Consider the following 120,605-nt stretch of genomic DNA (forward strand, 5'->3'; position numbering starts at 1 on the left):
GCCACCTTCCTCGGCACCACCCAGGGGACTGAGCAGGACCTCCAGAAACCGCTCAGCACCTGGCGCAAGCTGGAAGCAAACTCTGCGGCCAGTTGAAATGCCTGGCCTCCTGGAGGGGAGCAGCAAGAACCTCGTAACATCACTCCAGATGTGGCTTATACGCTCAGGTTTTTCTCCCAGCAGAAGCAGAAATGATCTGGCAGGTTTGTGAATCATTTCTCTGGCCTATTGGGGCAACCACGTATTCCAGAAGAACATAAACTCTTTTTTTAAAAAAAAAAAAAAAGTCTCACACTATGGCATATTCATTTTTCCATAATTTTCATAATTCAGAAGAGAATTATTTTTTTTGTTTTTACCAGCTTAGTTACTTCCCTACAGTTGAAATAAGAGGATGTGACATCATATTTTTACAGGTTCCTGTAAATCTGTGCTACTCACATTTCTGAAAGGTATTACATGTCATTCATGTAAAACAACTGACACCATCATTGCTCAAAGGAGTGCTGGTAGCTTAGATTAACTTTGAAATAGAAAAAGCCTTTGAATCCCCTTTGCCCAAGCATGGTTAAACAGGTTACTCTCACCAGTTCAAAGAGCAGCTATGGATGTGACGAATTTTTTAAAACACATTTTTGAAAATCTATGTCCATTAACTTCAGATCCCCAGTTAAAATATGTATGTATGTGCCTAACCATGTAAATAAAGCTCTTTCAGCTCGGGTGCTTGTGATGATTAAAATAATATCATTATATCTTTTTCTTTGATCAATATTAGTGTAACATATTATCTTGATCCTCAGTAACTTCCAGCTTTGATGTTATATTTAATAAAACATGGTGCTGTGTTGGAGAATCCCTAGGGAAGCTTTAATTTCTTTTCTTTTTCTAATATATATTACATTTTAAATGGGATTAAATTGTCTGATTAGTAAAGCAGGCTCTTGCAGTAGCAGATAAACCCTGAATTCCTCAGGGTGATCTACAGACATCCTTAAGTGTTTTTCCAAGAGGCTGGCAAGCTCAGAAAACCCCAGAAAGTTAAGCAAAACATTTTCCCAGTGCCAAGGCTGGTTTCATGTTCCCACTCCACCTTGGCTTTGCTCAGTCTTGCCCCTCCATGCAAATGTTTAATTTTGCCTGTACAAAAGTTGGTAAGGCTGTGCTCTTAAAGCAGGTGACAGAACTGATGCAGCCTTTAAAAGACAAAAATCTCCCTTTTCCCCCAAATCCAAGAGCTGTGCAGGGCATTGCGTGGACACAGCCACGGGACCAACACGTTGCACTGTGAGGCAGGGGAATCTGTAACACAGCCGCGTCGCCACCGAGCGTTCTTAAAACCAATGGTCAGCAAGGTCAGCTGCAGCCATTCCCCCCACCAGCCCCGGTTGCTAGCTGCTGCTCAAGGGCAGCTTCGTGCTGCCCCAACAGGGCCGGCGCGGCTGCTTACTGGAACCTGGCTGCGAACAGCATCACGAAATTGATCGTAGCCCAAGAAATAGGGAACTTAGCCCAGGGAGGCCAAGCTGGTAACTAGCAAGGCCCTGCTGCAGGTGCTGCCATTGAAAAGCGCTCACTCAGGCCCACGAACCCAACAGCGGGAAGAGCCACGAGGCTTTTGCAGTTTCATCATAGCCCGGGAAGACGATGGAGCCATGTCTGTGAGTCAGCTGGGAAGACACATCCCTGAACTGCAGTTCAAACCGGAAAAAAAGTGTACAGCACAAGAGTTATCCTCCTACAAAGACTTGCGGAAAACACTTAGAAGCTACGGAGGAGTGGGTAAGGCTACAGAGAGCGCGGCCGAGTGGGAGCAGATGGGGCAAGAGGAGAAGGGTGATGCTGACAGGCAGGCAGCTCTTTCCTCCCAGCCCTTCCTCTGCTCCGGCTGCTCGAGGTGGGGACAGCGGTGCAGCCTTCCCTTTGGCAAGTGCAGCAGCCAGTTCTCATCCAAAGTAGCTCGTCTCTATGTTCATTTTAATTGTTTCCAGCAGATTAAAGGGGGAAAGCGGAGCTTAATAAACTCTGGTAGAAGATGGCTAGATGAAGCTCTTGGAGAGGAGGTCCTTTTTAGGCTGTCAAGCAATAATAGCCTTGAGAACCTGGGGCCATGTCATTATGCTGTTTATTACATTTTATAAAGACTATGTATTACAGAAATAACATTGTAGAGTTGGACAGTGAGAGGCCAAGCAGCTTTTGCTCTAATGCACGCACAGGAAAATTCTTCATCATTTTGGCTTTTACTGGCTAACACAATTGTGTTTAGAACAGTCAATCAACTACTTATGCAAGAAGAAAAGTTAGGAAGTACGATAGACTGAGTAGCGAAATAAAAATCCAAATTAAAAAGACATAAACACAAAAGACCTTTTAACTCATTATGGCTCTGCCTCTTGAGTCATAAGGTTTTTAATATTTCTTTGGAGACATTTATATATATATTACATGTTGCTATAAAATATACTTCTATACATTTAATTTGTTGCATAATACTCAAGGAAAAATTACACATAATCCTCTAATTATTTTATAAATATTTCAAATGTTGAGTGTCTTGACAGAAATTCTATCTAAAGAATGCTGAAGTTCCCCAGCACAAGGCGCAAGACAGAGCTTTATAATACAACTGGGTTTTTTGGTCATTCAGCATCAAGTCCCAGCTCAGACACCATTTATACATGTAAGCAGGTTACACAGGTGAGTAGCACAACCACCTTTTCAGAGAGCTACTCATGTGTAGAGCTATTCTTGCACAATGTAAATCAGCAGAAATACTCACAGTGTGTAAGATGGTGTGTTTTACCTTTTTCAGAGTTGGACCAAAAAAGAGTTGGATATTTTCAGGACCCAAAGAAGATGTGGGACAGGAGTAGGAGTCATGTGTACACAATAGAGAAAATCTCTTCAAATTCATACAGGTAAACATGTTTTGTTCAAAGCTGATCCTTCCCTTCCCAGCCACTGGAAGATAATAAGATTACTGAACCAATTGGAAGAAACATTTCACAATGTGTTTAAAGAATGCTGAAATAATTAATGGCAATTAAAAAAATGTCAGTCGAAAAGCTCTAGGAGAAGAATATGTATGATGAAGGATCTGTTGGGATAGATAAAATGAGTGAGTTTGATCGCATTTCAGTAAGGCATTGCTCGTATAGACACAGAAGGCACAAAGTGAAAACAAAGCAGGGCCAGGGAGTCTGTTGAAATAGAGATAATGGGAAGAGACCTCACAAAGCGTTGCTATGTTTTAGCTACCTTCGGTGAACCTGCTTTAAGAATGTGTTTAATTACCTTTTGCTTCACTTTCCAATGGGAATCTAAATAACTGACTCCAAAGTGAACTGTAATTTGCATTATCAACTGTTTGGTTTGAAGTAAAAAACAGGCAGGTGAAGAAACTGTAGTTCCTCGCACTGGAATACAACTCTGCATACTGCCATATGTAAGACCTAAGCCCGGGACACTGAAAACCTAAGTCAATAAGCAAGGACTTGTGAAACTCTGATACTACCGCTGAATGTGTGCATCAGCGGCAAGGGCTTCTGGTTTTCCTGGCAGCATGTATGCTTCCTCTTAGCTCCTCAAACCAGGATCCAAAATCTGTCCATTCTCTCTTCCCCTGGCCCCCCGCAACCCCCAGCCCAGGACACTGGTGTGACATTTAAGGCAGTGAACATAAGTCATTTTAGAAGAAACCAGTATCCAGTACAGAGTAATGGCCCCATAAACCACAAGATGACAGAATCTGTCCCATTGGAAAAGTCATGAGAGAGAAGCTCCTTCAAATGTATCTCTGACCCAAGAGATAAAATTAGAAAACTCAAAGTCAACTGTTGTGAAATCGGTTTTGTGTACTTTAGCAATTTAGAAAGTTTAGATAAGTATTTGCGTAGATGTCTTGGTGTTTTTGAGGACATTGGCTGTATTCACACTGCCTTTAATGGGGCCAGGATTTTATCCCTGAACTTTGTGCTACTTATGCAAAGCAGCCAACACTAAGTCATATCAGGCTCAAATGAGAGCAGGAATGAAGTCAGTGTGGTACTCAATTTGCTAAGGAACTTTCCTTTTAGCAGGCAAACAGGATCACTTTGCTCAAGAGCCATGACTGCTTGTATGAGGGAATGGCCTACAAAAATTCCACCAAGTAGCTTATTTGAAAAATATCTCCAGGAAAAAATTTAGCAGCATCAATTTGAGTGACAAACTATAAACCATGGAACTCAGAAATACAGCTGTCCCACAGGGAGCAAAAGTGCTTTGCTCTTACGAAAATTTTGACTTTTTCAGGGAAAATATGAAAGAAAAATCTTGGCCCCACAGCATAATACTCTGATTCTAAAAAGTGACAACAGTTTGAATTCAGGAGTCTCAGCTCCTTTCTCCTTGGAAAGCAGTTTGAGGGCCTAACTCCTTAAATTATATTTCCATGATGTTCCCCTTTCTTTATAAAGATACTTTAACTAACCCCATTTGCAAAAGCTTAGCTTCAGTCGAGCACTTATCCACTTTGATTGTTAGAGAATATTTGACAAATCCTTGTAAAAAAGTTTATCTTACTAACATTTCTATACTGATAAAATAAAAATTAGACAGTTTAATAGGAGAATTTAGATATATATATATATATATATATATATATAAAAGCATATATATATATACACACACACATATAGTTTTCGCAGCAAATAAATCAATCTAAAGAAACCCTCTTTCTCCATTTGAAATGATTCCACCATGTAAAAATGAATTAAGGCACAAGGTAAAAACAAATACCAGTTAAATGTGTATCTTTCTTTTGGGGAAGAGAGGGCTATTTTGTTTTGTTTTCTTTCCCTTAGTAATAAGCTTACTAATAGTGTTAAAGGTTTTCTGCTGCATTAAAGTATGGTTTTTGTGAATGCTGTTAGAAATCAGATTAAAAAAATGGCCTATGTAGATGCTGCATTTAAAAGTCCTCTGCTTCTGAACAGGTCTTTGGACTCAAACAAGTAAAATGCTGCTGGTACTCTCTTCTTCAGTCACGTATTCTTCTTTCCTTAAAAGCACATGTGACCCTGTCCTGTGCAGAATTTGAGGATAAGCATGTATACTATTTACATTCCTCTTTAAGTTCCAGACACTAAAATATCCCAAAATTAAAGCTGGTGTAGTATTTCAGGCTTAAAAGTAAATTTACATGATGCTTACCTTCAGCACAGGATTAAATTCACCCCATGGGAAAGAAATACCCATGCTGTGAACAGGAATAAGTATTCTAATGTTTCTGGGTATCACAGTGCTGGGAAATTCATCTGCAAGATTCTAATTTTCACCATATATTGATTTTTACCATAAGTTGTTCTAAAATTAGAAAAGACCAGGATCTGACAAGTATCCTTTTTGTTTAGTTCTTGCAGATGGAAACCATGAGGTGCTTTCTCAGCTTGAAACTGTTCCAATTCCTGAGGCACTAAGCAGACATATTAAACTGAATTTATATAAAATCTTGTGTCTTTACATCATGCTACATCATTTATGGCATGCTGGGCAGTGACAGGGTAAGTTATGGAAATGCTGTAGTGCACAGAAGATCAGAGCTGGCTTTGTAACTGGTCTCATGAATTTCTTTATCCAGAAGGAATAAATTTTGTATGGGAACATTCTGCATAGCACCCCTGCAGAGCAATAGATTAAAACTGGATTTAACATTTACCTCTTGCTAAACTACAAATCAGGAATTATAACTGATAATGGCAGTTATCCATCAACAGCAAAGAAACTGCAGATGAATAGAAGGAATTTCATGGATAAGAGAAATCCCCTCCCTTTTTTTCTAAAAACAAACAAACAAAAAATCATCTTCTCCTATTTTAAAGGTTTCTAGGCTCTGAATAGAGAGTGATTAGATCCATGCAAGTCATCAACCTGGATAAGGAAGATGTATTTGAAATAAAACCTCTCCACGTTGCAGAACATTATTCTGAATCTCTAGCAGTGGGCTTGAGTTCAGATACAGCAGTTTCTGTTCTAGACTCCTCTTGACACAAGATCTGAAGAAACATCTACCACAGCCGGCAAGATTCTGCACCTCGATTCATAGTTGTATTTACTGGGCAATTGAAAGCTTTACGGAACTCTTCAAAATTGCTTATGGCACCAATAACTCTGCAAAGAAAGAAGAAAAATGGTCAACATGCAAGTTATTTTCTGTTGAACACTATAGGTTTTGCAGGCTGCATTTTCAGGTTACTCATATCATTTTTCCAGAAATAAAAACAAAAACTTCAGGAGAAGCAATACCATTTAAAGTTAATGTGAAGCCAATCTTGTTTCTTTCAGTATTTTCAGAAGTATCTTATTTCTCAAGAAAGTAGAGTGAAAACAATTCTATCATTTGGATACTATGTCATTTGGTACAATTTTCTAATCTGACCACTGGCAGGAAAGGTAGCAGGTCAGCATAGTGTATAGTGGAATGCTACTTCCAGCAGCTACAAAACTGCCCTGGCCCGCTCTCAAGCTATTTTGCTTCCACCCAGACGGTGCAATATTGAAAGAACAGCACATCTCTGCCTTGCACAATCTAGACAATGTGCCTGTATCCCAGACTGGCACCTTCAGGTGCAGGGTAAGAGCTCGCTCTTTGTATGCAGTCATCCTTGGCTGCTTCTCCCATATCTGCATTATTTCATGCTGTCAGAAATGATTATTTTACCATTGCTAGATTGAGATTGTGTTGTTTGCTGATTTCTCCCCATGCTTTTAAGCATCTTGGAACTTACTAACCTGAAATTTGAAATGGTATTAGAGCAAACAGCATCCTGGGTTAAAAGCAGAAAAGCATCTACTGAGATATTAATTGTATGCCTTTCCAAGGGAAGGCATTTTTCTCCATTGCAGACAATCAGCTTCTCAGCGTAGCTCAGCATGGTAGAAAACATTCTTATTACATTGATTAGACTTTCTGTGGATAAGAAAATCTGCAGTCAGCTGGTGCAAAAATGTCTAAAGGTCAGATTTGTAGGAAGAATTACAATATGTTGTTAGGTTTCAAATAAGACATACAGCTTTACTGTAGAAAAGTTGCAAATACTTATCCAGGGACTGGGACAGCAAGAGCTCTGCATGCAGAACTGCTGCTGAAGTTAGTGGGAGTTCTGTGTGCCATGCTGGGGATTTCACTTTGAAACAGGCATTCAAAATGAATAAAGCACATGCTAATATTGAAAATCTGTTAATTAAATATAAATAAAACCAGAAATTTAGTACGCAAAAAATATTTACATATCCATAAATGTGACTCTTCTATCCATGCTTTGATATTGCCACACATTAACCATGGAATCTGAGTGGGCCGTCTGGATTTCCTCCCACTGAACTACAGTCTAAACAAATTCTGCTGAATGGGTCACCCTCGGCTCCCCTGACAGTGAAAAAAAATAGGTATGTGCAGAGTCCAAGTCATCCAACTTACATATTTACAGAATGATGAGATATACATACACACCCTCAAAATGCCTTTTTTTTTTTTTTTGAGTATGAAGGAAATCTCAGTTGACTAGCTCAGATGTACACACCTATGCTCAAGATGTGCATTTTTCACTTTTTTTTTCTCTCTCTCTTTTATGACTACTTTTTACAATTACTTAATATGGACTCTTTGGGCTTTTTGGATAGCAAGAGCTGTCAGTGATGAAAATAGCTGTACTGCTGTTATAAACATAATGGTCTCAGCACATAAATGCCGCAAAGTTGGACAAAATAGATAATATTGTGTGTTAGCACAGTTGATATGATTTGGAAAAACAGACAGGCACCACAGTCTCTCTTCAAGTCTGAAACAGAAGCCTGTGCTGAGTATCTCACATGAAAACTAAGACAAAGGTTTAACTGTATTTTCTAGACTCTAGATTCATCTAATTTTATTTGGAAGTTTCTTCCATAACCTGATCCCTTCAGCTAAATGTGATTTTTCCTCATTCGGTCTATCTCCGGCTTCCCTGCATCTTGTGTTATTTGCACCATCTCATGGGACTATAGCTATGTGATGATTCAGAATATATGAATAGGTAAATAAAGCTGAAGACTTTAAAAGGTAAGAGCTGGTTATTTTACCAAAATCTTGACAGGGGTAGGAATTATAAAAAACATCACCCTGTAGGCCAAAGATGAGCATGTTACTCCAGTTCTCATGGCCATGAAGCATTTTCAACTGCTAAAGGAATGCAGACTGGCATATCACATTAGTCTTACCCTAGCTAGCTGGTGTAACAGGCATTGCAAAGACACAGCAGCACACACTTCAGTGCAGACTACAGAGGTCTACCAAGACTAAGTGTACCCATTTGCATTGCTAGCTTACATTAAATTTGTGTCATCATGTTTCTAGTTCCATTGTTTTTTATCCCAGTCTGCTCAAAAGCAGTTTGAAGTACACTATAGAAGCTGTAGTTATATCTTCAACTTCAGTGTAGCTGGGTCCCAGGAGTATATAAGAGTACCTGTTACCCTTCACAATCTGTGAAGGAACCTCACAGCTCCCCTGTGAAAGCAGTATTGCTATTTTTCCTTTACCAGCAGAGAACTGAGACAAAGACAGATTCATATTACCCAAATTTAGCCATGTAGGAGGTGGCATCTAAGCTCCCTCTTTAGTCAACAGAAAGAGGTAGGAATCTCCAAAAGGCAATTAATGCATTGTATTGGAGACACTTCTACTATGACAAGACAAATCACCTTCTGGATCTGCTAACATCCTTCCACCAAATATTGAGGTAACGTAGTCACCTAACTGAGGACAGGCACAGAATAAATGCAACTGACATGAATCCTAACAGAAATAACTTGGTCTTGGTTACATAAACTCTGTAGAAAAGCAGAGAAGTAAACTCAGGCTTCCTAATTCTCTTCTCTAATAGACTTTAAACCTTCCTCCTCTTTCGGCCTCTCCTTCTTGAGGTTCAGGTGTCTCTGTGGTTAGAAAAGCCTCCTGGGGAAAGGCACAGAGACACTGTTATGGCTGGACTATCACAGCTCCTTCTAGCAGAGCATCTCTTGAAGGCCAGCTGGAGTTCACTCTTGAACTGGACTTAAAGATCACGTTTTGCTTAGCATTTCTACCTGCTCATTATCAGTATAATGCAAGGAACTGTCTTTAAAGCTTCTAATGAACTCCGGCAGATTAAATCAAGGACACTTTTAACATTCATTGTCTTCTAAACTAGAGTTGCATAGAAATAAAGAGAGAGAGATGGAACATTTTAGATACTCAGGCCTTGTTTACAGAACATCACAGAGATCAAAGTATGTTCTGGTTCAGCTGTTTTTGAAGGTAGATGCAAGACCCTCATTTTTACAGAAAGGCATTTGTAATAGCAGAAGATAAGCTAATAAAAACAGTTCAATTTCAATCTAAGCCAAGAGCATAGTCCAATTTTGTGCAAATGCCTCTTAACATGCTAAATTTCTGCACTTGTGTGCTACAATGATTGATCCTGTATGTATCCTGAGTAAATACATTATTTGCACTACCTGAACTGAGGAGGGCTGTGAGCTCCAATATGTATTTGCTCTCTTGCAGATTCTGGTCTAAAGGAGTTGCATCTTACCTAATAAAAGATAAAAAGCAGAAGCAGGCACATTATCTGAGATGACTTTGTAAATAAAGCAAAATGTCATATCACAGTTCTTTAGATACTTATTATTTATAGAATGCACAAAATGGAAAGAAACCATCAACTCCTATTTTATTTCACCTTTGGTCGCTTTGCAGTTGGCATATTCTCTTGTTTTTCAAAACTTAATGGATCAAATCTCCACCCACTGTTATCCTCCACCCACTCATTCCCATCATTTAATCATAGCCACTTTGCTAGTTCCTTTTTGAGATTCTCTACAACTGAAGCTTGTTTTTCAGTTTGTGCTGCAGCATCCCACGCCTCAATAATTATCAAGTATACTTCTTGGTCTCAAAGCTATGTAATGTGCATGAAAGGCACAACGTAATGACGTTTCTCCTCTCTAGAGCTGCACACATTTGCTCAGTACTGGAATGTCAGCTTCTTTTGAAATGATACATTTTTCAAGTTTTCATCAATGGTCCCTAATTCACTGTTCCTATATACAATACTCGGCCCAATTGTAACTGACCATAAAACAGGATAGCAATAATATTGCAAAACTGAACAGTCCCTCTTGTGCTATATCTATTGCATGAAAGACCTCATATAACCAGCCCTTACCTTACCTAAGCTCCTGTGTTGAATGTTTCCCATTGACAAAGGCCAGATAGCCCATGGGAAACATGGACTTTGTTGGAAACTTGCACGGGAGGAGCCGACGGAGGGAAGACCCAGACGCTCAATATGAGTGATCAGTGTACTTCAACTTTATTAGGTGTGGTCTTTCTTTATATAGTATAGGACTAATCAGGCTCATACATATTGCAAAAGCTGAGCTCCTTATTGGTAACAGCAATTTGGTTTACCCAGCAACTTCTGCATTACATCACCCGCAAGTTCCCAGGACTAATCATTGATAACACCTTGGAGCCAAGGACAATGTGTCCTTGGCTCTAGCTGTTTTTACTCTCATACGGGACTTGGCTCACATCAACTGTGTACGATATATACTTAGTTCTGCTTCCTTTATTTGTTCAATCTTCACATGACCTCTGCCCTCAAGCCAGTCCTCCACAGGACTTCTGTGCAATTTTGACTGGCCAGAGACAGCCCTGGCAGTTTGGATGAGCTTATTGAGTGTCTTGAGCTCTGTGGGCTGGTGTACACTGCTCTGACTGTGCCAGCACATCCCCTAACAGCGGACACTGGATGTATCGTTCCTGCAGCAGTCTTCTAAGACCCCCAGATATTTCCTATGGCTTCAAAGCCTTCCTGGAGAAAAGCTAACACAGTGTGAAACTCAACTCAATATAAACAACCAAATCAATCTTTTTCTCCATTAATATAGTCAAACTTAAGTGGCCATAGGCCCACACACTGCTACACTGACTCTCTGCAGAGAAAAAGTGATTTTCATCCAGGGCTGGTTAAAAAACAACATCAGTCGCATTGGGTCTTGTTTCTCCAGTTCTCTATGATTCATTCCTTTAAGGTTGAGCAAAGTTTTACAGCCCAGCTTTTACTCCTCCTATAGGGAGTTTGTCCAACTGTTCACCAAATGGATCATTTCTGATTCTCTCCCTTGTTCTACTCCAGTTTTTATAAAAAATTTGCACTCTATGAAAGGTTTATCACAACCTATATTTAGTGTACAGCAAACAAAGCTGGGAAAAAAAGACATTTTCCTCACTGCTGCTTAGTTTCACTGAACAATGTGCCCCATAACAAATGAGAGTGGTACACTTGCAACAGGAGTCTGTATTTGAAGCGGTGAGAAACTGCTGTATCTTGGAAGCCCCACAAGAATGGGAGGCTGAAAAGGGAAGATATTAAAGGAGGTAATAGGATCAAGAAGACCTAGCAGTGGAGGGAAGCAGCAAGAGGAAAGAAAGCTGCCATGACAACACAATGCAAGAACAAGAATAATTTCAGCAGTTCTGGAACCATGGATGAATAGATGAGGACAGAAAGAGAAAGAGAAAAGATGTAATAGTCTTGAAAAAAGAAGTCTCTGTTCCCTTAAAAGTCTGGATTTAGTTGGTATAGGTTGTTAAAACAAGGCAGTCTCATCTCCACACTGTATATTGTGCAGGTTAATAGATGCAGACTTGAAACACATTTGTGCTACTCACATGGGCATAACTCAGAAAGAAAAGCTGGTTGTGTGTGAACTCAAGGCCTGGCAGTAAAGGCTCTTCTTCTCCTCCTCTCTTTTCTACAATCCATCTCCTGTATGCCTGATAAGAAAGAGACACTGAGTGCCCTTCAGTGACATGGAGCCTAACCACTTTTTTTTTTAAGCAATACTGTGTTTCAGCCATTTTTCATCTACTTACCCTGAAAGCCTCTCGCAAACCTCCGTTATCTGCAATGTTTTCTGCCAAAGTCCTCTTGCCTTTTACCTGGCAGAATGAAAGAACATCAGTCATTTGAGCTGTTTCTGAACTTCCTTCTTGATCAACTTCAAGAGACAGGGGAAGAACAAAACAAGGCGAGGACGACCTCAGCCAATTTCAGCAATCAAGTGTCTGGTAAAGAAAATAGGTTTTCAATGTGAAAACTGTCAGTAAACAATTCTCTGTGATGAGTTAACCTGGCTCTGGGCCTATATCTCAGTAACACAAAATGTAGTAGATAAAATGCCCTCAAGAATCCTGTCCCTGATCTTTGATCTGGGCATCGATAACTTTCCCTTAAGACTGTCTTTCTCCAGTTACATGTGAGATCCAATAGCCCCATTCTTAAACTTTTATTTGAGAAGTTATTTTTATTTCTCTGCATAACTCTTTCTTTATGTACTACTGGGAAGCTACAATAACTTTTTAAGTTATAACATAAAACAGCATAATTAAAAAAAACTGTCAGAAAGAGAATTGAAATTGATAGTGTATTCAGTGCTCTAAAAAAAAAAAATCTACAAAGGAGATTCATGTTGCTTTTTCCCAGTATTGATTCCAGCAGCAAGAGCAAGAGCATTGGCAATAAGAATATATTCTGAGAAGCAGTGCTATCCAAACATTCTGAAAAAGCCAGTCTCCTGGTATTACAAAGTGCAATATCATTATGAAGAAACCCTCATTTCTGGGAAGTGCAGCATTATCTCCGATCACCCAGCCTACTAGGGTCTTAGCTTATCAAACTGTATTTGTAATTAAGCAGTTTTACGCTCTGCTGTCCCTCAAACAAGCAACGTAATTGAGTATAGTTTTCAGGAGAGCTCTGAAGATCAGTGCTGGCCTGCAAATCATCTGCTGATGGGTCCTCCCATGCTGCAGGGATGAGTGCAGAGGGTTGGGGGTCAGGACCCACCTTAGTGTCATGACGGTAAAGAGAGGAAAATGGGGGAGGAGAGATAGAAGGACCCAGGGAGTACCCAGGCACATGCACACAGCCCCACTGCTCAGTGCAGACACCTGCCTGAGCCAGACCTGAGGGATCTCACTTGACCTGGCAAGGGTGTTAAGAGCGAAGAAATGGAGGCAGCAGAGGAGAGCGCATCCCTTTCCTCCTGGCCCTCCCCTGCACTCAGGAGGATGGCGATGGAGATGGGAAGGAGGTAAGTAGGACAAAAGGTGCTGGGACACCAGGGAATACATACACATGTATACTAGCTTTGCTTCTGGCCTACCTACTCCTAACTTTTCCTTGGAGTAGGCTCATGAAGAACTCTGATTTAGATCACAAAATGAGAGTAACCTAGCAGTGGCATACTGGCCACAGGTTATTTCAATAGGACTTTCCACTGATCTCAGGGAGCTCTGGGTCATAAATCTGAGGCTACTTTGTGCAGACAGTTCGTGACCAGGTGCAGGGACCATAATAAGCCCTTTATTTGATCAGATGACTTTAGGTGATTACTGTACTCCGAAGCGATTTCTATATCCACTTTTTCTTTCATTAAGCTTCTTTTCTGGAGACAGTTTTCTTGTAAACGGAGTGAGAAAGTGGAAAAGTAAATAGGTTTCTTGAGCCAAATAAAATGTTCCTATGAGGTAAAAACAGAACAAAACAAAACAAAACTGCAGAATGTACAAATATTGGAGATGTAAATGACAGAAAAAAGGAAAGAAGAAAAGCTCTTTGCACATATATCTCTTCATACAGAAGCTATAAAATATTGCCAAAAATATCAAGATTCTTTCTCTACCCTCTAAAAAGAGCTTAAAGTTATCCCACAGAAATTCACTATAATATTTTGAGAGAAAAAGCCTTACAAGTGACAAGACTGCACATGAAAGGATCTCACTGTTAAGCCCATCCACCAACTCCAAAGACTCTAACTATGCTGGAAGGGAAAATTCAGATCTACCCCATCTCAAGAGACACTGCAGAAAGTATGGATGAGCCAATGGCAGAAGCATGGGACAGACTCAGTCAGTTCCCTGGGGAAGGTTTTAATGACCTTCTGTAAGTGACATTTTTGTGTTGATAGTTCTTGTAGTGCAGATGTTCAGGAACCAGCCAGAGAATTTTTATTTGCAAATTATCTTACATGAAATACTTCAAGTCTGAGCTGCTGGACTTCAGACTGGACTGCAAAATGACCTTGTTATCTCTGACATTAATACAAGCAGCCTAGGGGAAAGTGTTAAAATTACTGTCAGGCATTCAGTGCAACCTCTCTATTCTTAAAAGGCAAAGAATTATTTCTGATGCTAAAATGCAAGTAAAAGGGGTAGAACTGAATAGGAGGGGGTATGTGTTTTATCCAAAAAATTAAGATTAAAAGCATGTTCCAGCCAAAGTCAATGGAACTATAGCTATTTGTTTGTGAAGGTCTGGGATTTATCCTATTTATCCTTCATTTGGGACACTTACAGAAAATACACATTTTCAGAGGAGCCCATATTTCTCATAGACAATAAAATAGAGACCATTTCCTTGCCTTTTCTTTCTCAGTCCTTTTATATGAGCTACTGCTTTTATACTCCCTTCATTTGAGATCAAATTGTGTCTGCATGCACACATGGAAGAAATAGAGAGTTGAATGTGAAATAACGTAAGGTTTATGCATCCATTTTATAACTGTAATAAATAAGTAATAAATAACAGGCAGAATTTCTAACGGGATCTATAAAACATGCTATTTTCTTCTTTTTAAAAAGAGTGACTGCTCAGCCCTCATCACTGACCTCACTTTCAGAAGACATTTAATGCGCTCACAGCAATTAGACCAGTCCTGCTGAGTGGCTTCATCCTCTTCCTCTGTTTCCAATGATGTTGTGGTGAGAAGCAGTTTAACCCTATCACTGGTGTATGGGTAGTGGTATTTGACTGGACTAATCAAATGTGACAGACAATTTTGATCACAATTATTCACCCCCCAAAATGATTTGTTGTGAGAATCAAGTTGGTATGCTAATATCCCTCTATGTTGGGGTTTATGAACAGATAATTATAAAAAAAGAAAAAACACAAAAACACCAACAAAACCCAAACAAACAAAAAACCAAAAAACCCTCCTAATCAATCAGTGCTTTCAGTCAGTGGTATTTTACATACATGTAAGCCAGCTCTCTTCCAGTAGTAATTGCTGTATTGGTTAATCATGCATTTTGTCTTCTCCTTAAATTTTTCTTCAGAGTCAGTCGTCCACCAAGGGTCTAAATTTCCATTTTTGTCATATTTCCTACCTAGAAAGAAAGAAAGAAAGAAGAAAAGAAAGAAGGAAAGAAGGAATGAAGGAAAGAAAGAAAGAAGGAAACAAACCTTCTTGTTGGAAAAAAATATACTTTTCCCATTTTAGAACCTCTCACCTGCACAAAAATGAGAGCTAAATGTACGTGTGTATGTGCATGTATGCGTGCGTGCGCAAAATGGATAAGACAACTGGGAAAAATCTGGGCCCATAGAAGTCAGTGGTAAAAAGCTGGTATTCCATCTACTGCCATAATTTCCATTTTTATAATAAAGTTGTAATGACTAATGAGTACTCTAGTACATCTTATAATTACACAGTGTAACAAGCACGTGAGCTTTCCTGGAAGTACAATTGTGAGTATTTTTCATCCGCAGCCCATATGTCTTTGATTCTGCAAACTGGATGATAACTCATTTATTTTTAATTAATTATACACTTGACCAGAAAAAAACCAAAAATGAGTTTCATGGAAAATGTCCGAACTTTCCTCTTTTTGCCTTGGAACAAAAGCAGAACATTTGAACCATGTTCATGGAAGCAGGGAGAATATGTACATCTCATTCCCCAGGTTGGTGGTTACAGCAGTGGCTCATGGAAGAGTAGGTCCCTGCTCTGCCTGGTTTATTGAAAGGTATCTAATCTCCATCATCTCTACAGCCAGAGCAGGAACCTAAAAATTTGACTCTCAGAGCAGACCACTGCCCCTTGGGTAGGCTCTTACCTTCCAAGCACAGAAACAGATCATCTCTAGGGAGTGCCTCTGTTTAGACAAGACAGCTTCAGGAAAAAAAAGGGTCGGGGGGATGAAAATGTCTTCAATACTTTTGTAATTGGTATTATATGTCTCTACTGGCTGTTTCCTACTTCTCTTTTCTGGAGCCGTAACAAAGAATCAAATCACAGGGCAAGGATCTGTGCATGGACAAGAGCATCTACATGGACAGCTAAACATGCTCTCCAAAAAAGTCCTGACATGCCTTGTGTCCATATTACTGCACCAATAGATGATTTAAGACTTGACTACCAGCCTTTTGGGAATATGGGTCAGCACTGAAGACCAACCAAGTCCAGGCCCTCCACATCATGCTGCAAGATAAAAACTTAGCCACTACTCATGTCCTGTAACATCCCCTATAGTCTAGTTCCAGAAGCTAACTTTATCAAATCAAACTACGCATCAAATACATAGAGGTGCTTGCTACACAATAATCTGTATGATATGGAAGTGATAGGGCAAGCGTAAGTTTGTGAAGAAACATTTTTCCTTTAGGGATTGTTTGCTCACCCAAACCAAAACGTTACAGAACAGTGCCAATAGGATACAGGTTTTTATTTTTAACAGGTATTCAAAGTAATATACCATACACAATCTAACTCCATTTAGGCACTGAGCTAAAAGCCTACTTTTCCTTAAACTTCCTATATATTCAGTAGAGAAAGGTTCTTCTAGATAGTGAGTCAGAGCAGGAGATCAGTCAGATACTGAGAATTGCTCTCTGGAGGAGGCTATCTCTCTCTTTCTCTAAAGGGAGCTCTGTTTTACAAAGTGCTTTACGAAGTAGTCAAAGTTAGTTGAATGCCTCAGCCCACCCAATGTTTCAGGAAAGCTGACAAAGTCTGTTTTGACACTTTCAGAGCATTTCTTCTTTTTTTAATTTTGCAATATATTTTTATTCAAGTTTTGTATTTAAATATTTTAACATATTTGTCTTTTAAAATGTCAAAACTGAGATGAAAAGATTTCTTAGAAATAATTTTTATTATATATAAGTGCTTCCTTTGTGCCCCCTTCCCTCCCCCCAACCAGGTCTTTGTGAATCTGCTGATGATTTAGTTTCCATACTTTCTGGAAAAGAAACAAACTAAAACTGTCAAAATTGTGGCATTCCTTACCAAAAAAAAATCTGGTTCAGGCAAGCAAGAGTGTTTAGAAATAAATAATAAAAAAAAAAACCTTCAGAATTTACCTTACACAGCATTGAGTAAAAAAATAATAAAAACAAAAGTTCTGGAACATATACAAGTCACCTTTCTAATCCATCAGCTCTGTAAAACATAGTTATCAAAATACAGACAAATACTCACCATTGCTATCAAATCCATGAGTAAATTCATGGCCAACAATTACTCCTATGGCACCATAGCTTAAAGACCTGTAACACAGAGAAGTATTTTCCCTCAGAACACATCCATACTCATGAACATCGAAGTACAGAAGACAGAAGATGAAACAGATTTCCACCTCAGGAAAGACTGTTATTTATTTAATTATGGGGGGTGGGGGAGGGGGAATGATCTAAGAGTAATATCTACAAAATTTTGTCTTAAAGTCTGGATGTGAAATTCTCATTTGTTTAAAAACAACCTTTAATGTAAAACCTTGAAGAGCACTGCAGTGGTTCACTCTTTTAACCAAATCCCTGATTAGCATCATCTCCGCTCCAGAATGGCTCTTCTAGCTAATTGCATTATGCATGTTCTGAGAACAGGACAAAGTCATAGGTGAAATTATTCTCTTGGCGTAATCACACACACAAAAAAAAAGCATAGATCAAAGGCTGCAATGGGCCTGTGTAATGCCAGCTCTAATCATTCTTCTCTGGCATGCAACAAACAGACTTGCAAATGACTGACACTAGTTTATGAAGCATTAAACAGATCTCCATTCAGTTTTCAAAAGAGAGATCATACAGTTTCCTTTCACCTACACAGGAGCAGGACATGTTCTACAATCAGATCTAATGCACTGGAGAACCAGAATAGAAAGAAATATTTTGTATTCTTGTTTGACAACAAATTATATTCTCCTCGATACATCTGAATAAACATGCATTTGAGAGAAAGAGGGATGAACAAGGGAGAGATTCTGTTTTCTGATATCAAGTGCAGTGGATAGTGTGAGGAGGGGAAGCTATCCATTAAATGCATCTTTCACTTGTTAGATTGTTCTCTGTGACTTCAATTATTTCAGTTATTGAGATGCCATATCTCAAAGTAGCTTAGGGTATTTCTAACACATTATATTAAAATAGGAGAAAGGCTGACGGTTTTGAAGTAACATGTTATTACTGGACTTAATGATCCATAACAAGCTAATTGCTCATCCCAGGCATGCCCAAAAAGTATTATATGATTTAATTCCCCCTGCTCCTATAACAATTCTTCACTTTCCTTTTTCTTTCCTGAAAGGTAATTTGCATGTGATAAAATCTTCCCTACTGTTTTTTTTCCCCGGTACTAATCCTAACCTTCATTAAAAAACGCTTGTTAAAATTATACATTTCAGCAATGGAAATATCATCCTTTTGTGTGACAAATTTGTAATCTTGTGTAGTACACAGTGATAATTATCCATACTAAATGTACTATATTAGACTTGTTTTCCACATCTGAAGTAAAATGGTCACACGGGATCTTTTGCAGCTGGAGAAGTACAAAAGCAATGGCTCAAAACATGTAAAGAGGTCCCTTAACAAAGCCCTGTAGCTAAGTATGTCCTATTTTTCTCTAAGGCTTAGCCAGCAGTCCAGGAATAATTTCATATTCATGGTAGCAGTGTGTTCAGTCACGTGCATCCCAAAGGTGCCCACTGTTCGCTCAACACCTCCCTGGGCAGCTCCATCCGTGTCCCTGTTGCTGTTACACCTCTTTGGCCAACGGTGGCAGACAGAAATGGCAGGGGGATGTCCCGGTGCTCCTCGGCCCTCCCCAGCTGGGACGAAGCTTTGGGGGAATTTTGGCTGTTCCTTCTGTGAACCCCCTTGAGCACTTTGTTCAGCACAGCAGCATTTTTGCCAGAAGGGCTCCCATCTCTGCTCATGCTCTTCACTGCCAGCAGAGACGGATGGGGAGGGCTAGGGGCAGCCCAGCCGGTGCCAGGTTAGAGAGGAACTTTCTGGGACTGGGAAGGCTGAGAGGACAGTAGGGAAGCTATTGACTCAAGTAGTTTGAAGTCTCGATTTCAATATGCCTGGCACTGAAGACTCCTAACTATGAATGATGGCATTGAACGGTATTTTACTTTGTGCACTGATGTGTAAAGTGAAAACTTAGCTTCCCTTTATGCAAATAGGTGCAGATGATTTTATAGTGGCTATGCTGGAGCTGGACACTAAAATTCCACTAAATATTAAATATTTGCTAAAATTGTTTTTCAGCAAGTACTAATGATTTTTTGATGTTTTTTTTTTAATTCCAGTGCCATGTATTGTTTCTTTTAAGCAGAGAGAAAACAGAGCCAGAATATTTCAAGGACAAAAGCAATCTGTTGTCTGACATAAAACAGCTACCTTTGTTTACTAAATTTCATTTTGATAAGTATGCAAGTGAAACCAATTCAAGTTAAGGTAACCTTTAAAGAAGAGAAATGAGCAAAGCATAATTCTTTGAAAGAACCACAATTGTATCATTATGGCAGAAGGTCAAGGTACAGAGAAATCTCTTCAGAAAGCAAAGCTGGAAACAGGTCTGTAATAATGACAGCAGAAAATAAGTTCTCCTTAACTAGAAAGGACTTTCTTCTCTTCTTAATTACCACTTAAAGTCACTTGGCTCATAAGAATTCTCTTTGAATACAAATTCGTTTATTCCTAAATTGATTGCATCTCTTTACAAACACTGCCAAATTTCCTGTTGACATGGACATGTCCAGATTTGAAGATGGCAAACCCAAAATGTTTCAAAAAAATTTTTTTAAATAAAGATTTATTAAGGATATGTTTCACTAACTGCTGGCTTTGCATAACTGTAAAATAACTTTCAGAAACTGCTGTCAGAGACTTTTTATAATCTTCTCCCTCCCTAATATATAAAGTTATTGAACTGCATAGAAGCAGTGATTTTTCAAAATTAACTAAAGGTGACCTATAATTATTCTTCAGTTACAGTAGCACATGGGGCTGCTCAGGCAACCACTTACACACGTGGAGATATTCTCACGCACCTCAACAGGTATAGCAGAAGGCTGATCGTTAGTTTTAGATTTTAGCAGAAAGCAAACAATAAATTGATAATACTTGGCTCAGGATATTCAGTTCTCTTGAAGAGTGCTGGTTACCTGACTTACAATTCCGTTTAATGCCTGCCATGTGCACACTGCTGCATCTGCTTGCTACAGCATTGAAACACTTCCACTCAGATGCACTTAATTACCAATTCCTGAGAGAAATCAGTCATCGGTTTAAGACAACAGCAGCACATACAGGTCCCAAGAGTAAGAAAAGTTATCACACAAAACAGAAGCCTTCAAAGTCTGGTTTCTCAACAGCAAAAGCAGCACACAGCAGGGAAGGACAACTACCCCAAGGGCCAAGCTTTCCCTATACAATGACAACACAGTTTTACTGTGAGCTACTTGTTGGTCATCTTTAGCCATATATTCTTTTTCTTCATGACCTCTTCTTTTTCTTAATGTATTTCTAATACCTTTCCCCATTATTTCTCATTTCCAGCTGTAAAAGGTTCCCTTGTGCACTACTTACCGAGGATACTCTGTTCCCCAAAAGAAAGGCTTTTGCAGTTCTCCTGCTGGGAATCCTGTAATAGGAAAAAATGGTAATAGTAAGTTCCCTAGTTCAGTATGGCTGTATCACAGTCGCAAGGCCCAGTGGTCTGGATTTAATGACTATTTTTGTTTTGTTTCAGAAGGCAAGTTTTGCAAGTTCTGCAAGGCAAGTTTTCCCTAAGATGGTACTTTCAGAATATAATAGAGAGGATCTTTGAATAGAAGCACAGATCCTCACTCTTTCAGGACCACAATGGCAACAAGATGCCATATTACAAGAACTTTGTACTTTCTTCAGTGGCTGCTTGCATGTGTGTGCATGTCTGCATGTGTGTTGCTGGGAACAAACAGCCAGTGTTTCCAGTCAAAAAAAGAAACTACTTGATTGCCCCCAGATGTGTTGGCAGATCAACAGAGAAAATACAGGCAAAATACAACAAGAATTAAGAAACTGTTAACTTAGTGAGGCCTCAGTGCAGCAAGTGACATATGGAAGTAATAAAATACAAACCTAAGGATAGTCTGTGAAAATCAGAGGTGAAGGAACAGATAGTCCTTAGGCACTCAGTAATGACAGCTATAGACTATCAAGGCTGTAAAGCCAGGCTAACTAGCTACAGGAATTTCCTGACTGCTTCTGGTAAACTTACCAGTAGCCAAAAAACATAACTGGAAAAACGTCAATGAGTGCTGATCTGCTGATGTTGCACATAGAGACCAAATTAGTGCCTTGAACCCTAAGTCCCAGGCCTATTTCTAATTTCTGGACTACATTTCAGTGCTGTGATTCTGAAGATAGTGGAGCTGAATGCAGTAACAGTTTAACAATCCAAATATTTACTAAATAAAACAGACACCCCTGGGCAAAGTTTTCAAATATTAGTGAAAACTGCAGTCCTTACAGGCACAAATGTGGAATATGATGTCTAGCAACACAAATTCCCATCTACAAAGCACTGACTTGCACCTACTTTGAAGATTATCCAACATGGATGTCTCCTCATCAGCGAGGAACCCACTTCCCTGGGTGATTCACTTGCTTTCCCAAGCACCTTTGCTTTAGCTTTTGAGGTCCCCCCAATAAACCAACCAGTGATTCAGATCAAAAGAAAAAATGTACTCAATTCTGACCCTATCAGTTTTTCATTGATAAATAGGAGACCGATTTCTGTATATCTGAGATAAATTGTCAGGCAAGATTCTTTCATTTCCTTCCAAAGTCTCTAAAGAGAATATGCTGAGTGTGATGCAGCAAGTGGCATGTCCTCCTGGCCTACCCATCTGCTTTTTTGTACTGCTCCTCCTTGACTACTTTGACCACATATTTGGAACTGACTTGCAAAAAGCATGATTTTTAAAAACTTATTTTCTGAGCTTTTTTCTCTTACATCCATGGATGGTTTTGTTACTTAAATGAAGTATCAGCTGCTTTTTTGGTGCTAAAAATGCAATTGTACAAGTGTCAAGGACAAAGTTTTCTTGATCCACTTCTCTTTGCCTCACAGAACACCGAAGAGTGCTCAGTGCTCACTGTGTGTGCTGTTAAAATCTCCTTGTAACTGCACGCTGATGGAAATTATTTGTTAGTATGGTAAGTGCTTCCTAAAAAGCCTGGATGAGTTGAGAGAATGACAAATCCCTCCATTACGGCCTGGTCCAAAATCCACAGAGGCCAACAGAAGTATCTCTGGGCTGGACTGTGGCACGCTGGTATATGTAAATGGCACTTTCCCTGTTCTGTGTTGGGATATGCAATGTAAGTAGCACAGATAGACCTGAATGTATGTTCATAGACATAGTGTGTATCCAGCTTGGTTCGCATGATGTGAATCCTCAGTGTCCTGCTCACAGACATTTTGTGACTGCTATTTGTATACATGATCGTTGGTTTTATGAGCTAACTGCCATTTGGGGTCAAGAGCTGGAAACCCAGTCTGAACTACATTGGATTGTCCCTTCCAAATAATGGACCTTAGGAAAAATTATTGGGCATCCTAAAGAGGTTATGTAATGAAAGAAACACCAAGGGCCATTAACCCTGAAAGATCCTCCCCCCACAGGTAATTAGAGGAACTGAGGCCAAAATAAAGAAATGAGACCATAGCAACGATAGTACCAACCAAGGCATAACAGCCACCCCACAAATCACATTTAGGGATCACACATTCCTGACATACCACTGTTCAAAGATGTGTATGCCTGCCATCACACCAGGTGACTATTAAGGAGCTGCAGTCATTTTCCCCAGCTATAGGTTTGTACAGTGAATTTGCACTTGCGTGTGTGCCAGGAAGAGCTGCCTCTGTATTGTGTAAATAGATCTGTTTGTATTAAACTAGGTGTAAAACTTTACACTCACGTTCGCCCACCTAGGAAATGTAGTCTAAAGGCATCTTTATGTGACAGTGCTGAAACAGTCAGATGAGTTAAGCAATGAGATAATGCTTACTGCATTACATGCTCACTGAATCAGTCATGAGAATGAAAGAGGGAAGAAGCTCCAACCAAGAGTTCACAAAACAGATTAATAATTGTTTCACTCCAAGTAAGGATCCATTTTAGGTATGACATGTTTGAGCACAGAGGTTGTTGAAGGAGGTTTCTGCTTCTAGGCAGAAACACTTCTATAGTTAGTTTTCTCTGAAGGAAACTTAGGAAGTATTTTCAAGCCAAAGCAGAATCATAAGCCACTAGAATGCAAGATACATTCCAGTTCTCTGAGTCTTCCTTAAATACATTTACCATTGCTCCATAGGCAAGTCCTTAAAAAAATTATGTAGTATTATAAATGATTCCTGGGCAGCTGGTAAAGCAGAGATGTTTTGTTCTCTGGAGATTACTGGCACTAAAAGAGGGAAGGTGCTCGTCCTTGTGGCTTGCAACGCTGCAAGGAACAGCTTCAGAGCTGGCAACACAGGGCTTCAACATAGCAATATCTCCCTAAGGCAAGCATCATCCAGAAAATCCTTGTAGGCAACAAGGACAGTGTACCTAAACCTAGAAACTCCTTGAAAGTATAACAGGACATAGATCTCCTGACAGTTTCTTATTTTGTGCTGCTCTGCATCCCTCTCAAGTTAGGAAATTCCTTTGTTAAGTTTGTGCTCCCTGCTTGCTTGGCGTATTCTGGCTCAAAGAGTTAATCACAATACTCAGAGAGATCATAGGCTGTAAAAGCAATAAATACTAAAGGGATTATTTATATACCATAGGAGTACAAGCAAGCAAAGCACTGATCTGGAGGAGGAAGTCAGACAGACTTCAGAGAGTTTCACATCTTAAGGAACAGATACAGGCACTAGGAAGCTACTTCAGGTTAGCACTTCACCACAAATTTAGCCTGTGCTGCATCTTCTCATGCTTTCTCCCTCTGCATGGCCCCAGAAGAAGAATGCAGGCCAAAAGCCTCTCTCAGTTGTGTTTACACTTCATTGCTAATACAGGCCTGAGCCTACTTTCAAGGCTTTACTCACCAAGATCACACAGAGAAAAACATGTGCTCTCTCTTATTACAGACCACACAAACCTATCTGCCATGTGGATGACCTGGACTTGCTGAGTTTGTCTTGGCTACTTTCCTACATCCTACCCACTTTTGCAGCAGTATCATACAACTGTGGACAGCTGAGACTGTCACAGAACAGCAACGATACCCCATCCAGGCACAGCTGGCAAGATGGATGAGCCAGGCTAGATCACACACTACTGCAGGCAACACATGAAACTAGGAGCCATGACCTATTTTTCATTCAGCTATTGCACGTCAGAACATGCGGGATCCAACACTCAGGTCAACTCACAGCTGAGGCTATACAGGGAGGACGGAGGTTTATGCTTACAGGACAAAGGAGAGATTCATCAAACATCTGACTGCCCACTGTCAGACAGTGCAGTTCTGCTCCCTTCTCTTCCTTCTTTGCTGCCCATTCCCTTTTCCTCCATTTGATCCGTGGACAGTAAGCTGTCCAGGTCATCCATGGACTGACAGAACGGTTGAAGCTGAAAAGCACCTCTGGGGATCATCTAGTCCAACCCCCTTGCTCAAAGCAGGGTCAGCTACAGCAGGTTGCTGAGGGATGTGTCCACTTGGGTTATGAATTATCTCCAAGGATGGAGACTCCACAACCTCTCTGGGCAACCTGGTCCTGTGTTTGACCACCCTCAGTGAAAAGTTCTTTTGTTTCCATGGAATTTCTTGTATTTCAATTTGTGCCCATTGCCTTTCATCCCGTCACTGGGGGCACCATTGAGAAGAGTCTGGCTGTGTCTTCTTCACTCCTCCCTATCAGGTATTTATACACATTGATCAGATCCCCCTCCGAGCCTTCTCTTCTCCAGGCTGAATAGTCCCAGCTCTCTCAGTCAATCATCATGTGTCAGATGCTCCAAACCCTTAATCATCTTCACGGTCCTTCCCTTGAGTCGCTCCAGAATGTCCATGTCTTGTACTGGACACAGTACTCCAGATGTGGCCTCACCAGAGCTGAATAGAGGGGAAGTATCCCATCCCTTGACCTTCTGGCAATACTCTTACTAATGCAACCCAGGATAGAATCGGCCTTCTCTGCTGCAAGGGCACATGTTCAACTTGTTGTCCCTCCAAGACCCCCAGGTTCTTCTCTGCAAAGCTTCTCTCCAGCTGATTGGCCCCTGCCTGTACATTGGGTGCATGAGGCTATTCCTCCCCAGGTGCAGAACATCCTTAACTGAACTTCATGATGTTCCTGTCAGCCCATTTCTCCAGCCTGTCAAGGTCCCCCTGAATGGCAGCACAACCCCATGTGTTTCAACCACTCCTCCCAGTTTTGTATCATCTGTGCACTTGCTGAGGGTGCACTCTGTCCTGTTGCCCAGGTCATCACTGAAGATGTTAAACAGCATTTGCTGCAGTATCAACCCCTGGGGAACAAACGCTAGTGACTGGCCTCTAGCCGGACTTCCTGCCACTGATTACAACCCTTTCAGCCTGGCAATTCATCCAGTTTTCAATCCACCTCATTGTCCACTCATCCATACTTCATCAGTTTGTCTATGAGGATATTATGGGAGACAGTGTCAAAAGCCTTGCTAAAGGCAAGATGCTCTCCCCTCACCCATCAAGCCCATTATATCATTGTAGAAGGCTAGCAGGTTGGTCTAAGAAATAGTTTCCAGGAGGATTTGTTCCATCACCTTCCCAGGGATCCAAGTGAGGCTGACTGGCCTGTAGTTCCCTGGATCCTCCTTCTTGCCTTCTTGAAGATAGGGATGATATTTGCTTTCTCTCAGTTCTCAGGAATCTCCCCCAGTCACCACAACCTTTCAAAGATAATTGAGAGTGGCCTTGCAATAACATGTGCCAGCTCCCTCAGCAGTTGTGGGTCCCATCAGGGCCCATGTACCTGTGTATGTCCAGTTTCTTCAAGTGACCTGACCTGATACTTCTCCACCAATGGTAAGTCTTCCTTGCTCCAGACTTCCCCTCAGGGTCTCAGGGCCCTGGGATTCCTGAAGGGTGGTCTTGCTGGTAAAGACTAAGGTGAAAAGTCATTGAGTACCTCATGCTTTTCCATCTCCTTTGTCACCAGGGCCTCCGCCCCATTTCACGGCAGGTCCGCATTTTCCCTAGTTTTTCTTTTGCTGCTTATGTACTTGCAGAAACCTTTCTTGTTGCTCTTTATGTCCCTCGCCAGATTCAACTCCAGGCTTTGGCTTTCCTAACCCCATCCCTGTATGCTCGGAGAGTGTCTCTCTGCACATGGAAGACACATAAATGCTTCTTGGGGCAAAAAGTCACTATTTCCCTAGATATTTAAAAGGAAGAAGTATTTATCTTCATTTATTTTGAAAATCCTTAGGAGCAAAGACACCCTACAAATCCTCCTTCATCCATACTTGCCACAGCAGCTTCCTCTGCCTCCCATGGCCATGACAAATCTGCTGAACCTTCCCCTCATTTATCATACTGCTCTATATGCAGGAGCATTTCACACAGTGGAATGCACCTGGCTTACTTTAAATATTCAGCTCTGAATTTATGCTGATCTTGAAGCACCAACAGCACTCTTTACCTGCACAGGGCTACTTTTAACTTAAATGAATTGAACATGAGGACTACTATGCTGTTGTTTAGTTATCTAAACACAGGAGGTAGGGCAGGATACAGTTGTTTAATATGACTCCATACACTTATGCTTGGACAACTGAATCTCTTCCCATTGCCTTTTGCCTTTTGAGATGCCTGTTTCAGCTCCAGTGGCCAGTCTAGATGGGCAAAGGTCTCCCTGCAAGTCCTGTCTCAGACCTTTCAGGCATGAGGAAATGTCTCAGGCACTCTAGGGCATCCCAGATGGCTTTCAGCACCTATATTTAGGTGATTAGAGTCAAGTTCTCTGTGCCACCTGAATCTCACATGTAATTTCAAGTTTTATCCTGTGAGTACAGAGGATTAAAAAAAAAAAAAAAAAAAAGCGTAAATTGTGTGAGGCACAGTTAGTGTTCCACACTATGCATGAGCTCCAATCTTTACTTTCAGAGAAGTAGTGAATAAATTCACTAATAGGTAAAGAGAAATGATTTTCTTAAAGCAGAGGCCTCAGCAGCCCTTGGCTCAAATCTTGGCCCAGTTTCCACGTCATCTGAAAAAAAAAAAAAGGTCTTCTCAGTTTCTGGCTCCTGCTTGTAAAATAGAACCCAGCATTTCCCAACCTCACTGGGATGATGTGAAGAGAAACGCATGACTGTTTGTGAGGGGGCCAAGTAATACAGTGCTAGATTGGATAGGAGCTAGAAAAGATGTAAAAATACATGTCTTTACAAGACCCTTTAATCTTTATTTTATAAAGGGAAACAACTCTCTAGATTCCTCCAAGAAAAAGAAAAAGTCCTCCTATTTTATATATTTATAGAGAAGAGTTTTACGAAGAAGAAATAAAAAACAGATGCAAGGATCATGTATCATCTCATCTGTGATTGTAATCAAATAAAAGAGAATACTGGTCACTAGTAAATCATGAAAGTTGAAAACCGGGGCTCACTTTAACACATTCAAAACTAACTTAATAACAGGGCTTAGAAAACGTTCAGTCCAGAGCCATTATATTCATTAACCTCCTGGAAACTAATGGAGCACTTGAAACTACTTCATCAATAACCTGCCAATTACTCCGATTCTTAGGGGAAGAGAAAGTGACATATAGTCCCCTTGCTCTCCCCGAGACCATGACACCACGTGCTATCACTTGGTTCCTAGCTAGGTAAGAGTTTTCTCTTGCAATTGAAAACATCAGAAAGCTGCCAGCATCAATATCTACGTTCCACTTTCTCTAATGATACTTACTGGCTAATATGGGCTCTTATCTATGGTTTTCTATATGGATGCTAATTCAAACATAATTTTAAAATTATGTTTTAAATTATATCCTCTTCCTGAAACACGTAATGAAGCTGTTTTCTAAAGAGGCCTCTTGACTTTCACTAGAGAACTGCAGTATAAGCACAAATGACTTAGAAGAAGCATAGCTATAAACTTACAGAGGTAATATCAACAGTAGTTAATTACCCAATACATCTATTCAAGTTCACACCTCATGAGTGTGTCACTCACATTTGCTCTGTTCACTGTAAATTCACTCTTCATGACTGTTCACAACCCACAAACATTAATTTTTTAAACATATTCTAGAAACATATGTATTTACACTTGGAAAGAGAATTAAATACACCAGATGTAATGAGCTGTTCTCTTCTACCCTTCACATATTCAAAGGCCAACATCTCTAGTGCTGTAATGAAACAAAACCTTTTCTTCAACAGAAGTATAATAGCATGCCTTGGTCATCACTTATATCTATTTGCAGCACATATTCATTGATTGCTCTAGAACTCTTTAAAATAAACAGACTCTTTGGGAAAGTGTTTTTGTATTCTAATGATCATAATCAAAAACATACTATTCATACTGCTTTGATTAAATGGTGTACTCAGATATCTTTGTAACGTCTAAAGACAATGACGTATACCTGTTGTCTTTGTTAAACACCTGCAATTGAAGGGAAATTAATGAGAAAATACTAAAAAAAGAAACTTACAACTAGAACTGAAAAATGATTAACAACCATTTTAAACATGCATAGTTGTTAATCTAGCACACTTTGAATTAATTGAAAAATGAGGAAACAAAAAGAACTCATGTACAGAATACTTGAGGAGTAAACTTTTATAATAAGATAAATTATATGTACCATGTTTTATAACTCTACTCTCTGCAGCACATCTTATCTTGATACATTGACTTCCTTCTCTTTTGGAAATAAGCAAATTGTTGGCCATTCAAGTTATCAATAATTTAGTAATGAAAATGAAAGGAAGTAATAAGGACCAAACAAAAGGATGTTTGCACTGAAGCTCAGCAAAATCCTTAACAATCTACTGCTCATGCAAGTTTTGCTGTATTCTTCCAAATCTAACCGTTTTTAAAATCATCTACTTTCCACTTTCTATTAGTTTCCACTTTCAGTGAAGCAAGACCTTTTGCTTTGAGTAACTGAGTAGTCACAATGGTATTAAAAACACCAACAAGCTGCTGTTGTATGGAGTTTGCAGTTACTTGTATGGGGATTGCCGTGATTTCTTGTTTAATGCTTATGTCAATGATACAGACTACTGACAGAAAAATTTGCATTTCTTTCATCATGAATGCCTCAGAGACCTCACTATGTTCTGTGCACAGAAAGCAAAGGCATCTTTCTAAAATTCAAAAGTGACCAGGTACCCCCATGTTCTCCTTCACTTCTGCATGCACCTGATGATAGATCCTTTTCAGAATCCATGGTTTAAGGCAGGAGTAATGTCTTTGTCTCTAAACGGTTTCATGAATCCTTCAATGACTAACTGAATTTGGAGTTGTTGGGATTATTTTGATAATATCACATGGTACATTTCTGTTTCCAAATTGAATGATCTCAATTTTTAGAATTAACTTTGGACTTAAGGCCTTTTCCAGTTAACATACAAGCAGCTTTCCAGAAACAATTTTCATTGCACATTTTAAAATTCAGTTTTCTCAAATGCCTCTCTTAGCAAGCTCATTTACCAAAAGCAGAAACAGATGGGCTGCAAATACACTAGAATCTTGTCTACTTATTGAAGAGTAGGAGCACTTGAGCAGACAACAAGTCTGCCCTGCTCATTCTGGTCTTCAACAGTGACCAGGAGCATATGCACAGAGAAAGAGCATTAGGCAGATGTGCAGTGATTCTTCTACTAGAATACCTTTCCACCTTCCAGTAATTTGTAGCAGAGGAACCTGTACTCCTGAAGCAGAGTTTATATCTACCTGTTCCTTCGTTCTTAATAGAACACCCGTTTTTTCAGATCATCTGTTAATACATTGACCAGCACTGATGCCTGTGGAATTCCTCTGGTAACCCACTCCCCCAACTACTGTGAAACCAAATCATTTATTCCTAACTCCTTTTCTCATCTTTAATCAGTCATTAATTTATGAGAGGACCTTCTTTCTTGACCCCTGACAACTTCCAATAGCCTTGGGAAAGAACCTCATCAAAAGTGCTCTTTGGAACTAAGCATACTATATCAAGCATATTTACATGCTTGCTGAATTTCAAACAACTCTAATAGACTAGTGAAGCATGGTTTTTTTTCCTACAAAGAAAAAGCAAAATCCAAGTCAAATTGACTCTTCCAAACTGTATCATATATTTACTCATTCTCTTCTTTGTTATAGTTGCTACCAGTTTCCTTCATATAGGAGCCAGACTGAAATTTCTGCATATACTTATATCCCTCTGGGTGCTCTTTTAAAAAAAAAGTTTGACATTTGCCACTTCTGTTGCTCCTGTGCTAAGGCTGGTATAATTGATGAGCTACATACCAAGGCTGTCAGTTTGGCAATTTCTTATCTGAATTCCTTTAAAACACCTGTGAGAATATTATCTGGCTCTCACCTCTGTCACAGTTCATTTTATGAATTTCTTCTAAAGCATCTTCTGTTGACCCTAAATTTGAGACACTTACTGGGATTTACTTCCCATAAGGGAAAGCTCTAGGATAAGAGCCTTCCAAACTCTTTTAATGTGAAGAATTATATTTGTTTTATGCCTTATGGACTCTTCTTTTTTAGTGTATTTGAGGAAAGGTTTTATTGTTAGTTCTTACGCTATGAGAAAGTTGCTCCTTAAAATCTTTGTTGGCTTGCTATATTAAAGCTTTACATTTAACTTGCTAGAGTACATGCTCATTTTTCATTCTCAAGTGACTTTCTCTTTCATAGGACTTTTTTTCTGCTGTTTAACTAGACCTTCAAACAGGCCACACTTTTTATAGCATTTCACCAGTTCTTACAGAACTTGCTATAGATGGCTACCGAAAACATAGCTATAAGCAGTGAGGTAGTAACTCCTGGGTGTGAGATTTGCCCAGAGGTAGAGCACACAGTTTGGGTATGCTTGGGCTCACAAAGCTCAGTCTCATGCAGTGCAGTTCTTTCCCAGCAGTATTACTGGAAGCTCAGTAGGGATATGCCAAAGATTTATCAGCAACTTCAGGCCTGAGCACGTTCCTCCCATGTCTCCCACAAGAAATTTCGCATGCAAAGTCTCCACACCCAGCAGTAGTGGATGACCGCTGTGCCTTTCTTTCAGTCTTCCTCCAATTGATCATAATTTCTGGGCAAGACAGCGTTTGTACCTCTCTCTCTCTCAGGTATGCAATGGTTTTGTTCCAAAAGACCCACGTAAATCCTTTTCCTCCTAAGAACAGTCTTAAAAGGACAGCAAGCAGCACTACCCAAACTTCAAGGTCAAACACCAGCAATGCAAGAAGGTCAGTAGTTATGATACAAAATACAATTGCCTCTATACCCATGACTGATTGGTTACGTATGACAGCTCTCTGCTTCATGACACTGTTAGACACAGCAAGTGTGAAATTTAACTTTAGTAACTCTAGCCTCTCATTACAGCTTTCTTTAATGTGCCATGTCAGAGAGGCTGTGGGAGCTGAATGCTGCTGAAACTTGAAAGGACCCAATGTTAAAGATGACGTAACAGCAACAGTTCTCATTTTTTGCCGGCTAAACTTCCTCTGCATTCACAATACATCTGAAAAAGCAGTGGTGGTTTGTGCTTAATTTAAGATGAAAAAGAGCTGTCATTTTTCCACACATACTTCAGGGTTCTGATCAATTCAATAAAATCTGTCTTAAGTGTTCACTCAGATAATCAACAAAAATGTGGCTGCTTAATGATGGTAGCCCATTAATTACAGTGGTGCGGTCTATGCCTAGCACTAATTTTAATCAAAAACCTGGCTAATTAGCATACTCACCTTACAAATGAGTTAACTTAGTCACAAAAGAAGTTAAGTGATTGGTTTGGAGGCAACAATTATTTACAGAAATGGGTAAGTGCGGATACCAGGATATAGGATTGCCAGTTCTCTGCAACAACCTCTTCATCGTGATGCATTCATTTTGTGCCTTTCAAAAACTACTTCACTGTTTGATCAAAAGAGATTCCGGAAAATAAGGAGGAGTCACTCCACAATTTTTGACAAGTTTGGTGACCAAAATCACAGAGGTTATAGCAGCCAATCTTCGAGACTCTGGCAGCACAGAAGAAGAAAGGCTGATTTAACTTGCAAAGTTAGTAAGGAGAAAGAAAAGTGTCCACGTAAAGATAACACTATTATCCACTATTAGCCTTAGAAATAAAGGTATTGACTTTTAAAGTCAGTTAGCTTTCTATGTAAACTCCCATTAAACTGAATGGGAACTGAACATCCAAAACCATACACTTCTCTGAAAAACTCAGCTGTTTTAGTTTATAAACCTCCAAACTAGGCATTGCTGATTCTGCTGTCTAAAAACAACCTGGAATTAAAATTAGTGTAAGACAGATTGTACTGTACTTACCGAATAACTTCAAACTCGGCAGCCAAGAATTTAAAGTTAATTACAGATACCACTCCTTGTCCTTGAAGGTGAATGGCTTTGAATACCTTTGTTGGAGAGCATTTCTTAACTTTCTTGGTCTATATCATAGTCTCCTCTAACCATGTTTATTGACACATATTTATTAATGCCATAGGACTGAGTTACTATCAGTTAAAGAGTTACTGCATTTTTATGAAGGTATGTGTGCGTGTGTTTTTCCTACAGCAAACAGAAGACAGAAACAGTATTTTAAACTTTAAGGAGAGAGATTTAAGCTAATGCATTTTTTTCCATATTTGCAATGGACAGACACAAGCAGTTACTGCAGATCAGCTGATGCTGGGTAACTCATTAAACAACAGTAATTCAAATTTATGAGCCCTTGCTTTTCCAGAACTATCCACTAAACTTACGATGAATCATAGCTGAATTACCCTGTTTCTGAGCTTCTGATTTTCATCACATCTGATTTTCAGTCACAAACACACGAACTGTATAGCTGTTATCTGTAGCTTGATACGTACATTTTCCAAACACATACTTTAAAAGAAGACTCAAAAGTCAGATACTTACGGATCTGATTGGTAGATGCACTATAGAAAGCATTGACAGTAGTTGGGCTGGTAAACCACCTGTAGTAAGAGCAGAAGAAAACCATCAGTACACTTATTTATCTTTACAAACACAATGAACAAAGATAAAAAGTTAACTCGGTGAAAAGCAATTAAAATTTAAAAGACCTAGGATACATAAACCTTTAATTACTTCTCCAATTCAAAATGTGCTATTTAGGCTTTCTGGACCATTGAAATCTATTGTTTAATGGCTTTATCTAAATGCACGTGAATTTAAATGCATGTTGAAATTAATTTCAACAAGAGTAACTGTTAAGCTTCTTACTACCTAATCTGTTTTATTTTTAAGTGACTGTTGTGCATGTGAGGTCTGCCATGCTGACAGACTGAAGTCCTGACTTCACCTAACAGAGATGCAACACTAATAGCAGCAGCAAAAATTCTCTTAGCTTCTGTTATACCTGTCTTTCAAGGTATGTCTTTCATGTGTGGAGAAATTGCCTCTGGAAATTAGAGGAGAGCTTTTTGAAACTAATGAAGTAGCCTCAGTCTCTCTGCTGAATAACCACATGGACAGTTAGGATGATTCCAGCGATATGGGTGGGTCGTATCTAGCAACTAAACTTAGGAATAAACAGCTTCACATTGTCTACCCTATGCAGTGAACACTGCTAATTTCATCAGTGTGCCCATAAACAAATGGACCACTTGCCTCACAAAACAAATAAAAAAAAAGAATATTGGCATTCCATCCCACAGTTAGATTTTCAGTGCAGACTGGAAAGAAACCTAGATTTGAGAAATAAAAAGTAAATATGAACCTCCTTAGCCTAAACTCAAATATATCAACAGTAGTTTCACCCAAATCAGTAGAAAAAAATCTCCGTAGGCTTCAGCAAGATCTAAACCGCCTCAAGGTGAAATTCTGACTTCAGTGAGCCTAAGATTTCACCTAATATTTTTATAATGAAGAATAGAGATAAACTTAGAGTAATAAAGATGATGAGAATTAGTAGTTAATTCATACGAAATTAGAAACAGCTGTAATAAATGCCCACATAGGAAAAGTCTTAATGTCTTTTGCAATATATTACACTAAAGTTTTACAAATCCAAAGCAATGAATGCAATGTAATTCCTTTGAAAAATTTTGTCCAAAGAGAAGAGATAAGAGCTGCAAAACAAAGAGTAGGACAAAAGAAGATCTATCAGAACAGGGAAGATGTATGATGGCAGTGACATTCGAATACTCTCTGCTTTAAAATAATACAATTAAATAAATGAGTTATCTGCTGATCCTGTCTGCGCTTTTTGCTGGCAACCGATGTCCTCACATAAACAGTGCAACAAAGAGGAGAGTTTTAGAATGGCAGCACTCTGGCTTTTATCGATAAATTTATCTGCCTCTCTCATGTTCAAAGCTGGGCAGCTTCTTTTACAATGCAGCAACTAGGAAAACTAACCAATGAAACCATCAAATGGTGATGTTATGCAAATATCTTAACCATCCATCGCATTATAGACTCTAATTGCCAGATAATCATCCCAGCTTTGTTTATTTAGGAGATTCGGACGGGGAGGAGCAGGGTAAGATTTTTTTTTCCTATAATAAAGCGATGAAATGTCAGTGATAATGTAGTGGGATAATGGAAAACTGCATAAAGGATGCTTATGCTGAGGGGATAAATAAAAACATTACAGGGTCTAATTAACAACATTGTAATTTCACATTTGTTCACAGAAGCAATCAGCTGAACTGTTTTGGAGGATGCAAGGCAGTCACTTGCGAAGTAGGACCTGCTGTCCAGTCAAACTGTAAGGCTTAGCATTAAGTCTGAGGGTTCCTGCCCCTTTTGACAAAGACAGAACTCTTACTACAAATGTTTCTTTAAGTCGTGGTGGGACGTGCTCTCTGGCCTCTGGTGGCTGCAGAGTGCACCACGGCTGCCACGCTCTCATGCCGATGGACCTGCGTCACAGATAGGGCCTCTTACACTAGCTGCTAGGACTCACCACAACATCTCTGTCCTGAGGCGACTCCTTTCTTCATGATCTATCCACCAGCATGACTGTGATCAGCAAGAACAAAGCTTATCCTACTTCTTGAGCCTAGTATAAACCAAATACTGACAAAAGTCCCATTTTTCTCAGACAGGGTAAAAGTGAACTAAATTCTTTACAAGTCACTCTTACGTGATGAGGTCTAAAGAGCTATCCTATAAATTTGTTATGTTTTTAAATAGATAGGAAGAGAAGACGTATGTAATAACTGTACCAAGAAGCCATGAAGAACAGAGTTCTCAGGTGACAAACAGTGCACTGCTTAATTTTGTATTTGGCATTTAGATGCTCTAGCAAGGAGCATATTTACACTCCAGCATTTTGTTGCAGCATTCTGAGTCACTCTCAAAAAGATTTAGGAAGCCTTTTCCATACAAAGAACAGAAATAACTTTGACTGCTTCCTTTCAGATTAGAAGAACAACTTCACCTCGCACCCCTCATGCTTTCAGTGAGCTCCATCAAATGAGGGAGCCTTCAGTGACAGACCTTAACTAATAATACACCAAATTACTACATGATCTGTCATAAATATCTGTTGAGGTTAAATGTTAAGGTGAGGCAGATTTAGAAATAGCATTCACGTTCCTGTTCAAAATCAGGTTACCTGGGCATTTGCACTAGGTCTGGTTAAAACTTTAGTACATTTGATTCTTCTATGATACAAAAAATCTATTTGCAGAAGGACAGAAAAAGGGCAAGCATAAGAAACTCTAAGCTCCCATTAGTTACCAACTAAATAATAAAGCTAGAACCATTTCCACTTCTTATGTGCATTTGAAAGAGGGACATCTTTGAGTGATGAAACAGTAGCTTATCAACTACTGCAGCACAGTATAATGCTGTAGATTTGACATCTGTAAATTTGAGATTTCTTTTGCAAAAATGAAATCTGAAACTTGCACCGAGTTAGCAAGTGAAGCAGCTCCTCTCCTAGCTGTTTGTTTATGCTATAACTGCCTCCATAATATCTACCTTTCTGAGTTAAGAGTGCAGTGTACCACATTGGCAGTCATGAAAAGAGATGACTAGGAAGAGCTACAATACTGGGAAAAATTTTATTTTCTTTAAACTCCCATAAAGCTCAAACTGAAGTTGCTATTTGTTCTCCTAACTTTTTGAATTAGAAGAAATCACTCAGGTGGAGCAGAATTTGGTGTTCAAAGTCCAAAATAAGAAAAAATAATAAAAAAACCAGGTAAATAAAAAATGAACTTATGAATGTATAATGCACTTAAGCTGGTTAGAAGTAAAAGACAGTACAAAGTTGCTAATAAGCTGGAATCTGGAAGACCTCTTCCCTGGATAAGAAAGGAATATAAGGAAAAACTTCTGAAGGGGAGAGAATCTTCAAGGTGACTTTTGAAAATGTGTTTCCTCTTCTCACCTGTTAGTTTGTTTTCAGACATTTTCCTTTGTGGGAATAGAGCATTAGCCTCCCAGACCAGGCTGCCTCTTATCTTCCCTGGGGCTGGGCAAGAAACATGGATGGTAAGGCTGGGCCCAACCTGCAGTGTCAGATCACTGCTTAAAACAAGGTTAAAAGGACAGGAAAAAGCTCCAGGTGGCTCCTTTCTGGCCTTCTCTTCTCCAGGGCTGGCTAGCCCACCCACAGCATTTCTGAGCTCACAGCTCAGCCAGCCTCCTGCAGACAACCCCCCGCCCAGCGTACTTCATGTCTGCTTTTTCCTTTATGTAGGGGAGTGTTTGCATTGAGCTGTACTGCATCCAACCCAGCACCACTCTGAGAGCTGTCTTCCGCTCTTAACTCGCTCACAGTGAACCAAGGACTAGGACTTACAAACAACCACATGCAGTCAAGAAACAAAATAAGCCCTGCGGGAAAGCCAGGAGTCTTTTCCTATTCCACTGCCTGCATTTCCCATTATAGGGCTGCCAGATGCCTGCATCTCCAGCACTGAAAGTTGAGTGAAATGTGAAGAAAGATTTAGCCAGGCCTAAAAACCTTTGAGAAGATGTCTTGATTTCAAAGGAGAAAGATGAACATTAAAGAAGGGCCAGATATTTCTCTGTGATATGACTGTACTTATCCTAATATCAATTTGTGCCCTGCAGGGAAAAATACTGAAGAAGTTCTCTGCCCCTCCACTATTTTCAAGTATGCGATCAATGTTAAGAAGGAGAGATTCAGCTACAGTGAAAAAGGTGTGTGTGCCTATATATACTTATACATATGTACGGACATGCATATGGATAAGCAAATGTTAATATAAGACCCTCATTCTCCTTTATCTCTTACTTCCACATGGCCATCACTTCCCCACGCACTGCCTTTCGCCTGTCTCTGCCCTAGTTGTGTCTCACTTGGATTATTATAATTGTCTTCACACTCGGTCCTCCTCCCTCCCACACTGCCCCCTCCAGTGGCTCCTCATCCGTTTAGCTCTCTCAACCCAACCCGCTGCTTTTCATGCATCATATTCCTCAGCTACTGTCACAAATCCCTATCGTAGGTCTCCCTCCTGATAGCAGCATTTATTCTGTGGTTTGGTAGAGGTGGCTGTTAGGAAAACAGCCAGTTCCCCTGCCAGCTGCTAAGATCACAGCTGGTATCCAAAGCAGGTGTTAAAAACAGCAAGTTCCACCTCGGGCAGCTGCAGTGCCTGTGGGGGGAGCCCAGCCCCTCGGGCAGGCAGGGCTCATCGCAGCTCAAGGGGACAAGCCAGGTCTCAAACACATCTGACATGTCCCCCTTCCGCGGTCTGAGCAACGCTGCGCCAGACAGCCTCCCTGCTCCTTTTCCTGTAAACCAGCTAACTGCTAGGTCAAGAGGCAGAAAAACAGGGGACAAGGAATTTTGATAGGTGCTCCTAGCCTGGGGAATTTTTTCCCCTTCTTAGAATACGAAACTGTTGAATTTCCAGAATAAATATTCTGCTTTGATACCCACATTCCCAAACCAATCAATCCTCTTGTTTTATCAAAATCCTTTGTCTTCTGCCTCCAGCTCCTCTATCATTCCCACAATGCTTTCACTGGGGTTTGGAGTGAACCATCACTTTGATTTTCCATACAGTGGACAGTGCTGAGGAAAGTGAGTCCAGTTTGAAATGACATTGCTGTGAAATGTGGACTGTTTGGTAAATGAATGCAGAGTTTTACCTTTTCTGGGTGATATTACTTTACTACATGGTAAACTACCTGGTTTCTTTCTTGAATTATATGAAACTATTTCCTTAAATATTTTTATAATATTTTAAAAGATTTTCTTATGTACCTTTTTCAGCCCACAGCACAGACCATCTTATAATAGCGACTTATCTATAAATGTAAATGTTTTGGTAAAAGCTACTGAACTAGGGAAAAGAAGAAAAGAAAAAAAAACAGAAACAAAACCCCAAGGGAAATTATCTACTAACATGGTGCCAAGCTTCAGTGTAGACCAATGATCTGTGGAGTGCCACAAAAGATAAAAGCTTAAGAAAAAGTAAAAGCATCAGAAAGTCTGTAGTTAAAATGTGGCAAACTAATATTTTTAAGGCCAGATTTGACATGTTTTGGACTGGTAGGTCCCCGTCCCCCAGCAGCATGCTCACATGGCAGGGCACTGCCATCCACTGGAGGCACCTCTCCCCTCTGTGCTGCAGCAAATGCAGGGTAGGAAGAGTCATTCATTCCCTTTTGCTCCACCTTGCTGGGGCTTAGGATGAGCTACTCTGTGACTACATATAGTCATTGGATCTATTTATCTGTTTTTAGCAGTGAAAGAATAGAAGCAGACTAGAACAGATCTCCTATTTTGGGGCAAGACTAAGGTGATGAGGAGACTGCTGTTAAGTAGCCCTTGAAGTAAAGGGGGAAAGATGAGCATGAGGAAGTATTCAATCTTGTAGTGGGCAATGGAGTAAGTCCTTCATTTTTTTAAGCATACCCATGATGTGACAGTTCTCAGATTATGGCCCTTGAGCTGCACATTTCAGGGATTACCTGCCAATTAATTTTCTTGCAGCTGACATTTCCTATCGTGCCAAGAATCTATTTGGTCTGCATTAGTGCAGCCACAACTCTTCTCGTGAGGATGAAGGATAAAGGTTGTTGATCTCCATTTCTGTAGGGAAGTGTTATTTCACTGCTCACAAGGAAACTGTTGGTCTGAAGAGAATATGTATTATCATGATCTAGTCCAGGCATCCAAGGCTGCAGGACAGCCTGAAAAACCGTTCCCTTGGATTAATTCTTACAGTATGAGAGAGAGGTATGAACAGAAGGTAAAATTCACAGATAAAATTAAGCTATAAACATCCCCTCAAAAATATGGGGGCAAATTCTAACACCCTAACCAGGAGGAGCTTATGCCTGTCCTGCTGACAACCCCTACCTGCCTCGCTGACGACATGGAGCCATTCTTGAAGCAAGGTATCGTTCAGCACGAGTAAGAATTACTGGAGCCATAAGGAAATACAACCACAAAAACTAAGCAGCAGCACTGATTTCAAAGTCTCTTTGTAGAAGGAGTCATTTTTAAGTAGTGTGATTAGACTAATTAACTTCTGTTTAGGTTTTAATTTGCATTTTAAGGAGTTGATTACCCACCAGTAAGAAAAGAGATTGATTCTCTCATGTATTTGATGACTTTATGCAACACAATATGTACTCTCAAGTTTACAAATAAATAAATGTAACATATGTAAATTAAATTATGCCTTATTCCATACCATTGCTATCAACAGCAGGTAACTAACAACTCTGATTGCTATTAGTAATAATAACATTATCTCTTACTAATGGTTCCATTCATAGAAAATGTATTTCATAAATCCCTGCTGTACTATTCTAAGTTCTAACTGTGACCAAGAGACATAATCCAATTTTAATTGAGATTCAATTATCTTTTTTCATTAAATTTAAAGTTTAAGCTGTAAGCATGACTAGCGTGCATCAGAACAGAAATACCTAGAACTTAACAAAAAAAAAGCGATTTTATGGTAAAAATATCCACAGAAGTTAGAAGAATAACTGTTTTTTCCCTGTAGACTTTCTATATTTTAATACAATGCTGTATATAAACTATATAAATTTAAAAAAATAATAAGGTTATGTATATTTGTATTTGTCTACTCACTCTGTCTTTGGAACTTCTTTTCTAAGCCAGTAGAAATCAGACTGGGCTGTGTATTTGCGGGTTTGTAATACATTGCCAAAATAGTCACTTTCTGTAAACTTCATCTGTAGAGATAAAGCATGGACATTTTTAAAACATGTCCAGGAAAGAAAAGCTGACAAAAAACAATTAGAACTTTTATTTTAAACAAATAATCACCTAATTTTGAGTCATTATTAAAAGAAGTAAAATTTTCACACATAATAGGAAGAATAAATAAAGGTTGTTTAGAAAAGAAAAGCGGTAGCTGAACAGATTTGCACAAAGGATTGAAACATCAGGAAAGCTCTTGTGTGGACCAGAAGCAGAGAGCAACTGAGGAAATCAGAAATATACCTAATGATTAATTGCAGATCATATGTTTCTGTGGTTATTGTTAAGTCAGACTCTTTTCCATAAGCAAATAGGACTGGTATTATTTTGAAAGTGTATTTTACAACCACTTTCAAAAATGTAACAAAAGCCCTTTCTTTTCAGTTTGTTTGCATTTCATTACAAATATCTTATACTCTGCTCCCTTAGAGGATTCTGCCATGCTTTCTTATAAATTCGCAGATTAAGTGGCATTTACAGACATAGGGCTCCAGGTTTCCATAAGCCTCCAAATCTATTAGCAAAGCCCACATACATGACTAACCATGCAAGAAAAGGGGTTGTTAATATTTTATAAATCCAGCTGATATCCCGATCATCAGTTTGAAGCAATCCTAGCATGTGTGATCAAGTTATACTTCCAACTATGGTTTTGCAACCCTGATTAACATGGGTTTTCCATTACCGTTTATCTGGGCAAGTAATTCCCTACCCAAGCTTGTCATGTCCTCAGCCTCATCACACTGAGGACAATGGTTCCCAGCACCATCTCTCTCTACTCTTTCCATGATCAAGGACTGGGCTTGTAGAGTTGGTTCTTTGCAGGTTTCTTTATAAATTATGTTTCTCGCTAGTTTTATCCATGTTCTCTGGCAAAGATTATTCTATATGACTTGGATTTTAGTGGTTCAGGGTTCAACCTGTGGTTCTACATTGCCTGTGACTCCACGTACAGTTCATCCTATACATGCCAGAGTCACCCCTTTGGAAAATGGGAATACATGTTATTCTTCATCATCTGCCTTCCTGCCTTAATTAGGCTGAACAGACACTGGGTCTGCCATAACGAACGAGTTCCCCCCCACAGTGTTCTCGTCCAGCACCCAGCACAGTGGGGCTATATTTTGAGGACCTCTAGGCACAGTTATAATTAATAAGCGTAAGTAAAATGCATAACCTGGAGAAGGGGAAGAACATATATGGTGCACATGAGTTATGATATTCTGAGGAGAAATACATTAGCTTTTTTTGCAGACCTTTACTTTGAGGAGATTTTTTTTTAATGTAACTCTAAATACAAAATTTATGCCAGGATATTTTTAACCTTAAAAATGTTTAAACCAAGAAGACTTTTTCTTGCACCCAGGCACATCTTACTCCCAGCAAGCCTGGTAACCATCTCACATAGACATTTTGGCATTGACATTTTAGATACAAGAGTGCCCATACTTAATTCAAGATGTATAAATAACCAAGCAAGCAGAACTCCACAAGGGTGCAAAACAAAAGAACTGCTTTGATTTTAGACAGCAGCAAAACAGCAAAGAATGGCTGCAATATGTAAAAGAAGAATGCTGATACTTACTGTTTTGATGTCTTCATTAACGTATGTGTCATTTATTATGAACTGAGGGTAACCCACTTTTGCCATAACTGCTTTCGCCTTTGAAAAAGAAAAAAGAAGAAAATGTTAGCAGACTTCACCATTTCTCAGTGTATGGCTTTTTTTCATTCTTTTCTCATCATGTATTACTATGCCTTCCAGAAGGCATCATAGTTTAACTTTAAACGAACTGGCCTACAAGGTAAACCTGATGCCACAAATCAGTTTTGTATCACAACACGGAGATCCAGCTTCTGCTGTCAGATTAATACAGTTGTTCTGTTGACTCTTGAGAGTTTTTGCAGACTTACAGCAGGGTTTGAGTGCAAAATCTTATTCCTAACAGCTGATTTGCCCTGATGATTTTTCAGTTAATCAGACAGTCAAATGCCTATTTTTACGATGTTTTCCAAAAGATAATTGACCCTAAAGTCTGTACTAGTGTTAAAATAAGACACTTTTCATTAACTTAGGTTTATTCTTTCAGAGTCATGAACTGGCCTCAGTATAAACACTGTGGTGTGAAGCGATAGTAGCTGTGGATAAGTATTCCCACTTGACAAATCATGGCATAAGTATGTAAACAAGCTCAATAATGTCCGCATGAAAACTCACAGAAAAACCAAGAGGCCACCCAGTCATGCAGAATCTCTATGGAAAGAATGCATTTTCAAGAGAAAAGTAGAAAGATACAAAAGGATAGAAGGACTTACTCAGAAACAGAATATGTCAAAGCCATAGAATAAATTAAACCCAAGATGGGTAGCATAAAGCTTTTGCTTTTTATGGTTTGGGGAAGCAGAACATAATTCCTCCTTAAGTTTTAGAATACCCCTCTTCCCCTCAAAAAGCTTTTCTTCTAACAATATTGTTCTTCAAACAGCTAAATCCATGCGAATGTTGCAAAACATAAAACACAAACTGTCCTGCCTTTAAATCAACTATGGGCATGCCAACCCTGCAGTCCACTCCTTGTGAGCAGACCCCCAAGCCTCACCAGTGACCCACCTACTTCCACTTGCCTTTTGGTGGCTGTTCAAGGGAGGATTCCCCTCCCTCCACAATAAAATCCTAGCCCCCTTCTTCCCCTCCACGATGTCTCACACAACAGGACCTCCTATGGAGACCAAAGATGGCAAGAATTAGAAACAGCTGTTCCATAGCTGTAAAAGCTGATGGGAGACCACACTGGGTTAACCAAAACTATTTTATCTCCTCTTTTATTTTTCAAGAGTCTTTTTGAGACTCCTTCAATTTCTCAGTCTCATTTCCAACTCAAAGTCATAATCCTCCATTTGTGACATCACAATTAATTGCCGTTGAGATAATTAAGATGTCACAAACAGAAGATTACAACTTCAGGTGGGAAATTAGCAGCAGGAGCAGATGAACTCTTAAGCAAGAAAGATCCCATTGTCATGCAAATATCCGTAGTGATAAAAAAAAACAATAGAAGACAAATGCTGAACAGGAAATATGAAATGAGCCAAATTAAGTCTCAATAGAACATTTTCTCAGTTTTCCAGAAGGCATAGCAGCCTTTAAAAGATAGTTTTAAATGCCTACAGGAAAAAAAAAAAAAAAAAAAAAAAAAAAAGAGGGAGGAAGCACAGTTAGTCTGCAAGCCGGTATAGAAGAGCATCTAATTTTTGTCTGATGGTGCTGTCAGGTCCAGCTGACTGAACTTTTGCAAGGGACTGGAAAACTTCCCTTTCACTTCTAGGGTTTCAATACTAGTTGTTATATTAGTCTCCAGAAAGCAAGGAGGAAAACTCATCAGTTTAAATTTCTACTAAGTCAGCTGCTTAAAGAAGTTAAGTGAATTTCAAATATTTCGCATGTGCAGAACAGGTCATTCAGTACACAGAAATGGTAATCATTTGAATTACTAAATGAAGTAGCCTCTGTGTTGAATCTACATAAATGACCCCCTTAACATTTTGATTAAAGTGATGCAAGAAAGAAAATAATTTATACGATAAAGAGGCACCCCTTTAAAAGCAATTTATAGTGCAACTTGCAAAAATTGACAGTTATTTTGACAGAAGCGATAAGGATTAACTACGTCAGTACAAAGTCATTTCACTAATGCTTTAAGCAGTACAATGTTGATCAAAAAATTGTTGATCATGTTTCAGTGCATAACAAAACAGCATTTTCCTTGTTATGTTATCCCTTAAAAACACTCTTACTTTCTAGACTGCCTTCCAAATGAAAGCAAAGAGATTCACACCTCACCAGCTCCAAATGCAGAGGACTGAAGCAAGCCTAGGTCTGACAGTCTTACCACAAACAGAGAAGTGTGTTTCTTTGCTGAAAGAAGCGATGATAGACCCTGCCCTCAAACCCGAGGTGCTAATTCACCGTCATGACCAGGACACCTCTGTATCCCCTTTGCCACCTGGATATTTTGGCCTCCAATTGCTATCAGGGTCTTTGTGGAATATCAGCCACGTCCAGCTCAGTCTCTTCCTCCCTGGCAGCCCAATGGGAGCAGCAGCTTGGAATTGCCATTTTTTGGCCTTTTTAGGCCCCACTCCTTAAGCAGACACCTCCAAGGGTGAAAACGATTCCTGCAGGTGCCTCAACAGCTGATCTGACCTAGGTTGACTTAAATATCACATCTATAACTATTATTTAGCATTAATTTTATGTTGTAGTCACACAAATTCGTTTGTCTCATCGGGGCCCTGCTATATTAGAAAGGGAAGATGGGAAGCGTTTCTTCTAGCAAGCAGGGCACTGAACTGCGACTTGGAAGAGCTGCACTCACTTACCAGATCACATGTACTGTTTCTTTGTCACTTTGACAATTGATGTCACAAGCTTAAGATTTCCATGCATGACAAAAAAAAGATCAGGCACTACTGTGATATTTTGATAGAGAGGCTGTACAAAACCCTAGTAAATCACAGTTTGTTTGAAGGAGTTTTTTGAAAGCCAGCTGAAAAGGTAATGATGCTTCTAGTAGTTTGATGTTTTATCAATGCCTGAAGCTGTTTCTATTTTATAAGATAAATATAAGGAAAAAATGTTACTTTATTGCATTAGTTACTTAAATTCTTACTACAGTATTTGGGATTTAGAAGTCTGAGCAAATAAGAAACACAACTATATGCTCTGTAATGAATAAACACTAAGATAGAGCTGACTAACACCATAATTCTGACACCTTCTTAAATGTTCCAGCAGTCATGTAAGAACCGCAAAAATTCAGGAAAGTGTAAACTTTGTTACTACACAACAAAGTTAGTTCACTACTAGGAAATCCAGGTACATGCTTAAATATCTTTATGAAACAAAGCTTTTGCACCTTCAAAAATCACAAATCAACACCACTCTTTGGAGCCTTCCAGAGGAAGAGGTGATGGAGAACAAAACAGTGCAAGGCTGTTGCATGCAATCTACATCTCACTACGTGGCTTCTTCCAGAAAAGGAATAAGCCTCAGGCGGGTTCTAACAGTAGCTATGACACAGCCAAAAACATAAGGGTCAGTCATGCCCCTTCAGATCCTACTGAGCTAGTATCCCAAGGCCACCTTATCTCCACTGAGTAGCACACAGCGGTGTGGAAGGAGCAGCAGAATATGCTTGCTTGGTCCCAGGGACCAAGAGCATCCCTTTCTGCTGAGCACTGCCCCCAGCATCCTGACTCCAGCCTGGGATGAGGCCCAGGCATTCAGGGAGAAAACATGGGTGGCATGCCAGAAGGCACACCAGCAAGTCCCCTGATGCCAACAGCAAAGGATGTGAGGTTACTGGTGGAGAGGACCTCCCCGGGAGCTGAAACAAACCCATGAATGGACTTCAGAAGCCCCCTGAAGTCCTTGTGAATCCTATTGACATCCAGGGACATTGGATCAGATCCAAACCCAGCCAGCTGGGCACAGCACACAGACCTACTTACACACCAGATGAGTTATAAAGCATCTCACTGGTCAGGCGTTGCTGAATTTGTGTGTCAGAAGTTTCTTGCTTCCCTGGTTAGCTTTTCTGTTTGCTTAAGTAATGCTTAATGAAGGTTGAAGACTCCTTATCCATACAGCACAAGAAAGTAGAAAACTCCTAAGACTGGCTTCCTCTTTGATAATCATGTCAGTACTCTCCCTCTGATACAATTAAAAGTATATTTAAAAGATAGGTCTTCCAGGAGCCATACACACACATACAGGGCAAGCAAATGCAATGTGACAAATACACAGTAACCAACCATGTGGCAACTGCACATGAATCTCTGCGTCATCCACAACTTTTTGTGGTTTAAAGGCTCATTTCATTCCTCTCACTAATTTGCATATTAAATAGCCACATGTACAGGAGAAAGAGGGTAAAGGGGTATTTACCCCAGCTAATGTTAAGCGCTTAGTCTAGCTTAGGCTGCCTGGTAAATTAAGAATCTCCTCTCTGCAGGCTCCTCCTCCTCTCAGTGAAAATGAGAGGCTCTTGCAGGGAATGATGCAGAGCAGCAGCATACTTTAGAGCAATGACTATTTACTATACAGGCAGCCTAGAGAGAGCAGGCTCCTAAGCAGAGGACCTAGAGGGCAACTGTCCACTCTGCCATTGATTACACAAGGAAGTTTCACCACTGACTTTATCACAGGATTTTATCATCGGCGTGTGTTTCTCTTTACATGATGACAAGAGCATTGCAAGAAAGTTTACTACAGAGACAAAATAATAAATGACTTCACTCTTGACTTAACAACTTGCCAACATGGCAACACACACGTGTTTCGATGCTACAAAGCATCATTCCACTCTAGTCGAATTCTCATTTGACATTCAAACTTGGCACACAAGCTGTCTGAGAGTCTTTTTTGCCCAGAGTCAGACTGGGACACTTTGTAGGCTAACACCAAGAACTGACATATTGTACTGACTGTAAAGGGGGGGGGGGGGGGAGTTATTCCACCCCCAACAAAGTTTTACGAGTCTGACACAGATCTTCTGTATATCAACTTGACTCACAATAACTTTGTGAAGCTCATTTTCAAGCTTCTAAAAATATAAAAAATTAATACAATTACAGTTCACTGAAAAATTACCATGAAATACATTCTGAAAGCTAAAATCATTCACGGCAAAGTAATGTTCCATTTAATTACAAAGATTAATTCAGCCTTTATGTACGTGTCTGGTCTTTTCATTTTTCATTGAAAGCAGATGATTCAAGAGCCATCTGGTAAAATTGCTGCATACGTATCACTGCATTTATTTAGTTTTTATGTATAGAAAAACTGGGAAAATATGATGATGGATCTTGGGAAAGCATAGAAAAATTCCATCACAGAGCTAAAGCCAAATCCTACAGGTATCAGGAGAAAGTGACCCACTGACTTCAGTAGGAGCTGGAATGGGCCCATCTTAATCAAGTATTTTATTTCCTCTGCAGAGGCCATATGAAATGTCGGGGATTTGTACATTGCAAAGTGCAGTCAAAGGTGAAGTGGCCGGGCAAACATAAACTCTTCTGTGGCTTGGTCTGAAATGGTAACATAATTTATTAAGAGTACTTGATCTGCAGTGAGCTAGCTAGAATCTACACTCAAGAATATAGCTAATCATCAGACTATTGTATTTATTTTTAAACTTTGGCTTAACCTTCTTTTCATATGTTTGAATCACAAAAGAGTGAACCTATCAAACATACTTTTTCAAGATTTTAGGAGCCAGTGTTTTATTTAATAAGTGATTCACATATCAGTTCATACTGCACCATATCCCTTTCCGCCCTATCTTCCCCTGTATTTTGATACTTTGGATGTTCTAAATTAATCAGTTATGAACATGGAAAATATGGTTATTGCTCCATTCTTGCAATAGGTAATTAGGTAAATAATTGTACCTAGCAACGCAATAGAAATATAAAATATCATGGCATCAAATACACAAAGAATTGTTTTCAATTAAATATAGGGTGTGGTTTCACAAGTAGCTGAGTCTAACAACTTTGTGCTGCCAAAACAAAAATAATGTTCAATTTTTCACTCTTCTACCTTTCCCCTCCTACATTGCTATCCATACTTCTGCTCCTGCTGCCTAGTTCCACAATCTCTTTGAGCTGCCTCAGGTGCCTGGCAAACCTTTCTAGGAGATTGCTCAGCTCACTAACACAGTAGAAATGCATCCAATCTTTTCCCAGCTAATTCTCTGCCAGATCTGTGACTTGAACCACAACACAGATGGTCCAGTGAACGCTGTAACTGGTGCGAGACAAGTGCTGGGAATACGTGACTAGACGTGGGAAAGTGGAGAAGGAACAGGAAAGGGATTATGTGCTACATCAGCTTACCTTTTCCTCTGAATCATCTTTTCAAGCAAAGCCTCACTCAACAAAGAAAGTTTCCTGACAAGAAAACATTACCCACCACATTTATAAAAAAGACCATATATTACCATTCTAGAAAAAGTAGGGGAAAAGGGACACACAAAATTTATTACACAAACTGTTAGTCAGTATTACAAATTCAATCCTAATATCCACTAATTATTTACAAGATAATATTGTTATAGTCAGTAAAGTTGTAAGCACCTAAAACTTTAGTAGGACCAACATGCACAGAAACGCCAATAAAGCAACACTTTACAACCGTGTGTCACTCTTTCCTGTCCTAAATCCATTCTGCTTCTGCTTCTCTGGAACAATGGTTGGTTAAAGCATTGTGACACCAGTTACACATTAAATTTTTACTTTAAACTAATCCTGCATTAAAAATATTTACCAGTTTGTTTTATTTCCATTTTACATTTATAACCTTTGTATGATAATTATATTTGTAAAATATTACACATGACAGACAGGGATGGTGACTTCTGTGAACAGAATCAGAGTTCTGGAAATTAAATGCACACATCTTCCTCTGTGATTATACAATATATAAATGATTAGATGCACCCTTTCCACAATTTTGAATGAAAGCTGTAGTTTGACTTCAGGGAATCAACAACATATCCAGTTACATGATCAAAATCTTAAAACAGTTTGCTTTATCCCCATCTCACCAAAAAAAAAAAAAAAAAAAAAAAAAAAAAAAAAAAAACCTGAATTGATGAATATGAAAAAGCTTGAGTAACTCTTTGGAAAACAAACACAAGAATCTCAAGCCATCTTTGGGCGATGAGAATGTAAAAAAAGCAGAGACTACAGAAAGGCATATTTCTTGATTATACTACTCCAACACCTCCACTTAAATCCTAATATCTGGCTTTTGTTTATGGGTAGAAAGTTTAGGGGCGGAGGTCCTTTGTGTGCTGGCGGGTATTAATAATTGTATCTGCTTTTCACTGGAGATACACAGACAAAAAAAGCCTCAATAAACAGTTAATGAAGACCATTATATAGCTGATACCTGCATGAAGTAACGAACATATAAAGACAGAATTTTAACCAAATACTTGTTGAGAGAAAGGTGAATACTGCCAAAGCTAAGCACGTTTTAAGATTTTACCCTAAATTTGCATACCAAGCAGTGCATTGTATACCAGACTGCTTACTAACTGTAAATCTGAAATATTTTCTCCAGTCTTAAGAGAAGGCAACACCAGAAGAAGTTTGCGGTTGCAGCTGCTAAATGCAGGGGGGGTTCCAAGGACAATGATCATTTCCTCATCCTTTTGACTTGGCTTCCCAATACAGAAGATGGAAATAATGATGCTTTATCTAGAAAGTACACTAAATGTGCTGCTGATTTTCTTTTATTCTGGGCAAAGCCCCAGCAACATTAAGTATATTCTAAGTTAACCATACAACAAAAAAACAACAGATTTCTCATACTATCTCCTCAGATTTCAGATGTGTTTTTCCACATTATCATTTTTTAATGAGGACAGACTAACTCCACGATTCCAATTGAGTAAGAAATGCAGGGTCTCCTCCCCAAAAGTAATGTGAAGAAGTTACAGAGGGACACACACATTCCCACCTACCCTGGAAATCACACGCAGCACCATGCTACTTTCTCAGAGTGTCCGATGCCTGCTCCTGGCCTCCCCACAGTTGGGGTGGCTTGTTCCAGTGCCATCAGTCTGGGACATGCTTCATGACCGTATTGCTAAATGGAACATGGTCAAAGAGCAAAATGAATGATTTTGGCCTCTACCAACAGATGGTCTCCAAAACAACCCTCCAGCAGGATTCAGGACACAGTATGCCCCAGGAACCATTCCCAGCAGATATTATTCAGGCTGCACAAGGTTTAATTACCTCCACAGTCCTCCAGTACTATCCCAGAGGGCTTTGCATCCTTGCATATCACTTTATGTCACATTCTAGGAAATACAACATGTACCCTGAATACGATTAAAAACACTACTCTAGTAATTTGCACCTTGGCCTTCACATTATTTCAGATCTTTAGCTTGAAAAAACCCACAAGAAATGGTAATTATATCTTTGGGACACCACATTGGCCCAAAGGAGACACAGAGCCAAATGCTGTGTAGAGCAGATGTGACCAGTTTGTGTCACCCCAATTTATAGCCGCATGACTGCAGTGTAAAGAACCAAATCCTCCAAGATCAGGCCAGGACAGACGATTTCCCACAGGAAAGTCAGGGAAAAATACCTTAATCCAGTCCCTCTGCACTTATACAGCAGACCACCACAACTGCGGTACCCAGTAAAAGATTTATTTAACCCCAAAACATTACTGTACAAAGGCAGCTTTAAGAGCCTCCAGTCTTCAGTGGAGCAGGGGTCATGTCTGTGGACCAGGAGAAAGGATGGTGCACAGACAACCAAACAGACACAACCCGCGCTAGCTCCAGAACCACAGGTGGACAGCTGCGTCAGCACATCGCCATGCCACCAGTGACCGGGCACTGCCAGTGTGGGGATTTCTGCATGCTATTCCACTGTACTTTGGGTCATTTTGGGTCTAACTACATGGAAGCGACAGCAAACAGCTAGGAGCTCCTCCTTCAGACAAGCCAGAATTGAAACAGTCTGGTCTGAAGGGACAGACCATCATTAGCACGGCGCCGGGGCCCTGTGGTACATGCTGCCTTTAACGCAGCGCTCTAGCTCATGCACCAGGGTTAAGCTTAGCCATATCCTTAGTACTTTAGAAGGCTGTACCTCATGTCCCTATTTTCAGGGTCTGTTCCATGTTTTCCAAGACATTTATCTTAAAAAAACAAAAAAAACCCCAAAGTGCACACACACACACACAAACAAAAACCCTCCAAAACAACCTCAAAGTCCTTTTTTATCTATCTTTTGAAATCACATTAGATACACTTACCCAAAATATTTTGCACCAGAATCCTGAGGATCTGCAGTGACAAACAAAGAAATAAAGCCACCTTTGACTGGGCTTTAGCATGTTAGTGAGCTGCGAAATGATTACATTGCATTTTTTGTAGAAATTCCTTCCTGCGCTCGCTTCATTGCTCACCCCGAGTGCCCTTCATCAGTCAACTCCTACTGCCCACTGCTGTCATGCCACCTCTTGCTGGAAACACACATACCTTGCTGCAGAATTTTTTCCGCTGCTTTTCTTTTAGCTCTGGGATAACTGCAGGTTTAACAAAAAACACTGTACTGACTGACGAAATAAAAGTCCCCAAGGACCTACAAAGTCTTGTGTGTTAAAGAGAACTCCAGCTCTGAATGCTGTAATACACACTGTGAGAGGGACAGCCCCAGGGACAGGCGAGGAGCAGCTAATCTCTCTCCCAACACAGCTGTATGGGATATGAGTTATCACAGTTTCTCTTGGCAATTTTATGCAAAACTGAATAACCTGTTCCAGAGAGGGACAACTTCTGACCTCAGTGTCTGTTTGCCTCAGTTTATATTCATTTAACATTTTCAAGGTTATCTTTGCCTACCAAAGGTTGCAGAGCTGCTTTACCCTGCCCACCCACCATGAATAAAATCTGAAAAATCCTCTTCTCATTTCTAGCCATGCAGTATCAGACCAAGCTCTAAGTCTAGATACAGCTGGGGCCAGACATGGCAGAGACTAGTTCTTACACTTCCCTATGTCTTCAGTTCCCATTTTGGTTTTAAACAAAAACATTACTCCACTCAGAATCTACAGGTTTCCTCTGTCTCTGGAAAGAAATTCCTTTCGCTTGAATAGGGACCCTGACATCCAGAGTAGCAGTAACCACGCCACTATCTGTTGTCCATACCATGTAGTTATGGGGGAGAAAAAAAGGTGCATACACAATTTAAAAAACAGAGGCTGGAGTATATTTAGAAGAAACATATGCAGAAAATATTCTGCTTTCTACTCAAGACCAAATCTCTGTCTTGAAAATCTTTATATGTTTTTATTTAAACAAGTTTTAATTACGTTTATGTATTTATTTATACCTGATGGAACCATTTTACAATGGAACTCATTACCTACCTAGAAAACTGAACACAAGACACATCACAGCTTCCCTCCCAAATGAGGGCAGCCGAGAAAGCCTTTATTCTTAGGCACAGTGTCCTGACTTCTGAAAGGCGGGTAAGGGAGCAGCTTCCCGAATCTGATGATCTCCCTGTTATAAAAATCCCTTGAAGGTAAAGTCTAACAATACCAGTGCCTGAGGCATTTTGAAGAGCTATTTAACATTTCACAGACCTCTGTGATTAGTATGGTACTGGAGGAAGTAAAAGTGCTACTAAAACTTCTGAGCCCGGGTAGCTCAGCCTTACAGGCTGAGGGCTCTGCGCTGCAGTCGCAGCCCACAGCCTGTCTTGCTGTAGCTTCCTGCATCCTCCCAGCTACTCCAGCAACTTTCCTCTCCATGCCTTGGGCGTGCGCGAATACAAGACTTGGAGAAGCTCACATCCAGCCAAGCCAAATGGCTGGTCAGAGCCACGAGCAATCAAGGGGAGGTCAAAGTCCCACACAGGGTAAAGAACTGTGCACTGAACCTACATTTGGATTAACTAAGATACAGCTGTAACACCTAAAAAGCTGACAAACAGAGAGAAAGACCAACAGCAATTAAATATCAAAGTTGAACAGAAGAGCAAGAGGAATTAGGTGCCTAATTGTCATCTGTGCTATTGCAAATTATCATCTCTACTCCACAGCACATTTTTTTGAATAACCATTTGAATTTAGGATTAGTGAATCACACTCTAAACTTATTCTGCTGCAGATAGATTTGAAACCTGCTTTTTAAATGGTCCCCTGGGCAGCAAATAATGTCCAGTAAAAAACTTCTCCACGTAGGAGAATGACTGGCAAACCAGAACATACATACAAAAAAGCATTGTGAGTTTGTACACTCACAGTAGTTGATACATATGGATCCAAATGAAACTACCTATTAAATGACTTAAAGCTGTGACACAGTGAAATAACCTGATACCTAGTATGAAGAGGGGTACTGTATAAGTCTTTTTGGTGGAGAGCAAGTCTCTCCTTTAGTGGCCAGTAAAAAAAGAAGAGGACTGAAAGGAAGGCTTTGATTCAACCTCCCAAGCAGCCGCAGCTGGGACGGCTGGCAGGGTTATTTGATCTTGCCTGTCCCTTCAGCGCCACTCACAGCAGTGAACATGCAGCTGGTTTCAAGATTGCACCAGGGTATAAATTAAGGCTTGTCAGGAACTCAGCCATTCAGTTCTCCTACAAGGATAGCAAAGCTGCAAAAGAAGATTAGGATGGAGGGTTTGAGGTGCGAGCAGTTTAAGCAGGCCCACTAAATCGGCCTCAGGTATTAAGTCAGAGCCGGGTGGCTATTCTCACCTTCCTGCGTGCTGCAGAACTGAAGCTGGTCCTCTGTGTCCAGACCTAAATCTAAGAGAAAGAACTTGTGGGCCTGGGTTTTCCCGGAAATCAGGTGCATACGAGAATAGAAGGAGACAAGCACACTACACCTTCTTAAACAGCGATTAGTCTGACTTCTGCCTGGAAAGAGATAGTGGCCCTTGGAATTGGCTTCGTGGGGCAGGAAAGTAGGATAATATTGGAGCTTTCTGTTTATGCATAGTCTAGTACCGTCTCTATCGATCTCCATATTTAAAACAAGGAATTGCAGATATATTGGAAAGAAAGAGAGAATTCAAGTAGATAACTGGCTGTGCCCTCATAGACTCCCCCTCCAAATAGAAAAGGGATTACCTCACACCTCAATACATATTACTGTTCAGCTAGGGTGCTGCTCTCTCTTCATAGTTGTTCCTCTACAGCTGGTAATTTTACTTGGTAAAACAACAAGAACACAAAGTTAAAGCTCAAAATGTCTTTCAGGCAGACTTTTAGGGGTCATTGATGTGGGACTTCTTGGCCCTTTGAAAGAATTAAGCTGCCTTTTAGCATACCAGCACTTTTGCATTGCATTTCAGCCACAAAAGCTTCAGATTCATCCCAGGTCCTGTGAGTCTGTGAATGTATGTCCATCCATCTTTCTGTCTCCCTCCTTCTATTTTGAGCGTGATATTTGTCACAAATGCTTTGATGTCATGCAACCATCCTGGCCTTATGGAGTTGTGACGGAGTCTGAAAAATGACAGCTGCAAGATCAGCGTTAAATACAATTTCCTTTCTCTTCACCTGTTTTCTGCTATCTGTTTGCATGGTGCTCAGGTTATTAATGGAACTGACATCCCTGTACAACTGAGTGAGCAGTAGCAGCAGCCAGATAACAAGGGAGAAGCTGACAGCAGTGATCTAACCCCAGAGATAAGAGATAAGCAAACATGCCATGGCTATTACTTTTAGCTCTGGCCACAGGAGAAGAACATCTCCTGTGGCTGCCGAACAGCAAAGTCCAGTACTCCTGAGGGGGTTAAATTAAATTTGGGATGTGAGAGAGATTATTATTTGAGTTCAAAAATTAAAAAGTCTGTAATGAGAAATAAGCAGTTGACTCAAAAAAAAAAGTGTTGTTGATCTGATGGAAAGTGAAGATTTATTTTTAATCAAGGAAAAGCATGGAACACTTTCTTACTAAAAGGAAATAATCTTTCATTCTCTTTATCTTCCAGCTGAAAATTGTTGCCCTTAACACTGGCATTTTCCAAACAGATATCTCAGGGAAGGCATGGGAGTGTTGGCCTCAATGTCCTGGGCCAAATTTCCAAAGTAGGTAAGTACAGCAAACTTTAAATTCCCTACATGATTTCTAACCTACACAGCATATACTTCCCTTTTTGCTTCCTGTCAGTCTGTCCCCTTCTGTTCACCTATTCACGCACTCTGTAGGATAAAGATGAGTTACACTATGAAGATAAGCTCCTGGTGATACATTTAATGCCCAAGAGAACTGTAGACCTGTAGGAAACCAGTTAAAATGTGGCTGCCTCTTCTGAACTCCAACCCATGTTTCAACCATATCAGGAGACTTGGCTCATTGATCCCTGCAGTGAGGCTGTTACAATACAGGCAGTATCTTAATCTTTAATTTTTACATCAAAGCACTACCCCAGAAAAGGACTACACTAATTTCAGAAAGTTCACTTCCATAGAAAGAAAAGTATTGCTCAGGTTCGCTCGGCATAGAACAGAAGTACACTTTCCAGTTTGAAAATGACAAAGTTGTTGCAAGACGATCCGAATACAACTTTCTCTCTATAATGAAAACATTAACTTTCGAGATAAGCACTCACTCCCATTGGCTTTTGAACACGAATAAAGTGCCTAAATGCAGTGCAATGAAAGCCTTTGGAAATTTCTCCCTCTTCTCCTAGATTTTCTGAAGCAAGTCTGGCAGATTCTACTAATGCTCTGATGCAGTCTTATACTTTGTGAAGTTGTCTGGCATGTTTGGAACAAAGATATTAAGTCATCTCAAAAAAAAAAAAAAAAAAAGGTGTCTGGGATATTCTGTTTGAAATTCCATCTCCGCTCCTTATGAAGTATCATTCTTTCAGCCTTATGCTGGCCTTCCTTCCAGAAAAATTATTTTGCATAGGATGGGTTGACAGACCCCAGGAGGCACAAAAAGCATTTTTCTTATTGCTGAGCACCCAGTGACCATTCTCAAGACTAGATGCTTTGTCATATCTGTGCAAAATTAGCATGGCATTAAGCAAGATTAATTTCAGCTCCTGAAGCTGTGGTGTCTGGCCTTTTTGGCTGGGTGTGCCTCAATTTTAATGAAAAACTATACTTTACAACTCTATCTAGTGCATGTCGTGAGCAGTCTATTTGAATATATGCAATAGATTCCATACTGCCTGGGCATATTGCAGTGTCAGTCAGGGTTATAAATACACATGAGTGGGCATGACAGAAGAACAGAAAACAAAGATTCTCTGTTTTTCCCACTACAAGAACTTAGGAGGAGTGGAAGAAATTTTCCAGACAAACAAAAGGAGATATTTTCTCACATGAAGCACAGTTAGTGGAACTCATTGCCAGGGGAAGCTGTGGATAATAAAAATTGACACAGGTTCAGAAAAGACAAACTCAGGGCTGAAAAATCCTAATAAATTCAAAGATATCACTTGTAGATCAGGAAGCAACTGAGCTGCAGATTGTCAGAGGCCAGGGGAGGATAGGAGGAAAGTATCACTTTATGCTTCTCTTGTCCTTATGTTCATCTCTGAACATCTGCTACTGTTTGGCCACCGTCCGAGCCAGACATCGGGCCTCTGGTCCAAGCAGCATGGCTGTCATGTTCTTGGTGAAATCACCCAGCCGTGAAGAGAGAGGGACCACAGAGAGCTGGGAAAGATGGCAGGGACTCAGCTAATTGACTGGAGGGCTGCATACGACCAGTAAATTCCAGGTTCAGAAGTGAATGGCCTCAGTGGGATAACCCACGGACACGTATCTCATTTTAAGTACCTGTATTTTGTTAAATTGGGGTTTTTACAGATGGCTCTTGAATTCCTAAGGGCTAGTGGCTTAAATTGCACTGTACTGTCCGGGAAAGTTTACTGTAGCTCTCTGAAGTCACAGAACAAACCCCTTAGGCTAAACAAAGATACCTAACACTGCCTGAGAGAGAGAGACATAGCTAAGCATTATCCTTGTATTTTTCTGTGGTTCTGTTGCCTCAGTCTTCAGACTTGGAGAGATGAGAAGAGAACAAATGTTGCGTATACAACTTCCTTAGAGAGAAATAAAGCCAAGCAGCAGGCAAGTTCAGTAGGCAAAAAATGATTGTACAGTGACCTTGGGATTTGTGCTCCATGACCTAAAGAGGTTAATAATGTTACAGAAAAATCTTATTACAGAAAAACAAGCTTTTTTTGGCTTGTCATCCATGCTTTAAAAATAGTATTGCAGACCAACAAAATAAATTCCTACGATAAAGGCTATTTTACAGGAGATTTGCAAACTTCTGGAAAAAAAGGCTTTTTTTTCTAGGCATCTTTTGTGTAGAAGTCTCTTTTTCAAGCCTCTAGTTAAACCCAAGCACAAAGGGCATTTTAGGAAGGAAAAAAGTGATTAAGAAAGTAATGGCTCCTGCCCAGGAAATGGAATAATTTTACATCTCAGTGATGATCTTCCACTGAATTATCTTTTGAAGAACAGCAGCAATAAATTAGCCTTTTAAAGATGAGAGCCCTGATCACACTAGTCATGTCAATGGAGTTTCAGCTGTGGATTCCCCTTTTCCCTGTGGCCCACCACTACAAAACACAGCTGCCAATATAATTTGTGTGCCTCTGCAGTCTGCACCTTCATTGTGAAGAAAACAAAGGCCTCCCCTCTTTTCCTCCTCTCCTCATCTGTCAGCCTTTGCAATGGCTGCAAGGTGACTCAGAGCTTGCCCAGTGCAAGAGCAACCGCTGAGAGCATCTTTTTGCGTGGCTTATATAACTTACATAGCACATACTTGAAGATTATTGCCAGAGACACCCTTGCAGCTGCACTCAGTTGAATTATCTTTTCTTTAAACAAAGGAAAAATTTAATGACCCTTATAAAAGAGAGATGTTAAAAGAGCAAGAATAGGACTTTTTTTTTTTTTAATCAGAGATCTCCATTGAAAATTCAGGAGGTTAACAGGCACAGTTTAAACAAGTTTCTGATTATAGTCAAATACAGAGTAAAAAAATGTAAGACTTGCACAGAGAAGAGAAGGAAGGACAGGGCAGAAAACAGCACATCATAGCACAGTGCCGAATTCTGGTCTCCGAATCAAAGCTTCTTTGGAAGCAGCATGAGCTCCATCCAGAGAACTAGGTGAGAACTGCACAATAAAACAGGCTAGATCACCTAAGTCTGTTAAAATCTCTCTTTGCAAATGGCTTTCAGATGATCTCATTTAAAATGGTGCTTCTATCATGGGAAGGGAAGAGAAGAATAGATGGGGATAAGAGAGGAGAAAATTATTAGATGTTATCTTATTATATTGTCTTATTACAGAGGGAAAGACAAACCTTAACTCCTAAGTGTACGAGGACTAAAAGAATGATTTTTAGAGATGAAGGCTATAAGAAAATTGTTCCCTGCGTCACATGGAATAGTACTGGTTGATTTGATCCTCTTAATGCGGTTTGGGCTCATCATATTAGAGGAACTGAACAAGTAGCACTGGGTGTCCCCTCTGAGTAACTTAAAACAATATAATTAACACAGTGAGTCACAGACTGAGAAATGTTTCAGTGTTTAGAAGGAGGTGACAGGCTGCTTAAAGCAAAACCCAAGTATCGATTCTACCCGAAGGCCTTTTGTAAGTCCTCCAGAAAAGTCGATGGTCCCTTTGCAAAGCATCAGGCTGACAGCAAGGAATATAAGGCTGGCCTGGGTCAAGTGCACAGGAGAGGGTGGAGACCAGCCAAGCAGCAGGCAGCAGAAAACATGTGAAACAGTGAGTATCCTTATCATGGACAGGATTTGCAGTTATTCTCTTTAAAGCCACCCAAGTCATTTACAGTACAGCATTGTCATCCAAAGGGAATCACCTTGAGGAACAGAAGAGACATGTGAGATGAGATGTTTCACTAGGAGGGTTTTCCATGCTCACAGTAAAGACATTCAGGTCCTGCAGTGATCTTATTCCTCTTTCAGGAAATGGGTGAAAAGTTTGCTCATGACCCAAACATGCCCTAGGTTAAAGAAAGAGCTAATGACAAAATAAACTGATCACATGAAGCAGGACCAGTAAACAAAAGAACAATTTCTACAGTCCCTTTCTTTCCAGAGCATTCTGCAAATTCAAGAAAGCAGTAAGATTAAAAATATCGAGAAAAAGATAAGCATATGAATCTCAGCCATTTTCATGCAACATGCAGTTCTGCTGTAGCACTTTAGGCTGCAACTCAACCCTACATTGTTAGAAGACACAATGAGCCTGAAAGGATAGTTATTGGAAGGTATTTCTGGCCCCAGCTCTGACATTAGGCCCAGCGTCTCCAGGCTGTTTTCTGCTTCAGTTTCTCATCCATAAACCGGGAATGAGGCCTAGCCTCCTTCAACAAGGACCTTTCACAGCTACTGATGAAAACACAATAAAAACCCAAACATTCTTTACCCAACAATTCACTTTCTTTACTTAACTAATAATAATAAAGTATGTGGCATCTTGAGTTCTAGTAATAGAACAAGCAGAAGATAATCACACAGGACTGAAATTTGTTCCCAAGAAGAATATTTTAATAAAAAAATTCCATGGAGGTTTATTAGCCACAGAAAACTGGAACACTTTTTTTATGTGGTGTTGGGCTCAACCCAGTAATAATTGGCTAAAATGTTATAGTTTGCTGATACAGAAGCTCAAACTAGAGGGTCCTTTCTGGCCTTTCATCTGAAAGAAGGTACCTGCAGCATCCCACTGCCCTCTGTCATAAAGCTGGGTGCTATTTGGATAGTGCTCCGAAACAAAGGGTAAATCTGAAAAGTCCCCCAGCACCATACACTTTAACCCCCAGTCTGGAAATCTACCCAAATGCCTCTCTAGACTATTGCCTTCCAGTAAAGTAGCAATTTCCATGAGTCTAAATTTAAACTTACAATCTGTAGTCCTAAATAATCCTAGCCAATGTGCCTTGCTTTCAGTGTATCTTTTGGGGAAGGAAGCCAATCTTTTCTCATAAAGTACCTGAATCCTTTTGTCGTTGATGCCCAGAGTACACAAAGCACTAGTTTAAAATAAATTATTCTTCCATGGAGTAATTCTGATTATGAAAAAAAAAAGCACAATGAAATATGCGCTGAGAATCATTAATTAGAAATGTTTGTACCATATGTCAGTTAGAGTTTAAAGCACAGTTTTGGTTTCTTACTTTCACCATAATATTTTATGGCATATATCATACATACCTTCTTGCCTCTAACATAAGACATTAGCTATGCCAGCATGTGGAGATGCTATTTCTCTCTAATAAAAAGTATTCTGCAAGAATGCTCTGTTACTGCATAATTGTTACTGCACTAAGTCATTATGTAACACTCGCTTGTGTCTTATAAGCCTAATCCTGTTTCTATTTCAGAAAACTAGAAAATTTTCTTCAAATCGGTGAGAATGGATTTAAACCATTTGCTATTCATAGCACTATGGCATGTAGCAGTATTTTTATTGTACAGCTCAAATCTAGTTTGTCATGCACTATTTGGCCCAGATTCACCCCATTACCTTCAGAAACTTAACTGAGATGCCTAAATTGGAAGCAAAATACCATAAGTTTTCTAAACAAGTCAACAGAGGGAGACAGGTATCTCCATCCACAATAGATCTAACTTGCATTCCGGACACCGCTTTCTCTAAGAAGGGAAAGGGAGAGCCTTTTAGGGAGTTTATTAATTTCTAGCAGTGCTTGTGTTGCTTCTCTGCTGGAAGGCAGATATCAGAGCTTGAACAAGATGATTAAGCAGATTGTTTGCTAGAAAAACAACATCTGACTTGTATATACCTTTACAGGTATATTGTTATTAAAGAAATAAATACAAAATCCTCCTTCCCTTAGTCTGCATCTAATTTCTCAAATACCTAAAATAAAGATCATTATATTTCTAAGGGTTTCTTTTAGGGAACAAAAAAGCATCACAGTCAGTAAGAAATAATAACTGCAGTCCATTTGCCATGAGGTTAGCAAGAAAAACTGCATCATACTATCCTTTGCCTACTTTAGAGCTTGGTGGTCCATTCACCCAGCTCTATTTCATTTGCAATTCTGTGAAGGGCACACTGTATAAAATTTGAACAGGCAATATGCGTAATTTAAGACTTTCAAATAATAAAATGTCTCAACAGCCTTTTCTCCAGAATTATCAAAAAAGCTTTGAAGTCCATGTTTGTTTTTAAATCGAAACACTGCTATTTTTATTCAAACACAGCAAGTAGGAACAGTTCAGCATACCACTTTGTTCACAGAGAGTATTCAGTGATATCCCATTGCCTCAACAAATGCAAAAAGAGTCCTATGCATTTCCCTTCACTCTTCTCTGTTCATGCCTCTCCAGACTGCTGCTCTAGGGGCACGTTTGCATTTCGATGAGCTCCCTTTCCATGTATCACATGACATAAAGGTGGGAAAAGACTGAAAAGGATCTGGGAGATTTGAGTTCCTCCTGTCTTTGCCTTTACCCCCACATTTTATTGTTACTCCATCTGAAAGCTATCTGCCGTCACTGACTGTAACACTTTGTAACTGGCATCAATCTGTCAAGACATGGCTGCTCACCTCCCTCCAGGAAGCTGGCTTTCAGGATGGGCTTCCCATGGCAACATCAGCAAAGGTACCAGATATGGACTCTTCCTATATCCCTTTCTAGGCTGGAGCCTCCATCTCTACACCAAACACCCTGAACTCTCACAGATGTTTTAGACACTTTTATTTTGTAGCTTGGTGGCACAGCTGACACCTCAATCACAGACGTGGACCTTATTAAGAAAGGCACTGTAGAGGCAAATCTGAAATCAGCTCACAGTCTACATCAGCCAGCGCCAGACTGGGAAAGATGGAGGAAAGGGAGGGAGAACAAGTAACAAAAATAACTTCAGGCAGAAGTAGGAGCTCAGATTGCTTGGTTTCTAGCAAAACAGAAGAGGCAACTGTCCCTTCACGAATAAAACAATGGATAAATATTTGGAACTGCAAATGTGGTCCATGACATTCTGTTTTCATTCAAGTCAAATCATAATTTGCACTGTGTTCACTGTGACAAGATTTTACCCACCGTTTATATTTATTACCTTTTCATATGCTTTCCTTTTTGTTTCAGAGTCCATCCAGTCGTTTTCCTTTTCCAACATGTCAATAAAAGCCCAGCGAATTCCTTCAGTTAACTCCTCCATCTGCAAAACACATAGCAACCCCTTCCCAGTAAAGTAAGTTATGGCAGAATGATTAGAAGAAAAGTTTCAGTGCATGCAGGAGTGATGAATATGGTAAGACCATGAACGATTCCAGATCTGACACTAAGTCCTCTTCCTTCCTGAAGGTTGGTTTCTTTTCTTTCTCCAGTCCTCAGATACTTCTTGCCAAGACAAGTTTCTTTTAATTTTCTTTTCTTTCAGTTGTACCACACAACCTATTCATCGCTGATCCTTTTATGTCACAGTTGTGAGAATGTCTTTCTTGCAATCATAATAAATACTGACAGAATCAGTGATTTGGGGAGAGTTTTGACACTTTACTTGTAGATCAGTAACCCATACAGAAGAAGGAGACATCTGCAAGGTATTTACACAAGAAAAGCCTTTTCTGTATAGAGCATCTGTAGCCTTGTTTGGTTCAAATCATTCTGAGACACTCATTAATACTGCCAAAGAGGACTGAATTTGGGCTGACAGTATCATGATCCAAATACAAAACAGCATTCAAATATTCACCCAGTAAGCTCTATTTGTGAAGTATTCCTGTAATTTACTTATTGAGGGGATGGAGGCCACAGCTCAGAACACCCAGCAGCCTTGGTTGTTTTGGGGCTCTTGAACCACCAGTGATAATTTGCAACTGTGCAAAGCTCAGAAAACTCACAGCCTTTTTGCTATACTAAACCACAAGCATGCCAAAAGCCAAAAAACCACCAAAAAAGAAGAAAGCTCTGAAATGTCAGAGAACAAATCTCATGGCTAAGAGAATCATCACACCGGTCTAAAGAGCAGAAATGTCCTCAGGCCTATGCATCTGTCTGGTGGCACAGATCAAAGGTATATGGAGTCAGTTGTTTCTGTTTTTATCAATAGATGATCCTCATGACACAGATACCCACTACAAATACTGTGAGAGGGAAGCAGTTCAGGGGGATCCAGCAGTTGCTGAAGTCCTTCACCATGGACAGAACCAGAGCTGAGATAGCACACAGCATGATAGACAGTCATTTTGTAAAGGCTTACTGGATCTTTGTGTTATTAGTTATGTTACATTTTTTAAAAAAATGTCAAGTACCAAAAATTATATAATCTTAATCTGTAGATCTAGTATCTCTGAAATGTCAGTAATGGTGGAGGCTAAGCCCTGGAAAGCAATGCTACCTTCAGCTAAACTGTCATTTATGTATGTTTCAATCTGGAACTGTTCTTTATTTGTGGTGAAGCCAGACAAAACATAGCAAATCTCTTTTGATTATTCATTTTTTCTACCTTTTTCAAAAAATGTTTTCTCATTTTTAGAGACAATATGGGACAACTGGAACAGTTTTAGCATTAAATATGACTAAACAATCAACATTCACAGTGAACTGCGTCCCAGGGAATAGGAAAACTTAAAGATATTGATGACAGAGCACTGACTCAATTACCTTAGTGCACTAATGAGGTGAACTCCCTGTGTTTGGAGGTTACAAGTTCAAACTCAAGCTCTGCAGCTGGGCCCTGGTGTACACTTAGGCTTTATGCACCAGCTGTGGCTGCAGGAGGCTGGAGGAGAAACCTATTCCTGATATCAAAGTTATTACGGGAAATGCTCAGGCGTAGCTGTAAGAAACACTGCAGGCACTGTAGGTTAGAAACAGTGCTATATTTACACACAAATAATGTCTTTCTTGATAAAAAGGAAGAGAGAAGTAGCCAAGGTATGAAAAGTTGGTGACAAAACTGGGGAGGGGGGGGAAGGGGGGGAACGACATGCACTAACCATAACTAAGGATTTGCTTATCATAGACAGCTACATTCCATGAGCCAGTAAAAAATGTACAAATCAGAGCATTTTTTTCAAATGCTTCCTTAGCATTTAAGAAAGGGAAATAGAACTGAAAACCTGTGAAACAAAAATGATAATAACAAAAGTTATTAACTTGAAAAACACACTTCTAAAAGGATTGCAAAAAATTTCACCTGCATCTAATTTTCATCTCCATGGACAGTTCATTGTAAGTCTGAATTTCGTGATCTGTACTATAAATTTTATACCCATTGCTTGCTATGGATGCCACTGTGAATTCACACTCCACAGTTTTTCAAAGATTTGATCTGAAAGGAATTTGCATCCTAAGAGATATTTTCATTAGGTCATATTTCAACAGAAAACCACTCTCTACTTCTCTCTGCTTCCCTTAATATTCCCTCACATATATACACATGAAAAAATGTTTGTCCCTCAATAAAGGGTACATTTCTTATAGTCCTCTCCCCATCCTGCACAGAGGTCACACTATTTAATATGCCAGAAATGTCTTTGCCAGTGAATTGGCAAATAGCACATTACAAATGCCATAAAGAATCAGGGAACTGAAAAGCTGGATCTCAGAGATGAAAGGAATCTAACAAAAGAAATGCAAACCTGAGAGGGAAACACGTAGCATAAAGACTTTGCAAAAATCAAATCAGCATGTTAGTCTGTCTAAAAGGGAGTTCTGCTTTTGAGAGTCATCAACAACTATCTCTAGATAAGACTGAGGAAATGGTCAAAGTAGTCAGACAAACTAAAGCTAGTGAGCCAGGGCCGTGCAGGACTATCAGAGAGCTGTCTCTTCCAAGGCAGGATGCTTTTTCACATGTTTCCTAAATGGTTGTGCCTCTCCTGCACTAAGAACCAAGTTCAATATATTAGTCAATTTTAAACTGATCACTGTTGGGAAATCAATAGCTGGAAAAGCTGATATTGAAAAATCCTATGAGAAAAATATGGACGAGAAATAAGTCATAACTGACTGTGAAGGGCAATTAATCATTTGAAAACATTATTAAGGGAAGTGATAACATAGCAATGCTTGAAGTTTTACCGTGAGGATAAATGTCTAGCTAAAAGCGAAACTCTGGACTCAGCAGTGTGGAAGAATACTTTCCTTCACTGCTGAGTGAAAAAGTCCTAAAACATAAATATAAATGCTCAGTGTATGGCTCTAGGCCTCCCTTAATTTGGGGAAGACATCATACACAGTTTTCTTGTTTTGACTACATAAGCAGTGTAGTCAGTTTTAAGAGGGTGGGTCCTGAAGCAGAGAAATTTTGACTGCAGTTTACTTACTCAGTAAACACACGAAGTCCACAGAACTCTCTGATTCTAAATTACACTAATTATACTAAACTTTTCTCATGACTACCTCTGTTCCTGCACAGTCTGACCACCATCATTTGTCATTATGTTTGCAAATTAGTGGTGAAAATTCAACCCAGTTTTGGTTTGGCTACCTCTGGACATTGTCCAGAGGACCCCCTGTGGAAAGGATGGGCTGTGCCCAGATGGAGAGAAAGTTGACAGTTCTTGACATTTATTCAGTTTTCTCCTTGACTAGGATGACTCACCATTTCTTTCTTGTCTTCTTGAAAATGGGCATTCACAAACATCTTGCCCACAACATAAGGGAGTGCACTTTCAACAAGGTCCACACATTTATCCCACTGAGGCAGTAAAGTTGTGGTTCCATGGATTACCTGTTGGCAGGGGCATGTAACAGGTCATATCATATTGGTTAGGGAGAGCAAGTCTATGTATACACAGTATAGTCTAAAGCATGTTTGTCAGACAGCTGTCAAAAAGAAACAATAGCAATGGTATTTTACAGTTATTTCTATTTTCATCAACTGCTAAGACAAATCTTTAAGACCCCAGAGTTAAAAACATTCAAACTTTTTAGAAACAATACAGCAGTAATGACTTAGGAAGACTAGACTTAGAGACTTACTAATAAAAAGACCTTCACAAGTGCTAACTTTAGACTACTCTTGGTAGTGTCTCTGCAATCAGTGGAGAGATACTGACTCCTCTAGATAATCTCTGAACCAAGATGTCTCCTGCGAAAGCTTCTCTTTCTCCATTGACAAGGGGAGAAGTCTAGGGAGATGAGTCTCATGAAAATTAAGTCAGTCCATATGAAACACCTTCTATAGAGCTGTCCTGAACTTATCTACACTATTTAATCATATCTAAACCTTGGGAGGTAGGTGACAACACCTTTTTGCCATTTTGCCAAGTCAGATAGAATATTTTCAGGAGAAGGCAGGTTTGAATCATCAAGATCACTGAATACATGTTTCTCCCCAGAAAATCACCATCCATGTTATGGCATAAAGATAGTGCTAGAAAAGCCTGTGTATTTTACCACCCACATTGTAAAGGAATGGTGGTCAAATAGACACTTCCAGGTTGTGATGTTGTCCCTGCACTACCATATATGAGCTTCCAAAGAAAAATCATCGAGAAGGGTCAATGCACAAATAAACATGTTAAAGCAGAGCTTAAGCATGTTGCTTTTCACTTTTCATTTTTGATGAGAAGAATGTTGCTACTGGGAACTCCTACCAGTTAACTTTATACTTTATTGTCGAGGTAGGAGTTAGGAGTTCATTTATAAAAAAACAAAAAAGTACACATAACACAAAATGCAAGATGGGTCCATGTAAGCAAGTAGCAAACTTAGTGCTGACTTCAGAATTTATCCCACCCTCCCCCCTTTTTATTTTCTTCAGGTGGATCCTGAGACCAACCTTAGGTTCCTGCTAAGCATTTCCACCTAGAATAAGAGAGATCTCAGCCCAGTGAGTTAATACGGTCTGCTATGTGAAAAGCTGTCAATACTAGACCAGGCCAGGTAGGATAGGATTTCGGCCTCTCACAGATTATACAGGCCTCTTAAGCACTGACCTAGCAGTTACAGAGCTTTTCCTTTGCCTCAGTCTTCTCTCCCTTTGAACCAAAGATTAATCTTCTGGCAAAACTAAAGGTTTTGGATTTGTTTTTTCCCCCAGCGGGAGAAGATTTCACTGGAAAATTCCAGACTAGCTCAACCCTCAGCTACTGAAGGTCAGATATTTTGGTAGTTCAAAGATTGATTTTCTCCATCATATTGTCTGTTATTAAGCTCAATCAATGACTCATACCAGCGAACTGCATTTACAAATGCTTTTATTAATACTGGACGTGCTCTAATAGATTTTCAATGACGGAACACTGCTTTTATAAGAAAGCCACATTAGGCAAACCAATACATAATAATAGTTTCCTAAACAGAACCAAATATGAAAATAATCTCCTTTTCCAAATCCTTCTACCCTTAGAGAGAGAGAGCGCGCTGTGATATATATATATATATATATATCAATCAATATATCACAGCACTCAAAAAAACATAACCAAGAAAATTTCTCTCCAGAGTCCAAACAAAACCACAATGGAGCTTTTTTCCTGATGCAGGGGAGCGAGGGTAGTCATAACATTAGTCATTAAAGCTTGAAATTCCTTCCAAAAGCTCTGACTATGCATCAGGCACAGAAAGAGTCAGGAGACAGAGCTGACTTTTAGAGTGTGACATATTATTATTACAACATAATAATTATTATTATTATGAGGGAGGTTTGACCATAAAGAGGGCAGAAATATGACACAGGCTAGGCAACCAATAAAATTAGAGCTGAGAAGAATAGATTAAATCTTTCAGCTGGTTTATTGCTATTTATATTACAACAGCCAACTAGAACTCCCTCAAAATCCTCCTCCTAATATTAATGGTCCACTCTAAAATGCAGTACTCCAGGTAGTAATAGTGACTATAAATAGCAGCTTTCGAGCCCTCCCAGTCAATTCAGAGCTCCACAATACAATTAACTGATCTTCCCAAGAGCTGCTGCACATTTGCTAGAACTCAAATAGCCAACACAGAGGAGCTGCTGATTTGACAGTCAAGGCACCTTCTCTAGAGTCAGCAGGTTTGTCCTATTTCTCAACCTGAAGTTTCTGAAAGTTTTGTTATTTCTTTTTCCCCTCTCTTTGCAAAATGACAGCTAGTTTAAGTGTCTTGATGCCAAGATTTTTACACTTCAGACGTAAAAGCCAATGATAGAAAATGAGAACATGGTGAAAAAAATAGTACACTTATGACATGTGAGGCTCACTGAAGTAATGAATGAACAAATAAAATATATCCTTCACTTTAAGGGTCACTGATTCAGTCTTGTGGACATGCCTTTTTATTAGCCATTCAATGTTTTCTTCACTTCTCTGGCAAGAGGTCAGTGGGTCTTCCTTATAATGCTGGAAGACCTGTGTGGCTTTGGTCCTCCAGCCTCTGGCTAAACAAGTCTGCTCAACAGCAAGTTTGCCTTGGACCTCCATTTCTCATGCCCTGCCACTCTGCTGACCTGTGAAATCTGTTTCCCTGAGCTGTTCACTGCACTTAACTATAGCTATTAACTATTAGCTATTGCTGTTCACTGCACTTAACTAACTCTACAGCTCCAGGTCCCAGAGGCAGATAATGGGAATGCGCTGCTGACTCCCTGCCCTTACTGTGCTGTTCCCAAGCTTTCACAACCACTTACATGAAACCTTGAAGACATTATGTTAATAAGCATTAAAACAACTTGAACTAGATTTCTCCCTTAGCTTCTACGGAAAGTACTCAGAGAAATGGCAGCAGCTAGTTAGCATATCAAAAAGCACAATACCTAAAGCCTAGGGGCTTCTTCCAAGGATTTTTCTCCCTGTAATAGAACAATATTACTCTCCCAGACCAGTTGATGGTCAACAGTTTATTTTACCTGGCTAACAAGAAACATGCCAGGAGGGGACACACTTACGACTGTGGTTCTCACAGCCAGTTTCTCACCCTTTTGCATAAAGAACATGGCATCTTTAACAAGAGTGATTTGAACATGATTTCAAAAGTACAAGAGCCTGCCATTTTTTGTGTACTCTCCAACAAGCTATTGGTGTTTATTTTTAGGTATCTGGTCAACTCAAAACTATTCCAGTGCTACTCAGGAAAGATACTATGGACCATCTGCATGCCTGGCCAGAGAGGACAGAGCACTCATCCTGCCATGCCAGATCACTGGCAGCACCATAATGAGAGGAGAACAGCTTCCTGTTGTCATGCTGTCACCAAGCAGCTAATTTGCTTTACAAGAAACAAAAAGCTCACCTTCTAAGCCAACAATAAGCTGTCTGCATAGCCTTTTGCCTTTTGCCTCCCCCCCCCCCCGCTGACAAGGAGGAGGTAAAGCACCTTTTGGCTGCGCGTTCAGCCTTTGTTTGCTTAAAGAGCCCTCACAGTGCCCACAGGATCATCACTGTGTTGTTTCATCAAGTATGTCTGTTTTAAATATAAATGCCTATATTAATTAATAGCTAATTAGCTCTGATGTCATGGCTTGGGGCAGCAACTATAACGCTTGGATTTTGGGGGCTTCTGTAGCCCTGAGCTGGAAGGTATCTGAACAGCTTCTCTGTGGAAATGGCACATGTATATTTGTGTTACAGCTCATGTATAGCTGGCATTGGAGTGTGAAAGAAGTTTGAGAAAGCTCAGAGAAGATGAAATCTTGAAGTTTTGTTTTACCACATATGTTTTCATGCATGCGTAAAAGTAGTTGTTTTTCAAAATCTTAGATTTTGGCGAAATGCATTTGACCCTTTGCAGGGTCACCGACCTGGCACAGAACTCAACAACTTTCCAACTTCCAAGTTGCTGGCTCAATAGCCTTAAAAAAAATTAGGCTTTTTAAAGGGGAAGTCTCAAAAGTCCTTAGTCTGTTCTAAAAGACTTGTTCTTCCTTAGTATAATACACAAGAATATGCATGGCTTAATTGCTTTAGATGAAATTTGTTACCCTACCCCCAAAAGATTACTCGAGAAGTATATCCAGCATGGAAAACATTTCATGTTTCACAAAGGTATAAGCAATGCAAAAAAGAAAGCTATAATGGAAAACAATAGTGCAGACGGTAGTACCATCATAAATACTAAAAAAGCATTGACTTACCCGAGAAAATTCCAGCCACCGATACTGAAAGCGTCTGCTGAGGTTAAATAACCTTGAATAAACCATCCTCCACACCAGATAATTGGCAACAGTCCTGTTAAATTAGACATATTTTTATCAGACATTAAAATGCATATGATGCACTGCAAAGCTACCACAGAAATATCTCTACAAACATTCGAACTGAATGCTAGAAATTTCACCTTGAAAATTAATGAGTGGTGACCAAATTGATAAATCCCTATTATACAGAAGAATTTGTATGATGGCAGCCAGTTAATGTGTAATTGCCTAGTGATAACCATCTTCTAGAGAATATTTATAATGAGTCTATCTCCTAGTATGTCATTTTTGGGTAATGCTTTTTTTTCATGGAGATGTTTTCCATATAAGTGGCAAGAACTGTGTCATAATAGTAATTGCATAAAAATTCTACGGAGAGACAGGAAAGAAAAGTGATTTTTCTCTTGTAAATCAAAGTGAATGTTATCTTTCCCCATTACTAGGACGGGAAAACGGTAACCATGAAACAAAATAAATAATTGTCCATCCCATATATACTAGGTACTACCGTTATCTTATAATGTACTTCTCATTAGAAGATATTGGTTTACTTTAAAAAAAACTTACTAGCCACAGAGTTTATATATTAAGTATTACCACTCATATTTTCAGATAGATAATTGAAATACCAAAAAGGGAATTCTCAGTAGCAAGAATTTCATACAAACTGAGGCTGAGAGAGCCAGGAAAAATTTGTTTGAACTTCCCAGAAGACCTGACACTCATGCCCTTTCTTAAACTTGAAGCACTTGACTAGAGGATTTATCTAGCCAAAACTGAGCTATCTTCGTGCTCAGCAGTGGCCATATGAGGTAAAACTGCACTGCAAAGTAAGCCATTCAACTTCACATAGTCTCAAAAACAAGTCCAGTAATGGCCTAAATACAGTATGCTCATTTTGCCTTATAGATGACATAGTTTTCAACACAGTCATTGCTCAAAGCTATGGCTAGTTGTTTGCTGTACACTGAGCATTGCATAACATTTTAGACAGGCCACAAAGACTCTTCTATATGGAGGAAAATTGCTCTTTTGCACCAGAAGATGCTGTGATGAACTATCTGAACAAACTCCTTTCTAAAACACCCATTTCTTCAGCCTTTGGTCCCTGTAGGAGTGCAGCAGTGCAGCTGTTCGTACAGTGTCCCTCTATTAGCTTCACTTACAGATGCGTCCCCTACCTGGATCATAACTGGTTATAAACTCACTCTGGGGCGGTATTGTCTGCACACCAGCATTCACCTGAGCCATAACTTCAATTTTGCTGCTAACCTAGCTCCAATCTACCTACTCAGGCCTCTGGCTCAAGATATGCTGCTGCTGCAAGCTTAAACTCTTGGCCCCTGAGCTGGGGAGCTGAGAACGAGGTGAGAACAGAGAGGCTTAAGGCAAACTGAAGCAGAATATTGTCTATTAATGACTGAGCGCATCACACCCTAGTCCCTTCAGTTGAGCACAGCCATCCAAACAGGATTTCACCACAGAGTGCACATGTGTAGCTGTCTCTGCACTGGTATACGTACTAACAGTGCGAAAATACGGCTTTCTGGCCAGGCACAGAGGTGTGCAGCTTGGAAAGGCACGTGGTCTATAACATCACCTGATTTGGGGTACTGCTGCGAGCTGTTCTAGCCCGACTGAAGCTAGCACAAGAGCCAGACTGCAGTTAGCACAAGTCTGCATATTTGTGTGTAGCTGTGCTACAGTAGCTGCACATCCAGTGATGGTCTGGGCAAAGCATCTGTGTTTCTAATTGTTTAAGTCCGCATATTCTGCAAGGTTAGAAATATGGTCAGCCCAGCTGAAACAGAAAAACTACAGAGTACAATCACTAACTGTCACCACACTACTAATGCCACTAACTAGCTAACTGTCACCACAAAGTTGGACTCTTAACAATCAGTAGTGTCTGGGGCCAGTGACAGCCGTTTTAGAGGATGAGCGAATTGCTGCAAGTCCTGCCTTTTACTCTCCTCATCATCCCTCTTGCCAAGGAGAGAGACTTTCACAAAGCACACATGGAAAGAGAGAGCACCGCAGCAAGCATGCATCCTCCTTCCACTTCGTCTCCTAGGCGCTCAGGTCTGAATACATCCCATGCAACGCAGGGTGCAACACTAGGTATGCCACGTAACACTAGGCATGTCCCCTCCTTTAGGATCCAGATATATCACATAGCACATGCAAATCCCCACAAAAATCATAAAATATATCTGACAAATGCTTTTTAGCATGAATAATATACATTTATAGCACAGTACATGTCACAGCAGCCAGCACAGTTAGCTGTGATTAAATGATCAAACCATTTTGAGATAATCTTTAGGCTCATTAAAAACTCATTCCAACCTAAGCAACAATACCAGAAAGATATACGTTTTCAGCTTTAAGCATTGGAAGTGTGGACTTTCCTCAGTCAATGGCAACTAAAGTACCCTGAAAGATTTCAGCTCTAGTTTGTTTTGTAAATGACCTAAATTCCACAAGCCTCACAACTATGTGCCACAGGTATTTCAGCAGAGCTGGCTGGCATCCATGCTCCTGCAGCAGCTACCAAATCCTTCAGTTTATTAGAAAGCAATTTTGTGAATCTAAAACAGTATCTATATGAGTCCTACAGATTAAAAGGTTTAAAGACCTCATTTCCATCAAAAGTTTCAGGTAAAAGACCTGAACAAAGTGGACCACTATCATGAAGCAATGCCACATCACAATGTAGTGCTTAATTGCTACAAAAAAAACAATCAAACAAAAAAATCAATTCTCCCTTCTGTGTGCTTCCTGTTTGTATTTGGAGGTGTTTATCCTTACCTCCATGCTGGGGAACCTTGTTCAAATTGGTAGTGAATGAATGATTGAAATTTGTAAAGGATAAATTTTGAAAAGGTGATGTATTCAAAGACACAAATATCCATGATAATTCAAAAAGCTTTGTAACAGATGTAAGTGATGAAGGCAGGTATCAGTTTCAGGAAATATCCCACAATTAATTGAGGTTTATTTTAATTTGGGCAGGTAGAGAGAGATGACACCACCTAAAACCAAGCTCTCTGATGAAATTATAGTAATTTCTGACTGTAAACACACTAGAATCCATAGATGCATAAGATACAAAACATCAGGAAAACTTTCATTTCAAAGCGCAGAAGAATGTTTATTTGTTATTATTTTCAGAATGATTCATATTTTATCTGAATCTGTTTACCTATTTTTAGCATGTTTATTTTGCCTTTTTGGCTAACTATATAAACTTAAAAATATTGAATGGCTTCGCTTAGTTTTAAAAATAACACTTCTTAGTTAGGAAATGCCTACAATACATATTTTGGGGTAATTTTCATCCCAGTCCCACAAATAAGGTCACTGAGGCTCAGAGAAGTTGACCTCTTCACATGGAGTGAAATACAATACCAAAATAAAACACACAAATCCCATCCACACTTCCAATGAGACTAGAGCGCTTGTTGTTGTAACCTTTGGGAAGATCACAGTACATAGTCCCTATTTTAACTTCAAAATGATTGTTACAGAGAGAAGTGTGGGCTGACTCTCTCTGAACCAAGATGACTGTTATTGTGATACACACTCCCAAAGGAAGTGGTAGAGAGCTTGTTTGCTGGGACAGTTAAAATTATACCAGCACTTATGAATATCTGCTAAGGAATGCTGTAACCTGTCTGGGAATAAAGTGGGTTATGCATGTAAAATTCTAGGACTTTGTAATATTTTAATCCACACATGCAGTGACAATAAAGAGGATAGATTTAGTATGAGACAGTTGCACAAATTAATTGACGTTTTAATAAAAATAGATCTCTTACACAGATTTTGAGATCTGCTTAAATTTTGTATGCATAGTTGAGTTGTGAATCAAGTTATAACTACTAAAAAACCTCTGTCTGTAGTGCTAAGGGCACAAGTTCAAGCGAAATAATTCTAACTCAGCACTCCAACTAATTTTTCAGAGGCAGATGAGGACTACTGAGGAAATCTAGTGCGCTCATCCCTTTCCAAAAAAAGTTTCCTCTTTGCACCGTGGGAATTGCAGCGTGCTTCTAGATTTGTACATCTATGTTGCTTGCCCCATACTGCAAAGATGCAGTAAGATCAGCAACGGGAAACCAGTTATCCATTCTGACATCCACAAGAATTGTAAAACTGCTTCCTACAACAGCTGCAAAGACCTCTGTAACAAGGACACTCTTTACTGTATCCTATTTATTGCTCTGCTATAATGAACCAGCAGACAGGTAGAGATTGTGTCTGTACCACACTGCAGCCACACATTTCAAGCCCAATGCAGTAACTTGATTATATTCAGAGGCGTTACCCAGTAAAAAACAGGCAGATTCTATGAAATTCACTCTGCACTCTGCTTATGTGGTATTTCCTAGTAACACTGCAATGTCAATGATTTCATGATTCAAAACTGTTTAGCAGGTTTCTCTGAGGGAACAGTTTTTAGTATGTCAATTGTGAGTCCGTATGACTTGACACTTCCATCACAGAGAACTGCTTCTGCAGCCAGACTTAATTTTCACTCCATTCTTCCCTCTCCCTGAAACAAACTTCACCAAGTGGATCGCCCGATCACTGAGGCAGGAACCATCTTTTCGTGCCACATTTGAATAGTGCCTCTGCCAGCAGGGTGCTCATCTGGGAAGGGGGCACAAAAGGTGCTGGAATAAAAGTACAGTTTAGCAATACAAGCTTTGTGACTGAAAACAATATGAGCTCAGTCAAAGTAAAAGTGTATTTAAATCCACAGTAACACCTCCAAATATTCAACCGCCTCTCCTAATGATGCTGAATCTCCTGAAGAGATTCAGACGTTAATTCATATTCTAATCACTGAAGCAAGTCTAAGATTTTGGAATGCTTTACTAGGAATTTATCTGTAGAAATATTTACTATAACAAATCAAATTCATGTTGTTTGCATTAATTTAACCTTTTAAATGTCATATGGAGAATGACAAATGGGATTACCCACACTGTTAAGCCTTTAGAGTTTACCCTAGAGGCAAATGCTAAGGCTTCATTGTTAGGGGCTTGCATTAATAAGATTTCCTGATTTTCTCAAGCCGCATAACAAGTTTACTTCTGGAGCAAACTATGACATTTTAAGTAACGAACATTATCAGCTAATAGATAAACATGGTCTTTGTTATCATGCAGTGACTCTTTGGATGAATTTTATGTACAAGAATTTGAAGTCTACTTGGGTTTAGTTTAGCATTCTATTATTTGCTGTTTCTAACATTTTATGATGCAATTATCTTATCAGAAGACTTTTTTCAGTAGATTAAAAGTGGTGGCACACTATAGATATTTGTCTGAATTTTACAAAGTAAGGCTGTTTGATGATCTGGAAGCAGAACAAACAGTTATTTTTATTTTTATTACTGTTTGATCTTCTTGCCATTTTTACAAGTACTATGAATTCATGTAAACATTCTGTCATTGGAGGCATAGCAACAATATAAGAACAATGGTTCTGAATTATTCTTTTTTTATGAAATATAAATTTAGTTGTGACCATACCATACAATGAACAAAGAATGATTTTTTGGAGACAACATTTTAGCATTTTCAAAAAGCTCGGCAACACACATCAGCAGAGAGCAAAGTATCACAGAACCACTTAGATGTTATCAAAAAAGAGATGTTTCCAAATGGGATGTCATCTTCACATATACTTTTTTCATCACTTTGCCCTCTGCCTTGCTCCCCTGTGAAAAGCACATGTCTAGTAAGTCTAATCTGAGCTACTTGCATTTTACAGCTGTATTCTACAGAAGCAAATGATTTTGCAAGATACAAGACCTAAACCTACACAAGTACGAGAGGCTGAACCCATCTGCAAAGAGCAGCTTTACTGCAACCTCTGTTTTCTTTCAAGTAAAAAAGGTGCTTGAAAGGTGCTTTTACTACACACAGGCTAATAGCTAACTACTCATTCAGATGAAACCAAGCAGATCTTTTGCCTAAACAAAGTCTCAATTCCAAGAACATTTGGGGCACCTGAAAAACCCAGAAAGTGTCCGGCATTTGATGTCCCCTCATGAGTAAGTGTGAAACCATCATAGGATCCTTACTTTTTCCTTTCATTTTCTAGTATCCTGAATAAATCTTTGAAGTACTGCGGAACACGGACAATCACGTTTTCTGAAGGACCTATATCTTTAAGCTCAGGGTAGAGCCTAGTGTCAATCACCTTCTTGATGTATCCCAGCCAGTCAAACTGAAATGACAAAGAAAAGGCTGGTTATGCAGTTTATGAGGAGAGATGATATAATAATTAACTCACATGTTTGAGACTAATGGCTTCAGAGCTTTACTTATTAAAAAATTAGGAACTAGAACACTAGTCTTCAGCAAATGTTTTCAAACTTCAGTAAAGTTCAACTGTATTTAAAAGAACAGATGCTATAACTGATAACACACATTCCTAGTGTTATTCCTTTAAAATGCTGCTCTCTGCACACTAAAAGCAACTTTGATTATATAGATCAGACATTAAAAGAACAATTTTGCAATTATCCCCAACTAACCTGTGGAATCATGGCACTAAGCTCTGATATATTCATTTTATTGTACATCACCTCACTGGTTCGATTCTCATATGGAATCATGATCTGGAGAGGGAAAAAAAAAAGCAATGAAAACAAGGATTATCTTCCAAGGATCCACTCTTACACTACCACTGTCCATCACAACCCTACTGTAGAACTATCTCACCACTCATTTTCCAAGTGTTCATGACATTATCTTTCTGAAGACGGCAATTAACTAGGAGAGGTGGAACATAGTTCACTGTCAGTTTAACCCATTTCTGGGGTATTTAATGAGCCACATGTCTCCTCTGAACACATTGGTATAATTAAACTGGTCTGAAGAAATGCTTGTGGATTCCTAAGAGAACCTAATCCATTAATATTCATTCATCCTGTCATTGCAAATAGAAACCAACTCAAAACTATATAGCTTTAAAGGTCAAATCTGAGATGGGGATGCTGGGAATACATTTCATCTCTTGGATTTGAACATGCACCCTGCTATGTATGGTCTGATCCCATCTGGGGGAACAGCCCCAATTTCTCCCTCTTTTGCCCCAGTATCACAATTTCCATAGCAGGAAACCAGGGTATATAGGCTACACATGAGCAAAAGCATTCCCCAACCAGGCTTCTCATCTGCATGAGCAGAGGAGCCAGGCCTCAGGGTCTTTGGCAACTGCAGCACCAAAGTCGAAGGACATAGCAAAAGAAATCCTAAATATAAAGTAAGTTCGTTTATAAATGACAAGGGACATTCAGATTCCAAGATGGCAGTTTGGTCCATAATAGAGATACAGACCAAATAATAGATACAGCTCAAAATTTTCTCACTGCTCAAGAGATACAGGAATTCCTGATGGTAATTCTAGCCCAGCTCTAAGGTAAATCCTATGCAACAGGCTTTACCCTGGACAGTTTAAACAGGACACACAGGCTGACACCAGACTAATCAGACAATTGGCAATTTTCCAACAAAATTTCTACAGTAAACGTCTGCGGTTTTACTGTTGCTTAAGCCATACAGAAAAAATGACTTTCTTCTCCCTTTCTGCAAATCACATTTATCTGACAAATCTTTAAACTCTTCTTGAACCCACTTGCTCCTTTCCTCTCCCAAAATTCTCCCACTTCCTCCAGTAATTCAAATCTACTTGTAATCTTCCTTCTACACAACAAGCTCTACCCAAGTATGCCGCTCCTTCCTATGTCCACAGCATCTTCCCTTATTCTTGCTGTCTCTCTTCCTGAGTTTGCACACAAGTCCTCCTTTAAGTATGTTCACTTAAAATGAATACAAAGGAACATGGGGTATAGTAAAAGACCAAGTGACAACAAACAGGACGGTCTGTCTTGAAATCACACCAAGATGTTTTTATAATCCATTGGGCTCATTAGGAATCACGTCACATTCCATGTCCCTGGACTTACGCCTAATATCTGAATATATTTTAGGGGGATTATTCATACTAAAGGGAAATTAGATAACTGTGAGCCAGTATGGCTTGTTCCATAAAGATATGCACTACTGACCTGGAGGGCTGTTACATGATCCATGTCATCTTATATGGCACTTCACATGTACACTAAATCTGTGGATTAAACCTCTGTAAGACATTTGTCAAGTAAAGCATTGGAGCTAACAGAGGTAGCAATGCATCTTCTTATCACATCGCTAAAACAGAACAAACATTTCCTGTTTTTCCAGTCTGCTGGGTCACAAAGAAGTATTTGTCCGTTAGTACCAGACAGGTTATACAGTGGACTGTGGTGCTAAATAAGTGAAGCTGAATATTGGGCTTTATGTAGAGGTTTGACAAAATTTCATCTCTGCTTTCAGCAGAGAGATGGAAACTCATTGATTTCTTACTATTGTGAATGGCCCTCGATTCTGCACAGACACCATTAAAAAGTATTACTGCCTTTCCTCCTTTCGACGCCAAAAGCAGAATCCAGGCAAGAGTCATTTTTCCACTGCATCACCTGTCCTGAGCAACAGCCTTCTTTAGTAACGGCAGACCCAGCATTTCACAGGGGACAGTGGGAAAGATAGCTTCTTTCCTTGACAACACAAAGAAATCCTCAGCTCAGCTGGCAATTGTGCACATCAGTGTCAAGTATGGCCCAACTTTTGCTGGTTTCAGCACTGAGAGAAATTCTTCTCTCCAGCTTTGGGAGAAGAAAAAGCATTAGGGGATTTTCAATTCCTGCAGCAGACATACTAACACATGCATACTGGTAAGCAGAAATGCTGTTTTGGCCTGCAACGGTCCTAAATTAAACTCCACAAAGGGGCAAAAATATGGCTGAGTAAACCAGTCAGACACTGAGTGCCAGATATAAATCTGCTTTAGCTTTACCAAAGTCAGCTTGGTCCCATAAATTAAAACTCTCGGAAGTTTCTTGTCCTCTCCCCCAGGGTACCCCAAGAAAGCAGTTCAGGAACTAACTGTGGTACTGTTAAAATCAACATGCTTTCCTTAGGAAGTGCCAATGTCCTACATCAGTCTTGTATTACTTTTAGACTATGCCTCAGAGAATCAATGCACTCTGCTTCCTGAATAGATCGTAATGTAGCATCAGCTGCACAACAGTGACTCAAATTCTGTCAAAATTCAGAATTAATACTAACATTTCAAAGGACCAAATGTATTTGGCTAGTTTGGTTAGGGCTTTTTATCCCCCCAGAATAAAATAATGAGTTTCACAATTAAGTAATACAGGAAGATTGTTTTGTTTTGGGCTTTTTACTCCTCCTTTTTTCACTAGGTTCGACTCTTTTCCTTCTCCTTCCAAAAAGTATTATTGCTAAGGCCGTTGATATAACAACTTTCTATTTTGCAACTTTGCAACAGGATTGCACTTTGTTTTTAAAGCTAGCTCCAGTCCCACATAAGAAAACTACCAACCTCAGCTATTTTAATTTCCAATCTTAGAACTGACTTCATATCAGACTCAGCTCGTGAAGCATTTGCACCCAGAAGCACTGCTGTATCAACCATGAACTGCAAAAAGGCATCTCGGTACTGTAAAGAGAAAAAGAGTGAAATGATGACTGGATTTGCTCTTGAACACAGCTGTAGCAGTAGGTCGCAAGTGCACAGATACAGTAAGGAACAGAATACCTTGTACTTTTAGGCCTGTGCAACCATACCAAAGTAATACTTTCCTTACCTTGAATGCCTGCTTTTTTATCAAGGAGAAAAGGGGAAATAACCCCATAAATACACTGTGCAGGAGAGACAGAAATACGTTCTGTGGTTCACTGAGTATAAATTTCAAGATATGCAAATGACACTTCTGGATTAGACTGAAAACACTTACAGCCCTTATGATGCCATTAGACATCATGGATGTGTGTACACAAACACTTTATGCAAACTCATACTGCAATCAGTGCAGGACTGAAGAAGTACTTACATCTATAAGTTTACTGGCTGAGAGGATAGGGAAATAAAGCGACACTTCTTTGACCTCTCTCTCCCTCCTGTATCCGTGCCGTGGCACTACAAAGACATACCTGCTAGAGTGCTCTGGTTTTCCCCTGGCTATACTAATACAGCATAATTTAGTCTGTGTATACACAAGTGTTAGCAAAATATATTGTATGTAATGATACAGTAACTATGTGCATGGTACCTCCCCTCTGGCATTATCTTTCAGAGGTTTCTGAGGAATCAGATTGCTTTTTATTGAATCCTACTGGCCCATAGTCCACCAAGAGCAGAATATATTCCAATACATTACCAGTTTTTATCTCGTTAGAGGATACAATTCTTTGGATTCTGGCATCATCTAGTCAGATGTAGCTAGAAAACTCACTGACTTCTCAGGGAACACAAAAGGGAAGCTAAACTGTAAAACCTTAATAGCAAGGACTAGTCCCCCACGAAAATCTGAGTGGTTATTTTCTTTGAGCCTTGGGCTACATGTGCCGGATACTACCCACAATTCTTCCCCAAGTGAAGCGGAAAAAGGTATTGTCATTGTCAAATATTGATACATACCCTAAAACCCTTTGACAAACATCACCAGTTCACGACTACTGTCTGCAGAAAAGTGGCAAGAAACTTACTGACAAGCTATAGCAGAGCACTAAGAAATCATAAAGAGAGGGGGGAGGAAGAGGAAATGAGCACTTAATCTGTTGAGGAATTCTTCTTTCCTTAGTTAAGTAAACTCAGGTTAATTAGATTATAGTAATCTGCAATGGTACTTGAAACGTGTTCAGACTTCTGGCCTAACTGAGACAAACCAAATCTTAGAAAAAATTACATTGGTGTGAGAAACTTTTCAAGAGTGTTTGTGGTGGTGGTGTTTTCTAATAGAAAATATCCTGAAAAATATAAAAACAAACCACAACCCATTCTCAGTACAGAGCTCAACAAACCAAAAGCAGCCATGAAGGGGAAGAAAACCCACGCTACCAAGCAAAAATGATTACATGGAGTTCAAGTTAATAGTACTTACAGATTTAGCTTCTGTGGTGTTTTCTAGATAATCCTCTCGAGATGCAAGAGATAGGCTTGCTTGATCTAGCTGTTAAAAATAACAGGAAAAAGTATTTAATAATTAAATTCATAAGTATTTTTTAAATCTAAAGCCCACAGCCTATTTCATATTTCTACATTTTTAGGAATTCACTGAAATAAAAAAAACTAGAATCTCAAATGAATGAATAAGTAAATGTCATCTTTTCCCTATTGACTGAGGTTCTTAAGCTTTAAAATATACTACAAACAAAATAATACAAATGATTCATTAATAGCAGAGTAGGAGTGGTGCTCAGTGTAATTCTGATTCTTTGAAAAAAACAGTATCACCTTCTGTCAGCACGTTAAAGTAAAAAGAATATACTCCTATGTTTTGCAGATGTATGTCCTGGCAGTAGCAAACCTCAGACACTTCGGTCTATTTCAATTATGTGGCCGTTGCTTTAAATACTCCTATGCATTTTCCTGGCTTAAGAGTCAGATTTGACAACCAGCTGAAACCAAGAAAGCACAAATACGAGAAATAAACAAAAAAAGTGAACCAACTTCTTCGGCCCTCATGAAAAAAGATCATGTTGAATTCGGAACAAAGTTTTATTTGGAGCTTCTATTTTTTTTCCTCATCCATTCATGATCTGGAAATGCTGAACAAGGAAAAATGAATTTTGCAATAGAGCTGTTCTCACAAGCAGTCTGAAATACTTCACGGTACATCTGCACTCCCGAGAATTTGTTAAAATGTTGACAAAGTGGAATACTGGCTGGCAGATGCCTACTGCAAATCAAGTTCTTAATCAAATTAACAAAAACAGATTACCTTAAGGAATATAGTTATTAATACCATGTATGAATTCAGTATTCATACTGAACTGTGTATTTAGTTACTTAGATACCTAATTCTTAGGTACTACTAAGCATATTGCGCAAAGATACTACTAGGTGTAGTTCATTTTCAAGAGACCAACAATAAGGATATTTCCAAACCTGCCACTGGGAGGTGACTTGGACTGAAAGGTCCAAGAGAGACCTAACTGTTTCCTCTCCTGATTCTACTCTTTCAGTTCTTTGAAGCAAATCTCAAGCCAAAGCAATTCAGACAAGACCTGAACAGCATCTTAGCAGAATCACTTCCTTAATACAGGAAACTTGATCTGCCATTGACTTAATTACTTGGGAGACTGTCCTAGAGATGGGGAAAAGTTACCCTTGCAATTTCATACCAGACAAATGCCTCAGACAAATGACATTTTAAAGAACTGAGCCAAAATCAACACCGACTCCAGTACCACCACAGTCAGCTGTTGTTTGATCCCTGAATATGGCTATATTCCTGCAGCTAACCAAGATGCTAGCAATGTAAGGATCTTTTTTGTGTATGTGTGTGTGATAAATGGTGTAATAACTTTCTACTTTGCCCCTTCACTCTTGGCTTCATCTACTATTTTCCTGCAGTAGTACTGGTCTGCTCTGGATACTCATCTCTACATCATTAACAACAACAACATATTTGGGCCCAGGCTCTCAGGCTTGCTATGATGACATCTAAGAGTAATGATTACAATTCTCTCTGAAGTGTCTTCAGACTACAGCTAGGCAACATTTTTTTGTCTTTTCCTCACTAATCTAAACCATTATTTAATGCCACACACTGTTAACCAGCTGGTAATGTGTTAGTTTAAAACCAATAGCAGTTCAGTAAAAAGGTAAGTAAATCCTGTATTTCAGGTCTGAACATGTTTGGGACACCTCTGTGTTGTAAGGTGCTATGTAAGCACAAGATAAGCACAAGAATAATATCTCAGGTTCAAAATATCTGCTACTGATACACCATTCTTCGTCTTCACAGACAAAAACATTCTTCATACAACAGATGAGTCACAAGCAGCATCCAGAATCCACCCAAGACTGGATATCCATCTCATTTTTACACACACAGACCCTGGACGTTATTTGACATGGAACGTATTTGACCTTTTTGGCCATTTGACAGGAGAGAATATTCTGTACACAAATATTCTTCAAAAGCATTTGGTATCTAGTTCTTCTAAATTCCCCTAAATTGGCACCTATGTACATCTATAAGTCAGTAGATATTAGCAACAATTTAAATGTAAACATTCCTGAATGCATTTTAAAAAATGAGATCACAAAATACCATGAAAAGAAGCCTACTGTATTGTACCTTCAGGATATATTGACTGGACATCTTGTCATCAGCAGCCACATATAAATGGATGAAGACAGAGTTACTGTATTGACCACGAAGAGTTGCCAGGGTTTGGACTAAGCTAAATTTCCTTTCTGACCACAGTCCTTCAGGTCCAATGTTTGATTCCAGCACAGGCCAGCGGAAAGGTGAATGCTTCAGTATACTTAACAGTGGTTTCACATCGGCTTTTTCAATTTTATCTGAAATGTCCAAGCGACAACAATTACTTTCCAGACAATTCAAATCCAGTAGCAGCCACAGGAGGCACAAAGATTTATTGACACTGATCGATTTCTAGGCAAGACAAAACACAACAGCTGAAACCTAATGCCTCTGGTCTACTTGGGAACAGAGAAGCAGAAGAGTCATGTCACATTTTATCTGGATCAAGGAATACAGGGCAAATCAGTGCCTTTTAAAAAAAGGAATGAAAGGAATGAAAAAAGTATTCCTTGCTTTGGAACCAGTAGAGGGACTTAACTGGTTCTGAGAAGGGGTTACTGTGCGTAATCAAGGCTAGAGCGGTCAATATCTGATCACCAAGACTTTGGGGCAGATCGTCCGAATTGCCAGCAGCCAGTTTCAGACCATGCTGGAAGGAAAAATTTCTTTCCTGCATAGGGTTAACAAAATTCTGAAAGAGATCCAGAAGGACAAAGGAAACTTTAAGAGACAAAATCTACTCCCCCAGCACTCAGGTCTCCCCCACATAGCTATGTTAACATGGTGTCATGTCCAAGCTAGCATAGATCACCTTGCAGCAATGTCCGTGAGCTCAGGAAGAGTGCTGTATGGGTGTGGCTATAGAGTGTCTAGTCCAAACTAGTTTGACATTCAGCTAACTCAAGAGTTAAAATTCAACTTCCTTTAAATCCCTTTCCTCACAATATTTCTGCACGGATGGGTGTTGACAGCCCCAGGTTCACAGACACACCGTGGCTGTAAAATTTCCATCAGAGGCTCCAAAAACAACGGGCTCCTCTGGCTTAGCAGACAATACCTCCCACGACACGGCTTTAGTATCCTTTTGCACAGGTAAGTAACCTTTCACAGTTCCCTGACATGCAGATGTCTCTGCAAAACTTATTTCTTCTGCCTTAATGCAGTTAATGTTAGCTGACTTCAGAAACAGACACAGGACTTCCTGCGTTCAGTTGAATGCCAGGAGGGAAAACCTGTGTGTCTGCATGGAGGTTCACAGCATTCATCGGAGAGCAAAAGGGCCTGCCTTTACAAACACAAGTAACACACAGCTGTCCCTCTCAAAGCAGGACACTTACGCTCATTCATACAGGAGGCGTAAAGGATCTTGGCCTTTTGTACAGCTTCACTGTCCCGTCTTCTGCTGATAGGTTTCTCAAGCAATGCTGAAAAAAGAAATGACATTCTTTCAATACCTTGGAAAGATGTAAGTACTGTCTGTTTGCCTGTCTCAGTGTTTGCTTTAATCTTAGCACATAGGTAATTAAGGATGAGGTACCGCATGTGTTTTCTTAAGCAATAACACAAACATAAGATGCATTTTCACTTTCTTCCACCCTCACACAGAATGCTTTTTTGTTTGTTTGGTTTTTAATAGCGTTATTTTAAAGCCAGATGACTGATACGGTTTATTGCCATCTTCACAAACAGCTATGTCAGCAAACTGAGGGGACAGGAAACTGTGGGGCCAGGGTGGGAACCATAGCCAGGATGGAGGGCAAGAATTCTTTCAAGTAGCTTAGCCTCTGGTGCAGGCATATTGTGAAATCAGAGTCCAAACAAGGAGATGACAGGATCCCAGCAGCAAGACTACTGAGGTTCACTTGTGCCAGCTCTGCTGTGGCTGCAAGCAGCAGGGAGCTCCCCCTTTGCCTGGCAAACACACAACAACCTCAGTCTTGTAAATGACACAGCAGGTCAAATGTTGAACTACTGTTTGAACAACTGTATTATATCCCTTTCACTATAGGTGCCAGCTCCCTTTGTGCCTGAAAGCCACCCTAGTTTTTCCGTATCTATCCCCTCTCTCAACAAATCTTGCATTCTTCGCATTATATTATGGATGGGAAATATCATGCAACATGCATCTGAATCTCAGCAGTCAGCTCTCAGCTGCCTTGAGCCATATATAATGAGATCATTTCGCTTCAGTTATGGATATGATTTTCCCTAAATCTACTGCTGGACAGCATTCACAGCACCTTTGGTTTAAAATCCTCAAATTCTTAATATTTCTCAGCTTCTTAAACACAATATAATACCAGTCACCGACACCAGCATGCATAGTTTTGAACAGAATAATCAGATCTGTTGATGTTTTAAGAAAAGAATTTTAAAAGCAATCATAAATCAAACCTACATAAAAATAAGGATGAAAAAATACGCTCCAGTTAAAGCCATTGCAATAACTTCTGTTCCTTGACAGTGAGCTGCACAGCCATGAAATTTGAAGCTAATAAAATTCAATAGCTAAAGCCTAGCTGAAACTCAGGAGAGAGACAATGGATGAGATCGAATAAAACAAAATCAACTTTATGAATACAACTGTATAAAATCCTATTAAAATCAGACCTGGTGTTTTCCCATCGAATCACCTTGTTCTGCTACAGAATGAAGCTGTGACACTCCTTGCACTATTGCAAAGAGTGATATAGGCAGTAGACACTGCCAATTTCCTCAGAATTAATTTATGAAGAAAATCCTTGATTCTGATTATGTAAAATCCGCCATCCATACCTGAAAGCCTTAACAAGATGGTTGAATTCTATGTCTGGGCACTGAAGTGGGGGATGTGGTTCTTGAATGCTCTTTAGACTAAGGAGGTTCCTCAGCCTTAGCCCCAAGTTTTCACAAAACTGTAGAAGCTCAGATCCAGAACACTGATCAAATCCATGTGCTCTCTGCATTAGCTAATTAAAATCCAAATACAAGGTTTAGAAATGCTCCAATTTAGCTCACAAAAGATATTTATCTTACAGGCCCTTGAGTATTAGATGACTTCTTAAAGAAGAGAAGGAAGAGAGAAGTGCAGCATAGTAATCAAGAATATGGATAATCAATGAATCTATCTACAGGTTGGGGTATCTGTGGAAAGGAAGTCACTGCTGTGATAGTAACTAGTGTAGACGAATAAAGCCAGCTTTAAATTAACGAGGTGAGGTAGTGCAAGCAGCCAGTCATGGTACCTGACTGCTCTGCATGGGCTGCAACCCGCCACCAAGGGTACCTAACATTGACGGTCAGTGCATGCCGAGCTCCGCACTTCTGCAGCTGCCGCTGGGTTTGAGCGTTGCTGCTCTCCAAGGAACTTCTGCGAGTTGGACAGACCTGCCTCAGCAGCTCCTCCCCACGCTCTCACCAGTGCAGAAAGTTATCATCTGAGCACTGCTACAGCTCTCACGTCTCACACGGCCTTTCAGGTTCTCAATTATACTGGTGGAAAATGCCAGCTGGTATCCCACGGACAAGAAACCCAGCACCTCTGACAAAATCCAACTCTCAGTATAGCTGGGTGGGGGAATAGTCTTTCCAACTGGTAAAATTTTAATGTCTTCAGATATTTGCTGTTTCTGTACCAGATTGAAAGCAACACATATCGAGCCTCCTAAGGGATGGGAAGGAAAGACTGCCACAGGTCAGCTAATGTCCTGCCTGATGAGATACTCGCTGAAAAAGTAACAGACCTGCTGTTTAGTTCCCTACTCTGCCATTCCAAGTGATTGCTGTCACCTCTAGCTGGGAGAGCATATGTAGTTGTGTGAGTCTATTGAGAAGTTGAGTCTAACAGAATTTTAAGTCCGGTGTCTGCAATTAAAAAGTGCAGCCAAGGTAGAGTGTGCAGGGTTACCAGTGGTTTGACTAAAGCAATTCACTCAGCAGTAAGATGGACATTGAGTTTTGTCTTTCTTGCAACTTTTTTTTTAAATTGGAATTCAGATCATTTTCTGAATGAAAAAAAAAATCATTTCTAAATGAAAAGCTCCAGCTTCCCAAAGTAATCTTCCACTTTCGGATTCCAAGTGTTAACTGATTTCAGCTTGATCTATAAACAGTTTCAATAGGGAAAAAAATGTTCTTCACTGGATTCACTGATTATGAGAGAAATTTTATTCAGCTTTTGTCAATATCTTTTAGCTTAATCTTTAAATAAGAAATTTTTAGGGACAAATGCTTTGGACTGTGAAACATACAGAACACATGATATAAAAACAATTAGAAGCAATAGTCCATTTGTTACCTCCCAGTTAAATGTTAGTGCTAAACATGGAAACCCTCTGAAAGTGCACAGGATCTTTCCATGATTTTTGAAATCATGTTCATCATGCATGATCAGAAGTGATCAGCAGCAATCACAACTTAACAACTTATCGTTGGTACTGGGTTGCATCACTAGACCATTGCAAATGCAAAGCAAAATATGGTAGCTTAAAACCACCAGCACATGCAAAGAGAACTAATACAGATTAAACCACCATGAAGCTAAAGTTCATGTGGTTTTTTTTCTTTATTCACAACAATTTAAAGGCATGCATATAAGCTGTAACCATGGCTTATGCATGGCCATGCAGCAACTTGCTAACCTGCAGCAGCTCAAGAATCTGATCACCTGTCCCTAGCCAAATATAATGTACAAGTTTGGATGGCTATTACAGCAAAGCAACTCTTGTTCTTCAGCCACCTCTTTTGTTTCCTTCGGTTTCAAATTAATTCCATAGTTTTTTTTTCCTTAGGGATCAAGGGGGTCTTTCTGTGTGCACAGGATGCTCAGCCACAAAATTTACATCTGTCATCAAAAAGAACTTAGTTATGGCAAGTGTCAAAACCTGTCCATAATTCTGCTCTGCAATGGTGAAATAACATACTTGTCCTCATTAAGTGACTGCCACTTGCATGCACAGAAACTGCTTAAAGGTGTTCACGGTTATCTTAAACTTCCTGAGATTGCAGACTGCTTCATTGTTCCTTTTCTTTTACCAACGGGCTGAAGGCAGGGGAGGTTCCCACTGCAAATCGGAGTTCTTTTACTTCTGGCAACCTAGGTCAGACAGGCTTAAATCACAGCTCTCCCCAGCTCTTGTACAGAGTACAAAGCCCCGGTATCACAAACAAAAAAACTGGCCACAGTTGGCAATGATCGTCAGTGGTGTGAATTGTAGGTGCTCAGACAGGCAGTCAGGGAAAAAAAACACAGCCAGATGGGGGAACTGGGAGGAGAGAAGGGAAGAAAGGAAGATTCTTATTAAGTTGCCTTCAGACAGTGCTTTTCTAGGACTAGAGGGCTAAAAAAAGACAAACTTCCTGAGACTGACTACACTACGGTAAATAGCAGTCATCTACTGTTAAAGAGAGCAATTCACTTTACAAAGTAAGCTTTGCCTTTTGTGTGTGTGTGTCTGTGTGTATATATACATATATATTTAACTATTCTAAAGTTGCTAAGAATAGTCCTGTGGCTAAATGCTACCTTTAATTTTACTTTCCATTTCTAGCCATTGTTGACTTTCCAGCCTACTGTCTTACACAGCTTCACTTTAGTTCCCCAGCCCCTAATTTTATTTACAGTACTGAGAAATGCTGTATTTCTTTCCCTGTCTGAGCTGGAATGCATGAAAAAGGTTTTGTACAGTCAGATTTGTGGGAAAGAGCAACATGTATTCCATGTACTCAGATTGAAAATAGAGATTTAAATTATTAGAGTCCTGATCGGCAGACTGTATATATTCTGTGCTATCAAGCAGTTTTCTACCTATACAGCCTCTCTCAGGAATGCAACTCAACTATGTGATTAGCTAGGTTTACTAATTGCTCTAGAGAGATAATGTAAGGTTTTACCCACTTCCCAACCACAAACATGGAGAATATATTGTGCTAGTGAAGATAGTAGCCTTTTTTTTGTTTTCATTCATTTTCTCTGATCCTTTTAACAAACATTTGCTATATGTGGAAGCTGCAAACTGAAACATTTGTACAGTGATATCTGATGATGATTTGAAATATTTTATAATGCTTTGTACTTTGAAGAAAAAGCACTGCATGTGTGACTATTCCAGCGGGAATACATTCAGACTTTAAACAAGAAGTGCTATAGAAGAATCCAAAGGGGACATCCCATTTCCTGGCAAGTTGTAACCCTGAAGGAGTGAAAAGCTAGAAGCAGAAAATCAGTTCAGCATGAATTCCCAGGGTAATGCTAGAGCAAAGAGCAGTCTTGGATGGCAAAACCAGAAAAGTATCAAAGCGGGGAGCTGATCTTATTGTTGCACACAGGCTGGTGAGACAGGCTGGAACACTGCGTGCCCTTCTGGGGTCCATATTTTAAAACCAGTGCTGAACAGCTGGACAGGGTGCAGAAAAACATCACAATTGTTTGTGTTTTTCTTTCACTGGAGTGGCTTGAGAACTGCATAAAAATGCCATGCAGTGAGAGATTTAAAAAGCGTGGGTTGTTTAGTGTCACAAAAGATGGTGGAAGGGTGATGGGACTAAAGTATATGCAAGTACCTCACCATTAGAAAATGCTTGGTGCCAAAGAGAACTTTGATCTTTAGCAAAAAGGCTCAGGGAGAGCCTACAGTTAGAAGATGAAGAACAATACAGCAGTGACAGTGATTAACCACTGGAGCCAAACAACCAATGGACATTGGATTCTCTCCCCCTTAACATCTTCAAGACTAGATGCTTTTTCAGAAGATAAACGTTAGCCCTATGTGAATCATATTTTATCCCAACACAGGTTACTGAGCTGAATACGTGGGTAATGTAATCAATTGTGACACACATCAGATCACAGGAGATAATCTAACAGCTGCTCTTGGCATTGCACTCTATACATTTAGGATAAGGATCTCAAAGCACTCTTAGACACATGGGACAAAATAGATACAACATTTTCCATTGTTACAGATAAAGAAAGTGAGCCACAGAGGGCTAATGCCTCCTTATCTAACTCGCATCAGAGTTTTATTGATTTCAGTGGTGCTCCTTTGTGAGTATAAAGCTTGCTGAACTTGATCCAAACAGCCCAGTCCTTTGGAGCTGCTTGATGTCCCTCACTCCCATTAACATCAGCGATAGTGGGAGTTGCTCAGCATTGCCCAGATGATGCTCAGTATCCCTCAGACTCCAAAACATTTTGCCATGCATCACAAGGGAAATCAGCAGCAGATCCAAAAAGGTGCCCAAAGGCTGCTCAGAAACTCATACTTGGTCACGTGCCCCGCCAAAGGCAGAACACACTCACTCTTCAGGCATGCCCACAATCAGCCCTCATGAAAGCCCAACGCAACAGCATACTCCCCCTTAGGTTTGGGTATCAGCAGCTAGCAGCCACATGTTTACTGCCTACTGTATGTTTATCGGTTCCCAAGATCCAGTGACCTTTAGTTTCTGAAACCGATAAGCAGGAATTCTGTCTGCAGAAAAGGTTTCTTTGGAAATACCTAATGACAGACAGGGTGGATTTCTCTTTCAATGCTTAAGCAAGAAAGACTGTTCTTCACGCACCCCTCTGTAGCCCCTCCTGCTATAGAGGTCAGGTTTTCAGTATGATGAGAAGAACTAAAAGCACTGTTCACCCACCTCCAGCTATCAGTCACAAGCTTTGTGTCCTTCCCCAGATAGTATTATTCTGTGATACTTCTGTGAGAAGGGAAAGTCCAAGTTATCTTTTGGAAATCTACAGGATATCTTCTGAGGCCAGCAGCATAAAGTTTTAAGGATCTCCTGTGAGGAATTTCAGCTTAAAGGAAGAGGAAAATAGTACTTAATCACTGTTATATATTGACAGTGACTATTCCTCTCAAAATCATCTCCACAGGGGAAGGAAACAGAGGTAGACTTTGTGCATCAACAGGGAGCAAGTGTGCATCAACAGGGGGCAAGTGTGCACCAAAGAATATGGGTACGTGTGGCAAATGCTTGTCTGTTGAGCACGGGACACACAAAACACACACATGTGTACAGAATGCCACCGACTGAGTCCCTGAGCTGTGATGTAATTATGATTATGATCTAGTTAGATTAGGAACATCTAACTCTTAAACCACATATTTATTTTGCACAGAGCTATGTCAAAAGAGCCACCTGATAAGCAATCATAAGCCTTAGAACCCAAATACTTGTATCAAAATACTGCAATTTCTTCAAACTCCCTGTGCACTGGATTTGAAGAAGCCAAGTTTATTACGACTCATGGAGCCTTCTTGCACAGCAATGACTTGGCCAAGATGCAAAGGGCACAAAAAAAGAGTTTAGAACCGTGCTGCTGTTATGGAAGTCATAGATGGACAAACATACAGTCTTAATTATAGTCATGCAAACTGACTTGTTCCAAGAGTGATTATTTCAAAATGGTTTGGGATCAGCTGACATTCATTTAGTGTATCTAGTTTCCACTTCCTTTTTTTCCCTTAAAGTCTGGGGTTAAGAGGAGAGCTGGCTGTGGTGAGTTTTATGGACCAAGGCCTACGAGGAGTATAATGTTCTACTTCAAAATAAAAACACTAGCCACAGCATCTAAAATTATGCACAACACTGTTACGATCACTTGACCCATGGTAACTTCTCCAACTTGCTACATGAAAATCTGAGTCTGATAGACTGCCACACAGACAATCCAGATTACAAACTCTGAAAAGAGGATAACCTGATATATAGGCTCTCAGAGGAAATAATAGACTTTACTGACATATTTCAATGCTGTACATATTTCTCAGCAACAAGACAAGTATGGTCAAGCCAAGATTAAATTATTCTTAGAATTAAATCAATTCTCTCAGAGAACAATCCTGCAAACACATCATCACCCCCTGCTTCAGAATGCAAGTGCTTCTGTTTAGTGTTTCAACAGAACTTTATCCCTCCTAAAAGGTTTATTAGCTCAGGTCAGGTGTCTGCACTAATGCAGCTACACTTGCTTTCATTTCAGAGCTGCTTTGCCTCTGAAAGCCTTGGCAGATGAGCCAGCTCTCGCCTGCCTGAAAGACTGCAAGACACCATCAAGGCAAACCTCAGTGGAGAGGAAAGAAGCCTATTTATAGCTCTATTCCGACACCAACATAACCAAAATTAGCTTTCAAGTATGTAGTTTTAGGGCTTGATTAATTAATTAAATTCTTTTATGCCTTAAAAACAAATTTCCTTTTAAGAATTTCTTCTACTACACAACTTCAGTGTATAGTACAACCCATCTTCTCTGCTAACAACCAGTAGGCAGCAATATTTGTTTTTTGGGAGCTTCCCTGTAATATAGACTTCTTTTTCTTTTTTTTTAACTTCAAATTACTGCTTCTGCTATTTGCTCTCCAGTGCTTGTTGCTAGTTCAGGTGTCTGGTGGACAGTCTGACACACACAGTCTGGAGCTCACATTCCCAAACTCTTTTTATAGTCTGCTGCAAGTGATTGTTGTTTTTAAATAAAAGTTTGCTTCCAGGATTCCAAAATAAGAGTACACTGTTTGAATACTTAATTTGCACTCCCTTACTACTAAAACCACTCACTAGTCTAGTTAGTGTCACTAGTCTCACTAGCGTCGTTAAATTCTTAAAAAAAAAATCAGCACTCTACTAACATTAAGATTCTTTCTGGGTTGTTTTAGTTGGTGGCTGTAATATTGCTCACTTTGAAAGGTCTAGAAGGGAAGCATGCACTACAAAAATTACTTAAATGCACTTTGCAAATGCCTATTTTCAGTTTCTAATGCATTATGGCCCAGATTCCTCTACTGTTTGCTAATTATAAATGGAAAAAACAAACTGGTATCGAAGACCGGGAAAAAGATTATCTCTGTATGCTTAAAACTATCCTTGCCCAAATAAAGCTTTGCATCTGGGTCTACAAGAAAGTAGGGGGAGGGAGGAGAAGCTGCTATGGGAAGGGGGAAAAAAATCTAAATAAATAATACCATAGGCACCAGTAAGTTTCCTCTCCATAAAAATCTATCATTTAAAATTTTTGTCCTGTGAGTATATAGCCCTACAAGAATATCTTCATTTTTGAGGGTGAATGATTGAGGAGCTAACTTCACAGATAAAGGAGCTAAATCTCACATATATTTAAAACAGGTACATGAAAATAATTCACTTTACTTGGAAAAAACATATATGCACCATCGATCGAACCTGGAGAGCATTCTCTTTGTCAAAACAAAAATATTAATTTTGAGCTAATTAAAACCCATTGTTCAACCTCAACAAACTGGAGATCCAATTTGAAGCTCATTTGCTCATTCTGAATGTCTCTCATATCTTGAGATTTCCTGGTTACTGGGATGTAGGGACTTCTGGGTTGGCTTTTCTTTCATCTCTACCATCAGAATTATTTTATTTTATATGAAACTATATATTCATTGTGGCAGGAACAGGAGCTCTATGTCCCACCAAGAAAGTGAAGTACTTGAACTACGAGGCTAACAAAATCACTTAGAAGAACACTTACTGCCTTTGACTCAGCAATTAGAACATTTATGCCAAGTAAAGCAGTTTCAACTGGAGAGAACAAGAAAGAGCAACCACACAGCCTACTGTTTCACAACTGAGATGATATCCTGAGAGACGAAAGATCCACATCTGTCCAGACCCTTTGATATGATCATCACCAAAATTAACCCCTGCCACAGCTTCTTATTATACTCCCCAAAAAGAAAAAAAAAAATTCAAGTGAAGTTATTTGGCAAATCCATCTTAAATTTGTGAATAGTCTTGGATCAGCTTCTATCATCAAACCACACTCTGCACTGATGTAAACTAAACAGCAAGTGAATATACTTTTGCCTTTTCTGATGCTCATAATGAAGCAAATTTCACCAAAGCATGTACTATTTCTGCTTTCATGTATTTTGCATTCCCTTCTGTAATCAGCCTTCCACTACCTTCAGAGCACTAGACACAACCTACATTGTCCTACCACCTGCTGTATACCCATCTCTTTGGTGGGCAGAAGGCATCTAGGATGCTAATGAGTGAGGCTATTGATCATCTTTGGAAGGGCTGATTCTGGCTTGCACAGATTCAGATATTCCCTAAGTATAAGAGTTTCCATATTTTAAAACCTGCTATTTGCATCAACTCTTTTACTTTTTTAATATAAACTGAATTTATTCTGCAGCACCAGGAGTCTCTTCTTCAGAATTGTTTTTGTGGAGCTGGTGCCTTAATCTAGGCCTGCCTTGTTTTAATAAATTGTGTTTGCACCGCCTTTCTTTTTTTCCCTCCTTTGAAAAGGCATTTAATGATAATCAACACACCATTAATCAATTCTGGCAAACATGTTTCATATTTGATACAATTAATGTCCATCAGCCTATTTCTTGATGACAGTTTCCATCTCACCTTGGATAGTCAAGTGACACTTGAAAATAACCAGTCCATCATTATCAATTTCTCTGACATTCTGATAGAACACTTAATCATTATGAATTAATTCTGCATTAATGAGGATGTAATTAATATGCATGTCCATAGGAATTTATGAAGATTTAGTAATTAATCAATTCATATAGTTTCCTATTCCCAAGGAGTGCAAATGAAGTGAATCAAACAAATGTTTCCAAATGTGAACTTCCTGAAAGAATACTGCATTTATACAAATAAACCTGATTAATATGGCATCATTTTAGATTCCCCCACTCCCAGAAGAAATTTCTCTGTTTTTGAATATCAGTTTCAACCATTTGAAAGTTTTCATGGAAATGGCAATTGGACAGCTGTGCTTACATAAATGCTTTCTAATGGTGCTCAGTCACATAATATACAGAACATTTCCTAAATGACAATGCTGTTTGTGGCCATAATTTTAGTATCTTGTAAATTCTCTGAGTTTGTATATGAAAAGATAAGCACATCTCGTGAGTTTCTTGCAAAAGTCAACTAATGTAATTGTACACAAACTATAACAAAGAAGGCAGATCATCTTATGGCAATATGAGAGCCTTTGTTCATAAATCTGATTTTGGTAATATATCTTATACAATCTTTTGAGCAGTATCATGGCCAGTAAACTCCCTCAGCATCATGCTATAGAGGATAACACTGACATGATGACAAGAATAGACACATTAGTTTATAGTGCATTTAAGCCAGAAATTTGTAAGATCCCAGTTTGTAACAATACAAATGCAGCTCTGTGTTAAATGCCAGCATTAAGCTTTACTTGATTATATAATATTTTCAACATGTGCTTGCATAATTATTTTTTTTATTTTAGTTACAGAATATGGAAAAATCAGATGTCAAAGACTGCTGTTTTTTAAGGAATGAATGCCTCTTTCTGCAAAATTACCAGTACAAAGTATAGTCATATAGCAATTTTGGAATTAAATATCCAAAGATATAAATATATCATCCTGATGCAGGCAACAGCTGAAACAGAGATTCACTATAAATCTAGTTTGAAGACTGTGTCATGTATAGAATGAAAGAGTGATATAAACCTAACCTAAACCTGTTCTGATGCAAGAGTCTTAGGAAGATGGTGTTCTGGTCTACTGACCAGGAAGACGTTGTGGGAATCCTGTGGCTCAGCTACTGTGCTGCCTTTAAACTTCATTCAGGAACCAAAATGATCTCTTTTCTATACTCATGGTTTCCCAAAAGCACCCATTACAAATGCAGCTTTAATTTCAAGCAGCTTTAATTTCAAGCAGCCGCAAAAGCTTGTAAAAAGTCCTGGCTTCTCCACCTTCGATTCAGGTACTTTATTTTATCAAAAATCAAACTGTTAACTTGTTGCCCAGAGAGATTTACCTGACTTGTGCTACATCTGATTTCTCTTACATTTAGATAAATATGCCATTTTCAAAGTTGGTGAAGACCACTCCCAGAAACACCACCAAAGAATTTCAGAAATCTTGGAGTTGAGTCTTGCGTTTAGATAACTAGGAGACATTTTCATCACTTTTCACTATCATTTCTCATCAGCATGAAGCTTCAGAGAAAAGAAAGGCCTCTTCCTAGATATGGAGATTTGGAAACAAAATACCTGCTAAGGAAGAAACAATCACAATGATAGTTTGAGCATAAATAACTGTTCAGAAATGTCCAGCAAGAGACAGAAATGCTGGAAACAATGCTCCAGAAGCCTCTTACCACTGAAAGCCAAATAAGAAAAAGCAAGTGAGCTCTCCTCAAAATACGCCCCTGAGGGCCTGAGCTCCAGAACAGTCAGGCCAGGCACTGTGAAAATCTTGGGATTTGTGTCCCAGAGGCAACCTAGCAGGTGGACTGCCAAGGACCCCACATGAGGTCCAACGAGAAATTATCAGAGGCAGCAGCATAAATATTCTTCCAATGTCCTTTCTTCTGCTGCTGCTTTTCTCTGTCTTGTATTTGGAACAACTCTCAACAAGCTACCTCTAAGGAACAAATAACTAAATAGCACAAGATAAGTCAGTGGGGATGGAAACCTACAGGTGTTACATTACAGAAGTCATAGGCGATATCTAAACCATCCTAGTGATCCCAACCATGTGTCTGTCAAAGGATGGGAGAACAGAAGCCAACAGAAGCCCAGCAGCACCCAGTCCTCTGAGCAGTACAGCAGCCACCCAATACTGACTTCTGGGATTTGTCTGAAAGGACGAAATTATGGTCAAAATAGTACAAATTTCAATATTGAGATATTTTTGCCTTCCTACATTTACTTAAAGGAGAACTTATTTTCTAAAGAAAATCCTTGCAATTTATCTTGGGAAAAGTTGTCTACACTGCTAAGTTATTTTGTTTGCTCCCTGTCTCATGCCTTTAAAAAGCCATACACTATATCCTCCTAAAAGGCCTCCATTTCTTTCAGTTTGCCATGTTGGAAATTCCTCACTTTATTTAAGCAGCTCTCATTCAGCAAACAGCAATGCTAGAAAGCTTAGCACAGCAAATTAGTCTGAAGTAGGTGCCTCATTGGACCAGAATCAGTATGGAGACTTAATCCATACAGTGGTTTCCATAGACATAAATTAAATTTAAAAGCCTGAAAGACATGTTCACAAAGTATTCATGGAATTTAAATCACTTCCTTTGTGATGCTGAGATTTAAGAATGTTTGGAGAGGCTTTGTTTTTAATTGCTTCCTGCATGGTCACTTGGAGGAAAAAAAAGAAAAAAGCTGCACATCGTTGTTCTACAGACTTCAGAGAAAAGAAAATAAAATGGCTGATGATCAACATTCACTACAGGTGATAGGTACTCATTTACTTGCCTCAGGCTTCCAGTTTGGAATTATTCACAAAAAGCCACCTGCACTTCAATGGTAAGACGACAGTGCTCCTAAACTCTTAACTAAGGTCACCAATCAAAACAGAAAAGTTGAAATAGTTTCAGGAAATTTTGTGGCAAGTGAAACACATTTATTAACTTGCAGAGACATTGCAACCTTGACACAGTGTAAAGCTGAAACATTTGCAGTTTGAAATAGCTCTTGTTCATGTGACAGGGGCCAAACTTGAACCATTTCTTCCATTTTGAAAGACTCCATGGGCTATGTCATAGTCCCATCAGTGCTAAAATTGGTCATCCCTAACAAACTATGGCACCTTTAAATGTGCTTGTAGTGCATCTGCAAAAGAAAGGCTCGCTTCAAGTTAGGCACAATTAAGTCCAGTCAGAAATGATTAACTAAGGAAAAGCACCTTGGTTCTCACCAATATAGTTCCATAAGGAACCAAGAAATTTTAACCTAAAGATTTGAAGATATTAGCTGTCAGTCACCTGAATCTGAGTCACAACTGAAAGCACAAGACTCTACTTTTACCTCATCTTTGATCTTCTTTGTGAACTTGGGCTATCTAGAACTGTCTTCTGTACATTCTCCCACGAGGTATGAAATCCTATTACTGCTGATGTCCAAGGAAAGTGCCAGCCTTGCTTTCACTGGGCTGGGATCTTACCCATTTTGTGTAGTCAGGACATCACAGTGAGTTTCACATGGGGCTTGTGAGTTTCTCTGAGACTAAAAAAGAAATCCAAGTGACCCTTAGACGAAGGATGGGAAAGAAATTGAAAGGGAAATGATGATACAGTTTTAGTTTGAGTCCTTCCTAAGACAGCCAGAGAAAGACACAGGAGCAAACAATATTGTATATTCCTATCCATTATAAACCCAAATTCTTACACAAAAATAGGATTTTAACTGTCATGTTAAGTTTTGCAAATCTAGAAGAACTCTGAAATATACCTTTCTTGTCCTTTTTCTTCAGTGAGTCAGTCAGAGGTATGTGAGATAAGAAATCTACTGCCTGTTGGCCGTCAGCTATTTTCCATTAACCCAGCCCACCATTCCTCTTTGCAATTCCCAGTTAAAGCACCAAAAGCCTTCACAGACAGGGAAAGTGCTCTTCCCTTTCTTGCAGCTGACAGTCAAGTGCTGGGCTCCTGTGTGTCTGCATCCTCAAAAGAAAAGGGAAGCTTCACTCTCAAACACAGCAACAGTTAATGCAGGCTTTTGGTACGCTATGCTGCTACACTTGCTGCTTTTTGGTAAGCCAGAACTAATTCTTTCACTGGCTATCTATTAACAACTGGAAGATCTTCCTCCAGGTTGGTTGCCCCTGAACATAAAATGAAATTTACAGAAGACTGAAGATGTCCTTGTGTAACCAAGGCTAAGTACAGGGCTTGCAAAATACCCAAACTCCCTTTCTGCTTAAGACTCAGGAACGTTCAGGAATCAGAAAACAGACAGATGTCCAAATAATTTATTTGAAGTAACATCATTTTTTAATATATTGCCTGAGTAAGTACTTCCATCTATACCACACCATCAAAGAATATCAAATATGAAAAATGTGGCTTTCTGGCCAAGCCATGTTATCACTTTAAGATTAATACTTTTCTTTAATATGATAAATATTTCAGAACATAGAACTTGCGTAATAATCGGCTCTTTAAAGATTGGGGATTTTTTAATCTGTTGAATGTCAAACAGGGAGATTCTTTAGGAAAGATTAAACTGGCTTCCAAAGTCTGGCCTGCCATATATGTTCCTCTATGCAAAAGGACTTCATCTTGCTAAAACTTTTGATGGCTAGGATGAGCAGTCCACAGATGAATAACTGGGAGTCAAACTAATTAAATAAAGCAATTGTAGTTAAATCATAAACATACATAGAGGTTGAAGTTATGCCTCATTATTTCAGCCACCTGCACTGAAATCTATCCATTTACATTTTGGAGGGTTTATTAAATAAAAAGTTAAGGAGAAGACGACAAATATTATATTCAGTCAGCTCCTCTACTCCGACCAACATTTCACATCCTTGTCCCTGTACATTGCTAAGGAGCACTTTAGGCGTCCTGGTAAAGTAATTATCGGGGTCTTTATTACACCGCTTTTTTGATATGGAGTTGCCATTAAGCAAATACTTCTCACTCAGATGTTTCTTTCTTTGTCTTGTATCTTCCTAGCTAGGGATTAGCAACTTCTAAGGGGACTGCAGCAAGAAAACCATATAAAAATATGCGGGTTAGCATGATGCCCTTGATTAGTCTCTGTAAAAAGAAGAAATTAAGGATGAGAGTCACAGCTTGCTATTCTACATTCAATTAGATCTGGCTTACATGTGGCTGTGGTACACACAGGACATGCAGTTATCTAACACATTCTTATTTTCGCAGCAGAACAATTACAATGCAAATGTATAACTTAAAACAGGCTCTGGCTGTATTTTTTCGTCTGGTTGTGACATCTTGAGCAGACTTAAAACAGCAGTCATTAGATTGCATCCCATGCTGAAATTCCCAAACTCATACTCTGAAACGGAATGCAGCTTTTGAAATATTTAATGATGTGAAGATTGAATATGATATGACTGAAGAAAGCAAGTGGAGAGGGCTTTGATACATACACACATGCACATAAACAAAACATAACAGAATAATAAATGCAATAGATCTCTTTAAACACAACATCCAAGGACTGATCTCCGTTCTGTGGTGAGCGCAAGCAGGCTGTTATAAATGTCAACTAATATATCAACAACATGCTTAAGGTATACAATGCTCAGGCACATCCAGGGCAACATTAAATCTTGCACATCTCCCCTCTGAATGACTCATAGTTTTAGTGACGATCACAAAAATCTGGTGTGTTTTTCCCACCTAACAATAATTGTCACCTTTCTTCTCCAGTTGGTCTGTGGAACTTCCTGGTGTGGTGGCCTTACTGCAGGGTATAGCACAACGTCAGCTCATACATAGATTAAAATACCTCCCTTCCTACACGTTTCCACCTCAGGCTATTTTTTTCTTCAGACATCCTTAAGCCGCCTTCCGTTTCACTGATGATAGTCCAGGTATTTCAATGGCAGCCACACACCTAGACATCCTATTTGCCACCTGGCAAAGCAACTTGAAGAAAACAGAATACCCAAATAACTTCCATCTCCGGAAGTCTGTAAATTGCCTACTGGAAGGACTAGCTAAGTATGCAGAAAAATATCACTCTATTTTTGCCCTATTACATTCTTTTCCTGCTGTTGGCCATTGACAGAGGGAGTGCTGTCCTACACTAATGTTTGTTTAAGAATGTCTGTCCCAGGTCTAAATGTGCACGTTGTGGTCTTGTGCTCTGGTCTGCCGTTCTACTGCGAGAAGGGAATCATTCAAATCCTGCAGTCTTTTCCTTTGGCATAAGTAACATTTTGTCCCTGCATTCTGTTTCTCTTGTAAATCATTTTCTCTTAATATTATTTTCACTGGAAAACACCAAAAATATAATTAAAAGAGAACAGTAAGTTGGTCTGTTGGCTATTACACAGTACTTAGGAAGGAGCATGGAGTCCTCATCTGTTTCAAACCAGCCAGTTACAAGCTACAATCAAAAGCCAACGTAACATTTTCAGAAATGACATATTTACCCTTTAGTTTAAGGTCCACATTGTGCCGCAGCCAAGGATAAACGCCATAGTTTGACATGTCTTCTGGAATAGGGTGATTATATATCCAACCATCACATGCAAATCGATAAAAGTTCTCACAAGGATCCACAGATTGATTTATTTTGCTTAAGATGGCAGCAGCTGTTAAAAAAAATCACATTAATTTTATGAAACATTTTTACTTAAACAGAATTATGTCAGGCAACAGTCCAGAAAGGATTAACATTTACCAGTTTCTGAAATGTGATGTTGACCTCACCTGAAAGCTAAGTCTTGCTGTTCTAGGACTAATGCGTCCAGTCCAAGCCTCTGCCGTTTTTAAAACAGCAGCAAGAATACCACTCAGCTTCTCTAACATCTAACAGTGCCCATATGTGAAACAAAAAATACAGAATATCTGTGCAATATGTGCTTTTTGAATGCTGTACAGAGATGACCAATGAATCTAGTACTACAAGAATTCAAACTGCTGGAGCCAGACACCTAAATATAGGTTCTGTATTTTGCCATGATGGCATTAATTGCCTGAGCAATTTAGTAGCAATACCTATCAAAGAGATTGTAATTAGCATACCAGAAATTATACACTGTTGACCTTCAGCTAAATAGCTGCACAAGAAAACAAATCAAATTCTGATCTATCATTCATTGGAAGAGATAACTGCAGTGTTTTCAGCTTACTTTTGTGACTGTATACACCAGCTGCTGCATATTACAAATGAGACTGGTAAGAGAGAGATCAGTATGACAAGCCAGAGACTTGATAAAATAAGTTTTGAGTGCCTAGGCACTCAATATGATCATGCATTAAAATAATTGTGGCATAAATCTACATAAGTAGAGTAACACTTCAAGGGTATGTGGGTACTTGCCATTTTATGACTACATACCCATGTATTTTGAGGTTTATCCAAACAACATTGATTAAAAGGCCTGGAAGGAAATCTGATAAGTTTTGTAGACTTTGTGGTATTGTTCCTAGTATCCACTAGTTTTATTTAGAATAACTCTTCCTATGATATTTCTGTCTCAGCTGTAATTTTAACTCTTATGTGAGAACTCTCAATTTGATTTTGCTGAAGACATTTTGGTACTTGGCAATTTTTCTATCACTCCTGAAAAGCTGCTGAGCCAGGCAAGTCCCAGGTCTTGAGACACCGTGGAGTAACCGTGTACTGTACTCTGAGCTAAAACAGTCAAGCCACACAGGTCTCCAAGTCTGCCTTGGTGCAGAACAACAAAACCAATTCAGATTCAACTTCTTAAGTCACATTTTTTCCTCTCAAAGCTCAAGATGAAGCCCATACACTTTTTAAAAGTTTTGGTAAGTCACCCTACCTTACTTAGATATACACAGTCTTTGAGAAATCAGCTATGGACTGTGGTGCCTAGAGAGGCCAAGAGCACTGCCAGTGCAGCACAGAGTGGAAGCAGAATGACAGGAAACATCACGGAAAAGTCAAGATCTGTAATTTTTTCAAATGATTTATGTAGCCCCAAGGAATCTCATCAAGATATCAAACACAAGTCAGACACCTTACAGGATTAGTTTAATATGGTTCAGAACAGAACACTTATGGTTCAGAATAAATACTTTTATAAATTCACATAATGTCCACCTTGTGGCACTAAGCTAATTAAACAGGTCAGATTTCAGGTCAGATTTCCAGATGTGATAACTATCATTTGATCTTTTCTCTCACTAAATTCAATGATAAAAATCTTTGTAAAAACTGACCAGTGCAAAGCGTCACTTTCAGGTTCTACCAAACCTGATCCCTGTAGCACACATTTAATACTAACAGGTGTCCCAGCTCTGTAAACATTACCACATGTGTGGAGGAAAGAACCTGCCCATCTGGAAGTAGTTCCAGACTTTGAGCCATAGCTACCACATTATGACTTTTTAAGTCTACACAAGATCTGACCCTAAAGCACCTCTGCGTTTAACAATTTATTGGCTTGCTACTTTTCTGACTACTGAAAAGGAAACAGCAAAATACACCTTAAGGTCGAGTCACCCAACATTTGGTGTCCTATAAAAAACAGAACAAGAAACCAACAAAGACAACCCCAGACCTTTAGGGAGCTTTTCAAGTTAATCTGGGTAGCATTGAGCTAAAACACTTCAGAACATGAAGTGTAGAAAAGAAACAGATCTGCAATAACTTAAATACTGATCTTTTCCAAAAAAACCTCATTCTTTGTTTCCGTAATTAATTAGGTTTTATGACTAAAAGGAATGATGGTCAATTAAAACGGTATCAATATCTCATTAACATGCTGCAGTTACTGTATAACAGAGGGGAGAAAAATGTTGCTTACCAGCTTCAATGCATTCTGAAGTCAAACAGTACTGTTGCTTCTGATGAAACTTTATAAGGCCTTGGCTAACTGCAAAATGGAAAGCCATAATGAGATCATTTGTAATGAACTGACCATTCTTGGGTTCAAGCCCAACATTGTGTATTTGATCATTCAAATGTCAGTGCAAGATCTGACCCTAATTGCATCTCTGACTACCGTAATTTTAAAACGTTAGAACACGTACTAAGTAAATATTGCAGCTCCTAGCAAATCATTTCCTCCTAGTGAATCATTTTCCCCTGCTGGGCCTGTTTCCTCCTCTCCTCCTTCTGTCTTGGCAGGCAGTATGGAGCAAAGGCTACCTCTCACTGTACATTTGCACAGTGCCCAGAATAATAACACTTCAGCCTTACTCAAGAACAGTGCACACTACCAAAATACAAACAATTAATCGTTGACATTATCATCCTCCTGAGAGGCATCTTTTGCAGCTGGCAATTTAACATGTAGCTATCCAGCAGGCTTTTGCAGGGTTTTTACAGCTACTCGTATGCAGCAGTGCTCACAGTGCCCTGCAGTGGACGGTACCTGCTTTAGTCCCAAGAGGTAGATGTGCACACATAAGGAAAAGCCTTGCTATTTCCGTTATATTAACCCAGACTATGGTGGGGGAAAAAATAAATAAAAAAGCACACCAACAGAATATTTCAAGGTATCATAACTCTAACAGTGCTGGTGGTTATAAAGCAATTTCTCCTGAAGTTTTATATTGGTCAAGAGAGACAGAAGATATACAATCATAAGTATGTATTTCAATGTGGGGAAATCTTGCTATGAGAAAACCAATGCTAGAATTTAACATAAAGATTTTCCATCTCTTCCTATACTTTCAGCTTCATAGCTTTAGTGACAATTAATGACAGAACTGGCTGGCTTTCACTCAAACTTTCTTAGAAACTGAAAATGGAAAACTATTTCTGGACAACTTACCAGAGCGTGCATTAACTCAATAAAACATAAACTCTCAACAAGCTTTGTAGATTAGCCAAGAAAGTCAATAGATTTTAGGCATATAGAAATGGGAACTGAAATATTGAAGAATAGCAGAAAATATAAGGAAGTGCAAGTACAACTCTAGGAAAAAAAGTAATTAAATAATAGGAATATTATCCATTATTATTTCACATGGTTCAAAGTGTTGCACTCCTCATTCTTTGGGGAGGCTCACTTTTGCCCTCCTTTAAGCTAGCCTTTTAAAACTTGCCCAGATCTTGAAAGTTTGCTAAATTTTTTCTTAAGAAAAAACAAAGAGAAAATGCCAGATACTATTTAATTCTACTGTACTCAATGGAAAATGAGGGAAAACTTAAAAGAATCAGAGAAGGAAAAAAAAGAAATCTAAAATAACCCTCCAGTTTTGATACTTGAAAATAAAATAAAATAGAATCTTAAATGTTTTGTTTCATTTAGATCTTTCTCATTAGGAGCCAATTAAAAAGATAATCTTTGACAAAAATACTTCACTTTTAATTAAAAAGCTACTCTTGATTGAAAATTTTTGCCTGGTTTTGTTCTCTTGCCTTTTTTTGCTATCAGAATTCATCACTACATTATCACCTACAGCAGTGGCTCTAACACTCGGTGTCCCAGCTTCTCAGCATCTGCTTTATAAGCTTATTTCCAGGTGCTTACGCAAATCAACACAATGATAAGGTCAAAAAAAAAAAAAAAAAAAAAAAAAAAAAAAAAACTGAAAGGGGAAAACACATAGAAATATCCGGACACAAATAACGTGGACATTCTTATAATCTGAGAAGTTCAAAAAACTACCAAAGCAGGGGGAGAAGTTACTGAAACATGCTTTAAAGCTGCCTGACTTTTTGCCTTGAAGGAATCAGACAGTGAACTGCTTCCTTTCTCTCTGGCCCGGTCTCCCGAGCAAGGGACGGGTCTGAGTCAGAAGCTTCTGCCCTGCCACAGCCCATGGGGTTTTCAGGGCTCTTCTTCACAAGCTGGCCCCGAGCTCTCTAGACAAAGTCTCACCACAGAGTAGGGGGGACTCAGGGACTCCCTGAGTAGACATGCTCCTAGTCCGGCACCCACCTCGCAAGACAGGACAGCCAGGACGCCCAGTTATGTGCCTGCTAGCTCCCAGCTGAAGCTGCTGGTATGACTGCAGCTAGGCAGGAGGCCTCCGGCCAAGCCCCTGTGTCTCTGAAGGAGGACTGGCTCCTCTGAAGGCCAGTACTCTCCATGTCATAGCACTTGTGCTGGCCCCCAGGGATGCCCACAACTGCACCACAGAAGCCAGGAGGTCTCTCTAGCCGCCTTACTACTGCCAAGCCTCGAGGCAGACTGCCCTAGCTGCCTCCCCCATCAGCAGCCCTGACACATATTACCTGGATGTGCCTACTTTTTCCACCCTAATCTTGTTTAGAACAGGGGGGATTTTTTCCCTTGTTTTTTAATCTTGCCTAGGGAAGGGAGAATTTAGAGAAAACCTCTATGTGCCTGGGATTTCCAAACACGCAGAACAATTCTTCATGAAATGTTACAAAGACCACGTCTCTGCTATGCGGTGACTATACAGCAGGGCTGGTGCTTTCTCTGATGGCTGCTGCGTGCCCAGAAGATCCAGCCAGCCTGAGCTCCTGCATCCACCGCAGCCCTGCTGCTTCCAAGGAGACTCAGGCTTAGTGGGAAAGCACTTAGTGAAGCACCAGCCCGTCTGCACACAGGTGCTACAGACATCCAGAAAATTGCAGAAAAGTGTCCAAGAACCCCAAGCTGTGCTTTAGTACCAGCAGCACAAGCAACACTAAATAGAAATACATGATTCTTCCGGCTCTTTATAGAGCTGTAGAAGAAGACTAGAGGAGGAGAAGGCTGTGGTTTAACTTCTCAGACTGAAAAACTGAAGGGAAGTTGTTTCAGGTCTACAAGAAATGAAAAATTTTGCAGATTAAATGAAAAGTGAAGAAAAAAGGTCATCTTGAGCTGCCTGAAATGCTCCATAAGACCCAAAATTAAATGGTTTCATTGGCTACAGTTTTACAAAACTAAAAAAGAATTAAATTCAAGTAAATTTGCACTATAAAATATAGTGTCAAAACACTGAAATGGAAACACTGGAACATTTTATTGACAAAATATTGAAATGAAACAATTTTTTCCTTTTTTCCTTTATTCTTTCAGTTGAAACTCTCTGACAAATTCCAAATAAATTCTAAAAACATTTTGGTTGACCCAAGGCCAGCATTTTTATTTTCTATGCAGTTATGCCAATGGAAAATTTTACATTGAATCCCTGGGTACAGAATGGGCCTAAGTATGCTTATAAAACTACCTATAAGAATCAATACATTTGCTTGAATTTTCATGTCTGATCTATGGATAAAGAATTCATCTCTGACAAGCTATGGTGGTAATTTTGTATGGTTTTCTACAAGCAATAAATATATGAACAATCTACTGCTAAAAAACTAAGCTCTCAATTAATCCATGGTGTTTGATACTGTATTCTTTTTAAGTGAAAAACATTTATAAAAAAAGTAGAATCAACAGTTTGCACTACCAACATGAGGATCTAATTCTGCTCACATTTATAAAGTGATTTCTCACATACACAAGTTATTTGTGTGCAAATGTTTGTAGAATTTGTTTTAGAACAGGAAAGTACTAGAAAGGGGAGCCTGTTGCTTTAAGTATTCTATAGAAATCCTAGCATAGTTTTCTTTGTTGTGACAAACCATACCTTTCAAAAAAGATCATAAAAGACCTGAGGGAAGCAAAAGACATTCTTACAGGCTATACCTCAAGTTCACAGAAATTGGTGTCAATCAACAGAAGTTAAAAGTTTGGCTGAATTATTCCAAAAGGGTATCTTTCTCTGCAAGCGTTTACAGAATACCATTTTCGATTCATTAACTGGTGTTTTCTGGATACAGATATACTATTCCACATCATTTTAGAGGTGATTCCATATGACACTCCAAAAAAGTCAATCTACACATGATTCCAAACCCTGAAGAGTAAAAACTATTTCCTTCTCCTTTTTTCGCAGTAACAGCTAATAAATCTGATCAAAACAGTTTAATTTCATCCTGGATGCATTTTTTACGATATTTGCAAAGATGACTTTGCAATTCACCTTAGAAAAACAGCAGCAGCTAAAAAATGTGCAAGCATAGACATGACTGAAGCCTTCTACAGGAATTTTAGTCAAACCCTAATGAAAACCAAATGAGGGATCTTTGGGATAACCCAAAAGATTCTGTAAAATGTATGCACTACAGACTGATTTTCAGGAAGTGAAGAATATTAGTCCACACTGGTAATAATCTGCAAGTTAATCAGCATTACTGATACACATAATCTCCCCGTTCTATGAAAGAACCCCATTCTAGCTAGAACACATTCAACTGAGCACACAAATTTAAATTCAGCATTCAAAGTTACGTGAGTTCATGCTGTAGCTGTAACATTTTCATAACAAATCTCTCTACTGGCACATTTCCACTTCAGGGTAAAAATAAAGCAGGAAAAAAGGAGAAGAGACCAAGGTTTTCACCAAAACATGCAGAGGTAAGTCATACAGCACAAACTCCAGCAAAAAGCAGACCAGCTCAGGAGATTTACATTCACATTAGCCTAGAACTTTTCACTTACCCAAGAAAAGCACGGTGCCAAGCACAACAGTGCCGCTCACAAACACACCGAGGGCAATCCGGGTGGCTTTGTTGGCTCTTCTCCTGGGATCCGATACTGTCTCTCCTTCCATCGGGATGGGTTAGGAAGTGCTCAGCCTTGAAGAAGTCTGGTTTCCCTTTGCTGCTGTTGTATCAGTATTTCAACTATTCACAAACTGCATCCACAAGCTCTCTTCCTTCTCTCTTTTATTTACAACTTCAGGTTTCTGTCACGAACCATTTCCTAGACATTTCCTGCTCTCCTGCTTTCTCGCTCTCAAAGGAAAATCATACACTCATACATTAAATACTAGCTGTGTTTTAACTTATCCTCTGACCAAGACTAGGAAAGGAAAGCAATGACCACTATTTACAGCTCTTGCTGCCCGTAAAGTCTCTATGAACCAATCACTTAGCAGTCCCCTTTATCAAGAGTTCAGGATTTCACAATATTGCTGCACAGATGTTTTAGCTATTCAAACATATAGCTATAAACCCTTTACAATCAAAGCAGGATTTCTGATAACTTTTACAAACATGAAACTGATGGAAGGTTTTCCTTTTCCCTTGCACTTATTTCAAGAGACTGATTATTTGCTGACTACAGTTCCCTTTCCGTAAACCATTCCTGCTGCATCAGTTGGCTTCACCGGAAGAGATACCCACTTAGTGGACAAATCCCTTTTTAAAGCTTCCTAAGAGCTCTTAGGATATCATGTAACATTTTATTTGGGGAATTTGGTATGCGACACTGCATGCCAAAAATCACAATCATGCACCACAAAGCAATAATTAGCACAACCTACAGAATAGTGCTGTTTTAAGAGCTAGATTTTTCTTCTTCTTCTTCTCTGGCAAGGTATTTTAGTCCTTACTGATACCTGTGAATCTTAGGAGAGGATCCTACACTTCCAAGTCAAGTACTACTATGAATACAGTGGAAAGTATCTTTATTTGACACTTCAAGTTGAAAAAAAAAAAGTCATATCTATATGGATTTCTCAGTTTCAGGCTCAGTCTTGATGATCCTTTCTCCAGGTGGAGAGGTTCCCTCAATTATTCCATGGCAAAATTTATCATTTCGAAATGAATTCTCTGAGACGACTGTGACATGCAGCCCTCTGGGGAGCTCTCGCTTCCTCCAGAGCTGGACTCTCACTGTAAAACGTGAAGATGCAGGGAGAGGTGGCGGCATGCCTGCACTCCTGACAACAGTTTATGTGTCTGAGTTACTTTTATACTAATTTATTACTTCTTATCTCTGCCTCCACCCATCCTGATGAAAAATTGCACAAGCAGAGGGAAGAAAGAGATACATCATAAGGTGAATGTGATGGCAGAGTAATCAGTTCAGAGGCTGAATTATTTATCCCTGCAAAACAAGCTGAGGCACACAAAATTTCCTAGATCCCAGATGGGCATAAAGGTAAAACCCGCTCCATTCACAAGAAGACTTATATGCTGAAGCCTCCAAAACTCCTTATTTCTGCTACCCCCTCTACGGCATGGCTGGGGTCTGCACTGCCCGTCCTTGTCCATTTTCACCAGCAAGACCCAGAAAAGTATTCTCATCTCTGCTAGGCACAGGGAGGGGGAAAACCACTCATTTCTCTTCACCTGCCTACCGTGCCACTGTCTATGACTTCCATCAGCTGAGGAAGAAGAGGGAAATGAGGATGCTGGGGAAGGGGAGGACCACCTACCTTCCAAGTGGTACAAGAGCTCTCATTCACGCACGCCTCTGAGGGCAAGAGCAGAGCCCTGGTTATAAACAATCCCTGGCAGGACTCTCCGTCGCCAACTCAGATTGAGAATGTATTTGCTCATGTGGGCAGTAGTGAGCTTTCATGTCAGAAATCACCAGAAGGAGCCTCGAAGGGGCTGCCAAGAGGCCAAGGTGTTGACACAGAAAATGCACAGACATGCTGTGATCTCACCCCTTAATCAACTTTGCATTGGCCAGAGCAAATATCAAAAGGAAGCCTCTGACAAGCATTTGTAAGCAGTGGGGTGACAGTGTTCCATCCATGTCAGTATTGAACCAGTGACAGTGCAAACACTGAACAGTTACTTGTCCTGTGCATATTGTCCATCAGTTTTATATCCCCTAATTGAGCAACATTAAATGATTATATCCTCCTTATCCAAATTTCTCCATACTTTATAACTTAAAAGTTTTGCTCCCTAGGAAAGTAGGAACCAAATATAGCTTTGAACATGTGATGTGCAAAGCAGCAACATCAGTTATTTCCAATCTCTCCTTGGGAAGAGTTGGTGGGGAGGAAGGGTTATGGGGAAGCAGAGAAGAGGGAAGGATGGACAGTTCAGTTCCCCCTCCCAGACAGGAACCTTAGCCAAAGTGAAGGTGAGGGCTATGGGAGCATGGAGATACCCAGCAAGAACCAGAAAGCTCCAACTACAGGATTCCTCTGGAGAGTCAACCCCAAGCACTGCACAAACCTGCTGGCAAGAACAACACAAATCAGCTGCCAGCAACAGTATGACTTTTCTAAGCTTGGGTTTGCAGGCTTACTTACAGAGTGGAATAACAAAGTCCTCCTCTCTGGTTAGGATAGCCTGGTTGCAATCTGTAACTCATCTTGGTTTGCTCCAGAGGGTAAGGAACTATGGAATTAGAGGTAAACCACAAACAGCTGCAGGCCCTAGCTGCAAGGGTCTGTTTCTGGCAGTATTTGAAAAGATGCATAGAGCATGCATGAATCAACTTCTGCTACTGCTGATCAGTAACAGAAGTTTAATGTTGCATTTGAAACAGATTTCTGATGAGTGTGCTAGGATTTGGTTGCCTTACTGGTCATAACTTCCAGCAGCTCTTCGGCAGGTACGTGATACATGCCACACATACTGCTAGAACTGACAGCAGTACCCCTGATAGCCCAATAAGACATGTAATGAGGCCGTGCACAGACACTGTCAAACATTCACTGCATGAACACAGGAACAAATCTGATATTTAAATGTTACTTGCACTGAATTACTCAGAAGTGCCTCTGACCAATATCTCACTCAAACAATGGGATCATTCTGGCACTAATAACAATGCCAGAGCAATGTGCTAGCATTTCCATCCAAACCTCGTATGAAATAGCTGGCAAACCATTTGGAAAGTGCTCCAGGCTGAAGCACAGTGAAAGTGTTCCAGCTTTTCTAGAAGTATGTTGTTGCATGTATATGCATGTGCACACATGCATACACACATAAACTCACAAATATGTGTATTACCTCGCTGTTTTGTAAGCAGACACAATCCTCACTTCAATCAATTATGGCAGTGATAAAATCAGGCAAAGAGGGCTGATTAGAACTGTGTGATATTTAAATCCACAAGGCCTATGTGAACTTCTCCTCTCCTCACATAGCCTGGTTCAAGAATGTTCCCATTTCTGAAGGTTTGGTTACCAAATACTTTCAACAGACATACAGAAATCTCACGTGTTTTGCCTAGTTTCCACTGTAAAGTCAACACCAGAGTTACGCAGGCTGTCACCAAACATCCACTGAATGTCTGGAACAACAAAAGAGCCAAAGGTTGGTATATATTCAGCCCAAGATTGCTGAAAGATTGCTTATAGTGAGCATGAGAATTGTAAAAAGTTTTGTCTTGCTTGCATTTAGCTAACTTTAAAACATATTAAAACAATTACTGATATGTTTAACGGAAACAGAAAAATCAGTTCAGTTTTGAAAGTTAAAAAAAAAAGAATCTGTAAAAACATTTGTTTACGCTAACATATTAGTTACTCACAGAAGATATTTCCTCACACTGTCCCCGTAGCATGCATTTAAAGAACTGCCCATCTGGGAGGCAGTTGACAAGTTACCTTACTGGAATTAGTTCAGCTTGACAGAAGGAGTTCAGAATCAAAGCACCATAGCTGTGACAATGCCCTAGTGAGCATTTTTCACTCATAGTGAGAGGAAGAATATAGCTGCTACCATACTGTTGGAGACAGATCCAGCAGACAGATGCAGCTTGAGCAGCTTCAGCAGAAAAGCACAGAAGTACGCTGCCTGTGAAATGAAGGAGGTATTTGGAGGTACGTGCTAACTTGGTTGAAACAGATTAATTAGTAAGAATCAGAGTCAAGGCCATATTTTATTCCATTTCAAGTATTCTATTATGGAGCCCTGAACTTTATTTTTTTTTTTAAAGCTATGCAGCTATTGTAGCCAAAATTGGCCAGCTTATCTTTAAGCACATGCAATGTGCTTGAGAAAAAACCAACATGTTGCATTTCCAAACAGCTTGATCATTTGTCCTTAGGTCTCTCAGTCTTATAAACGATACTCTCTTGGCTACAAAAACCCCCAAATTTCCACACTGCAGCCAACAGCAGCCACACTTTGGCACGAATTGGTCCTTTATTCATGCAACAGAGACAGCTGGAAATAAATAACTCCATTGCTTTCCACTGGTCCAGCCACATCATGAAAATTTCAGTGCAGCTGTGAGAATATAGGTCATTAATTAAGAGCCAATACAGAGCCAACAGGCCTTGCAGTGCTCTGAACATTGCTTGTGGTAAGCTTTTCCACAAACAGCCTCTTTCATATAACTGCAAGTGTTGAAACAACACCCTGCAAAGCAGAAAACTGTCCTCCTACACTTTTAATTCCCCAAATTATTATATATATATTTTTTTCTTAAGCAGGCCAAGCTATTCTTATTAGTCCAAGAAAAACTGCTCTGCTGTAGGGAACATTGCTTTCTCTGACCAAAAGGTGCTTGTATGTAACCCAAACAGCAACTTACTGTGAAAGCCAACATCTGGTATGATTAAAGTTAAATCACTCAAGTTCACATGCCCTTTTAGAGCTGCTTTTAAAAAAAGCACTTTAATGAAACAATACATATGTTCTCAAGCCAAAAGAAGAACTGCTTTAGGTCTTCTGGTAATTTTTCTTCAAGAAGTACATTAGATTATAGCTAAACAAAACACTACTTTTCTTAAAGGCCATGTTCACACCATCATAAGAACATGCTTACAGATAGGCATCACTTGTGCATACTCTGCTCCTCATCTGTCATCCCACTGCACAGATTAAAAGTGGAGTCCATGTCCTGTGTACATGCTGGCATGGATTGTTAGGTTTGTTAAGATTGTTTATGTACAGTGTGTGTATACGTAAAAATACCATGGAATATCTCAAAGCAAGTTTTTGACTTTGTTCATATGAAATAACTTTGAACATAAGCTGAAAAGCACTGAAAAACATTGCTGGGATATGCAACACTTAAAATGGCTGCAGCAGTAGGTGCAGTGGTGTACTCTGGACATGGGTACTCTGTTCTTTCTTTCAAATGCTGTATCAGAGTCTCTGAAGGTATAATCATGTGATTTGTTCAGACCAGATGTTCCGTCACAGCTTTTTTTTTTTTTTTCCACTACAAAGAATATTTATATGAGCAGTAAAAGCAATGAAGGTTGGTTTCAAAAAGAGTTTCTCTCTCATGGATGAATTTCCAGGTGTGTAATGAGAAGTATATCTGCAGACATTTGAAATCAGAAGAGGAGGAGAGGCACCCGACCTGGATGTGTCCTTCGGTATCTACCAAGGTGATCATCCTACTGGGCCCACCTGTCTCTCAGAGCAGCAAGACTGTCTCTGTGAAAGCAACAGCTGTTGCCCGCCCCTACACTTAGATCCCCAAAGGTGTTAGCACATCTGCACAAATTTATTGTCAGAAGAGGCAGAGCTCAGAGACAGCTGGAAGCCAGAAGCCACTGCACCAAGAAGTGCCACTGAGCAGCTACCAGGGGTATCCTGTCACTGTGAGAGAGTACCCACTCACTTGCCTCTGCAAGAGACCTGAAAAATCATGCCCCAAACTCCTCAGTGATTCCCTATCCTAGGCAGTAGAGTTAAGCTGTCTCACAAGGCATAAGCTCTGGTGACGGCTCTTCTCACGCAAAGACCATTTGTCACTTTTGTTGCCACCACACATTCCCTTCTGTTTACCAAAGGCTGTACTCACACTGAAGCCTTTGTAGTGGGAACAGACTCTTTTCCACCCACGGAAAAGGTATTTTTGAGCCCAAATCCCCTCTGCCAAATCTGGCTGAAATTGGCCAAAAAAGTCAAAGGTTAGCAAGTAAGGAGGGGGGTGGAAGTGGGAAGACAGCGAGGGAAAGCGCAATTACATAAGCTCCATTTTCAGAGGAAAAGAGTCTGTCTGAAAAGCCATTCCACTCTTCCAAGTTTTGATACAAGCAGCTTGGGATCTTCCTAAATTCATTTTTATTTTAATACATTTTACTCAAGTGGATTCTTTTTCCTCTCCCACATCGCAAAATGAGATTACAATTAACTTTGCATATAGTTAAAAGCCAGAAAAATCTCACATTAAGCATGCTGCCCTCAATATTGTGTCCCATGACAACAAGAGACTTTGTGTCAAGATTTAGCTGAGGTATTTCCAGCTATTGTTGGTTCATGTCACTATCTTAATACTGCTTCAGTGATTACGCCTGTATCTAGTTAACTACCTACAGCACACCTCCAGAGAGTTTAAATGCATTTGATCACCAAGTTCTCATGAAAGGGAAGGCCGAATCACTTTAGGTTGAAACCACAGCACAAGGCCCCAGGGGACAGAGTAATCAAGACCAAATGTTTGTTTTCCTTGAGTCACAGAAGTCCCCAAGAACCAGAGTCAGGAACTAAATGTAATTATCTTTGTAAACCAAATTGCTATGTCTCCGGGAGCCCTTCCCTAAAGTTTCTAACATCTTTATCTAAAATAAAGATCAGTGTGGTTTTTTTTTTTTAATTGGCACAAGGCTATAAAAGACAAAGATTTGTCAGTCCCTTTCATTTTTATGTATTTATATCCAAGCCTGATAGAAAAAAAGTCTGAGTAAAGCATGTGGACACTTGCACAGACTATATGCCATGTTCATACATACATTCTCAGTGTTTTGTATTTTCATTAAATCTGAAATGAGCAGTGTATTAACGTCAAGCTTATTTAAGGCTTGGGTAGAGGATTTATCTAGGACCTCCCCCTCCCAAACCTCCCCACATGTAGTCATTTTCTTTTGTGACTTTTTTGCATGCACTGGGGTAGGAAAGCAGGTGTTCTAGATTACTTTGTTTCAGTTTCTAGTGTCACTCAAAAATTACATGAGGAAAGCACAAATCTCAAAGGGGCTTTTTTTAAGCAAAAATGTCAAACATTGCTTTTGCTCTGGGTAGAAATATTTATCTTAAGGTTAGCTAAAGGTGCTCATACGCTCCTATCTCTGTTAGTAAAAGACAAAAATGGAATAGAAACTGAGCAGTAAAGTTAGTATTAGAAAGGTGATTAATGCTTGAAAGGGGAACCAGAGACTCTCAGATGTTATACTGTTGAGGACAATCACAACTTTTCCTTTTTATCCATCAAAAGTCAACTGCATGCCAAATGCATGACTGCAATAATGAAAATTTGAAGGGATGCTCTGAAAAGGAGGGGTGTGGATTTGCAGCTACTGAGAGCTCCATACATTACTCAATTCTGCTGCAGTACTTGGTTCACACTTCCAAGAAGATGGTGCTTTGTATACGAAGAAGAGAGAGTCTGGATAAACATCTTGTAATTAGCACCATGTACAGCGATGAGATTGGCCAGAACATCCTAATAGAATCCACTTTACTTAGGCAAAACTCTACAGCCAGGCAATATATTCCAAAAAATGAACTAGAGGTATCGTGGCCTTCACAAATAATGGGTTTTGAAGCAGCAATTGATGAGAGAAAATACGGGCTTGTAGCGTCATGTTCCACCTCCCCAGCCCAGAGAGAAAGATCCTCACACTCAGACTACATCTGGGCTACGAAGCATGAGAGAATTTCCTACAGAATTCCCAAGCATGACTCCATCTAGGACAACCTGGAAGTACCTTCATGTTCAGGGGGCTGGGGCCAGAGAAGGAACACAGATGCAAGACCTGAGTCAGAATTGCAATGTATTCAGGACAGAGATCAGATGTCAGGCTGTGCTGTAGCACAAGCCAGCATGTATGGACATCATCCTGCAGCCCAGGGCATCAAAAGGTTGCAGGGAGACCCCTCTGTTTCCTCAAAGCTTTTCCTTACACCTCCTAGTGTCTGTTTAAGACCTGCTCCTCTTACACAAATTCATCTTGACTTTCTTAACTGCTACCAAAACTTATTACAGAAAAGTGGTTTGAAATGAGGCTCTGCAGGAGAATCCTAGCTTTCCACTGAGATACTGGCCTTCACTAGGAGTAACTAATTCCCTCTGCAGTCACTAATCACTCCTTCGAGAGAACCAGAACAAGTATCAGGAGTGATGCAGACACAGCTCATTTCATTATCGGCCAATCACATAAACTCAGGGTCCCTTTCAAGCTTTTTTTCCTATGATATTGTGACTGCATTTCCTTAGAGAATTGCAGCCGTTACCTTTGGAAAACATGCTCATAGCAGGAATCACATATGTTTTTAGCTTTTCATAAAATCTTTCGTGGGTATGCTGTTTTTGTTTTAACTGTCTAGTTTTCTTCACTGTATTTAGAGATAAAAGCAACTATAACACAATATTGTAAGTTACAAAATGCTGACTAAAAAGCATCTTTTTGTTGCATGAATTTGGAGGTATCATAAAACATTCAAAGCTATTAAAATGTTTTTTTTGATTGGCATGACTTAAAATGTATTTTAGTGGATCTGAATTTTAAATGTATTTGAATGTTATTGGTTCACAACTGAATGTGCGAAAAAAGCCCACACTTCTGCAACTCACTGAAAAAAAATATTCAGCCACTATCACCAGACAGCCAAGTTCACCAGCATAATCTAGTACTATGCTATGCTTTTTTCCCCTCACTTTCTTGAATGAAATCTGTTATGCATGGCAGCGTCACTTCTGCTAGATTAAGGAAACCACCGCATAACGCTTCATTGTGGCCCACAAACTTTCTTCCAGCTGTAGCTCACTGAGCAGTATGAAAGTGCTCACCTTTGTAAGTCATTTAACATATAATGGTTTTCCTTTTGGATGTGGATCTAAAACCACATTGCTAATTTTGAGTGTAGTGGAAATAGAATGTAATGATAGGTCTTATATTTATTTCTTTTTAAGGAACACAGCAAAGTTCACATTGCATGAATTAGGTGTTGTCTATGTATTCTTTAAAACTAAGCCCTGGCTAAAAAGTACATCTAAAACTTGAGTGGGATGATCATCATTTTTAACCTGACAGCAGAAAACATAATAAGATCAGTCCATTTATCTAAAATGAACTGAGAGAGTTAAATTACTAATAAGCTGAATTTTATTTAAAAGTTTTGAAGGTATGAACAGCAACAAGTAATTGCAAAATGGTGCATACACCCACAAAAGCTATATGCAGAACATGGACACAAATTACAGACAAAAGTCTTCATAACTTACATTAGTCTAAAGTGGCATGTTTTCTGCTGGATTACCTTTTAGCTCCTTCCAAAAAATTGTATTATTTGAAACTTCTGGATGGCTGAAATAATTCAGTAGATGTAATTAGAGAGGAACAATAACAAGAATTTTTTTTTTTTAAAAAAAAGCTCTCCTTACAATTCTTCCCTTGTATTGCTAAAGCAGATCTAAACTAAGATCCTAAAGCCTTTATTTTAAACATTTCTCCCCTATCCACTTGCCCCCCCTCAGACCTAATACTCTCCCCACCCCCCCATCACAAGTTCCCATGCCCAGTTTTGCCAGTACAATTGTTTGTCTGGCAACACAATGAACCATGTAAGTTAATCTTAACACTGACTGGTTTTTTTCATTTGTTATTTCAGCAGCGTAGTTTAAGTCACATCAGTTCCTCTCCTCACTTTAATTTCTCTACTGTTTCATTTCTAAGCTAAATCAGTTTGCCACATGGGCCCACAAGAGCTGCAACACTCTCACAGAGTGAGGATGAAGAGGTAGGAGTGTAGAGAAGATGGCTGGGATTGTTTACGTGGCATTGCAAGCAGAAGAAATGCTTTCACAGCAATGCCTTCACACGTCAGCTGTAGGATTGAAGAAACTGTTTTGAGTAAAATTTTTTTTAAAACATCTCTATTCAGTCAAGCAAACTTGAAATATTTTTGACATTTGAGAAGGTAATTAAATTTTCATGCATCTCTGCATATTATATTTACAGCACATCTAGAAATAGAAGTCCAAAAATCTGTGGGACAAGGGGTACTATACCTCCTAGCAAACCTAATAGTTAAGCCCCCCCTCATGAACAAGCTAACTCATGATATTTCTATCACAACCCATGGAATAAAAATGCACAACATAAGCAGGAGGATTTGGCTAGATTTCAATTCTCCAATTGCTCTCTTGAGCTAAATCTGATATAATTACTACCACTCAGGATGATGGCAAAGGCTTCCAGAAATTGGATTTTCGTGTGTCCAGGCTGAGCTGGACCTAAAAATGGTTAGGACTCTTCACTTTTAATGAGTCTCCTTCTCTACATACCTTGAAGACGACTCTAAATAAATTCTTCTCTCATCTCTGCCTTCCCAGTCACTCACATTTAAAGTATCACCGTCTCTTCTAGGCTAAAAAGTGTTCCATATCCAGCTTGCATACGATCCTCCAGAACAGTTCAAGTCTGGTATATCCACTCTGTCTTGCTCTCTTACCAACGGGAAACCTGGAAACAGGCTGCAGGCTGCATGGGTTGCCCCTGTGGTGAGAATAGCAGCCTCATCTCAGCCACCAGTTTCCTTTTTCTCTCTCCGTCATTATTCCTATGCAGCATGAACGTACTATGCATACAACAGCTGTTCTGTGCTTCCTAGGAGCACCAAATTTATTATACATGTACAGATTAACTTCACTAGACCTAGACCTGTGCAATTCACCCAATACTCCAAGTAGGGCAAGAGGCTTCCGAGGACAGCACAGCACCTCAAACCTGGATTGACCCAAGTGCTCCTGGAGTGCTCTGGTCTTACTGCCCATGTACAGAACAGCATCTACGGCAAGCCTGAGGCACAATGCAGTAAAAGCCACTGTATGCGGTCCTCGCTTACAAGAGAAAAGAGAGACTGGGTCCAGCTGCATATACACAGCTTGGGAACGATGACGCACACTTACTTCCCCTTCTACATGCTGACAGTTTTGGACTGTACTCAAGAGACAGACTTTCTATATCTGACTTAGGGTCTGGGCTCTATCCTAGTTGAAAGGCACCCCTATATTAAGGCTTATTTTTGTCACAACTGGCACATATCACCAAGGGGTGTGTGTGTGGGGGGGGGAAAAATCACTGGAACATGGCACTTCCATGTGATATTTTGCAGTATTAGACATGCATGTGACAGCCTAGTTTTGATGCAAATGTCTGTGTATGTGATAGGATGAGAAAGTGGTTAGTATCCATAAGCGTACTGCAGTCCACCTTCTGCTAGCCCTCCTCTCCCAAGCATTATGAGATTTTCAGCTACTTTGGGCTAGCCTTCTGCTTTTGAGAGACCTTAAACAGTTCCTACTAGCTGATATTCCATGCAGTGTCTGGGACTATAAAAAGTGCACATAATAGAAAAACAGTATTGCGCTGCCCATGTAGGAAGATCATCAGCTCTTCAACAAATGTTGATGTCTTTCCTGAGCTCACTTTGTACCTGCAAAGGCAAATAATCAACATGACACAGCTGGTAAGTATGGCAGTGCAGCCAAAGCTCAAGGCTAGCAAATCAACAGTCACTGCTGCATGCACTTCATGAAAAGCAGAATTCACCCGTTAGCTACATATGACAAACAGAGTAGGGGTAGCTTGTAGTCACGACTTATTTTGCTTGGGTGCCAGTGTGTAGGAACCAGAGAGGCTGCCTAGCTTTACCTTCCCTCCCCACTCCATCTTCACTGTCCCAGGTCTTAAGGAGTATTTTCCAGCTAACTTGTAAACCACTTTATCATTCTCAAGACTGCTAGTATAGACCACCTCTTCAACTACTGCCTGAATAGCAACAGAATTACCGTCAAAATTATACTTGGCTGGCTAAAAACTAGAGAATTTGCTTCCTGCTCTCACATGTTATAAGGATGCAAAGGCAAAACAATGGTTAATGGTTGCAAAAAAAGCAGCAGGAAGAGAATCAGAACCACTGTTGCCTGCAGCAGATCAGGACAATCTGGGAAGACAAAAATCATGATGGACAGCTTGTGCTATCAAACTGTTGTTTTGATGGCTTGTCTCTGCTTTCCATAGTGCTGCCTAATCTCTGCTGCAGCTTTATGCAGTCTGCCTCTTGTATAGCCAGAAGTATGGAATCTGACCCCACCCACCATGGAGGTAAAGCCA

General features: G+C 39.6%; 1 protein-coding gene across 2 annotated transcripts; it reads right to left on the reverse strand.

Moving 5' to 3' along the window:
• Positions 1-2,108: 2,108 nt before the first annotated feature.
• Positions 2,109-108,973, reverse strand: PHEX (phosphate regulating endopeptidase X-linked). Of its 2 annotated transcripts, XR_010385380.1 has the most exons (23): positions 108,272-108,973; positions 103,622-103,690; positions 101,276-101,437; positions 84,731-84,817; positions 83,424-83,650; positions 81,219-81,287; positions 79,658-79,774; positions 76,746-76,829; positions 76,290-76,435; positions 70,130-70,223; positions 65,675-65,803; positions 62,180-62,281; positions 42,122-42,199; positions 40,405-40,508; positions 33,261-33,319; positions 20,730-20,784; positions 17,335-17,402; positions 15,111-15,241; positions 11,945-12,010; positions 11,741-11,845; positions 9,520-9,596; positions 6,775-6,952; positions 2,109-6,153 (listed from the first exon to the last, which is right to left on the reverse strand). XR_010385380.1 is itself a non-coding variant. In XM_026120672.2 (22 exons), exons 1-22 carry the CDS (start codon positions 108,381-108,383, stop codon positions 6,051-6,053), a joined length of 2,244 nt encoding a protein of 747 aa, XP_025976457.2. In that variant the 5' UTR covers positions 108,384-108,973; the 3' UTR covers positions 2,109-6,050. The 2 variants fall into 2 exon arrangements, 1 of the variants encoding a protein (XP_025976457.2); XM_026120672.2 differs by lacking the exon at positions 6,775-6,952.
• Positions 108,974-120,605: the final 11,632 nt, after the last annotated feature.

This window comes from Dromaius novaehollandiae, chromosome 1, assembly GCF_036370855.1.
Source record: "Dromaius novaehollandiae isolate bDroNov1 chromosome 1, bDroNov1.hap1, whole genome shotgun sequence".
Classification (NCBI taxonomy): domain Eukaryota; kingdom Metazoa; phylum Chordata; class Aves; order Casuariiformes; family Dromaiidae; genus Dromaius; species Dromaius novaehollandiae.

What these genes read in the sequence shown, in the direction of transcription:
- PHEX (XM_026120672.2), bottom strand. Translation starts at nt 108,383, where the DNA reads ATGGAAGGAGAGACAGTATCGGATCCCAGGAGAAGAGCCAACAAAGCC. An exon ending in AAAGGAAAGCATATGAAAAG is followed by an intron (nt 42,200 to 62,179) that starts GTAATAAATATA and finishes TCTTTTTCAAAG; the next exon opens with GCGAAAGCAGTTATGGCAAA. An exon ending in TTAATGAAGACATCAAAACA is followed by an intron (nt 40,509 to 42,121) that starts GTAAGTATCAGC and finishes TTATCTCTACAG; the next exon opens with ATGAAGTTTACAGAAAGTGA.